This window comes from Hydra vulgaris, chromosome 08, assembly GCF_038396675.1.
Source record: "Hydra vulgaris chromosome 08, alternate assembly HydraT2T_AEP".
NCBI classification, from domain to species: Eukaryota; Metazoa; Cnidaria; class Hydrozoa; order Anthoathecata; family Hydridae; genus Hydra; species Hydra vulgaris.
Window position 1 is genome coordinate 34581424 of NC_088927.1, and position 144179 is coordinate 34725602.

A 144179-nucleotide genomic window follows, 5' to 3' on the forward strand; every position below is an offset into this window, starting at 1 on the left:
GACTTTTGATTTCTCCAAATAGGCACTTTTTCGTTGCTGTTGTTAAATCCAGTCAAATCTAATGGGACTAGACAAGTAATAAATAGCGATTCTTTACGCTTTAAACCACTGTTCATGTCAGGTTCTGATAAAACTTGTTTATAAATGCTTTGGCCAGTAGCACCATCAAAACTAGCCTTACACGTGAGTGTCATTATTTTTATATTTCACAGGTTCCTGAACTGCACAGATTCCTTGCAAAGTATGAACCATTAAATCTTTTAAAGGAACTGAAGCTGAATAGTCCTCCACTATTTTATTTGCAGGATAACATTTCAATTTTGCATCTCTGACATCATTGTAAGCGGGGTAGATGTTATATTCTTTCTCCAAGGCTCTGCTTCTAATCAATTGATAGGAAGCTTTTGTCAGACTGGCATCAATTATTAAAGCCAGTGCTTCATCTGCTGAATATTTAGTTGCTTTATCTGTATTAGAAATATTTAAAACGTTCTTGGCAGCAATAAAAATAGATTGTACACACCGTTTTTTAGTTTTATTAGAACTATTATCAAATGTAATTAGTTTTCAACCACGTTATCAACCACGCCTAGTGGCAGTTCATTGACTTTTTTTTTGACGATTAAATATTCATTAGGCCAATTCACAAACTTCTTTTCAAAATTTTTGACAGCATAGTTTGCAGATTTCCACTTTTTTTTATACAAGTAAACAAATCGTTGAATAGAATGTCTAAAATCAACGTCTTTAAATTCTGCAAATTTTGGCTGAATAAACTTCAATATATCTTCAGTAATATTTTGTTTTGAAATACTAAGATTGTTTTTTTGGAAAAAATTATGAATGTCTAAGTTTAATAAAACTATATTTAAATAATAATCATAACAAATATTTTGTATTTAAAAGTTTAGTATTATAATATATATGCCGTGTGGACTACTAATTCTTATTAGTAATTAAGTTACTACAAGTGTTAGTATCTATATTAAAAGTAATTAAATTACTAACAACTACCGAAAATATGTTGTTGCTATGCTATGCAAAGTAAGGTATTCATAGCAACCAACAAATTAATCTTATAAGAATTGTGAATCTTATTTTAATACATACCCCCAATATTGTGTACTTAGCGCAAATAAAATACTGTTACAACAACGTTAACGTAAAAATGAGTTGTTGCTATGTAAAATTTAGTACCATAACAGCCAAATTAAAACATATATAAAATCTGAACGGGATTTAAGGGGACGAACAATCAATTAAAACTCGATTGAAGCATCATATAGCTCAAATAAATATAAGACAGCACATGGCAAATTGTGGTAATTATTAGTTATAGTGCGGCAAAAATAAATTTCTTAAAGATTTTTTTTTTTAATCTGTAATTTTTTAAAGTATAACTGAGATAACATGCTATGACAAATTTATTTCACACATTGATTTTTCTAATCTCTAAATACTCTTGAATAACATGTACTAATTTTTTATTTAAAAACCTAGATGTAATTGAAATATAACACAACGTTGATGTCACCGTAAATTACTTATTTATAATTATTTTCTTTTTTCCGATATTCAAATACTTAGAGTCCTGGTAACTAGAGGATTTAATATAAATAAGTTATGAATAAATTTATCCTAATATATATAGGTACTAAAATTAAATAAGTTTTCAAGATTAGACAACTAACATTTTTCCAATTTTGTCCACCTACTGGCTTACTGTGCCATGGCCATATGAGGTTGTAAAAATGTCATAACCCTAATGTTCATACTTATGTCATATAAGGGTGTTTTCCTGAAAAAAATTGCGCTGTTTAGAGCCAGGGAACTGAAAATACCGGAAAAAGTAGGCAACATTGTCCAATTTAGAAAGGGAATCGGTTTTTCAAAGTATAAATTCTAATATCTTAAACTAGGTAGAGGCAAGGTTCTAAAATTTTATTGAAAAGTTTTCTTTAGAAAATATGCCAAATTTAAATTTACAGCCTCCCTCGTTTTGAGGGTTGCAAACTTTATATAGTTATGAATTTTGAATGATGATGCTTCGATGAAATTTTAATTATATATACAAGCTTCAGTCCTATTGAAGAAAGAAAATCAATCCCCCTCACATTTAGTCAGGTGATACTTACTTTGTAAGGGCATTTTGTTCCCAGGCTTTAACCTGCACAATTTTTGGCAAAATATCCTTTTAATGACATATTAATTTAATTATATATTTCGTCGTTAATAGTATTTACAATAACAATGTTAATGAATAAAAAACAATATATGACAGGAGCAAAAAGAAGACTATAGTTGCCTTATCACTAAGCCCCGTAATAAATATACCGTAAATTACAATGCTAATAAAAACCGTAAAAGTTACATATGCTATAAATTATTTTTTTTTATTAACGCTTAAGTTTACTTTACTTACTAAAAAGACCAACAATAAAGAAGAAAAAACAAACAAACAAACAAAATAAACAAACAAACAAAAAAAAAAGACAAAAAAAAAATAAAATAAACAGAAACAAGACTAGAGACAAGATTATTTATCATATTTATGTATTAGAATAGACAATCTTAGTAATAAACAATTATTAATACTAAATCATTAATAATAGTACTCTCATTTTAAACGCTTCAGAAGAAATTTAGTTCATTGTCGTTTAGTAAAAGATTTTGCTTAAGTTTAGTTTTAAATTGATTAAGCGAAGAAAGTGGTTTAAGATCATTATTTAAAAGTGTATTCCAGAGTTTAGGTCCTCGGTTTGTGATTGAGTATTTAGTGGCAGAATAGTAGGTTTTGGATTGAGTATAGTTATTATTTGAAAATCTTGTGCTGTATATGTGATTTATTTTTGTAAATAAAGAGTTGAATAAATATGGTGCCATTTTTTTATCAAGTTTAAACATAAATATAAAAACATGATAGAGATTTAAATTATAAACATTTAGAATATTAAGTTTACTAAAAAGTATTTTTGAATGAAAGAAGCCATTAGGATTATTACAAATGAAAAGATTTTCATTTGTAATAATCCTAATGGCGTGTTTTTGTTTAGCTTTGTAACATTGGTGCTGCACCAAGCAATGTTAGCATAGTTTAGGTAACAGTGTATAAATGAAAAGTATATGTATTTAAGACAAAATTGGTTTAAGACCTGTTTAGCTTTATACAGTATACCAATATTTTTAGAAACCTTATTCTCAACAACACTTATATGTTCTCTCCATGTAACATTTTCATCGAGTATTACGCCCAAAAACTTTGACGATATTTCCCTTTTTATTATATTTTTATCAATAAAAAGATTTGGAAGTTTAAGTGGAATATTTTCTTTTTTATGAACACGATGGAATAATGTGTATTTAGTTTTAGTAATGTTTAAAGATAATTTATTGGCTTTAAACCATTGGGTTAGGTTATCAAGTTCTTTGTTAACTGTTAAAAATAAAATATTAATGTCTTCATGAGAATAAAACAAATTCGTATCATCGGCGAATAAAGTTGTGTTTAAAATATTAGAAAATTTATATAAGTCATTGACATAAATTAGAAACAAAAGGGGCCCTAGAACTGATCCCTGGAGAACACCGCATGTAATAATCATATTATCCGTTTTACCACCATCGTAAGAAATATATTGCTTCCTTTTAGACAAGTAACTTTTAAACCAAGCCAAGTTAGAATTTTTGATGCCATAGAACTCGAGTTTGGACAAAAGAATTAAATGATCGACAGTATCAAAGGCTTTACTTAGATCTATGAAAACACCTAAAGTATATTTTTTTTCATTGAAACCTTTAAATATATCGTGGACAAGATGTAAGATTGCGTGATCAGTTGAATGACCAGATTTAAAACCAAATTGTTTATTGTACAAAATATTATTAAAATATTATTGTACTAAATATTATTTATATGCATGAGCACACAAAAGTTTGGAGTTTAGAACTTACCTGAAACTTTTTTGGAGGACTTTATTTTACTAGGATCGAAGAATATGAAAGATATCTTTATAAAACGCAAGAGTACACAGAATTCTTGCGTTGGAGGGGAAGGGGGGGTTGGTGCGGCGCGGAGCCCCCTGCGTTAGCCGCAGCAGGGGGTGCGCCAGTCCTGCGCCTAGACTGGGGGGGTCGGGTGATCCTCTCTTAGGGGAGAAGAAAACTGAAGAATTTTTTTTATTCCCTGTTTTTAATGGGTTGAGTGATTTATAAAAGGTAGTTCGTTAAAAGTGTTTATATAGGAAAATTTTTAAGAATTTTAATTATTTGATCCTCTAAAAGAAGAAGAGTAAACTAATGGAAAGTTATTTGGCTCATGACCAGAATATAAGGGTTCGATTCCTTTCTCTTTATTTTAAAATTAAAGCAGTTTCTTTTGATTATAGAGAAATAAAAGTATGAGAATCGTTTATACATGTTAGTGGAAGCAGATAAATGAGTAAAATAGGGTAATTCCTGTTTTGTATCAGGTTAAAAAATTTAATACTTTTTTATCCTAAGACGCATAGCTTAAGCCATGTTTTTACTGAAACAAAGAAAAATTAACAGCAGTAAAGAAATTTATACAATTAAAGTAATTTAGATATAAAGTAATCGTAAATTTTGTCTAATTAAGTGCCAGCAGACGCGGTGATACTTAAAAAATAAACTTTTATAAAAAAATAGGTTAAATGTGTATAGAATAAAAATTGTAAAATTAAGATTATTGATTTGGTAAAATATACAATAATTAAAAATTTCGAAAATTTTATAAAAAAACTAGAAACTTGAATAAATGGTAATTAAACAGGATTAGATACCCTGGTAATCTTTTTGTTAATAATTATTCTGAACAGTATACCTAAAGAGGTGAAAATCAAATATTTTGGTTGTTTATTTTTCTAATTAGAGGAGTATGTAATTTAATTCGATAATCCGCGAAGTACCTTACCTTTTTTTGAAAATACAAGTGTTGCATGGTTGTCTTCAGCTTTAACTTATAGTTAAAGCATAATTCTTTAAGGAATAAAGTCAAATATTATGGCCTTTATAAAAAGGGATATTATGCACTACAATAAATATTATAATATAAATTTATATTTGGATAATCAATGTAATGTGATTTTAAAGAGAATTTAATAGTAATTAAAAATATAAGGTTTTAATGAATAAGTGCAAATATTAATACAAATAGCCCGTCGCCTTGATCATAAAAGATAGAGTAAGTCGTAACATAGTGGGGGAAAGGGAACTTTTCCCTATGATTTATAATCCAATCATGAATGAATTTTTTTTTTTTTTTTCTATTTTAATAATTTTAGGGTGTTTAATGTGTATTATTTCTTTAAATCCTATTCATTCTGTTTTTTGATTAGTAGCTGTATTTTTTTTTTTCTTTTGCTTTATTAATTAATTTAGACTTAGAATTTCTATCATTATTATTAATAATAATATATGTAGGAGCTATAGTGATTTTGTTTTTTTTTGTAATAATGATGTTAGATGTTATTCAAATAAAAAAAAGTTCTAATATTAATAATATAATTCCTATAATTTTAATTGTTTTAACTTCATTAGTGATAAAAGTTATTAACAAAAATGTATTTTTAGCTTATTATTTAAATGATAATTTTTTAAATTTTAATCTAATAAATTATCATAATTTTCAAATTTAGTTCTGTTTTTTTACTCTAAATATTATATAAATTTTATGTTAATAAGCATTATTCTGTCAATAGGGATGATAGGAGTAATTGTTTTAACGATTACTCATAATTTTAATTTAAAGAAGCAAAAAATATTTATACAACATTTAAGAAACAATTCATGAAATTAAATTTATTTATTTATTTACTTATTAGTTTTTTATTTAGTTCTGTTATTTTGTTTTTTTCAATTTTTCTTTCTTTTAAATCGCCAGATAAAGAGAAAGTTTCTATTTATGAATGTGGATTTAATCCTTTTCATTCAACTGGTCAACCATTTTCTATAAGATTTTTTTTAATTGCTATTTTGTTTTTAGTATTCGACTTAGAAATAATTTATTTATTTCCATGATCTGTAAATTCAAATTTAATAGATTATTATTCACAGTTTGTTATTTATTTATTTATAGTTATATTAGTCATAGGATTAATTTACGAGTGGTTAAGGGGGGATTAGAATGAGAATAATGCTATTTGATTTCAATTTATTAGTGATAATTATGTTTTGTATTAGTATTATTGGAATAATTATTAATAGAAGCAATATAATATTGATTCTAGTTATATTATCTAGAAATAGATAATAATTTTATTATTATCTATTTCAATAAATTTTATATTAAGTTCATTAACTAATTTTTCTTTAGAAGGACAAATAATAGCAATATACATAATAACTATTGCTGCTATTGAGCCAGCTATTGGATTATCAATAATAGTAGCTTTTTATAAAATAAAAGGATCTATTTCTTTAAAGTTATTAAATTTATTAAAAGGATAATGAAAGACATATATTTAATTATATTAGAAATTATAAAGTTTTTGATAATTATTGTTCTAGTTTTAATTTCTGTAGCCTATTTGACCTTAGCAGAAAGAAAAATTCTAGGTTATAGTCAGAATAGAAAAGGTCCTAATGTGGTAGGAATATATGGGTTATTACAACCCTTAGCTGATGGTGTAAAATTATTTTCAAAGGAATTAATTATTCCTAATCATGTTAATATATTTCTTTATTTATTTTCTCCTATTTTAGCTTTAACTTTATCTTTGCTTATTTGAGTAACAATTCCATTGGGGGTAGATAATTTAATCTTTGATTTTAATTTGGGGGTGATGTTTATTTTTTCTATTTCTTCAATAAACATATATTCTATACTTTTATCTGGATGATCAAGTAATTCTAAATACGCCTTTTTAGGTTCATTAAGGGCTGCTGCTCAAATGATAAGTTATGAAGTATGTATTAGCTTAGTTGTCTTCTCTTGTATTCTATGTGCTGGAACTTTAAATATCTATTCTTTAATAAACTCACAAAGTCAAAGTATTTCTTATATTTTCCCTTTATGACCTATAGCTATAATGTTTTTTATATGTTCATTAGCAGAAACTAACAGAGCACCTTTTGATTTAACTGAGGGTGAATCAGAATTAGTTTCTGGTTATAATGTAGAATATTCTTCAATGTCTTTTGCTTTGTTCTTTTTGGCAGAATACTCTCATATAATATTTACCAGTGCTTTTTTTTTAATCTTATTTTTAGGAAATTGAAATAATTATTTCTTTATTAATAATTTTATTTTCTTCTTAAAGATGACTGTATTTGTTTTTTTATTTATTTGAGTTAGAACTTCTTTTCCTAGATTAAGATATGATCAATTAATGGGTTTATTATGAAAATCTTATCTACCCTTAAGTCTATCATTTATTATTATTACTAATTCTTTATTATGGGCTTTTTGAGGTTTATCTAATAAATGATTTAACTTTTCTTTTATTAATTCTATTTTTAAGCATAATAAATATCTTGTTAGTTCAAAGAAATAATAAAAATATTTTTAATATTTCTTTGTTTTGATCTTTAATATTATTATTTTATTTTGTATTATTTTTTACTTTGAATCATAAAGTTTTAAATTTTCAATTTTAATTTCAATTGATTACTAATTAATTCGATATTTATTAATTGAAATAATTTTATTCTTTCTATTGATGGTTTATCTATATTTTTTATAGGCTTAAGTATTTTATTAATTCCTATATGTATATTAATAAGCTTAAAATCTATAAAATATTTTAAAAAAGAATTTAATATATTGCTATTTATATCAGTTATTTTATTAATTACAGTATTTTCTATTTTAGATATTTTATGGTTCTATATTTTATTTGAAAGTATATTAATACCTGTATTTATCATGATTGGTATATGAGGTTATAGGGAAGAAAAAATTAAAGCTGCTTTTTATTTCATTTTTTTATACCTTGATAGGATCATTACTAATGCTAATAAGCATATTTAAAATATACTCACTAACTGGGACTACTAATTATGAAAATTTATTAATCATAAAAATTCCATACAATATTCAATTTTGATTATTTATAGGGTTTTGTGTAGGTTTGGCTATAAAAATACCAATGGTACCATTTCATATTTTACTTCCTCAAGCTCATGTAGAAGCACCAATAGCAGATAATAGGAGCAATAACTATGTTATTGACTGATAGGAATTTTAATACTACTTTTTTTGATCCGGCTGGAGGAGGAGATCCCGTTTTATATCAGCATTTGTTTTGATTTTTTGGTCATCCAGAAGTATATATTTTAATAATTCCAGGATTTGGAATTATTTCACAAATTTTCGGATATTTAGGTATGATATATGCTCAATTAGCAATATCCTTTTTAGGTTTTATTGTTTAAGCTCATCATATGTTTACTGTAGGTATGGATGTTGATACTAGAGCTTATTTTACAGCAGCTACTATGATTATTGCTGTTCCTACAGGAATTAAAATTTTTAGTTGACTAGCAACAATGTATGGAGGAAAAATTAACTTATCTACACCTAAGTTATGAGCTACCGGCTTTATATTTTTATTTACCTTAGGTGGTTTAACCGGCGTGATTTTAGCTAATGGATCACTGGACATTTTATTACATGATACATATTATGTAGTAGCTCATTTCCATTATGTTTTATCATTAGGTGCAGTATTTGCTATGTTTGGGGGATTTTACTTTTGATTTGGAAAAATCTCTGGATTTGCTATTAATGAAACTTTTGGTAAAATTCATTTTTGAATTACTTTTATAGGAGTAAATTTAACCTTCTTTCCACAACATTTCTTAGGATTAGCAGGAATGCCTAGAAGATATGCAGACTTTCCAGATAGTCTACATACTTGAAATACCATTAGTTCTTTAGGTTCGATTATTTCTATTATAGGAGTGGTTTGATTTATTTATGTAATTTTTGATGCTCTTTATTCAGAAGAAAAATTTATTTCTTGAAATAATTTAGACATTGAAAAAACTAATACTTTAGAATGATCACTAAATTGTCCTCCTTGCCACCATACTTTTAACGAACTACCTTTTATAAATCACTCAACCCATTAAAAACAGGGAATAAAAAAAATTCTTTGGTTTTCTTCTCCCCTAAAAGAGGATCACCCGACCCCCCCAGTCTAGGCGCAGCACTGGCGCACCCCCTGCTGCGGCTAACCCAGGGGGCCCCGCGCCGCACCACCCCCCCCCCCCCCCCGCAAATTTTATTATTAAAGAATAATAATTGAACTATAATAATATGCAAAAGTAGTTGCTAATATATTCGATTATTTTTAGAAAATTCACCAAATGTTTCCTCATAATTATGTATAAGTCATTTAAAACACGTTATTTAAAAGAATGATCAGTTTGGACTTTGGATATTAAAATACATTTATTTTTTCAATTGCATTTTTAAGTACCTACTTAACTTTATTAAGTTCCGTTGTAAGTTTTGTAAAGTTAACATTTTATTGTAAACTAATTTTCTATGAAGTTATCAGTTATATACCGGAGATAAAATAAAAGACTGATAATGCTATTACAAACAATGATGTTTGTAAAAGCATTATCAGTCTTTTATTTTGTGACTGCTATATTTAAAAGGACTAAGTAATAGAAATACTAGGTATACATCTCACATGATCAGTATGTCACGTGACCAGTATGTGCACTTTATTTATTAGTAACTAAAATATTAAAATTTAATAATTGAAAACTTGAGTTTTGGTCAAAATTTTAAATTTCTAGAATTCCAACAAATAGACCACTATGCGATTTAGGGATAAAGTAAAAATGTTAACTTTGTCACTGCTACTATTAGTTCCTAATGCATCATGACTAAAAAAAAAATCAAATAGTGATTATTTAAGACTAGTTGTTTTACTTTTTGATTGTTTAACCAGAAAAAGAACATTGCAGTTGTCCTGTTCGTGCTAGCAGGTTGTGTACTGGCTCACTTTTACTTTTGTGATTTTTAAAACACTTTTATGATAAAATATTATAACGACAATAAAATACTAAAACTACAAAAAAAATTGGCATATCAGCAGATCCAGATCCAAAATATTTTATTAAAAAGATGTATGATCATTTGTAAAAACACTTAAAAAAAAAAGGCTGCAAACTTTTTTTTGACCGGCATATACATTAAAACTCACAAAGTTCTTTGTGAGTTTTTAATGTATATGTCGGTCAACATATACATTAAAAACTCACAAAGAACTACATTTGCTTTATTAGATTATATTTACTTTAATACCCCATTATTTGATCCAAACATAATTTACATAGATAACACAAAAAATTGAAAACATAGACTTCTATATCAATAAAATCACAGATAATTCAAATTTTAATGATACTTTAAGAAAAAATAACATTTTTATAAATCATATCAAAAGTTGCACAATCATCCCAAAAAATATTGAAGATAATAATGTAAAAAGCACTTATGGTGGTTTAAAATGTATAGCATTTGTATAACATCTTATTCAACAACAATGTATAACATCTCATTCATTAGAGAGATCATTTTGGTAAAAGTATTGTAAATATTTGCTTGAGTAATAAAAATATTAATAAAGATGCAAAATTTGTGCTATGTGCAGTGCATTCACTTAGTCGGAGTTGAAGTAGTTTCTTTTATGCTAGATGTATATCGATGTTATATCAAAGCAGTTTCTTTAATACCTGATATATATTGATGTATACCTGATGAATACCTGATGTTATTAACTATTTTAATATTGCGCAACAACTATAAAAGCAAAAATCAAGTTTTCTGCTGCAGATGATTAAAGTTTATGACATAAGTTTATATGACCCAAGAGCCATATCTCATGAATTTAAATTTTAAATATATATCACAACAGCTTTTTTAATGATTTTCTTGCACCTATGGATAATTGCATTTGCTCTAATGGATAATTGCTCTGATGGATAATTGCTCTGATGGATAATTGCATTTGCTCTGAACTTTTGACAAAATAGATTTGAAATCTGTGAAAAAACAAACAAACAAAAAAACAGCAAGAGCAGATGAAATTAATGAAAACGTAATTACAGATTATTTTGATATATTAAAACATGTTCTTTTTAAAGTTTTCAAAGCTTCTATTAATTAAGGAATATTTCCAGAGCAATTAAAAATTGCTAAAGTTACTCCTATTTTTAAAGAAGGTGACCAATCAGAAGGTGACAAATCAGAAGGTGACCAATCAGAAGGTGACAGATCAATTATTACCAAACATTGCCCATCTTTGCTCTTTCGATATTTTCAAAAATTTTAGAAACAATAATGTGTAATAGAATATACAAACATCTCAACACAAATAATTTTCTATCGACAAATAAATTTCCACAGCAATTTCTCAACGCAAATAAATTTCTACAACAAAAAATTTGGTCTAAAAAAAAATAACTTAACAGAGCGTGCAATAATCCAGTTTGCGTATGAAATCTTGAAACCTTTTGAAAAATCGCTGTATGTGTTATGCATTTTCATTGACCTATCAAAAGCTTTCGACAACAGTAGATCATCACATTTTACTTCAAAAACTTAAATATTATTGAGTTAAAGGTTTAAAATGTTTTAGAAGCTATTTAACAAAAAGAAAACAATTTGTAATTAGTAACGACGGTTATCAAAACAATTGTCTTGAAATCGTCTGCGGTGTTCCTCTGGGTTCAATCCTCAGACCCCTACTTTTCTTTATATATATAAATGATCTGAATAAAGCTTCTGACTTATTAAGCATCATGTGCGAAGATGATACCAACTTATTTCTCTCCAGCAATAATGTGTATGAATTCTTTACTACTTCGAATGAAGAATTAAAACATATATCTAACTGGTTTAAATGTAATAAGTTAACTTTAATTATTATTAAAACCAAATTTTATTTCATTCGTATCCAAAATGCAATTTTTACCAACAAACTTGCCACAAGTTTGTATTGACAAAATTAAAATAAAATGTGATTCCGTTACAAAATTCCTCGCGGTTTATCTTAATAAAAACATATCCAGGAATCAACACATTGATTATGTAACTACTAAATTTTCAAAAAAACATTGTGATTCTATATAAAGCTCAAAAGTACCTTAATAAAAATTTTTTAAACAAATTTTATCATTCTTTTATCAACAGTTACATAAATTATGCTAAAACTGCTTGAGGGAGTACGGTAAAAAGTTACATCTTCTTTATCGTCGTCAGAAACCTGCGATCCGCATAATTTACTATACTGATCGTTTTACGCATACAAAATCTTTATTTATTGAAATAAGATTATTAAATTTATTTAAACTTAATGTAATTAAAGTTTTATGTTTTGCTATTTATGGAAAAATAATCCTGTTATTAATAATACTTTTAAACTAAAACCTACAAACAAATACGGTATGAGAGACATGAATTTTTTAAATGAGCCGTTTTGTCACAAAATTTAATCAGTTTTGCATTGCTTATCGTGAACCCCACTAATGTGTGTGTGTACATGTATATATGTGCATGTGTGTATGCAGGCCTCAACCAAAGAAATTGAGCACGAAAGCAGAGAAAAGCTATCCTAAAACGAACACGGCGAGTCATGCGAGCTGGTCTTCTAAACTGCTTCTTACAAGAAGTTTAGGTTTTTGCACAAGCTATCTGTTTATTCCTCTAAAAAATTGCTTATTAAATACGAAATTTGGTTTTTTACTTGTTACAGCATATGTTTGTAACATTAATATTAAAAGAATATATACATTACATCATTTATTGCGCCGTGAAAAATTTATTTAGATGAACGTTACCTGGGTTTTCACACTAGCTATCCATTTATTTATTAGCAACTTTTATTTATTTGATAAAAAATTTAACAAAGAGCTATAAAATTTTGTATTTATTATATATTTTCGTATTTAATAAGCAATTTTATAGCATTTGTTAAATTTTTTATCAAATAAATAAAAGTTGCTAATAAATGTTTTATATTTTCTTATTGTAATAGAATACAGGCATTTTAAGAATTATTACAACAATTAAAAATTCCAGAATAAAAGTGAATAGTTATTAAAATAATGTATAAAATATATAATTCATTACATAAAATAAAAATTATTATGCAATAATTTAAAGTGGAATAATTTTATGTTTTATCAGTTAAATAATCTTAAATTTTATCAATATAATTTAGAGTGTATCAGTTTCATATTTATCAGTTAGTCCAATCTAATCAAAAACATTTGTGCATTTCAATTTGCGCTCTTTTTAATTTTATTTTTTATTTGCAACAAAAATGCCTTTTAAAAAGCATTGCAAATTATTATGCAATAATTCATATTTTTTATAAAAATGGCTTTTTTATTTTTCATTTTAGTAACAATTATATTTATACTATTGAGAGAAAAAATTATATTTTTGCGAGAGCCGTAATTTGCTCTCGTAAACCATTTTAGGGGAGTGTGAGCTGAGGCCTTGTGCTCAACGTGCGATCGTTATCGCAGCATTTTTAATTATTTAAAATTAGTTTTAGAAGATTTCGAAAAAAAACCAGTTTGCAAACGAGATGCCAAGCATTTATTCAAAAAATTAATTTAATTAGAATTTGTGATAAGTTCTAGAGCGTTTCCTATAAAGCAGCGCAAAATTGCAAACTTAGTTCCATTATTCGATTGTTTAACAACACAGCTAAAAAAAATAAATGAATTTTGCGAAAATATTGGAAAATGATTTATATTTCTAACCAATTCGACAAGAAAAAATTCTGAAATCGATAAAGAAAATCTTTAAGCAATAATAGCCCATTAGAATGAGGACAAAAAACTAATTAGTAAGAACCACCAATTTAAAGATTATTTATCGCTTTCTACTGCCACAAAAAAAATGTTCTGAAATATTACAAATAGTATACGAAAAAATTTTATCTTCCCAAACTCAACTACTAATTTAAAAATGTTTGTTACTTTACCCATAACCAGTTGCGAGCCAGAAAGAAATTTTTCTAATTATCTATAATAAAAATAAGCATATAACGACAATGCTCGAAAATCGGTTAAATGCTCTCTCTATATTGTCAATAGAAAATGACATCACACAGTCATTAGATTATGATGAAATAATAAAAGAGTATGCCTCGACAAAGTGTTGAAAGAAGTATATTCTGTCGAACAGGAGAGCAAATTAATCTCCTAATATATTATATTACATATATACGTATTTTTTAATTTTATATTTTTAGATACATACATAGATTTACATTTAATATTCTTATTTTGTGTTTATGTACATTTTCAGTTAAAATAAATATTCGAGTTCACAGCAATTTTTTATTTAAAGTACCTATATTTAAGTAACAGCTATTTTTGCATTTTATTTTTTTATGGGGACCAAAACTTTTTTAGTCTCAGGCTCTGAAAAAGCTAGATCCACAATTAACCACCTGCTTTGCAACTGTGCTTTGCAAAAGAGATAAAAGGCTTGAAGTCATACAGACATCTTTTTTACAAATTTTAAGTAAACAAAAATAGTTCAAATGGTATGATATATGGTGAGATATCTTATATAATATATTTGATAATTACATTTAATGTAATTTGATATATATTAAATTACAGTTAAATATGTGAAAGGGAGAGGGAAATATTCGGAGAAATATAGAGATTATGTTTTTTTTTTAATTCAAGTGTCAATAAGACCATCACTTTAATTTTAGCTACAAACTTACAAGAAACTTATTTCTGAAATTAAACATCAGAAGTTATCCTTAAACTCATTAGACCTTTGTTTTGTTGTGTTCTGTTTCTGAGTATATGGTGTGTTTCAAACCTCTCTTTTCTATGAAATAAAAACTGTTTTCTTTATAAAGTCAACAATTTTTATTTCACAAAAGCTCCCTATATTAATTTTATTCACTATATTTTATTACTTCACTTTTTCAACTATAAACACTACATTAAGCTGCCAGGTATATTTGGGTTAAGGAAATTTCAATTCTAGTCAAAATATACTTATATAATATTCACTTGTGAGTGTCGACTGGATTGAAAAAAAAAGTAATTGCATTTTATTTCAAAATTTTAAAAATAAACCTTTCATGCCAGCATCAGAAAAAGAAAACGAAAAGAAAAGACAAAAAGTAAATAAACATAACGGTTACGCTTCTCAAACATTTTTTATTGAAGAAAAAAGGCTCTTTATTAACAGAAATCAGTCTTTATAAATGCTATATAGCTATATAATTAGTTATATAATAATAACAAGATAATCGGCCATTTGTGTGCAAATAAACATATCTACTCAATACTTCATTTTTTTCCTAAAATCATGTGTAAATGCTCAACTTTTCTCACATTAAAATATATGCTGGTAGAACTGAGGTCGGACAATAATTTGTTAAGTTGGTATGATTGCATGTTAAAGTTATTTTGGGTATCTTTAGACTGTTTGAGTTATGCATCAGAGGATTAGCATTTCGGAAATCAGACCATAAAATTGGATCATCTCATAATATAATTTTCCCAGCTTTTTAGAATTATTAACTGAAAACAACCCATTTCTAGCTAAGCATAGAAACACTGACGTAGACCAAGGTAAAAGTAGCACTTCCTATCTATCATGTAACATTTGCGAAGAGTTCATCCAACTACTTGGTGGTTCAGTTAAAATCATATATATATTGATTTAATATTTTTATTTGAAATCCTGTGAAATTGCTTTAAAAAGAGTACTTGATAATTTTAAAATAACATTTTTTGTAATACCAAATACTAATCAATTATTGTTGGTTCAAGCACAAACGTCTCGCACTTAGATCAGCACATTTTTTTTATTCGGTATGTATTGCCTGATAGACAACGTGCGCAATATTTTTATAATTCCAATGAGAAGTCACGTAGTAGCTGGTATGACCTTTAGGTTGTATCAGGTTTTGAAAATGATCAGGCAAACGTCAATGTGACGAATTGACGTCTATTGAGGCGTCAGACTTCACCGAGGAAAATAAATGAAAGTTAATCTTAATTTCATTAAGGATCAATCTTTTGCTGAGCTTGAAAGGCAAAAAAAAGCTTTGGCTCAACTTTGTTCTTGTTTTGGATTCCTCGTCCATCTTCCAGATATGGGTTCTGCAGCAAACACACAGCACGGCAAAGAACTTTTATAAATATACCCAAACTGTTTGTTTGACTAAAGAAACTTGAATTCACATTCTCTTATGTCGATGTTGTTCTCAGGATGTTTCTCTCTGCTGCTGTTACAAATTGTACCGGAGAAAGATCCTTTTTTAACTATAAAAAAAGGGTGAAGAATTGCTGCAGGCCTAATAGTGAAGAGAAGCGCATGTCAGCTCCAGCCGTTCTTCAAATTGAAAATGTTTATCTAAAAGAAATCAATGAGGAAGGTGGGATTGATCATTTTGCTCATTTAAAAAGCCGCCGCAAGATATCAAAATTATTTATCTACTTGATAATGTAACAATTTAATCTAGATAAAAACTAAATGTGAAATATGTATTCAATTACATATATACTATAACAGTATAACACCAAAGTTTGTTTTTGTAAAAAAACCAATCCTCTAGCGATAACTGAAGGTACACTTTTTTCAAAAGTTTAATGCAACTTATACACTCTATTACAATTTGAAACTAAAAAAAAAGTTTAGATAAATATTTTAATTAACAACTTAGTTTGGTTTGTGCAATGCACAAAGTGCATTTGGCGCAATTTTTTTTTTAATTATGTATTTATTTTTTTAGCGACACGAATTCACAAACAATTAGATATAAATTCTTTCTTGTAGAAAAAAGTTGTGAAACTAAACTATATTTCTTTAAAACTAATAAACCGGGGAAGAATTCTAAAAAGTTCTGGTGGAAATAAGATAAAACTAAAAGATTAATGATATAGCAACGAATTTATTTCAAAAAGTAACTTTTTTTTCAGCTTAAGTGTAGATCACAAAAAAATATGCAGGTTGTTGTAAATGTTATTTGTTATATCTTGTTTTGAGTAGGTAAAGGAAATAAAAACTAATTAAGATAAGCATAAAAATTTTATAAAACTCAATTTTGAAATAGCTTTAATATCATTTAAAAGTTAGTCATCGTGAAGATCTTTTGTAAAAAAAAATTTTTTTTTTTTTGCAGATGCAGGCACCCTAAACACCTTAGCAGAAAAGGGTGTATAGGGTGTTTGGGACTTAAGACTTAACTTAAAATTAAATAAAAGTTACAACAAAAGTTTAATACAATCTTTGTTTCAAGTTTTTTAATACATCTCGAACTCCTTCTTAGAGAGCTAATAATTGGATCTGAACTGTGACTTCATTAGTGACTTTTCTTGAATATTTTCTCGTATAGTGTTCTCTATAATATACGTTAAGAATAACTTACGTTAAGAATAACGTCTTTACTTCAATATTCCTGAACTTCCTAAGAAAGAACACCTACTGGTACTTGTGTATCTCTTGCAACTTGAGAGCTATGAATTAGAATTTTATGTACAATTTGAGGTATTAAGGCTGGGTACAGAGATACCTAGAGCTCTGCTGTTTCGTTGGTATATTTTTCAAGTTCATCAGCGTTAATGTTTACACGATAAAAAATAAAGAATTACGTAAGTAAATTTCATGAGATTTTTATCTAAGCCAAGAATTTCAGCAAACACCTTATAGTTTTGGAATACTTTTCGTGCCGTGTTTCTATCATTTGTTGTACCTGAGCCGCTGCTTTTTTATACATCTACAATTAAATCTAAGTGATCTTTCATCTTTGTTTGAACAATAATCTTTTTTTTATAACAATTTCTTTAGCATCCTCTCCCCTAACTTTCTACTTTCCTAATTCAACTCTGTAATTTATATGAAGCACCTTATCCATGCATGTAATGTGCTCAATCCAAGCTCAATGGAAACTGTATTAGAGAGTTTTGAAAAAGCAACATTTAGATTTTTGAAAAAGCAACATTTAGTCCACAAATACTACATACTTGAAAAAAATTACTTAAAGACGAAACTATAGTAGCCACTTTTCCATCATTCACTATGCATTCTAACTTATTTTTGATAATAAAGGAATTAAAGATCGTTGGTTTCAAATTACTGTTATTGAAGGAAACTGATACTTATCTCGTCTTCTGTTCTTTGTTTGTATAATGATTGGCCGGTTGAAACATCAATTCCTACTTTGTGTATAAAGACAAAAATGGATTTCTCAGGAGCCTTTATAAATTCAATGAGTATTTTTGGTAATTAGCTTTACTAAGTCAGCAGTCCAAAACCAAAGCTATTGCTTCCTCTCCAGTATACATTGTTGTTGAATTAACTGCACCATCTTTCTCTTATTTTAATATTTATTAATAAATAAGATAATGTAAAAATGACTATAGTATAGATGATAATGGTGGTCTTCCGAAGACAACTAATCTAAATTAAAATATCAGATGATTGTATTTAGTATAAACACTTGCTAAAACACAATTAAATATTAAAAAACATCATGAGTCCATTACTTTCATTTTTCTAAAATTTTATACCTAAATTGTAAGAAGAAGTAGGAAAAGCAAAGCCCAAGTTTTGGCTCTTGTCTAGTTTATCTGTTGTGTAGTTTAGTTGTGTAGTTTATCTGTTTCAAAATATGCATTGCTTGTTTTTAGTTCTTTTTCTAACCAGAGAGTGTAAAGCAACTGAAATCTATCTTTGCGTCCATTTACTTTATTCCATTTTTTGTTAAATTGTTTAGAAAATAAATTCTATGTCAGAGATCTTATAAAAAAAAAAATTATATCGGCCAACCAATTTGGCCAAGGCCAAGGCCAAGTACAAACAACTCTGTGAAAAATCAATGATAAAAACAAAATTTTTCTGTGTAAACAGGTAAATCTCGATTTATCGGAAATGAGCTTTTAATTTATTTCTCACCAAAGTATAAAACTTTTATCAACATCAACAATCCAATTGAAATTATTATAAAACAGCTGTTAGATGTTGTTTTAGATCGCAAGCCACGCTAGAATTAAATAGTTTTATTCGTGTTTTGTAAAAAATATTAGTTCGGATTTATGGACCAAAATTTTTTATAGAAAATACTTATATTGTAACATAAACCCACCTCCTTTTTGTTAGATCTGGACTAAATTTTCCATCCCACCCCCTTACTCCTTTCATTCCCCCTCCACCCACTCCCTTGTATTAAGGACTCGAGAGTATAAGCTAATGACAAACTTATAAATCTAATCTTAAAGTAATTGAGTTCCAAACTGCTTGGAAGAAAAAAAAAATGCAGAATTATATAAATTAACAATGCAGATAAACCTCATTTTTTTACATTTTTGAATTTTCTTTTAAAACAGGTATTCTTCTTGAAAAACTAAAAACTGCATGAATCACTCCAATTTTGATAATATTTGATGCGACTTATAACATACACTAAGAGCCAATACACTAACTTTAAAATGGCTTGTTCATGAATCTGTCAATCAGATAGGAGAATTCATTGAGATGTAAAATACTTTCAACATCATAGATCATAATACATTGAGATGTAAAATACTTTCAACATCATAGATCATAATTCATTGAGATGTAAAATACTTTTAACATCATAGATCATAATTCATTGAGATGTAAAATACTTTCAACATCATAGATCATAATTCATTGAGATGTAAAATACTTTTAACATCATAGATCATAATTCATTGAGATGTAAAATACTTTCAACATCATAGATCATAATTCATTGAGATGTAAAATACTTTCAACATCATAGATCATAATTCATTGAGATGTAAAATACTTTTAACATCATAGATCATAATTCATTGAGATGTAAAATACTTTTAACATCATAGATCATAATTCATTGAGATGTAAAATACTTTCAACATCATAGATCATAATTCATTGAGATGTAAAATACTTTCAACATCATAGATCATAATTCATTGAGATGTAAAATACTTTCAACATCATAGATCATAATTCATTGAGATGTAAAATACTTTCAACATCATAGATCATAATTCATTGAGATGTAAAATACTTTCAACATCATAGATCATAATTCATTGAGATGTAAAATACTTTCAACATCATAGATCATAATTCATTGAGATGTAAAATACTTTTAATACATAGTTAAAATAAATTTGAATACTATGAAGTAAATAAACTACTTTGGTTCAAATGTTACCTGACTTATAAAAAGCCGTTCATATACTACGAATAAAACAAACACACCCGTACACTTTAACTAGTAGGGTTTTGCATGGCTGTATCTTAATGCACTTGCTGTTCTTAGTGTACATGAATTTACAAGAAAACATTAAATTTTATTATGTTTGCAAATGACTTAAACCTTTTTTATTCTCTAAGACTACTTGAATAATTTTTAAAATAAAAAAAATTGCTAACTAACAATTATGTAAACATTGTTTAAAAGTTATATAGAGCAGTTTAAAAATGAATCAAGCAGGTATTATTACCTGGCTATTTTGTTCTTATTATATATCAGCAAATGTTAAGATTGTAGCGTATAATTTTTTGTTAAACTAAGTTTGGAGTTTTATTTTTTATTTAATAAATTTATATTATATATAAGCTCAGTGTAAATGGAGCTTGGTGAGAAAGCAGATTGATGTCTTCTTCTTACTTCTGTCTATGATTTTATATACTTTTACATTGTAAATAATACTGAACGGTAAAATTAACAAAAAAATATTTTTTTTTTGACAACATAATTACCTGGCAACACTATAACATTCTATCTCCATTTGTTGATTTGTGTTTTATTCCTCCGCGCACGTACGCACTATTTATTACAAAATTAATTACAAACCCCTCCTTCCCCAACGCATAAGTATTTCAAACATTAAAAACAAAAGAAAAAAACAAAATAAATTAATTTAATATATCTCTGTTACATAGCATAATGATTTTTTATTAAAGTAATAATTATTTTCACAACTATTTTTTCACAATTTGATACTTTTTTTAGTTTCTAAAAACACAAATTTGATACGTTTTTTAGTTTCTAAAAACACAAACCGCCATAAATTTTACTATTTACAAAAAATAACAAAAAAATAATATAAATTTGGAAATAAATACAACAAAATTGCGATATTTTATTGCTAATACCCACTGGGAAAGAGACATAAAAAAGACGTCTTTTGAACGTTTAAAAGACGTCTTTTTTAGACGTCTGTTTTTTGTTTTTTTGTTTTAAAAAAAAAAACAGTGTTATTATTTTATTTAAATATATTTATAAGTAATGTATTTTTTAAACATATAATATTGATTTTAATATTTCAAGTTATGACGTATATTTCTAAATGTTTCAGAGTTATTTCATACTTTACTTCAAGTTAGTGGTGTATTTTTTAAGGACTTTAAAGACTTTTATATATATATATATATATATATATATATATATATATATATATATATATATATATATATATATATATATATATTTATATACATATACACACACACACACACACACACACACACACACACACACACACACACACACACACACACACACACACACACAAAAATACTAAGATATTTGAAGCAAACCCGCGTCGACTAACTTTTGAATCTTGTACCGCATGTCAGAATTTGCAGAATTTAGTAATCTAAAAAAATAGATTTAATAGTAATATCAAAAAATATGAATGAATTAAACAAAAAAATTACTAAATATGTAAAAAAAAATTGTTTCTAACGATTTAAATAAAATTATAATAAAAATTAACGATGAAATATTTAAGGGTCGTCCATAAAGTACGTACGCTTTTTTTTGTCCACCAACACCCCCCCCCCCCCGCATTTTGCAATACGCTTTTTTGAGTACCACCTCCCTAAAGTACTTATGCTTTTAATCTATTTATCTAACATTTTATGATATTTTTTAATTTAGTGTCTCCTTTCTTTTACAATTAACCCACTGCCCTTCCATCTCATATACGTCATTTGCAGACCCCTTCTTCCCCACCGAACGTACGTACTTTATGGACGATCCCTTATATAAAACTAATAAATGTATGCAAGCTGAAATCAGGAAGAATATTGCAAAGCTATTTCCTTTTTTTTTTGATTCAAAATTTATTTTCATTTTTACTAATACTTATGAGTGTTTTTGGCAACTTAATATGATTTGTATTGTCAAAAATAAAGAGCCTAGAAAGCTAAGAAGCATAAAAACCATGTTTTTCAAGTTCTTAACTTCTTAAGCCTTCCCTCATAGTTATGCAGTTCGTCCATTCGCCTCACTCCTATTTTGTTAGCCGAGACGTTAAACCAATATACGGCCACTATAGAGTTTCCCTGTCAAGGCGTCAGAGATCCAATGAAAAACTGCCACAGAATCTGTGAATAATTGCAGCCTGTTGAGCTTCTATGACATTGCCGTAGTAATACCGCGCAAAACGGCTACCAATTCTGCCATATTTATGTGAACTGCAGATCGTTCCTTGCGCAACTATGTTGCGCCTTCAACGGTGACTTCACCGATTTGGACAAAAGTTCCTAATGCCGAGGAACTAGCGTCAACCAACACTCTTTCTTCGCTGCCTTACACTTCCCAATCTCCATAAGCAAGTCTTTTTTTTCTTTTACCTTTTCTAGTTCCTCCTCCGACACATGTCGTACTCCCTCATCTCGAATTTCATCGTTCCATCCACTTGTCAGAGAAACTGTCTTCCGCTTAATAAGACTGCAAGCGACATGCAACCAACCGCACACTGGCAAATGGTTTACAAATTGTCCACTAGCCTATCCCATTTTGACCCTCATGAACAAATTTTAATGCGCGGAGTGTCTTAAAAAATTTCCAAGATATTGTTTTCTTAATGAAACTTTATTATTTTTTATTTTAGATGACTACTTATACTTGCGCCACTCCTTTAAAGTTTAACATTTTTACATTTTTTGAGATTTTAAGGGCATTTTCAAACAACCGGCGCGAATAGAAATTTACAAATCACTTACTATATAATAATATCATTACAAATAATGGAAGGAATTTTATCTATACTGATTGTGCGCATTTTATTACTATTATTTTTGTTAACTGGTGATATTTTCAAAACGAACAAATTCGTTATGAAATTAAAAAAACGTGATCTTTAAACACAATAGGGTTAAGGCCCAATACACAGCAATTAGAAATTTGTTAGATGCTTTTGATCTTATTTAGTTCACCCATTTCAAGCCCTGGCTATTTAAAAGGGGTTTGTACAAGATTAGCTATGTTTCCTGGCCGACCATAATCTTGTTAACCTCCTGCCTTCATGTGGGAGAGTTTCAAATAGCCGTAGCCGTAAATAAAACTATTAAGCCATAGAATAAACTATTTATATCATAAAACCATAAAAAGTAAAAAATTTTAAGGTAAGATAAAACTACTTCACTTAAAAATACCTTTTAGCAAAAACAAAATGTATAAGTTTCTAATTTTAAAATTATTTATATTCAGAATTTTCAGAAGTGCAGAGATTATTGTGAACTTGCTGAAAAAAATCAGACCAATTGGTGAAAATTAACAAATATGGAGCTGATTCACACGCCTTGATTTTCATGAAATTCAAATTGCGTTTTTCTAAAGTTTTTTTAAAGTTTTTATTCTAAGTAATAAACTACTCAAAAAGAACAAAATGGCTGACTACATTTCTCTCTGAAGGGAAACGCAGCTCTGCAATTTTTAGAGTAAAACTTAATTTCATAAGTTTTAATGTTTTAGTCTTATTATTTAAGAATAATTTATGTCATAAAGTAACGAATTGTTTAATAACAATAGTTTGAAAAATGGTTTAAAATCAGATGTAAAATACAAAGAAAATAACTCTAAACCAATTTTTTTTTTCAATAACAGACTTTTCTTAAAACCAGTAGAAATATAATAAAAATGAAATCAATAGCACATTGATTTTATCTAATCAAAATTAAATGTAATAAGTTTTTTGCAGTGTCATTTTAAACCTTGTTTTATCTACATTGCATTATTTTTAGTTGACACTTTTAAGATCAACAAGACTATTGGCAGATGTATAATGAGCCTGCTGCAGAGGTGAAATTCAAATCATGGTAAAACCATAGAGTTGTTTGGTGCGGGCATTAGCATCATTTGACCGAGATCACAATATAAAAATGGCAAAAAGTTCTGTATTCAAAAACAAAAGGAAGTCAGAAAAGATGTAAAAATGGATAAAATCAAAATTGAAATCTTTCTGAAAGCGGTTTTTGTTTAAAAAGACTAGCCACTAGGTCTTGAGTTGTATATTTCACCAGACTTATTATGGTTAATTTTTGATATTCTAGGTCATAGTTTGAAAAAATGCCTACGGATGATACTCCTTCAGACTCTTTGGATAAAATTGCATCCAAATTAGTTGCTAACAACTCATCAGAACTCACAGCAAAATCGTAAATCTACTGACCATATTTATGAAATTTATTTCTCAAAACAAGAAATATATTTCTTGCTTTTAAAAATGAATTGTAGGGTAGGATATTTATTTCCTCAAACAAGAAACGTATTTCTTGTTTAAAAAAAAATATTTAGTAATAAAAAGTTCAATTTTGCTATGCTTACAGTAAAACTTATTCAAGATAATGTAGAGCGTGTGATGAGCTTGGAGAAGCTTCAGAAGCTACTTCAAATAAAGAGTTCTTGTAAAGAACCATCAAAAAAAGAAGAGTGGATTCAAGGAGCTAGCTACGGTGACTGCTTTCTTGCTTTCTCATTATTGAATGATTCTAACAATTTCAATTTTGATACAATACCTAACTGCAAACTCTGAACCTTAAAAGTACATTTAAACATTTTTTTACATATATTTTTGAGATATTTGTCTAAAGCTGAAAATTTATATATATATAAATATTTATTGTACATTTGCAGCGTTTAAACGCTGAATTCTGAAGCAAATTTGCTTCAGAAACAAGAGATCTGCGGTAGTGACGGATCTAGCATTGATGTTTGAGATAGCTAAGAGTCATGGCGCAAACTCCAAACTTTTGTACGTTTATACTTATGTCAAATAATGATGCTTTTTAAAAAGTTGCAATGATTGGAGGCTGGGAATAAAAAAGGCCTAAAATTTTATCCTCACTGCCCTAAACGTGAGAGCAACAAGTTGATGAAATAACTTTTTTGCTACTCATAACTAAATTTATAGTCATCGATAAACTTTAAGTACGTTTTATAATCTCCAAGCGTTCAAAAATTATGAATATATAAAATTTGTAACCCCCTCAAATTGAGGGGGGTTTAAACTTTTTATGGTCATAATTTATAAACGCAGAGAGATAATACTATGAAACTTGAAATTTATCGATGAATATAGACTTAGTTAAGAATAGCAAAAAAATTATTTTACCAACCTATTGTTCTCACGTTTGGGGCAGGGATATGAAATTTTAGGGCTTTTTTGTTTCCAGCCTCCAATCATTGCAATATTTTGCAAAGCATCATTATTTGACGAAAGTATAAGCATACAAACGTTTGCAGTTTGCACCATGTCTGTTAGTTATCTCAAACACCAAAAAATGCTAGATCCTTAACTGATCTATGGTTCGATGCCTACTCTAGGATTTTTTTAGGCATGAAGCAAGTGTAAACTTCCAAGTTAAATGCTCTTCTGCCGAGCTCTGTGATGCGTCCATTAGGTCTTCTTAGAGCACCTAAAATAACCACAGAAAAAAAATGTATATATATTTTTGAATCACATTGATACGTTTTGATCTAGTTTAGTTTACAACAAAATATCGAAAATCCTTTACCCAACCTTTTAGGGAAACCATTTTGGATTTGGATTTGTTTGATCCAAGACTCCAGTAATTAAAAAAAAAACATCATTTGATAACATAATGAGGTAAAAATTATAAAGTTTGTTGCATGATAAGAAAAAAACCTAAAGATCAACAAAAAATCACTTTACAATAGCCATAGTGTTGATTTATCTATTGTAATCAGTGAAAGATAGGTACAAAATATTTTTTAAATTTATAAGCAAAGTGCTTGTTTTGGTCCAGGAACACATTAAAAAAAATTGTTGAACAAGTTAACTGGATTTGACATCAGAATCTATTCGAGCCAATGCTTGGAAATTGCTCATAAAAAGCGGCTTTGAACAATACTTCTATCAAGAAAAAATAAAAAAAATTTTCATGTAAATATGACCTCTACGCCACTCATTAGCCACTCCGCATAAAAATTGGTTGTCGAAAAAAAATTATGGGATTGGCTATTGTCCACAAATGGAAAATACCGTCCTCCTTGATAGTTTACGCGGAATTTTGCCCATTTGATTTCCTCTTATACACATCGATTTTCCTCCCACTCTCTTCATTGTCAATCCGAGCACTCGCGTTCCGTAAACATCAACTTTTTCCCCATCTTTACTTTATAAACCATACTTCAAAAAATGCTTCCTGACATAATCGATACTCACTATATTCTCATTAACAAAAATGTCGTCGACGTATGTTAAAGTCCCCTTCCTCACCCTTTCATCTTGATCAACAATGGCGATCACCATGGACTTCATAATCATTAGTGCCACGTTTAGTCCAAATCCAAGTCGGGTCAGACAGTACCGTTGGCTCTGGAAAATCACTGTTTGATAGGGCCAAAATGTCTCATCCACTTTCAGCTGAAGATACGCTTTGCTCAGTTCGATAATTGCAGGTTTGTCACCCATTTTTCTCAACTGTCTCAATTTTTTCGCACAGACGTCTGAATTTCTTGTGAATGCTTCGATGAATTTGTTGGCATCTCTCCTGTCTAACACCGGCCAAACTTTGCTTTTACCCCATTAACTTCAAAGGAAACCTTTGCCGATCCAACACATTTTTGAATTTTATCTCCAAATGTTGTCACTTCCAAATTTCCTTACTGTACAAGTTGGTTATCAGCAATTAGTCTTCAAAATATGATTGTTGTTAAACATCCAGTATCCACAATAGCTTTTATGGCTCTTCCATTAACTTTTATTTGAATAACGATAAGTGCGCTTACTCCATAGTTTCTAAAGAGCGAGTTAGCGCACAACGCTCGCTCTCCTGATCGATTCCCTGCTATTTGTTGCAGTTTACTGCCACATGCCCTTGTTCATTACATTTGAGACATCGCATAGTCTTCTTTGGTGCTGCACAATTCCTTGCAATGTATTTTGACCCCTAACAGTTGTAATACACCACGGATATGAGCAATCTTGTTTTCGGAGCGCCTTTCGTTCTCCATCGTTTAGTCTTCGCTTTATGAATAACTCGTACGCTGCATAAGGGTCTATAGAGAAAGCCTATAACATTACAGCTTCAATTTTCTCTGCATCTTTTTTCTCCTTTTCTGTTAAACTGTCATAAACTGCATAGGCAGCGCTCCGCAGCAGTACAGGATAAAGCATTGTCAACTCGATGTCTTGTGTATTATTATCTCATTTTTTAAACACATCCGAGAATTTCAAAGATGATTCTATTAAGTACTCGGTTAGCTTGTTGATTCTTCACGAAATAAAATTACAACAATGTGGAAATTATGACAAAGATTAACAAAAAAAAAAAAAAAAAAATACTCTTTTACAAATATATATAAATGAACTTTAATATAACAAACTCCAATGTAAAAAGCTCCAGAAAGAAATATATACAAAATCCAACGTGATAATCTCAAAAAACACGTATATAAACTCTAATAAACTCTTGAATAACAACCAGCATTCTTATCTTTTTCCTTCTGTCTTCACAGAAGGAAAAAGATGAGAATCCTTTTGTTCGTGTTTATACACCGGACGTTTTTCTTCCGTTCGCCCGCATTTATACACCGGATGTTTCTTCTTATTGAATGTTTTTTCGTTCTCCACAACGGACTATTGCATACGTTCGTGTCGGCTGGTGGATTTACCGAATGTTTTGGAACATTCGACAACGCGGTTACATAAAGTTAAATGAGAAAGAGCAAGCAAAATATATGCGCCAAATTAACAAAAAATAAACTATTTTTGTTTGAATGTATTTTACTTGAAAAAAATTGCATCGCTAGACCAACCGCATTCTGCAATAGCAACAGCATTGAATATGTTGTTCAGCCAAACTAATTTTTTTCATGTTAGTATTTTGCTTACACGTGTTGGTGTACGAGTGAAAAAATATTGCACCAAAAGTAATCATATACCACTGTTTACAATATCAAACTGAAACAGTGTAACTTTTAAGATTAAATGTAGTATCTGTTCTATTTTTGGCTTCTAACTGCATTTTTGCTGGCGTGGAGGTTCTAGCTTCGAGTTAATGGAGGTTTTTATTGTCTCCATCTATGTTTGAAAATCTCAAATGGATCCGACTATAACGGGCGTTAAACGATATTAAACCCTCTATTATTGTATTTAATAAGGATTTTAATGGAGGATTGCAACAGAATGAATTATTTACCGTATTTTGAGCGAAAATTTGATAATTTATGTAATAACAACAATAACTTTTATTTCTAAGAGTAGTGTAAACTAGTTGTTTTGGATTTTTCAACGCTTTTAAACCAAGGAGGAGGAATCTCATTACCTTAAACTTTCTCGCTAATGAATCTGAAATAAGTTCTAAATTTTGATTGGATCAATCCCCCGACAAATTCTGGATCCGTCACTACTATATAAAGAAGCTTGAAAGTAGATATTATTAAAATTAAGTGAAATGAGTCTGAAAAATAAATAATAAAAATAAAAATAGAAAATAAATAAAAATCATTAAAAAAAATAAATAATAAAAATCATTTAAAAAAAAAAAAATTATACTTTTGAGCTTTAACTGGATTCGATTTAAGATGAAAAAATAATTGTTGAATTTCTTTGCATTGCAATACTGAAACCATTTCAGGATTTGATAGTATTTTATTTACTTCTTCATCATCAAATCTTTGGTGGATTGATTCCTCAATAACAATCTATAAATTTGAGGTTTATTATCACATGTTAACAAAGGTAAACTAGGCAGTAAATTCATGTAATATTTAGTTGTATTTTTTCACACATAAAAGTTAGCAGGTTAACAAAGAAGTTAAAATTAAGCTTAATAAAGCACCTTATTTTTATTTTCAATTTTTTTTTGTCTGTCTTCTTTTTTTGCTAAATTGATAAAATGATTACTCATAAGAATAGAAAACTCTCGAATAAATTGGAGTACTTCAGCATCATTTTTGTAAATGGCCATTAAATCATTGGGATTCTTTTGAAATTGAGAGATGATCTGACCAAACCTGGGATCAAAAAACTGTTTGGAAAGAGTTGGATGAGCAGAAATTTTTTCAAGTAAATCATCGGTAATCCAATCTATTAAATAAAATGATAAATAAAAAGTTATTTCAATTTTTGATTAAGTTTTGAGTTTTGAAAAAAGTTGCGTAACTTTTGACAAATATTACAAAGCAACCTTTTTCGTGTTTTTTTATATAAGCTCCGTGTACTCAGAAATAAAATTTTTAATAATGCTTTCAAAAAAGTTTTGGTTTCAAAAAATTTTTTTATGGCTATTTATTCATGGATAAACATAAATGTTTTCTAAATATATTTATTTTGGAAATATATTAAATATATTTCTAAAGTAGATTTGAATTAAATTTGTTCGTTCGTGAAGATATGTCTACGTTGTTCTTGATGATAATCAAAAACCAAATAATTTTGAAGTGAAACATTTTTAAAGATTTTTCAAACTGGAAAGTCATTCTGCCGAAAAAATGAACTGGAGAGTCATTCTGCAGAAAAATGAACTGGAGATTCATTCTGCAGAAAAAATGAACTAGAGAGTCATTCTGCAAAAAATGAACTGGAGAGTTATTCTACAGAAAAAAACGAAGGATCAAATGTTAAAAGTGATAAAAGAAATTATCATATAGAAAAATGTTATGGTCAGGGTTATAATGGAGCTTCTGTAATGAGTGGAGCAAATAATGCTCCATGCTTTAAGACAAAGTTGAAAAAAATTCAACCTAATGCAAAATACGTGTTTTATTATGTTTTGGATACAATTAACGTCCACATTACTCAACGAGTTAAAGGAATAAGAAACTTTTTTAATTTTCTGTAACCAGAAAGTATTATTGAGTTATCTGAAAAAGATTTCGGAAAAGTGTAAAAATCTTTCAAAAAAATATATTCTAAAGTTGTTTCTGACCAATTCCCAAATCAGTAAATCATTCAAGTAATTTCTTTGGTAAAAAATGATTATATTAGACAACTTTCTGATTTAAATCAAAATAGATGTTCAGAAAGTTATTTTAGAAGTATAGGGGAGACCGGGGCTAGTTGGCCGCAGGAGTAAATTGACGAACTGCGTTTATCTTACCCCGTGGTGGGGTAAGTTGGCACAATTTTTTTTTTTTGAGGGTCCGGAAAGGCCCCAAGAATTTTTTTTTGTAAATGAATGAAAATTTTATAAGTTACCCAAATTCATACTCTTTAAGACTACACTTTAATATTTTCAAAAAAATGTACTGTTAGAGCTACAGAGCTCATAGAGTAAAAACCGAGCCAACTAGCCCCGGTCTCCCCTATTGTTGTGTAAATGTTGTTTTTTACGCTATCAGTAACAGTTGATGTGTCGAAAGATCATTTAGCAAATTATAATAAAAGATTTTAAAAGGAATTCTATCGGGAAAACTAGATAACACGATCTTGCATTATTATCAATTGACCATAGAGCTGCAAAGCTGCAAATTGGACACAGAGGCGATTCTACAAATAAAATGAGAAGGAGGGAGGGGGGAGAGAGGGTGAATCCTTAAAAAGTACCACTGGTTCCTGAAAAAAAAAACGGTTAAAAAACTAAAATTTACCCGACTGAATTGTCTCAAATACCCGACTTGCCGACTAAGTTCATAAAAAAACCGACTATAACTTAAAAATCACCTTCTTTGGGGAAGGAGAGGAGAGTGAACCACCCCTCCCCCCACACACACTACTCTAAAATCGCCTCTGTATGGACATTAAAGAACTTATTCATAGTTTTTTAATACAAAAACAAACAAAAAAAACTAAAACTTTTGTTATACAATCATGTGAGGAAACTCAAACATGCAAGATAACTCAATCATGTAAGATAACTCAATCATGTAAGATAACTCAATCATGTAAGATAACTCAATCATGTAAGATAACTCAATCATGTGAGAAAACTCAATCATGTGAGAAAACTCAAACATGTAAGATAACTCAATCATGTGAGAAAACTCAAACATGTAAGATAACTCAAAAGTTGAAAGAAAATAAAATCTTTTGCATTTGATTTTATAAGTATTTCAGTTTTAAATTTTTTTTTATCTGGAGTTACGAAAATCTGCTATGGAGGCCCCTCTGAGATGGTTGCCTACAGGGCCAAAACTTCTAGCTACGTCACCACTGGTTGTTATCAAACTTCTCCTTAGTAAACTTATGTTTGAATGAAAATTCCAAAGAAGCCTGATCAACACATTTCTATAAAAAAGTCTTAAAAAATCCGAATCTGAGTACAATTAAAAACCAGATCTAGTTTTTTTTCTTCTGTATTTTGTTCTCTTCCTTAACATGCATGAACAATTGATTCCGAATTTCTTTTTATTTGCATTTTCCTCAACATCCTCATTTTGGGGAGGGCGAAATTTTACATGGTCATAACTTCTGAGCTTTAAAAAATCAAATAAAACTTAAAACTTGTTAATAAATTTAAATTTAGTATAATATGTAAAAAAAAAAATTTTATGATCTTATGGCCCTCACATTCAAAGTAGAGCAAATAACCTTTTGGTTTACTTTTGTTCCCAGGCTCCAATCACACAAACACTAAAATTTTTGCATTTGATGCAAGGATAAACATACTTAAGTTTGGATTTTGAACAAAGCCTGAAAGTGTTATATCTGAAACATCAAAAAATTATGCCTATCATCAATGAAACAATACTCGTTGAAATGAAAATTATTGTAAACAGAGTTTAAAAATTATTTTAAAAATTGGGTTCATAAACTTTACTACTAATATATGGACAAGCATTTTAAATGAAGTTTTCATGAGTATGAAAAATCACTGTTTAGAGCAACTTTATTTCCCGAAAAACACACAGGAGCAAATATCATTGAACTGAATATACGAAAGTATATCCTGCAATCAAAGATATAAAATGCAACAATTATCTTGCAAATAAAGATACCTTATACGAAAGTATATCCTGTAATTAAAGATGTCCTATACGACAGTATATTCTGCAATAAGGATACCCTATACGACAGTATATTCTGCAATTAAAGATAACCTACACAACAGTATATCATGTAGTTAAAGATATCGTATACGGCAGTATAGCCTTTTTTATACGCATTGTAATTTATGGTAAGTGATTGTATTTTTGAACAACAAATGGCAAAGGGTATTATATCAGAGTATCGTGTAAAACTATTTTAACCATTCTACCCAACGTACCTAGATATAAACTTGTTCAAAGAAGAACTTATATCGCAACAAATAGTTGGCCAATCACTGACTTTGATTTCAAATGGTGGAAGATTAAATTTAAGCAACTTAACCAGGCGCGTAGCTACCCTATAGCAAGAGAAGGCACAGCCTAAGGGCCCTTCGAAAAAGGGGCCCAAACGTCGACATTACTCAAAATTCATAAATCGAAATTGAGATGTTGAAATTTGCAATAGAGCTGGCAAGTTTTTTTTTTAATTTGAATTTTTGTTATTTAAGTAACGTTTGTAATATTTTGCGCTAAAATATTTATAAACTATTGTAGTTCAATGAGAATCTTTAAAGAGTATAGATTTGTGTTTAATTAAGTCATTGTATTATTTCATTTTACTGATGAGGTTCTGCGTATACTTAGTGAATTAAATATTCCAATTGAAAAGTGCTATGTCAAGGTTATGATGGTGCCAGTGTTATGAGTGGAATTTACAATGGACTACAGTCTAAAATTAAACAAATGCAACCAAAATGCTGAATATGTCACTGTAACAGTCACAACTTAAATTTAGTTGTTAATGATAGCGTATCTGGCTGCCATGATGTAAGGTCATTTTATACCACACTTCAAAATATATATTCTTTCTTTGGAAACAGTATCAATCGGTGGGATCTGCTGTCACAGTTTTCTGGGGAATCGGAAAAAACTTTAAAAAAACTTACCCCTACGCGTTGGTCAGGGAGAATACAATCTATAGCAGCTATTAAAGTTCGTTTCGTTGAAATTCTAAAAGCAGTTACAAAAATAATACTGCAATCAAATAAGGTGGATGAAAGGAATGAAGCAGCCAATATTAAAAAACAAATCGAAAATTTTGAGTTTGTATTTATTACTGTATTTTTATTCAAAATCATGACTGAAATCAATTATGTATCTAAAATTTTACAAAAAAAAGATGTGGATTTAAGTACGACAGTTTCTGCATTAGAAAATTTAAATATTAAACTAAAAATATTTCGAGACTCGTATGAAGAATTTAAAATGGAAGCTAAAGAATTGCCAAACTTGTGGAAAGTTGATCCGGGTTTTACGTGTAAAGGACGAAGATTTGTTAAACGTCATTTTGATGAATTATCATCAGATTATCGTTTTAGTAATAGTGAAGAAACATTTAAGGTAAATGTTTTATATTATACACTTGACAAAATAATTGTCCTCGTCGATAAACGTTTCACCGGAATGAGAACTATCAACCATTATTTTGCATTTCTTGAACCTAAGAATATATTAACGATGTCGCAACAAAATATGGTAAAAACTTGTGATACACTTTGCAGCAAATATCCAGAAGTATTTACATCCAACCTAGCTAATCAATTTGTCCAACTTACCACATTATTAAAATTAGATTTAAACCACAATGACAACTAAACAGCTAGCTGAAATAATGACAACTAAATATAGTGTATTGAAAAGTGATTTTTCCGAAATTTACATGACAGTTCTTTTATTTTTCACATTACCCGTAACGGTTGCAAGTGTGGAGAGAAGTTTTAATAAATTAAAAATAATTAAAGATTACAAAAGAAATGCAACCACTCAAAGCAGACCCCATCATCTTGCATTACTAGCCATAAAGCATAAAACAGCATCAACAATGGATGTTAAAGAAGTTGTGAATATCTTTGCAAAGGCAAAAGCTAGAAAAAAAAGTTTTTTAATACTATGTACTTTGTAAGTGTTTTTCATACTGTGTTCTTTTCTGTAATAATAATAAACTACTGAACTTATAATATATTTACTGAATTTACTTTTTTTATAAAATAAATCTACCATAAGGGGCCCCTCAGGAGATCTTGCCTATGAGCCCGAAACTTTTAGCTACGCTACTGAACTTAACAAACAAAATTGAGTTTTACTGTAAAGAGGATCTTTTGAAAATGAATATTCTATGGAATGGTGACAATCACACAAGATCCAATTTCCACTTTCATCAGAGCCAGAAATGAAGTATCAAAGCTGCTCACCCACTTCAGTGGAGAGAGAAAGTCGAAAAACACTTCAAAAAGAAATCGTTTAACAACAGTTCCTGTAGAAATGTTGATGTTTATTAAAAATGAGAATTGTTAGTTTGATTAATTTTACTTGTAGTGTATTGTATTTTTGCACGAGTAAAAAAAAAGACTCTTATTTTCTTTAAGTACCTTTTGATCTTTTTTTGGTATCGGTAATATGGTAATATTAATATTTTTTATATTGATAAATAATATTAACAAATTTTTGCAACGCCATCTTAAGCAAAAACATTTTTATACAAAATTAAAGATTGCCGCATTTATGCAACATAATTTTGATATAGATTAAGTGGAATCATGGACGTATGTCTTAATCCGCCACTGTGTGCTAAATTGACCACCAGGTTCTAAGTTGTCTCACTCTGATTTTTTTTTACTCCATTAGAAGATACCCAGCCGGCATCTCTACGTTGTTTCAACGTTGAAATTTGGTTGAAGCGTTGTTTCAACGTTGTTCAACTATGTCTCAACGTCAAAACAACGTCACGATTTAAACGTTGTTTATTTAACGTTGTTTCAACGTTAAATCAATGTTGACAAAAAAACTTGATTATAAAAAATCCGTTGAATTGGCGCTTAAAGTAAAAATAGTTAAAGCGAAAAAGTAATTAAAGCAATATTTTAGTATAATGTGCAACACAGAGTTTATGTGTGAAATTTTGAATTTTAATTTTCAAAAACGTTTTATTTAGTATTCAAATTTCTACTTTTTCTTACGGCAAAAGAAATTAATGGCTTATTAACTGGCGAAAATGCCACTCTAATGTTCTAGCTCTGGCAGAATCATCTTCTTGTAGTGAAGAAGAGAAAGTCAAAAAAAATAATGACAATTCAAAATTTACACAAAGTATCAGTTAAAGTAAAAGAAGACAAAAAATCGGAAAGCGATTATGAAAGTGAAGAATTTCTTTATGATTATTTGTCTCAAAGTGACAATGTCACAGTGTTTTTCTCAGAAGAAATTGAAATAAACGATGTTTCTTTTAATCATAAACTGGCGAAATGGCTGTAGAGCACTGCTGTTCACATAAATAAGTAATCGAGCTGTTAGCTATAGTGATAGCAGAAGCTTTATGCTATCTGCAGAAACAGCTTTTTGTATACCAGTCTCAAGACCAAAATAACAGTATTGACCACCACACTTGCTTTCGACAGCAACTGATTTTGGAGCCTGAAGCAAAGTTCTTTTATCTTTCAGTGAGGATAAGAAAAAAAGAAACAAAGTACCAAAATTAGATAACGATAAGTTCCCGATGGCTGAAGGAAGTATGTTATTAATTACACAGGTCAACAAAAAAAAATTTTTTTTCTGGTGCCGAGCAAACAATTTGTTTTTTGTATAGCATTTCTCATTTTGATTTCAAATATGTAACTCTTTTTTTACCATCAGGTCAAGTTGTAAAGATATTTAGGTTTAAATCTTAAGTATTTAGGGTTAAGTCCCTAATATTGTCGAAAAAAAAGTTATTCAAAAGTATGTCAACCTGGGTCTCAAAAGAAGCGTATTTTCATAGAGATTTTAGAAAACATAAATATTTTTCCTTAAAATTTATTAACAAAAAAATTATGTGAAAAAATGCTAAAAACTCTTAAAAAAAAGTCAACAGAATGTTATTCACCAAAAATACACAAAATACTTATTTTTATTACAAATGAATAACATTTTTAAAATCTCTATGAAAATACGCTTCTTTTGAGACCCAGGTTGACATACTTTTGAATAACTTTTTTTTCGACAATATTAGGGACTTTACCCTAAATACTTAAGATTTGAACCTAAATATCTTTACAACTTGACCTGATGGTAAAAAAAGAGTTGCATATTTGAAATCAAAATGAGAAATGCTATACAAAAAACAAATTGTTTGCTCGGCACCAGAAAAAAAAAAATTTTTTGTTGACCTGTGTTATTTTTTAGTGAATTTTTGTTTAGTTTTATTAGGTTTGTAAAAATATTCAACAAAAGTTGTTTTGTGAAACTATTTTGAATTATAAAGTTTCAAAAGAGAGTGTTATATTTTCTTACTGATATAAGAAATACCAAAACACAGTGACAAAGCCTGATTATAATAGTGAATTTATAAGCCAAATAAATTTTATTTTGTCAGTAGCTAAATTTGTTGAAGTTGACAAGATGACGAAAAAAACACAATCATCAGGAGTGAGTTTTAATAAGTATTTTATTAAATAGTTATATCATTTAGTTTCAGAACTTTTTTTAATTTTATGTCTACAGCTTTATGTCAAAACTTATAAAAACTTATAAGTGTATATATTAAAACAATGGCTTCTTATTTGGTAGTATAATTTCAATGGTTTAAGGGCAATTAATGTTTAATGTCTAGAGTTTCATTTTCATTAATATGATTATAATACATTATGAGCGAGGTTAGTCAATTTTTACAACCAGATGCTATTCCTGGTGTTAACTTGTTATTCAGATCAGGACTGATTATTTTTTCTTGTTATACTAACAGAAGTTTACCAGACTATATGGTGTTATGAAAGGTATACCTTTATAAGATATATAAAACTTTTGTATTTTTATTTACAGCTTCTTCTATTGAATACGATGAAGCGACTGAAACTTTAATTGATGGCATTTTGTCTGACTTCAAATTGACTCAATCCTACGTTTTTTCATAACTGAAATTTTTTTTTGGTTATGTTGAATTAACACTGAAAACAAAATATTATTAGACAACAAGAAAATATTTCTTTATTGAAATATATGTAAATATTTATTAAGTAAAATAAGAAAATGATGTTTTAAGTAAAATAAGAAAAGCTTAACTGATATAATATTTTTATTTTTAAGAAAAACAAAAATACTAATGATGTGGTATTAATATTAGTATTTATTAGATGAAAATGTGTGAAAAATAGGTTGCAAGTTATTATTTGGTCTTTAAAATTGTTTGAATGATAATTTATTATTTATTGAGATGTTTTCTTTTTCAATTTTTGTTGCTTTTATATTATCAATCAAACTAAGTTATTGTTGTGTGATATTTTATAATAAGGGTCATTCCACGCCAAGTGGTCCAGAGCTCCCAGCACTACCATCTCCGATTTTAATAAAATTTTGACAGTGTGTTGTTAAACATGTTTCATGAACATTGCCAAAATTTCAGATCAAAATAATTATTATTTCGGTTTTTGAGGTACTTTTTGTGAAGCTTACCCAAACTTCAATATCTGTCAGTAGCTAAAATTCGTATATTTGGGTTCCTATATTTTTGCAATGAAAGGGTAATATATCTTAAAAACATGGTTTCTTAGTAAACCGAAGGTGCAGATCACAAATAATTTATTACAAGTTTCATATTATGCCTACATTTTAGTCTATGGTTCGCCAAATATCGTCACAAACGCAAAACTATAAATATTTTTTATTTATTTGTAGAGTCATCTCTAAAACTAAAAGTTTTTGAATATTGCTATTTTGTCTAAAGGTTCTACATACTATCATAATGATATGGATTAAAAATTTGCTATTTTAATTTGCTGTCTTGGAGAGATCTTTCTTATGAATGAAAAAAACTTGGTCAATATACAAATTTTTTGAATTTTACAATTTCGTCCTAAACATAAAGATTTATCATACTGCATCAAAATCAAAGCTTATTGTGCCAAAAATCAAAATATTTTAATGTTCAAAAAATATTTTTTAACATTTGCTTGAGTTATTTCTAGGGATTTTCGGGTCTGGGTACCCGGACACGCCGAGTCTGTCTAAAACTCGGCGAGTCTCGTGATTTGAATGCCTGGACTTGTTTCGGACGCATCAGGGTGTTTTTTGAATCCCTGACCTCTCTAGTCATCTGTATGTGATGCATAATAGCATGCTTAGATAATGCTGTAGTTATATTATTGCTAGGGCAACCCACGGTAAAAAAAGTTCATAAAATTAACGGTTGGATCAAAACTGTCAATTACAAAATAGTTGGGTAAATCTAATCAAGACAGAGGCAAAATATAAATTATAATATTTTCTAATGTATTTTAAAACAATTTTGTATCATTTAAGAAACTCTTCAAGGTATTGGAAGTGTGCACTTTAAGAAAATATTAATATGGAACATGATTTGACAATACGCTAAAGCCTATTAAATTAAATGTTGAAGCTTTTAGTAGAAACGCTGCTAATCTTGCAACAGCCCGATTAGCAATTGATTTTATGTTAAGAAAACTAAAAGAATCTAATGGTACTTTAAGTAGAGAGCTATTAATGACAATAAAAACTATAATATATAGCCATTAAATTCAAGAATTAGAAGAACTATTTTAATCTCTTGAAAATGGTACTACGCCAAGGAAAAGAAAAAAACTTACAACAGATTTATTGAAGAGATTATCTTATTATCTATAAAATACGGCGGATAAATGCATGTTATTGGCAATTTAAAATACTAGAGAAGTTGAGGCAACTGACTATGGGCACCAACCAAAAAGGGGCTCTTGTTTTTTTGTTATATATGTATTTTTTTAAAATTTATTACGAAATTTCAGGCGACGATTATTCATATGCCTAAGAGCACCATCAATCCAACACGTCAGAAATGCGGTCCTGGTTATAGATGCAAAATCTAGTTAAACAATACAGCCTTTACAACACATTTTCTGCAACAAAAAACTAAAAACTAATATTTTTATGTTAATATATTGTTTCTTATCTACAAAAAAAAAAAAAAAATTGTGATAGAAAAAACTCAGTTGTTCGAAACTATAATCAACTTGATTCCAAATTACATATTTAAAATAGCTTCAAATTTGGAATTAATGTCTGAAACAACAATTGACGGTAAATTGTAATATCGACCTGTTGCAGAACTGATTGGATTTGGAATGACTGCAATAACATGCTGCTCAGGAGCCCAACAATTGTCCTTGGTGCTAGGCCAATAAAATGACTGAGCCATACCATGAGGATGCGTAAAATCAATGAAAACATCTTCCTGTTCTTCTGAAATTTCACAAACATGTTTAATCCACCAATGTGCATCGTAAATACATGCAACAAAATTTCCAGGACTAAGATCAGACAGTGAAACTAATATGGTTGAGTTGTTGTTGTAACTCTCATTAACGTTTGCAATAAAAGATGTATTGTCATTTGAAATACGACTGACACAAACCAGATTTTCATTTACAGGAACAAATTTGTGATTATCGCGAGCACCTGCAACTGTGTTTCCAGTACTAAATCGTTTCTCTTGATTGTCTTTAATATTGTCTACTTCATCACTATCAACATAAATAAATGAAATACCCATGATACTTTCCTTGCAAAAATCATATTAATTTAAAGGCGTTAAAATTTGATTATCAATTGGCCGTTGAAGACTGGCACGTGCTGCTAAACGCTTCACAGTTCCTCCAATTCCATCACAGGGAGATTTTCCATGACTAGTTGCAAAGAAATTCCATTCCGCTCTAATACCATAGTCAGCGTAATGGTGACATGAACTCATAAAATTTTTGAAGTTTTTGTACTGTGCAGCTAAACCGTCACTGAAATAATGAATAAGCTCAGAAGATAAAAATGTTTTAAGTTCAGTTAATAATTTACTAAGAAATACATGAACAGAAATAGTATCGTGATGCATGCAATTACTGATAACACAATAACATTTATTTTTAAGCATGTCATTAAATTAGTAGTAAACAACAAAAGGATGCAAAGTTGTTTGGCTGTTTTCCCAGTAAAACCCTTGAACAGCATCTTGCACAACAAATGAATAGTTTTCAGAAAAATCCATCAAAATGATCAACTCATTTGATTTCAGTTCATTTTTCAATAATCGCAAATAGTTGTTTTTGGCAATAAAATGATGCTTAGATAAAATAGATACTTTTGAAATTAAATCATCTATGAAGTCGTCTACTGGTAATTGCAAAGATTCTAAAGTTTCACGATCTACTTTTATCCATTGCTTGAATGTTATAGTTTCATCAGATTCAAAGTCTTAAAATTGCTCTTCAAGATAAGTCTTTAACATTTCATTCCCTGGACATTTATCGCAAGGATGAAGCATACATTCTTTAGATTCAATATCACAAACTATTTTTTCAATTAGATATTTTATAGTCTACCGTGACTAGGTTACTTGCAAGCATTAATTTTATATTCTGGTGAATAGTACATACACAAATACGAGTGTACCTGAAGACTAACAGTTATACACCATTTTGGACATAACTCGCAGAATTTAGAACATCCGACTTCAGCTCCATTTTCTTTTTTATACTCCAAAAAAAGTTCCTTTAAATTAATTAACAGTAATTTTTTTTGCATATGCACTTTTTTTGCACCAATGCGTACAGATACAAATCCTTTTTCCCTGGACATGTTCTGCTAAAAGCTTCGTGTTCATAAAATTTCAAAATTTTTTCTTTAACATGTTCTGGCAATTTCTTTGCTGCATTTCTTTCTGGAAGTGCTAAGATTCCACTATTTGCTTTTAACTTTTTTGCTGTTTTAGCCATTCTGTCTGATACTTTAAACTCAATACATATTTTTATTCTTGACCAACTGTTTGGTATAAGAGTTAAAACTTGAACTTTTTCACGGGGATTACTGATTGTAGATTTTATCTTTCAATTCTAATATCAAATCTGACCAGTCAATGCAATTCTCACACTCTACACTTGCACTGCTTAGTGGTAGGACACTATTATCTGGTGATAAACCACTAACAACAGCTATTTTTCTGCAACTGTTATTTGCACTTTCGAAATTTTGCTTTTTACATAACTAGCATGATCTCTCTTACTAACACTATTCTTAAAGGTGAAATTCTAAGCTCAGAAAGGCTAGTATTAATAGTGCCAGTTGAACAAAATATATCATCTATGTCATTAATATTGTCAATTTTTTCACATGAAGAGCTTGTGGTTGAATTAACTTTGCGGCAATTTGGACACAATTTTTGACCTGGACAAATAATTTTATTTGTTAAATTTGAAAGACAGTCTGCAGTCTCTTGGTCAATACATTTCAAGCCTTTAACTGAGCAGCGATTGGCCATACCAAAAGGGTTTAAACAATGGCGCTGTAAATGCGTCTATTTAACCAACAGCAGTGATTTGTGGTGGAAATAAATTAAAGTAATATTTTTAATTAAATTATAAGTTCGCCTCACAATCAAACTCTGTTCCTCGTTCGAAAGTTCTGAGCAAAAGTCAATAAAACCCTTTTTTCGAAAATAAGTACTTAAATGACATAAACTTCTATCAAATTTTCCAATACAACAAGTAGTTAAGTTTTGTTCAACAGACATGTTAGGATAAATTTAAAATAACTCTTATTATAACATCTATTCTAATTTTCGTCTTCGAATATTAGATGTTTGTTAATTAAATCTTTGAAATTAATTTAGAGAGATTTGTCCGTAGAATAAAAATATACTTACTTACTAAAATTTCCTCTACATGGCAATAGTTAATATACGGACCTTAATTTCGTTTTTAAAATATCAAAGACTTTGTAGACCTAACTTAGCTTATAAAAACTAGATTTTTTTCTTTTATAAGAAAGATCTCTCCAAGACAGTTTTTATTGTTTCTAAAATTTCGAAATAAGGTTTTTCCAATAATACAATTAAAAAAACAAAAAAAATTTGCCCACATCAAGTTTTAGGGGTTCAAACACACGTTATTTTAGGGTTTTTTACTTTTTTCGCCTTATTGCTTTCAGAATAACTCAGCAGAGAAATTTTTATAATAACAAATTTTTAATCCATATCATTATGATAGTATGTAGAACCTTTAGACAAAATAGCAATATTCAAAAACCTTTAGTTTTAGAGATATGACTCTACAAATAAATAAAAAATATTTATAGTGTTGCGTTTGTGACGATATTTGGCGAACCATAGACTAAAATGTAGGCATAATATGAAACTTGTAATAAATTATTTGTGATTTGCACCTTCGGTTTACTAAGAAACCATGTTTTTAAGATATATTACCCTTTCATTGCAAAAATATAGGACCCCAAATATACGAATTTTAGCTACTGACTGAAGTTGCAGTTTGGGTAAACCTTACAAAAAGTACCACAAAATCCGAAATAAACATTTTGATTTGAAAATTTGGTAATTTTCATCAAACATGTTTAACAACATACTGACAAAATTTTATCAAAATCTGAGATGGTAGTGCGGGGATTATTTCGGAAATTGGACCTTTTAGCGTGGAATGACCCATAAACTTTATATTATATTTTGTATTAATAATGAATATTATCTATTTTTGTTCAATATTCCGTATTACTCTTATGTAGTTAATTATGTTTTAGCAACCTGGGATTCTTTCATTATTTTCCTTTGATGCTTGAGTTATTTAACTATAATATATTCAGAACTTTGCAGATTAATAGAATAATAAATATATTAATAAAAATGAATTTAAAATATAATAAATTTATAAAATAAAGAAAATCTTATCTTTGCTAATAATGTTTACTAATATTATTGTTTAGCAAGTGTCATGGTTATAAATTGTCAAGATTTAGCTAGTTTAACTAGGCCTGTTAGTACACTTATATTATGGTTTTTTCCTTTTTTTATTAGTTCATATAATATTTTCAAAATCAAATATGTGGAAAGGAGCTGTTTGGAATGAAGAATTACAAGGAGAAGAAGGTGTAATTCCATCTAATTGGATTTGTAATAAAACTGTTTATTGGCCACCAGGTACCAAAGCAATGACTGCACTAAAATGCTGAGAAGAATTGGCTTAAGTTTCCACAAATTAAAACTAAATTCTCTTCAGGTATTACATCTATATATTACAATTATTATTTTTTAAATAATTTTGTTAGGAAGAGTTATTTTGTTGATATAAAATATATAACTATTCATATAACTATTTCATATAACTATTTATATAAGTATTTCAATTCCACAGAAAGCAAACAGGATTGGGAAAAATTTGAGTTTACAACTACAAAAGAAAAATGTTATAATGAGAATGTCTATTTACGAAAAAGAAAACATAAACAAAGAGAATTTCCCAAGTAGGTATTAGTTTTATGTGCTTGGATTTTATAAATTCCAATTTTTATACCTAAAAATAAAAATGTATTTGTAATTTATACCATAAATTAGTAATTATATTTTACAGGTTCAGTTATCAAAGATTTAAATGAAGTATCAATGCACCTGACCTCCAGTTTTTTATTGATCAAATTAATAGGTAAATATATATATATATATATATATATATATATATAATATATATATATATATATATATATATATATATATATATATATATATATATATATATATATATATATATATATATATATATATATATATATATATATATATATATATATATATATATACAGTGCCGGTTATATATATATAAACAACTTTAAATTGTATTCTACAAAATAGAGTGCTCAATGTTCTTAAATAAACAGAGCAATTATGTATTAGTAAAAAATCACTTAACAAAATTTTTTTTTCATTTTAAACTGTGTTTCATCCATAAAGACTCATCATTTCTGATGAGTCTTTATTGATGAAACTCAAAAATTAAAATTAAAAAAAAATTTTGTTAAGTGATTTTGTACTAATATATATATATATATATATATATATATATATATATATATATATATATATATATATATATATATATATATATATATATATATATATATATATATATATATATATATATATATATATATATATATATATATATATAGAAATATGTAGAAATCTCGCCCAGGGCGCTGGTAGTGCTAAAACCGGCACTGTATATATATTATATATACAGTGCCGGTTTTAGCACTACCAGCGCCCTGGGCGAGATTTCTACGGCGCCCCTAACTCAATTTAACCCCATTCAAAAAAAAGGCAAAGGGTAAAATAACCAATTAGTTTCGCCCCTTTATATTCGGCGCCCTGGGCCATCGCCCAACCAGGCCCTACCCTAACGCCGCCACTGTGTATATATATATATTTTTTCTCCTGAAAGTGCAAGGAATTATTAAAAATTGCTTTAGCAAATGCGTGCTATTTAACATGAAAAATGACATTATTGACCTCTGTCATAAGCCCCATCAAGACAATGACATTAATCTTCTCTAAAATCCTATTTTTCTTATGAAAATTTTATGTGGCCACCCCGATAATTACTTTTCAATGTTTTTAAGGCCGTCTCGAACAGGGGGTGTAGGGGTGTCCCACCACCCCCAAAGCTGTCATATAAGCATTTAAGTTGACACATTTAGCAAGTATTAAACTATAGTGGGCTAATTGCAAATATTGAGGACCTTTTTTTTGTGTGTACACCCCCCTACACCCCCTGTGTTTGGGACGGCCTTGCTGTTAGATGATTATTTATAAATTTTTCAAATATTTAATTTAAATGAAACAACCTTTTTTCAAAATAAATTAATAGTCAAAATATTAAATTTTTCCAACATTGAAAAGTAATTATCGGGGTGGCCACATAAAATTCTCATTAAAAAAATAGGATTTTAGAGGAGATTTTGCACCTAATATAGAAGATTTTTTTTTCTGTGTCCTAGTTGGCAAAAAATACATACAATACCCCCTCCCCATGAGAGACCACCTCGGGACGGCCCTGTCTAACGGTTAAATTACCTTTTAAAAATTCAGAGTTTTTTCGAAAATTTTTTATGGTTTCCACGGATATGAAGGGCAAAGGTGGAAAAATATACTTAGTAACACTAATTTATATGGCTTTGTAAATGGAATAACTTTATAAGTTGTAACACCTTACCATTCATTATATTTTTTTCAAGTTTGCCTTTTTTGATTTTTTTAAATATATTTTTTTTATTTACAGCTTCTTCTATTGTATTCAATGGAGCAAAAGAAACCTCGGTTAATGGAATATTGTTTGACTTTCTAAAATACGCTCCATTTCAAAAAGGTGATGGAAAAGAGAAGAAATTTGTGTAGATTTATTCAATTATATGTCGATTATATTCAATTATTTGTAGATCTTATTCAATTATATGTAAATATATGTAATATTTAAATATATTTTTCAATAAAAGAACTTTTATCTCTTGCTTTAATAATACTATTTTAACTAAACTAAACTGCAAAAGTTCTAAATAGTCTAAGTATAGACTATGAGTAGATTTAATATCCATAATATACCTTGATAATGTAATAGAGATGTACAACAACACTATTGGACATGCATAGTACGTTTTGATGGTGATCTCAGTTTTCATCAACGGTTTCTGTGATTACAAAACGTTTTTTAACAGCCGGTTTAACGTTGATAAATCAACTTTTGGTATTAAGTTGCTTCAAGCCGGAGTATATAGTTTATATGAAAACAGGAGTTAACTCAAAAATAAAAATTTAAAGTTAACTAGTAGCGATCTTATTTGAAAAATAAGTTGAAGTAGCAACATAAATAAACCGCTTTAAAGATGTCATTTTTCGTAGAATTTCGTAGAAAAAAGGAAACGCGTCATTAAAAATAACAAAAGTAAAACAATCGAGTGGTTTATTTACTTTTTCTGCATTAAGTTACAGTTTTCAAACTAAAAAGATGAATGTTTTTTTTTTCTACATTAAAAACAAAACTATCTATATATATTTTTTTGCTTGCTGTCTATCTAAAGCCATGTAAGTTGGTTTAAAACCATGTTTTTTGATGTTTTATTTACAGTTACAGTTAGTTTTATTTTACAAGTTCATCTAATTATATGATTTTTATGTAAGACTACCCATTTTTATGTAAAATTCATTTTTACATGACCCAAACATGTCTGAAAAATTGTGAAAATAAATTACGTTTCATTATATATGAAAATAAATTACGTTTTATTATATATTATGATTATATTTTATTATATATACGCAGGTAAATGTTTTTTTTTTTTTTTTTTTTTTTTTTTTTTTTTTTTTTTTTTTTGCCATATAAATTTATTAAAGTCGTAAAGCATAATATAAATACAAATAGCAGGGGCAAGAAGAAGACATAATTGGTCTTATCACCAAGCCCCTTAGTCTATACCGTAAATATAAGACAACAAAAATTTAAAAACGTAACACTATATAATATAAAACATTTTTATAAAGACTTAATAGAATAAAAATCATCGGTCCTAAAGTCCTACTTTCATATCAACTCTTGTTTCAAATCAACTCTTGTTTCAAATCAACGTTTCATATCAACTCTTGTTTCAAATTCATTAATTACAACACATTCTAGTTTATGTTTCACAATAAATTATATGTAAAAAATAAATAAATTAAGATAGAATCGAGAAGACATGCAACTTTCAAATTTTGCACATTACAGTTTTATGGTCTAATAAAGGTACTACCGCTTGAAGCAATTGATTTTTTTTTAAAAGTTGTAAATTGTTTACTCGTTTTACTTGAATCATCAATGAATATAGAAGTTTCATTTGGTATTAATTATTTTTTGGAAAGTGGGTGAAAGAGAGTCCAGTTAGTTTTGTCAATATTTACTGAAAGTTTATTTACTTTGAGCTACTGAAAGTTTATTTACTTTGAAGTTCTATGTTCATAATTTCAAATAATAAAGTAATGTTGTTATGCGATAAAAATTAATTTGTGTCGTCGTAGGGTAAAGTAGGGTAGAGCGGGGATAGTTGAGCACAGGGGCAAGTTGGGGACAAGTTGGGCAACTAAAATATCTCAAAAATTACTCATCACATGGCAAAACATCTAATGGATTAAAGATAGGTATTTAGAATGGTAATAATATAAGCATCAAATGGGTTGTTGGACGGTTCAGTAACATGCACGGACACTTTTTCGATTTTGGACCAAAAAAAAAAATTTTTTTTTTGCTATTTTTCTCTTAGATGCTTAAAAAAGTATTTATCTGGAATCACTTAAGTGTTTATATTTTACCCATTTATTTGGCTATTGATTATACTTATCCTTTTTTCCCCAAGTCTTATAGTTCTTTTTATAACCTAACTGATGTGTCGCCTTGTCTAGTATGTGTCGCCTTGTCTAGTATGTCTAGTATGATGTGTCGCCTTGTCTTGTATAATATGTCTAGTATAGTGTTGAGCAGATTTGACAACGATTAATAAAACGGCTCTTTCAGACACGAAGATAAAATTTCGTTTGGTAAACATTTTAAGGTTCATTCACACATTTAAATTAATCATTATAAAATACTCATAACAATTATAAGGTAATATCTTAAACCCTTTTTTTTTATAAATATATTATTATGGTTTAAAATTATTTGATTTTTTAATATTTTAAAAATATTTTTACTTCAATATTACGTGGTCAATAAAATATTTAAATTGAAAAGTTCTTGAATAAATTTTTTAAATTAATCTTGTTTACTATGTTTCTATGTTTACTATATTATGATTTAAAAAACATATAACCAATTTAAAGTATATATAATCAAAACATATACAAAATATGATATTTCATTTATATTTTGATTATTTATACTATATATAAATAATTTATATATATTATTTAATATTACTATATTTAAATAGAAAACTTTAAATATTGGTATATAACAATTAGAGTGTGTGTATACACACATACTAACACACGCACACATATATGTATATATATATATATATATACATATACATATATATACATATATGTATATATATATATACATACATATACATACATATATATATATATATATATATATATATATATATATATATATATATATATATATATATATATATATATATATATATATATATATATATATATATATATATATATATATATATATATATATATATATATATATATATATATATATATATATATATATATATATAGGATGCGTAATTATAAAAGTAAAAATTCAAATGGTGCTTTCACAAGCCAGCAGCTCAGTGATGCAACAAGTTCTATTTTGGAGAGGAAAAAAAGTGTTCTGCAGCTGCTAAAGAACTCGACATCAAGACAATGACATTAACAAGATACATTTTAAAACTTAACTCTAGTAGTTACCCATCTATGGGTTATTCCAAACCTAGATTAATTTTTTCCCAAGAGCAAGAAAGCGCCTTAAAAAATTATTTATTGCAAATGGCATCTATATTTTACAGCTATACTCCTAAAGACGTTCATTCTCTTGCCTATGAGTGTGATCTTCAATTCAAAATCAAAATACCAGATTCTTTGACGGTAAATAAGATGGCTGGTAAAGAGTGGATGACTAGTTTTAAAAAAGAAATCCTCAATTATCTATAAGGAAACCTGAAGCAACTAGCCTTGGTGGGGCAACATAATTTAACGCTGCAAATATAAAAGTGTTTTTTGATAAGTTAGGTGAAGTTATGGTAAAGTTGGGATAAGTTATATATACAAATTCAGTGCTTCACAAATATGGAATGTTGACGAAACTGGTGTATCTACAGTTGTAAAAACTAGTAAAATTGCGGCTATAAAGGGCTAGAGAAATGCTGGTGCTGTGACATTTGGGGAAAGAAGCACTAATGTCACAACGGTAACAGCTGTATCTGCCTTTGGAAATACAGTGCCTCCAATGTTTGTGTTTCCTCGCAAAAATTACAAAGATTATTTTGTTAATAATGATCCACTGGATACAAAGATTATTTTGTTAATAATAGTCCAATGGTCCACCAAAAATTGTATCTGATTCATTGCCATTAGCTATAACGTGTACTAACATTACAAAGGGTTTTCAAAAAACTGGTGTATACCCGTACAATGCAAACATTTTTGCTGATTATTTTTTACTACCATTTGTTACAGACCGTATAGAACCAGCAAATCTTGTATCTGAACTATCACACGGAACTCATTCTGAAGTACATTTAACATCATCTTCAGGTTAATCTGTCAAAAATAGTATTAATAAAGAGACAACGTTACTTATTCCTGAAACTAAAGCATTTTCTCATGAAACTGTGCGACCTTACCCAAAAGCAGTACTAGAAAAGATACATTTGACGAGACAAAGAAAAAGGAAAGCTGCTATTCTAACAGATACTCCAGAAAGAATTATATTAAAACAGCAGCAAACTAAGAAACTTAAAAAAGTTGAAAAACAAAAAAAATTATCTACCTGTCAATTTCTTTCAAATAATAATAAAGAGCATGGTAATAAAGAGACTCAGTTACATCGTATATTTAAAAAGTTAAAGAAACAAACAAAAAAACTGAGAAGAAAGAATTTTAAAGAAACCAAAAGAAGGTCTGCCTGTCAATCTTTTGTAGATCTTGGTAATAAGGAGACTCTGCTGCTTAGTATATTAAAAAAAGTTAAAATACAATCATACAAAAAAACTAAGATGACAAAAAATTAAAGAAAAGTGCGGAACACGATTATGCTTGTCTTGTATGTTGGGAAACTTATTCTGAAAGTCTACCAGAAGAAAATTGGATCCAGTGTCAAGGTTGCAATCAATGGTCTCATCAAAAATGTGATTCACATTCTGGTCAAAACAATATTTTTATTAACTGCAAAATTAAAATTGAAGACTAACATTAAGTTATTATTTTATCATAATATTAACAAGTTTTGTTCAAAAATTTGTTTACAAAGTTGTGTTTAGTTTTAAGATTAAAAAGTTTTGTTTTGTTTTTATTTTAGTCTCAAAATTATTAGTTTTTATATTCATATCTTAAATAATTTGTTAAAATTGAAAGTATATATTTAATTTATAAGGAAGTTTTGGTTTTATAGTTAATAGAGTTAATAGTTGCCACAGAAATACATTTATTTTTTTGATTGCTCAACTTACCCCACACAATTGCTCAACTTACCCCGCTGGGGTATGTTGAGCAGCCTAATAAACTATAGACTCTATTTTCTAAAACAAATCGAAAAAAGTTTTTTTGTCTCAACCATTTTTAGCAGATCAAATTATCTTTCTAATAGTGAAAAAATTATATTAATTATATTAATCCGACCATTCAAGAGATCTGTTAGATTTAGTAAAAATTGCCGAACTAGTTCCACCCTACCCCATTTTAACCATAATTAAGTTCTTTAAATATTAGTGTCTATTATAGTCTATTATAAATTATTTTCAGGTACAACTCCAACCCAAATATGAATCCAAATTTTTGTGTAATATTATGTAACGATTCTTAGAACTGGCACCAATCAGACCTATATCTTTAAAAATATTAGTATTGTTAATTGTTTTTGCTTGTTTTTAGTAGGATATGATAAATAATTATTTTTGTTTGTTTTTAGTAGAATATGATAAATAATTATTTTTAGTAGGACATGATAAATAATTATTTTGAGAAATAATTAAATAAGGCATTTATCTCCGGGATTTAATGTGTAAAGAAAAAAGATTTGATAGATCAAACAACATATATAACTTTCATAAAAATTATCTAACATCTGCATAATATACGAAATGTTTATGAAAATAAACTTGTATATAAATATATCACGGGTCTTCCATAAAGTACGTACGAAGGTATAGGGAATTAGGGTGGGGGGATAGGTTATCAAAAAATGATGTTATATATATATATATATATATATATATATATATATATATATATATATATATATATATATATATATATATATATATATATCTGTTAAAGTAATAATTGAAAGCTAATTAAAATAAAACATTAAGTACTTAGTTAAACTTAAATTAAAATTTTGTTTAACAAATATTTAAGTGGTATCTTCTTAAGGAGTGAAAAAAAATTCATAAAACCTGGCGGTCAATTTAGCACATAGTGACTGATGCGCGTTCTAATTTTTAGCGTCTTTTTTTTAAATAAGTTTACAAAATAAACGGACATTTATCCGACATTTTTGCTTTGCTAAGTTCATTTAGTAAGCATTTTATTATTTACTGAAAGAATTTTTTTAAAACACTAACATTTTAAAAATATAAATGCATTTTATGTTATTAAGAATATCTCATTTGTTTAAAAGTTTTTTAATTGATATGTAAGCTTTGTTTAATCAAGGAGGTATAATAGGCTGGAGAGGGAACGAAGCCGAAAATCGTTTAAAATCGTAGTACTTTTATACGTTCTAATCGTAGTACTTTTAATCGTTTTAATCGTAGTACTTTTATACAATCCAAATGGATTACTCTCTTAAAAGTTGACTGGATAAGTTTTTAACAACTGTTCCAACTATCAAGTAGTAATCACAACAAAAATCATGATTTACATAAAGTAATCGTTTATTGAGTACCTCAATACTAGGTATAAATATCAAAGTTTTAGACGATCTCTACTACTTGGTTGAACCTTATCTTTTGCTTCCCCCTTTGTTACGTTCTTAAAGAATGTTTTTTCGGCAAGGAACTTATTATATCTCTCCAGGATTTTATTTTCTGTTCTAGCATTTTTGCTGGATTTAAAAACAAACTGCTATATTCTAAATATAGAGATAAAAAATACCTTTTTGTAAATCCGGCAAAAATACTACCAATTCTCATCTAGACATTAATTAATTCAATTCTAATCTAGAAATTTATTATTAGTCATTCAAAAAGCACAAAATAAAAAAATAACAATAAACTAACTCTAAATATTTTTTACGAATATTTTAAATCTCCACTTTTTGTTTGCATCACTTCAACTGCTTATGACGTTATGAAACATTATCATTAGATAACTTTTGTTAAAAGTGGAATCGGATTGGTTAACTTTAAATTATGATAATTATGCGGTGTTTATGTTACTACTAAGACAGTTCTTTAAGAAATGATGTATTTTAACTTCGTTCTCCCTCCAGTCTAATATACCTCCTTGGTTTAATCAAAACTTAAGTACAAAAAATCTTTGACGTCAAAAATAACGTTTTTGTAAAAATACAATGTGATAAAAATACAATATGTGATAAAAATACAACATGTGATAATAAAATATTGTAAAGTAAAAAGAGTTTTCAACTCGTTGTAGGTTATAACATAGAGATTGTTTGCTACTCCTAACAATTATATTTGCAATTGCTACGCCCAAAAACTTTACTAATCAAAAAGATATTACTAATCTCCTAAAGATTTAAATTAGAAGATATTTCTCATTTTTGACGGAAATCAAAACTGTTTTTGTCTCATAACTTTGTTTTTATATTTAGGTAAGTTAATTTTTTTTTGCAAACAGAGTTCTAGATTAATTATATAGTATTAAAACTTTTGTTGTACATGTGTTATTTAAGTATAAATTAACTCATGTAAAACTTATAACAAAAATAATTCAAATTGAATATATAGAATATTTTTTTAAAAATTAGCAAAATGTATAAAATACTTTACTTTACATAATAATTTTTTTTTTAAATTGAATATTTGAATGTATTTTGTCAAAGTGAGTTTGATATGATTTTTTTGGTGGACCAAGAAAATCATATCAAACTCACTTTGACAAAATACATACGCCCGTTTAACAAAAAGCGATTCAAATATCCAATTTAAAAATAAAATTATTATGTAAAGTAAAGTATTTTATACATTTTGCTAATTTTTAAAAAAATATTCTATATATTCAATTTGAATTATTTTTGTTATAAGTTATACATGAATTAATTAATACTTAAATAGATGATGTTAGCATTACAATTTTTCAAGCGTAAAACACGTAATAGCACAAAATCAAACTTGGTGGAAGTCCTAACCTACATGTGGCTCTGTAAATTGGAAGTCCTATTCCTCTTGTGCAGGGAATAATACAAAGAATGAAAAGCTGAACAAAAATTATCAATTCTCAAGCAATTTTCATTGAGGAGTAGAAAAAATCTGACCCATTGCAGGTCAAATTTTGCCCACTTCTTGATGAGAACTGCTTGAGAATACAAAAGGAGACTCAATGCCTAAAAGATGTCTTGAAGTCATTAAGGCAAAAGGAAGACTATTAACTACCCACACACAAACAGATTATTCAAGATTTTTTTTTTCTGAGTAATAATTATCCAAGTGATTTTTCACTTTTAACTGTAAAATTTTAAGTGGAAAAAGTTCATATGTATAATCATAGAAGTGATCATAATGTATAAAAGTTAATTATCCTAAATAACCTTTAATATGTATAAAAGCTAATTATCCTAGATAACCTTTAATGTCCATTTATGAAAAATCTTTAATGCACATTTATGAAAAAACCTGGAAAAACTAGACTCAATTGCAATTTTTTTAAAATATAAACATAGACATAGCCAAGTTTGAAGGTGATCTTTCTCAAGCATAAAAAAAAAACTGCCGCGATCCCTGTTAACCTATATTTGAGTTCACTTTGTCACAGATTCCCAGAAGTTAAAGTGAGACCGGCAACTAGATTTTACAAAATTAAAGGTCAAGCAAAGCTTTTCTCCTTAAATTATAGGCATTTTCCTCTAAAGTTTTTCTCCTTAAACTATATGCATTTTAATCTAAAGTTTCATTTACCTAGTTTACCCACTATTAGCATCCCATGCTTATGTAAAGTGGTCTTACAAAAGATTTTAGAAAGAAAACAATAAAACAAACAAATAAAAAACACCGTAAAAGAACTTTCATATGAAATTCGAAATTCTTAAATAAAGTTGAAATAAACATTATATATATTCTCTATATTACAAAAGCAAACAAAAGAAGTAAAATCTAATTTAAAAGTTGATAAATATGTATAAATAATATAAATTTTTTTTTGATAAATATGAATAGGATCTGCTGAAAAAGAATATGCAGGGGCAGATTTTTTATTAAATTAAGTAATTGCAGTAACTAGTTCTAAACTTCAAACTTTTCTAAATTCATCCATGTTTTGGTAAAAAATGTGCTGATTAGAGCTTGGTAACAAAATTACCCTAATGTGCCTAAAATTGCGGGAAAAAGAAAGAGAAATGGGCAGGAATTTAAATTTATTATTTGCTAAATTAGAACTAAATTTTTCAAATAAATTCAAAACTTCATTAAAAAAACATTCCAAGTTTAAAATTTATAACCAAATTATTTTTACAACTTTAAACGAGTACACATTTTACATATAATTTCTAGGCATATAATTGATGAGATTTTAAATCCTAAAAAAAATTTACACCTAGCCTAAGATGTAAGGAATTATGTTTTAAAAAGCAATTTTTCCCACAATTAGGAAGGTGATGTCTACTTTGGGCATATTTGTTACCAGGCTCTAATCCATGTAATTTTTGCCTAAAATACAAAAGTTTAGAGTTTAGAATATGTACCTGCATATTCATATAATACATACCTGCAAGCTACTTAACTCAAATACCAAAAAATCCTGGATGCCTCTGAGTATATGTACTATACATAAAAGTATATATAATATTTATATATTTATTAAATATATAGGGAAGAGCGAGGCATATCGGGGCAGTGGGGCATAACGGGACAGTTATGACTAAAGCCTTATATCTAAAAATTATTTTTCCAAAAACTTTTTTTGATAAAACATCTTAAACTATTGTGCTTCATTTTCGTAAAAAAAAAAAAATAATTTTAAAAGTACCAAAATGCATTTGTACGAAAAACAAAATTTGCGTACTTTCTTAAGCGATACTACGACAAAAAATTTATATTGAAATATTGCTAATTTGCTTTATTCGTAAAAGGTTTATATTTTTCAGACAGTATTTTTTACTTTTTGAATAGTTTTAATTTCAGTAAAATGACTTTTATGGAGCATATCGGGACAATCGAAATATCGGGACAACAATTGATTATATTACTACCATTTTGTTTACAGTTAGGTGATTTTATTTTAATCTAAAATACTATTTTCATTATTTAGAAAAGCAATAATAGTAATAAATTCAAAGAAATTGTTGTTTTATTAACTTCAATTATTAATAGTGTTTAATGTAAACAACGATGGTAAGAAATTATATAAGAAAGATTAAAGATTCAAAATGGTATAAAATGCAGTTTTAGCTGTGAACAAAAAGGAATAAAAACTTAGAATTCGAAAAGCTGCTGATTCATATTACATATTTAAATTTGCTCTACATTGGCATATTGCTAATAAGCCAGCTCATCAAAAATGTTACCAAATAGTTTAAGGGTATTTTTTTGTGTGATTTATGTGACCATAATACTTTTTGTTTAATTTTAAATTTAGTTGCAGTTACCAGTATAATAATATATACTAGTTTTGCCCTACTTATATTTTAGAACAATTTCTTAAATTTGTTAGTTTAAGAGTATTTTATAATAAAACACAAAAAGTTTTTTTTATTTTAGTTGTTACCGTAAGATTGGGTGGCTTTGGCCCTACGGGATGACTTTAGCCAAAGCAAAATTTTTGTTTAAAAATGGTTTAAAATCGATACCTCAAGGTATGCCGGTTAATGCTTAGTAGCAAATTGTGGGAAATTTATTATTTATTTAGTCTAACTTAGTTTACTTAACTCGAGACTTTGTGATATTATTGTAAGTTGCACTTTAGAAGAAGCACCTAAAATCCGAATTTTTTTAGGTGTGTAAACTTTTACATCGATAGCAGTATCTGGAGAAGGTTTTTTATTGGAATATACACTGAATTAATTTTAAACCATTAGTGTTTGATTCTATCTTGTTTTGAAAGCTTAACAGTTTATTACTTTTTTGCAATTGAGATTAAAAAAAAATAGGTTGTCTTTGGCCCACTACATAGGGTGACATTGGCCCGGGCTAAAGTCACCCCATGTATTAGAGTAAACCTTTTTTAGTGATAATTTATAGATATTATGGTAGTTACTATGTTGGAATGAAAAATTTTGAAGTAGCAATGCAATAGAAAATCATTATAACAGTTTGTATTAGTAAATAGCGAAATTTGTTTAGTTCTTAGTTTAAATATGCCACAAAATTACAAGCCAAATCGTGGAAAAAGAAAATATGTTACTTATTCTTTAGAACAGTTAGACAATGCATTAAAAGATTTAAAGAATGGTTTAATTACTCAACGACAAGCAGCTTTGAAATACGATATACCAAGATCAACATTAAAAAATAAAATAAAACAGACATATCCTAAAAAGTATGGTGGTCAGCAAATATTTACATCAGAAGAAGAAGACATGTTTAAGGCATATGCAATAAAATCATCTGAGTTTGGTTATCCTGTTGATAAATATGATTTAAGATGCATAGTAAAACGGTATTTAGAGAAAAAAGGCGTCGTTATACCTCAGTTCAAAAATAATTTTCCAGGTGGCGATTGGATTCGATCTTTTTTAAAAAGAAATCCAGAACTCACAGTAAGATTTGCAAGCAACATAAAGGGAAAGAGAGCAGAAATAGGAACGATAGGATTGATAACTACTTTATAAATCTATCAAATGAAATAAGTAATATATCACCTGATAATATATGGAATTATGATGAAACCAATCTCAGTGATGATCCAGGTAAAAAAAAAAAAAAAATTAACAAAGCGTGGATGTAAGTATCCTGAACGCATAATTAATTCTACAAAGACCTTGTTCTCTGTAATGTTTTGTGGCAATGGTGAATTGCTACCACCTTATGTTGTTTACAAAGCTGAGTCGTTATGGAATACATGGATGGAACATGGGCCACCAAAAGCACGTTATAACAGATCAAAAAGTGGTTGGTTTGACTCAACATGTTTTAAGGACTGGTTTTTCTCTTTACTTCTTCCAAGACTTAAGAAGGCTCAAGGAAGAAGTGTCATTATAGGTGATAACATATTTTCACATTTGAGCATTGCAGTACTGGATGCATGTCAAAGCAATAACATAGGATTTATGGCACTACCAGCAAACTCTACACATCTCACGCAGCCATTAGATGTTGCCTACTTTAGACCTTTGAAGATTAACTGACGCAAAATATTATGTGAATGGAAGGAGAAAGAAAAAGGAAGGAGAGTTGCTTCTCTTCCTAAATATGAATTTCCTAGACTTTTAGACCGTTTAATTACCAACTTAAATGAACATGGGACTGATAACCTTAGAGCTGGTTTTCGCAAAACTAGAATTTTTCCATTAGACAAGTCTCAAGTGCTTTCATGACTACCATGTTGTAATGTAGGTTTAGACTCAACTACTGATTTAGTAAGCCAATCATTTTTAGATCATTTATGTAAGTCACTGGATGATCCCTCAGATGGTTCTAAAAAACCAAAGCGACGTAAAGTATGTGCTGTCCCAGGTAAAAGTTTATGTTCAACAGATATATCATCTTGTGTTATAAATGAAAATAATAGATTAAATTCAAATAATGTAGATACACCTATTAGTATTATAAATACAATTGAGACCAACAACATTGACTTTGCTGGCCCAAGTACAAATACTGGAACTACTGAGACTTCTAATCTAATTTTTGCGGATGTAAGTTTAGTCGTAGAAAGTCATACAGAATCTTTAGATCATTCAGCATTAGGCAAAAAGAACTTTCAAAATATTGATAAAACAAAAAATGTTTGTAAAAAGGAGAAATTGTTAAATCTTGTAGAGAATTGTTATGTAATTGTTAAATGCAATGGAGAGTTAAATCCTGGACAGGTTTGTTTATTTATTTTGAATTATTTATATTTAGCTAATCAATTAGTAAACTTTATAACTAATTATTTTAATAACTAATATTATTTAATGTAATAACTATTGAATAATTTTAAAGTAACTTTCGAAGTTTTTTTTTTCTGCAGTTGAAAAAATTAAGAAAAAATGGAGCAGAAATTACTATTATGAAAAAAAATGGACTTAACTGGAAATGGTCACTACCAGCAGTGCAACTTTTTTTTTCCCCAGTCTGAAATAGTCGATTTTATTGAGGAACCAAAGAAAAATTCAAAAAGAGGAATTTATTCAGTTCCAGAACTTTTGCACTAAATTTTTAAAAACATTTATTTAGTCATTTTTGTTTACTTTATACCTAAACTGTTTTGTTTACTTGGTACCTATACTTGTTTAGTTTGTACCTATATTTTATTTACTGTATACAAGAACTTTGTTACTAAATCTTTTTTTGTCACTTTATTTTTGTAAATTTATTTTCTTTGCCTAAATATTGTTGTTTTTATTGTTGTTTTGCTTCCTTTAGTCCCTTTTTACAGGGTTGGGCCTTCCAACCCTGTCGCCCTGTGTGTAAGTCACCCTTACACACAGGGCGACTTGGGCCCACCATTTAAACCACCCAAAAGATACTTCAGGTAAATAATTTTCAAATGGGAGACAATAGTTCTAACTATCTATTCTATGTACTTCTAATAGTACTTAGTGTTTGAGGAAATAACTTTTGTGGCTTTCATGCAATAGACATTAAGGTGCAAAATGGGCCAAAGCCACCCAAAATTACGGTATTTCTTTTTTGTGATGTATGGGTGTATGGGCGTGTAATTTGTATAGGTGTGTTACTTTTTTGAGATTTTTGAGATATCACTTTTAAAGATTTATAATTAACGAATAACTGCTGCTTTTTAAATGTCTCGATTTGTCCCACCCACTTGCAAAATGTAGAAATTTTTAGTTTTCGATACCTTGGTTGTCATAACTTATTTTAGAACTTTTTTTTTTTGTTTTTTTGTTTTCTTGTATAAATGAATTTTAGGAATCTTATAAAAAACAGCATAGGCATTGGAACATTGGGTGCAGGATGGATATCTTGTGCCCCCCCCCCCCCCCTCTCCAAAATGTCACTATTCGCGATTCAAAACAGCGATAGCTTTATGCACTCCGAAGAAAAAAAACTTTTGCATTCAAAAGTTTTTTTTTTTGAAAGAGTTTTTGCATTTGATAAGAAAGTATTTTAGCTTATCGATATTTGTATTTAAGTTCCTGATGTTGATGTGTATTAATGTGAACTTTCCTATGTTAGTTAGGAGTTCAGCTTTAAAAGTTTTAATAACAAAATATGTAGAGTCAAATACTTTTCTGTTGTAAAAGAAAATATCGCCCTCATATAAATCAGTCGCAAAAAAAATATTTTCAGTTTTGAAAACGTCAAAACGCAACTTTTGAAAGTCTATTGTTTTAAAGTCATTATCCACGACAAAAAAGAGAACTAAATTAGGAATTTTTCAAAAGAGTTCGATTAGTAAAAAAATCTCATTGTACAGAGTACAGACTCCATGAAAATGAAATAAAATTTAAAAAAGCAAAACTTGTTTTAATGTTTGATCTTGCGTAGTGATGAATTTGCTTCAGAATTACACAGGAAGGCCATCGAGAAAGCTACCACACTGAATCTCGAGCTGCCTAAGGCACAGCGTAGTTCCACAGTTAATGCTCCTGCTCGTTTCTTGCATGGAGCAAACAACAAGGTTGACATTACAGCACTCATGGAGGAGTTTGTGGCTAAAACCCGTGAACGTTCATCCGTATTTGGGTATTTTTTACAGTAACTGTAATTATTTTTGGTAGATTTTGTTTTGTACCAAATATTTAAATATAATGATTTAAAAAGAATTGCAAATCTGCATTTAGCAGGGTTAATTATGCCTAAAAAAATTTTAGTGAGATAACGCCCCCCAAACACCCCATTCAGGGGGGGATACCTCTTCCCAAACCCGACCCATATCTTCCCCCCCCCCCCCGTCTTTAAACACTTCCAGCGCCTATGAAAAACAGTGTTAACAATGATTAATTTATCCGCGACTAGCATTTATTTCTTAAGTGTCCCTATATGCCCCGCTCTACCTAACTATACATAAAAGTTATTTTTTTTAATTTATACTTAAAGACACAGAAAAAATAGACAAATTTAAAAAAATATTTAAATTTTTCATTTTTACTTTCTTTACAGGAAAATAATGAAAGCCTCATATCGCTAACATTTTTTTTTCCACAAGGATTTGCAATAGAAAATTACTGCGTAAAGAAACAAAAAATAAAACCGTGCAGTCTTTTACGAATGAAAATTATAATTGGACCTTTTAAAATAGATATATTTTTTTACGAAACTTTTTACCAAAAAATGACATGCAACCTTTTAGAAAAATTATATACTTTGCATATTAACTTATATACTTTAATTTTACCACTTTTTACCTATATATTTTTTATAGCACTCTGTCATGTCTTTTCATTTTACTCTGTCGTGTCTTTTTGTTTTATTCTGTCGTGTCTTTTTATTTTATTCTGTCGTGTCTTTTATTTTATTGTAGTGTATTTTTATTTTATTCTGTCGTGTCTTTTTATTTTATTATGTCGTGTCTTTTTATTTTATTCTGTCGTGTCTTTTTATTTTATTTTGTCGCGTCTTTTTATTTTACTATTTAGTATTCTTTTATAACGTCTAATAAAAGACTTGATGTAAAAAAAGAAAGTTTCCCGTTAACAATTAGAAAAAAAAAGAAAAAAAAAGATGACTAAATAAAAATACACCATGCCATATATAATAACTTGTAACCATACAAACCATAATTACCATAATTTGGCACCATACAAAAAATAATAAACTATCAAATATATATATGTAATAATAAATATATAATTGACAATGTTGCAAAACTAAAAAAAGGAATGAATTTCATTACGTGCATTTAAAAAGTCATGAATGTATTAAAAAATAGTGTAGCAACTATGAATTACAAAAAGAAAAGCGCCAAATTAACGATACAATGACAAAACCAATTCATTTGAAACGCAGATTGAGTCATGCATTTTTTAGCATTTGTAAGTCACTTTTATTCATTTAACACATAAGTCATTCAAAAGATCAAGAATTGAATTGAAATTGGAAAAAAAAAACTGAATGTCAAATGATTTTTCTGCATGCATTTTGACGTAGAGTGAAGAAATTTTTTCTTTCTGGTATTTTACTAAGAACTCTATATTTTAATTCAGAATATTTTTAACTTCACGGAACGTTTTTCCATAAATCGAGGTAAACTTGAATTTTTTTTTAAAATAAGTGTTTAAACTTGTTGTAGATCGTATTTATTATTTGATTGTTCTGTTACCCACCGTGAACGTGGTTAACAGAATCTCTGATAATTACCAATCAAATAAGTTAATTTTATTACCTTAATAATGATTCCAAAAATTCTCTAATATATAAAACGATTTTTACAAATCATAAAAAATAGTTGATAATATATGTTATATAATTTTAAAAGTTATATAAGATGTATAAGTTATTTAGAAACGAATCTCGGACCGGATGGAAGCGGTCCGAGTCCGAGAAAACCTAACCCTCAACCTTCCATTTGAAATTTCAGAACAGTTTTAAAGAAATTTTAAAGATATTTTGTTGAAATGTTAAAACTTTTGATACTTGCATATTTTAGAAAGATAGGTAGTAGATTATGTTCCTGCTCTTAACGGACATTTTAGAGACTTCTTTAGAAAATCATGAATATTTTAAATAACAATACATTTAATTCCGGTGTTATTCATAACTTATATCACGCTAATAAATTTTTGTTTTATTTCCAACATTCTTTTTTAATGGTTTTATTAATTTTTCGACACCATACATTATTCAATTATAAAAATAAACTTTACATCTGTTTTAAAAATATACTCAATACAGTAATAAATAAATTTTTAGTCAGAGTGCAGAATAAATGTTCCCGTGTGCAGAATAAACGCACCCTTTATACTTTGAGTACAGAATTAACGTTCCCGCCGGTTTATTAGGCACTAAAAATCCTAAGCATTTTTTCCAAGTTACTAGGATTTTCGTAACTTATATCACGCGTTACTAATATTACTAGGACCACATTTTCCCAAGTTACTAGGACCACATTACAAATTATTTTGCTAAAATTAAAGTTCTTTTACTAAGATTCAGTATATAAATGAAATTTAAGTCTTGCGGTAAAAAAAGTTGGGGGCGTTTTTTTAGCACCTCAGAATTTAAGTTTTTTTACAGTTTCTTTTTGGATAAACAGTTTAATTTAACTAAGCTTCGTTTAGTAGTAGAAAAAAGTACGAGTTCGAGAAAAAGATAGCAAAAATCTCTGGAAAAACCAAGTACATTTTTGATTGGTCGATAAAAATGCACATATTTTATTTTATGACCAACACAAAAACAAAAAAAGTTCAATGAATTTAGACTATTCAAAAACAACCAGATATTTTTTCAACGATAAAATAGAAAAAAAGAGAATTCAAGTAATAAAAATAATAAATATTTTTTAATGTAAAAAAACATAAATAGTAATAATAACAAAAAAAACAACATAAAAAATTTTATAGTATTATTATTGCTTTTACTATTAACTTTTTTTTCTTGGGGAAAAAAGTTCCGTGGATTCTAGCGGATTCTCGGTGCATTTTTAAAACTTTTAGTTTATGAGCCTTTGCAGAAACTCCATTAGAGTTTCTGCGGAGGCTCTTTGAAAATTATTTGTTTAACAAAAATAATATAAAGAAGAACCATTTAAAAATTTTTACATTCTTTTTTTGGAACATCACTTTTAATTTGCGAAAGTTTTTTATTTTATCAGATAATCAAGTATACGTTTCAAAAATATGCTAATTGTATTGACTATTCTTATCCAATTGGCTGCAGCAAAGATTGTTCCTGGTAAGTATTATACATTTTGTTCGGGTTTTCTATAGTGAAAAATTTCAAACATATAACGTAAAGCAATAAGTTACTTTTTATTTCCTAATTGCACTGTCAGAGCCAGTGAATAGTTTTTTTTTAAAATCATTTTAAAATCAAAAGGGTATACTCTATGGTATAATACTATATGGTATTTACTCTTAAAAATATATTCATTAATAATAACCAGAGGCGATTTTACGGGTGTGTGTGTGTTCCACCCCCACCCACCCCCCAAAGTAACTGATTTTCAAGTTATAGTCGGGATTTTTACAAATTTAATCGGGTATTTTACACAATTCAGTCGGATAAATATTAATTTTAGGGACCTTTTTTTTGAGCTAGTCGGTACTTTTCAAAAACTCATCTCCCCCCCCCCTCATTTTATTTGTAAGATCACCTCTGATAATAATTAAAACTTTTACTACATAAAGTAAATACAATTCTTAAAGTGTATTTGTTGTTCTTAAAATATAGAGTTAAATAGTGTAACTGAAATATATAGGAGAAGTAACATAAATATTTCTTAAATCTTAAAATTATTTTTTTGATATTTTCATAAAATACCTTTACCATTACAGTATTTTATATTTTTTTTTTAAATTTTATACTATTTGTTTTTAAACCACCCAATCTTTCTTTCTTTTTCACAATATTTTTAGGTTTTTATTTTCAAACTGTAGGCGTTTTTCAACTTTTTTTTCAAAACTCTTTCTTTATTGCAGGCAATGGCACGTTTATGTTTAATGGCATTTTCCCAGAGATAACAGAAGAAGAATCTAATACACAGTCAGGATTAATGATGATAGAAGCAATGAAGTACGCAATAAAAACGGTGAGAACTTATATATATATATATATATATATATATATATATATATATATATATATATATATATATATATATATATATATATATATATATATACATATACATATACATATACATATACATATATATATATATATATATATATATATATATATATATATATACATATATATATATATGTATATATATATATTATATATATATATATGTATATACATATATATATGTATATACATATATATGTATGTATGTATGTATGTATATATATATATATATATATATATATATATAAAATATATAATGTATAAAATGTATAAAAAATATATATGTATGTATGTATATAATGTATAAAATGTATAAAAAATATATATGTATGTATGTATGTATGTATGTATGTATGTATGTATGTATGTATGTATGTATGTATGTATGTATGTATGTATGTATGTATGTATGTATGTATGTATGTATGTATATATATATATATATATATATATATATATATATATATATATATAAAATATATAACAACTATGAAAAAGCAATTTCTATCTTAAATTTAGATTAACGAAGATCCCAGCCTTCTCCACGGCTACAAGTTAGACATCAAAAACATATATACCGTGAATCAAATAAATGACGTGCGACAAAAAATCTTAACAACCTTTAAAGAAAGGGTACCATTTCTAATTGGTCCGTATTCTTCTGAAACATCTTACATTGGAAGCATTTTAACCGGTACGTTCAGTCAAATAACAATCAGCTACGGCGCAACATACAGCGATTTTGACACTAATGATCATAACCATGAATATATGCTAAGAACAGTTCCTTCAGATAAATTCCGCATTCAGGTAAGCAATTGACTTTTTTTTGCAGTATTAGAAAAATTTTTACCTTATATAATTACTTCCAAAAGATATATTTAAAATACATCTTTAAATCTTTGGAGATAAATTCATTTTTAGTACAAACTGAATATATAGTGTTAAACCGGATGAATACAGTATTTTTTCCGAAAAAATACTGTATTCAACCGCAAACTGCAAACATTTCTATTTTAACACTAGTGTTAAATGAGGATGTGTTACAAAAAATTACCAAAATGAGAGGGCTGTAAACTTTACGTGGTCATTACATACGAACGCCAAAAGATTTTTTCATGAAATTTTAATACTGTCAATAAATTTGTATCTTATTTTAAATTTTCAAACAAATTATGTTTAAAATGTTATAACCACATTGACTGTCATTATAACTTTATAATGACAGTATAACATCACAGTAAAATTTTCCATAAACTTTTATATGATTGATTTTGTCCTTTAATGTAATTTGTGTTAAAAGAATAAAAGAATTTCATTTTTATCATTCCTATATATAATATATACATTATGAGATACAACATATGATCATTCGAAGATATAGAATACGATGATACAGTGAGAACATTGAGAAACAATATTCTAAATATTTTGTAAACAAGCGAAATTATTTTAGTATTTTTAGTAACATGCCCCAAAATATAAATAAATGTTATGAATGAAAGCTAAGATTTTAGGCACTGAATAGTTTAGAAAAAGTTTTAAAATGTTTTGTAAGATATTTAATTTAAAAATAACGTTTATTACTATTTTTGTTTGTAACTTAAAAGTTTATTGCTGGTAACTTCTTGTTTTAAAGTCAATAATTTTTTCTCCTAAAATAGATAGATTTAGGGAAGACTGGCATACCAGACATTATCTAAAACAATATTTATTCTTCACCTTATCCAATGAATTGTAAAATCTCCTAGTTACATTACACTAACAGATTTGCAATAAAGCAAGAAGATTGAAACCAATATAGTCATTAAATAATTTATTTAGATTTATTTGACATATTGGTTATTTAGATTTATTTGAGATAAAAATTGGTTGATTAAAACCAAGCTGTTAATAGTAACAAGATTAACCAGATGGATAGTTACAATTATTAAAGTAACTGATTTATAAATCTCACTACTTTATAGATTTCTTTTAGTATTATAACTACTTGGTCATGGTAATGGAATCACTAATAGCAAATACGGTTATTTATACTGTGGCTAAGCTACAAACAAAAATAACCTACTTGCTATAGACGATTTTATTAAGTTCGTATCATACATTGTTAATATTGGAAATAAGCTACAGTAGCATACACTATTATTGCAAGTAAGCTACAGTAGCTTACAATTAGTGGCGATTCTACAGGTAAGTGTGTGTGTGTGTCATACCCCTAAGAGTACATATTATTGCAAGTAAGCTACAGTAGCTTACAATATTATTGCAGGTAATCTACAGTAGCTGAAAATACAACCACAAGTAATCTACAGTAGCTTACAATATTATTGCAAGTAATCTACAGTAGCTTACAATATTATTGCAAGTAAGCTACAGTAGCTTCCTATATTAATACATAGGCTATCTAGAATAACAATACATACATATATGCAAAAATATAAACATACATTACGACTCATTAATCACTAACAACATCTTAGTGAATTTAGTAACCGGTTTCATAAAAATCATAAAAAAATAGTATTATGAGCCATTCAGTAAAATTTATCAACATGCCTTTTTTTTAGGTTATTGATTTTGCTTATTAATCTATTTTTATCTCATTAAATTGCATTTTGCTGAGTAATCCGGCAACTGTGTAACATTTTAAAGACAAACTTTATAAAAAATTTACTTTTAAACAAAAATGAATTTTTTTTTACTGCTATTATCACAAATGACTAAAGCTGTTTTATTCTATTTGACCTCCATCAGCTCCATAGACCTGTTGAAGTCGACCTAAGAATGACCAACAAGCATTGATGATATCAATATCTGGAATACTCTTCCAAGCTCTCGAGATTACTGTAGAGCCTTAGTACTGTTATGGTGCTTCTTACATGCTTCCTTCTCAACAGTCGTCCACATAAAATAGTCCAAAGGGTTCAAGTTTGGATTTGAAGGGGGCCACTTGTAATAGAGAGGTGCTATTGAGATTTTAAATTAAAGATTAAAGATATAAGCAGGTGCATCATCTTGCTAAATTACATAATTACCATTTGGATATGTCTTCTTTATCCAGGAAACAACTTTTATCTGTAAAAGTCTCAAATATTATTCAATTTGGTCAATTCGACGTTTCGAAACAAACACTGGAGGGCATCTCTTTCCATAATTTCCAATAGCACCCAGGATCATCACAGAAGCTGGGTGTTTTGTTTTAAAGGCATACTTGATATCGTCTAGAACATCTTCAACTTTATTAGTGCTCACATACAAGGTATCTGAGCACTGATAAAGTTGTTTGCCAATTAACTGTTCGCCTATTACTTTGTCAACTGTGAATAATTTTTTATCAGAAAAAAAGAGGATGAATCTTCATGTGATATTTGCCAATTTAAAAGCTTTTGGCATTGTTCTTTTCTGAGTTCTTTTTGATTTTTGGTTATCAAGTGTTTTTTCACCACAGCCCTCTTTAGGTCAACTCATTCTTGACTTAACCATAGCCCTCACTTCAGGTATTTTATTACCTTTTGAATTGTAAAATTTGACAGCTTCGACTTCTTGGCCCGGGTGTGGATAGATCAAGTTGATTCTCGTAAGACTTTTTCTTTGACATACTGATAAATTTTTTTTGTTCTTTCTGTTTGAACCAGAGTGTTAAATTGTCTTTCAACATCTCCGGGTTCATTAAATAGTTTTTTTACATAAAAATAGCAGTTTTTGAGCACTTCAGTGCTGATATTATCTCAAAAGTAGTCCTGACTGAAGCATAGCCAATATTATCTTTTTGCTTCCTGTGACTCTATTTTTATTGAATCTTAAAATGTTTTTGCGTCATTTGTTTATATATGTATCAAGGGCTCAAAAGAAAAAAAACAAGCAGTGCCACACATATCTAAAAGTAGTTGTTGGGGCTTTAAAAAGTAGCATTATTCAGTTGCTGGGTCACCCAATACAGTCAGTGACATTATTAGGGTTAAAGTTTATTAGAATTAAATAAAAATAAAAAAATTGTATTATGAGCCTAAATATATCTTCTTTTCAATTATTTTTGAAACTATTGCTCATTGTCAAGAATTTATAATAAAAAATATCAAATTAAATTTAGGTAGCATTGGATCTCGTTAAGAATCTTAAATGGAATTACTTAGCAGTGATCAGTTCTTATAGTTATGACGGAGAAAGCGATGCAAGACATTTTATTGCAAAGTTACCTACAATTGGTGTTTGTCTAGCTGAAAAAGTAAATAAATCTTTTCCTAATTGTTTAGAATATTTTTTTTTTTGGTCTTATAAATTGTTAATATATCAATATTATTCTATTATGTGTATATACACTATTATTCTACTATATATATATATATATATATATATATATATATATATATATATATATATATATATATATATATATATATATATATATATATATATATATATATTTATATATATTTTTCTATTTTCCATTAAAAAATTTTCAGATTGATTTACCAAATAATCCATCACTAAAACAATATGAAAAAACAATTGATGCATTAATAACAGACAAAGAAAAGCGATTAAAAGGAGTTATTTTGTTTACAAACAAGAAAGACACACAAGAATTATTTTCAATAATAAAAAAACAACTTATGTATAAAAGGTTTGTGTTTATTTGCATTTATGGTTGCACAAACTATGCTGAAATTATCGAAGGAGCAGAAGATATTTTAAATGGTACATTAAGCATTGATATTGCATACAAAGAAATGCCAGGATTTGAAGCATATTTTACTAATCTTGAAATTACAGAAAATTCTGATTCATATTTTAAGAAAGCTTGGCAAAGTGTATTCAACTGCTCCTTATCTGGAGATGATTCAAAGAGAAAAAAATGCACAGGTAAATAATTTCTCATTTCAATAACTTTACTCTAATAATTTTTTTACTAATTCAACTTCACCACTTTACTAACCAGACTACTTTTTTTTGTTTACTTCTCCAATATACTAAAACTTTTTAACATTACTACTGATCCAATATCCTCAAACATGATAATCACTTTATCACCAGACTACTTTTTTTCTTTACTTTTCTTTAAACTTTTTAACATTACTACTGATCCAGATTTTGTGAGAGTTTTTCTTCTCATAACATCATTGTTATTGCTAAAATTATTGTAATAAATTGTTTGCTGCTAATGTTATTGTTTTCTACTGCTGTTTATCATACTGAATGGTATAGCTTGTTTTTTTCTACTATCCATAATATTGAATGGCTTGGCTAATGAATTTGATTACATTAAATCTCAAAATATTGGATTTTACAATCTTTCAGTATTAACTTACCAACTTAAAAATAAAATTTATTCAATTGAAATATTGAAAGAAAAAAAAAAAACATTTTTAAATTTTGACCATTTGATTGAAAAATTCTTGATTTAAATATTTTCTCAGAAATTTTTCTAATTCACCTTTATACAATTAAAAAAATACTGAAAAATGACTTTACATAGTTTGAAATTCATGTAAGGCTTTTCTTCATTTTACCAGAGATGTAGATTTCGAGAATTAAGTCTTAGTCTCCAGTCTCATATTTAACTGTCTATGTTTTAGTCTTGAAGCTTGAAGTCTTGATCACGAAAACCTGGAGTATTGGTCTTGGTCTAGGACCTATACTGTCTTGTACTTTCTTGATCTGTACAAAAAATATCAACACAATGAATGGCTCGGTAATTTTTATTAAATGTGTTTTATAAGTTATAAAGTCAAAGTGATACATAGTTGTCTGTTTTACTTCTTGCATAAAGCACTTAAACAAAATATGTAACCTTTACTTAACTTTTTTTTTTTGTAACTATAGTACAAAATTTCTTATTTCACAATGTGATGGTGATGCATCATTTCTTAATGGTACATTTTGTTTTTAACAATACAAGAAACCTGTTAGTTTTTTGTTATTACTAAAGTTACCTATTGTAGACTGCAACAGTGTACTGCACAATTCGCGATAACATAAATTTATAATACATAATTATGTTATCGCGATGTGTAATGTGTGATATGTGTAATTATGTTTTATTATAGAGTAATGTGCATAAATGGTAAAATGGTACATCAGCTAAAGGCAGTATACATACATATTTGACCATGAGTCCCATTGTGTTGAACTTCTAAGAACCTAAGTCTTGATTTTGGTCTTGTGAAAATCTTTGAAGTCTTGATCTCAGTTCTGGGATTGACTTTTTGATGTCTTGGCTTTGATATTAGTTTTGAAGTCTTAAGTCTTAGGGTGGAATGCAAGAAGCGAACTTGAGTCAAGTTCAACTTGAACTTTACATTGTAACCAATAGCGACAGAGTATGGGTTTTCCCCTCAAAAAATACTCTGCCGCTATTGGTTACAAAGTAAAGTTCAAGTCAAACTTGACTTGAACTTAAGCCCAAATGTTTAAGCCCAAATGTCTTGATCTTAGTTTTGATCTTGACCTTCACTGTCTAGGCTACATCTCTGAATTTTACTATTAGGAATTTGTATACATAGAATGTTTATTTAATAAATAAAATTTATTGTCTGCAATCACTTTATGTTCCAATTCTATATCCATTCATATTTTAAATCCAAATTGTATATTTATATTATATCCAATAACTATCCATGCCTATAATCCATTCATTAATAGATTAGTGCTCATAGTTTATTGTCATTTAAAATTTACAACTGGCTTTTTTATTGCTCGATGGAAAACCTCACATATCTAAATCTTAAAAACTTCATTTCTAAATGGGCACCTATTATCCATCCCATAGGCACCTATTCATGATATTTTAATATTTTTGATAACATATTAAAATGTTTTATTTTCATTTTTAGGCAAAGAAAAATTTACACGTGGTGTAGGATACTATCCTAACACTCCTGTTCAAACAGTTATGGATGCAGTGTATGCTGTTGCTGATGCAATACATGTATACCTAAGCTATGTGTGTCAAGATACTATGATTTGGATGCAAGGTAAAGATAGTTGTGTACTTGATACCGAAGACCGTAAGATGTATTCTAGTCATGTTTATCAAATGCTTGTAAGAATGTCATATACAGATGGCACACTTGAAGATTTTAAAGTACCTTACAACCGAATTGCTGAAACTGTTAAGTATGATATTCATCAACTAATATTCAACAATGGAAGCTCCAAAAATATAATGAGAGCAAGTTGGTCTCTTAACAGACCTGAATTGCATTTATTTCCAGATGAAGTACTTTCAGGCAGTAAACCAGAATTTGACTTAAAATACAATAATGAAACAGATTTAGCACCAATCATAACTTGTAGCAATGAGTGTCCTCTTGGACACATTAAGATAAATGATTTAAACTTGGAAAAAGAAAAGTGTTGTTGGAGTTGTAAAAGATGCCCTTGGAACAGCATATCTGTTAACAATACATGTGTAAAATGTAAATATACTGAAAACGTTGATTTTGAAAAAAATTTGTGTAAAACACTTCCAGAAATTCATCTTTATATTGGAGGACAAAACTTACTACTCATACTACTACTGTTCTCTATTATTGGTATTTGTTTGCTTCTATTTTTCACAACATTGTTTATTTACCACATCCGTAGTAAAATAATGAAGCGATGCGGAAAAGACTTATTCTTTCTAATCTTATTGGGAATAGGGATGTTATTTTTAAGTCCCATTCCATTTATGGTATATCCATCAATGTTAGTATGCATTTTTAGAGGTGCTCTTCCTGGAATGGCTTTTCTTATTTGCTATGCACCTCTATTTCTTCGAATAAGTCGGATTTATAGAATATTTATTTATGCAAAACAATCTGTGTACAGTCCTGTACTCATCAGTGTGCAATCACATGTGATTGCAGTTTTAGCAATAATATGTGTACAAATGATAGTAGCTGGTATTTGGTTCACAGAAAAAACACCAATGGCTTCATTTATTTTAACAGAAAAGGGTGATTACATTTCATTTCAGTGCTCTGGTAATGAAAGTCCAGTATCTATGTTCATCAATTTAACGTTAAGCTTTATTTTTATGGTATCATGCACGATACTTGCCTTCAAAACACGCCATTTTCCAAAAAATTATAATGAAGCCAAATTTATTGGGGTCACACTATACATTACATGCGTACTCTGGGCAGTGTTCTTACCCACTTATTATTTGACAACAGGTAAAGGTATTTTTTTGCGAGAATATCTTCTCAGCACATTGTGTATTACTATTGGATTTGTTAATTTATTCGGTTTGTTTGGTCAAAAAGTGCGACTTTTAATGTTCCCAAGGAATCAAGATCAAGATGCTAACAACCCAAAAACATGGTCAATTAGTCATTCAAACGAATCACAACTGCTAGAATCAAAAACAGGAAACGCTAAACTATAAAAACTAATCTTTGTGTTTTTAATATAAATCTATAAAAAAAATGTAATTATCTATTATCATTATTATATAGTTAATAGGTTTAGAGTAAATGTAGTATAGTATGGATTTAGTAAACCTTTTTAAAATAATAAACTTTCACCATTTTTAATACAAGTATTGTATACTAGTAATTTAATTAATGATAAAAATGTAATGGATGTCTGATGTACAAATAGTTTAAATGTAATTTTGCATATTGGTAATATTTAATTAAAAAAACCAAGTTATGCAGTTTCTGACAGTTTTTTTTTTTTTCTTTCAAGTATTTCCATGTAAGTAATAATGTACCATATACCAGTTGAATGCTTTACTTAACTCTACTTAATGAACTCTACTGAATGAACTCTACTGAATGAACTCTATTGCTACTGATTGCTTTTTATAACTCTAGAACAGTAATGAAGGGTGTTTAAAAAAGTAATAAAGAGTGTTTAGAAAAACAATGGAGTAAGTAAAAAATTTAGTGAGATTTAAATTCTCTTTATAAAATGAAAAAACTCCTGTTAAAACTTTTATTTTCAACCCAAAAACATTTATACGTAGTATGTTACTTTGAAATATTTTTTATTCTATAATGAAAAAAGATTATTATATTTATATGAAAATTAATGAAAAAAATTATTGTAATAAAAAAATTATTGTAATGAAACAAATTAACGAAATTAGAGAGTAGTTTTAATTCTTTAAATTTGTTGGTAAAACACGTTATGTTCTTTTATTGAAAAAAAAACAACAGCACAGAATTATTAAAAATTTGTTCCAGTAAAATTTTTTAGAAAAATATTAAAGAGGTTTTTTTTTTTTTTTTATAAATTATTTTTTTTTTTTTATTAAAAAAAAATTTATGCTCTAATAAAAAAAATTTAATTTTTCATTATAGAATATTAATTTTTCTTTTATTTCTTTTATTTCCTGAGTTTCAAAAGATTTAATATTTTCCGTGTTTTTTGGCTTCAGTATGTTCTTTGGGTTCAGCATGATTCTACAAAAACTTGAATTGTTGCATAAAAGTTAAAAATTTATTTTAATTTTCATGTAACAACTCAAATATTAATTCAAAAACATTTATAATTTAGTTTTTGAGTTTACGCCCAGGTTTCATATGTGTATAAATTGAGTAGCAATATTTTAAGATAAACAACAGTGTTTTAAAAGAAATTAATGTTATTTAAAAAAAAATTACCTGTAGAGTTTTTCTGTTTAAACATTGCACTTTGCACTTCTTTTATAATATTTTTATCTTCGACATTTTCTTTTTTAACTTCAATAACTTTTTTCATTGATTTATCTTCTTTTAAAAGAAAACCTTTCTTGAAACCACAGTATGATGTTTTTTCATTTTTAACATCTTCACTTTTGAAAGTCTAAATTTTAATTTTATTAGTCAACTTTAAAAGAAATTTTAATTTTATGAGTTAAATTAAAAAGAAAGACTTGAAAACAAAAATTGACAACCATCAAAAACTGCATTTATCAAACGAATCATGCAGGTAACAACTGCATTATTTAATTTGGAATCACTAAATAAATTGGCAATTAAGCATGTAAGAGGGAAAAAACTAGATAAATGAATGTAACCATTGACCATTTAAGTGCTACCACTGCGAAAGTATGTATCAAAAGAACTTAGTTAACTTAATTTACTAAACAACTGATTCATACAAAACTTTGGCAGGTAAAACAAGAAATAATGGCTTATTTGAGTAAAAAAAAAATCAAATATACACCAGCGAGAAAAAGATTCAACTTTGGCTGTTAAAACAGATCTAATCATGTTTACAATGTGATTTTATGGCTCATATGGCTATTATTGACATTTCGCTAGTTTGAGGGTTGGAGGCAGATCAGAGGCCCTTCCAAAATTTGATTTTGCTAAAAAGCTCCCAAATTTCCTTGGCCCCCTAATTTGGGTGTGTGGCATAGTCTAGCCACGACTTTACCTACAACAATAATTCTTCTGTTAGAGTTTCTATTTGAAATTAAACAGACATGAAAAATTATTTACTAGCATAAAAAAGAACCTATAGTTTGTTGATTTTATAACAATCTATGTTGACCACTAATAAATTCTAGTAAATTCTGGAAAAACAACTTAACTGAAATCTTGAAATACTAATTTGTATATGGGTATGGGATAAATTGTTAGATGAAAAACACAAATAAAATAATCGTACTAAAAATAATACTTTTAAATATCAAACTTTTAAATTATTCTAACTTTATTAAGTTTTGAAGTTAAAAGATTTGAAAAAAAGTCAAACTTTAAAACTTGACAGTTCACACTTATATGTTCAACAAAATATATACAGTATTTGATTGGTAATATAAAAATTTGAAATGTGAAAAATTTGAAAACTTTGATAATTATGAAAATAAATTCAACAGCATTAAAAAAGAAATAATACTTGAATACCTTAATGATAAGATATACTTGCTCTCAAAATTTTTCAATTTAGAATCGAAATCATGACAATAAATTCTATACAACCAATATTTTGGTTAATAGTATTTATGGATGTGAAAATAAAAAAGTATGAAAACCATTCACAAAATGTGACTTTAGCAAAACTTTTTTGTAACTATTTAGATCCAAAATTATGTAAATAAATTTTGCAAAAACTTCTTAAAGAAAAATATCTTTTATTAAGAATACTTATAACATTGAATTGATAACAAGCAACTCAATACTACCAGTTAAAACTTATTAAAGTTATATTACAAAGTCAACTAAAACTTTTATTTCTTAAGCATAATTTAAAAAATAATAACTAACTTAAAACCACATTCAAACTTAAAAAACTATTTAAACATAATAATAAATTCAGATTTTGTACGCTGTACAATGGATTGACACTAAATAAGTTGAGCTGGCTGAGTTTACATTTAGTAAAACATTATTAGTTAATTTTATATCTTTCAATATGTTAAAATTCAAAATACTTTTTCAAATAATTCGTCAGTTTAAAACCAACTTTAAACATTTCTATTGTAAACACTACCTTTTTGGGAGTTGGAGCTTGAAGTAAAGTATTTATTTTCTTTGTTCTTGAATCATTTTCATTATCAGATGCTTCAAGATATTCATTGGTTTTATAAGAATTTTTTAAGTTTAAAGGACTGAACTTGGTTATAATATCAGACAAATCTTCTAAAGGTGGAACATCATCTTCTATGGAGAGTATAATAATTAAAGCATATTATATATAAAGGTAGCATACACACTAAAGCATTTAAAATTTTATGGAACAAATATATTTAAAAAAATCACCTTTAACTTCTGCCATTTTACTTTCAACCACAATATCTGCAACCTGTTTACACACTTTGCACCTTAATATATGTATTTATGCTATGCATCCATGCTAAAGCAAATACAAATATTAATCATTATCCCACAAGTTAAATAAGAAACTTTAGCAAAAATTATTATTGTTATTTTTATTATTTTGAAGTTTTTTATGATTAGTTTTCTTTTTTAATTTTCAAAGTTGCAAAACTTTTTGTAGCAAAAGTTATAAATAAAGTCTTAGAAAGAAAAATTAAATATTATTTATTCTATTTTATTAATAATTTTTACCCAATTGAATGATATAGTAAAACAATTACAAAACAGGAAATCAATGTGCAAGGGTTTAAATGTTATTATCTTCAAAGAATTATACTCTTTATTTTCAAGTATTTTATTAAAAATTATTAACTTATCGTTAAAGACTGGGAAGTTCCTTCTAAATGGAAAAAATCAACAACCATTCCAATTCCAAAATTAATTTCGCCACAAGATTCAAGACCAATTAATATGCTTCCTACTTATGAAAAAATATTAGAAATTGCTGTTCACAAGCAGTTGTCAAGTTATTTTGAAAATAACTTTTTTTTTTTAAATCAATTTGATTTCAGAAAAAATAGATCATCTGAATCAGTTATTCAACTACTGCTTTCTAAATGGATAACATCTTTGACAATAAATTTGTTATAACAGTAATGCTCAACCTTTAAAAGGACATTTGAAACAACTAATAGAAAAATTCTTATAGAAAAATTACAAGGTTACAAATTTAAAGGTACAGTTCTAAATTGGATTGCAGACTATCTTTCAATAAGAACTCAAGTGGTCAAAATAAAAGGTGAAGACCTTGGAGAACTGGTTTGTGATATGGGGGTTCCACAGCGTAGTGTACTTGGACCTTTTGTATTTACTATTTACATGAACAATATTGCATCAAAAATTTAGTCTTCTTTTGTAAATTTGTTTGCTTATGATATATTGGTTTGTATTGCGGGTACAAACTTTGAAGAAACTGTTTTTTAATTAAATCAAAATTTTAAAATTTTTTCGTAAATGGTTAAGAAATAACAAACTTAAATTAAATACTCTTAAGTCCATGGCCATGCTTATTGTAAATTCAAAAAAAAAAGGAAAGATAGTTTAATAAATCATAACTATAACATGAAAATGATATTGGATGACGTAGTCATTGAGTGTGGTGATTGCGTGAAATATTCAGGGATTATTATTGATTACCAACTTAATTTTACTGAACAGATCAAACATATCTCAAATAAAATTGCAAAGAAAACTGGATATCTTGGTATAATAAGCAAATATTTAATTCTATGGACCAAAAAGATAATCTTTCAAACTATGATTGTTCCCCACTATGAATACTGTGCTTCTATTTTTCTTGATATAAACAACAGTAACTAAAATACCTTAGAAAAACTAAAAAACAAAGCAATGAGAATTATATTAGCATGTGAATGATCAACTCACAAAACAGAAATGTTAAAATTGCTTTGTTGGATCAGTGTAAAAAAAAAAAAATTATTTTTAAATCATTATGTTTCATTCACAATGCTACATCAACTAAAAATGATATTTTTTAACCGTTCTATTTAAAAAATTACATCAACATAACACTTGAGAAGCTATTTATTTTCATAAAAGTAGCCAATATTATAGAGCAGGGCTGAAGTCATTGTTCGTGTGTGGTTTGAAACTATACCATGGAATAGCTCATAGATTTGTTCAACTATACTCCGAAATATTTAAAAAAAAAAACTACTCTAAACATCAAGAAATAAAAATTTTATCAAATAGTGAACATTTATTTTGTAAAAGTTGCTAAACTAGCATTAAGTTGCTAAATAAAAAATAACAATTCAGGTTTTAGCAGTTAAGACGATATAGTTGTTATTTTTTTGAGTACGGTTGGTCCAGTTATTTTAGTAGGGTTGCGATGGGAACACATGGTAAAATATGAAGTTTTTAAAAAAATATGAGATTTTACGCATTTTTATAATGCGTACAAACTTTTTTTTTTTTTTAACTTCGCTGATTAAACAATATTACAACTTTTCATATAAAATAAATAACATCGTAAACATAAAAAAAAAAAACCTTGATGAAAAACGTTTTTAATTTTTTTTTATTTATAATAAATAATATACACATACACATATACACATGCACACACATCAGCGGCGGAACTTCAAAATTTGGGCCCCCCCGCAAAAGAATGTTTTTTTTAAAAAAAATAAAGCTTCACATATTAAATAGATATTTATTTCATATATCATATTTAAAACAAAAAATTAAATTAAAAAAAAGATAAAGATAACTTTAAAACGAAACTAAAATTTAACCGAACTTCAATAGTGAAAACTTTCCTCCTTGATTTCATATTGGCAAAATCGGTAATGATGTTTTTCATTTCCATTTTTCCAGCCGCTTTTGCCTCAATAGAAACTATTGCAAGGTCGCATAAACGTTCTTTACCAATGGTATTTCGTAAATAATTTTTTATTATTTTAAGTTTCGAAAAAGAACGTTCAGCTGATGCAACAGTAACAGGTAATGTAAGAAACAATAACAATGCTGTTATCACTTGTGGAACGCTTGCAGCTATAGTTGACAATTTTACTATTAAAAGGTCAGCCAATTCACGTATAGATGATATTTTTGATATTTCATCGTGTAGCATTGACTTTACCATAACCATTTGCAGCGGAAATTCAGTTGTTATATCTTCACTATATTTTCTCTGAATGGCTTCTGCACAGCTTATGATCTCACGTTCTTTCATTATCAATAATTTATTTGGATGGATGCAGGAAAATAATTGTACCACTTCTTGCATTCCTTTAAATCTATTGTCGAGTTGGTTGATAACGACGTCCAAAATTTTTAAAAAAATATTGATGCGAAAAATTTCCTCACTACTATCAAAACGGTGATCTGTAGATAATTCGTCAAAATGCCTTTTCACAATTTTTCTTCTTTTTTGAAAAAATATTGCAGGAATCTGCCACGTAGTCGCTATTTCTACCGCTTCAAGTTTTGCTGAATCAAACATCTTTCTATATTGTTTTAAATTTTTGCTGCCATTTTCTAGAGAACCTGAAGCTGTCGTAAGATCTAAATTTTTAGTTTGCAGCAATTTTGATGGTATATGTACCTCATTAAGGATTTTAGACAAAAGCACGCATAAAAAAATAAATTCAAAACTGCTCATATTTTTTTGTATTCGTACTGCTTCTTCGCGTTCTTCACGTTTTGTACTTGTTATTGATATCTCGGAAAGAGCTTTCATTACATCAAGAAAGCGAATTTTAACGGCGAAAAGAGAAGTATATCGTCCTGCCCATCGCGTTGGATTTAACCTTTTTAATGTTATTTGTGATTCTCCTGTATATTTGGATAGTAGATCCCACCTGTTTATGCTATTTCCGAAAAATGAATACACATCTTCTAGCATTACAAAAAATGAAGCAACTTCAACACAACATTTAAACGCATCGTTAATAACAAGATTTAAATTATGAGCTGCACAATGCATATACATAGCATTGGGTTGATTTTTCTTAAAAAGGGCCTGAACCCCATTGTATATCCCACTCATAACGTTCGCACCATCATAACCTTGACCCCTGCAGTTACTTAATTTTATATGATGTTTTTCTAACAGATTTAAAATTTCTTCATGTAGTCCAGCAGCAGTGTGGTTATATATTTCCGTGAATCCCAAGAAAACTTCTTTAATTTCAATTGATGTAGCTTCATCTTTTTCATTTTTAATAATTTTTACGTATCTAAATACTTGACTGAGCTGATCTCTTTTAGTAATATCTTGTGTTGTATCCATTATAATTGAATAAAAAGGTGAACTATTAATATCAGCAGTAAGAGTGGCTTTTAAATGCGTTGCAAGGCAATGTATGACTTCATTTTGAATTTGATGGCTTAAATATTTTATAGATCCATTTGGCATACTCAAAACTTGCTTCATAACATTATCATATTTAGCTAAAAGTTGAACTTGGGTTAAAAAATTACCATTATATTCATTGTCAAATGATTCACGATGACCACAAAAAGCCAAAGAATTTTTACAAAGTGCTAATGTTATATTTACTATCCGCTCTAAGACTTGCACCCAAAAATTTGATTGGTATCGTATTTGTTCTTCTATATTTTTATCAATTGTTTCATTATGTCGCCATTTTTCATAAATGCAACAAGCAAATATATGTTGTTGACTATTTTCGTGAACTTTAATTTTTTTAGAAAGACCACGCCAATCTCTGACACCATGTTCACGCCAGTTATCCTTTGCTTTTCGTTCTTCTGAGAAAAGCCAACAAGGCTCGCAATAAACGGCATCAAGTTTTGGAGAATAGCAAAGCCACATTCTTTCTATAGATCCATATTTTGTGGTAGTTTTAAAATATTCCTTGGAAAACCTACGGTTTTCTTGCAAGGGGTCGCGTATAAAAGGACCTTTTGGCCGACACGATTCCGATAATACAATTATTTTCTTAATATCTTTTGTTAGTATTTAACCATGAAAATTTGCAATGTCAGTAGAAAATAATTCACTTGATTTTTCTAAATTAATTTGTTCAATGGCGTCATTCGTATCAGAATTTGAATCTTCCTTGTCTTCATTTCGGTGGTTTCTCGGAGACCTATTCACATCTTCTTCGTTCACATTTTTATTACCAGTAGCAATGTTTTCTTCGATATCATTATGTTCTAATGACTGATTTATACATACCACTTCTGCAGAGTTTTGACTTTCCACTTCCGTTTCCGCTCGCTTTTCGATTGGTTTCAAAAACGTTGTTAGCTTCGGCAATTTAGCTAAAGTAGCTTTTGTTTCTTTTAACTTTCTTCTTTTTGCTGCACCGCTTGTACTACTTAATTTCTTTTCCATTATTATGAGTCAAAATCTAAATTATTACAAATTTATAAATTCAGTATCTGTTGTAAAACTTTTAATTATTACAAATTTATTAATTACCTTTTATTAAATATATCAGTGAAGTAATAAACTCTCGTGCAACAATACTTTATTATTCGTAACACGATTAAATAAATTGGAGATAGTAATTCAGATAAAATAAGAAATGAAAAGTTAACTTAATACAACGGAAGATTTAATATAAAATTGAAAATGAGAACATACATTTAAAAGTTAATTTGTATATGCAACAAGGATTATAGAATCATTATCCTTGATATGCAACGACATAACAAATAATATTGTTTATATTTTAAAAATATTGAATATGCAACTAAGAACATATAAATTGAAGAACTTCTTACAGTTTAAAAAAAATTTATACGCAACAAATTATTACTTTTACCGAATTCAGTCTAATTGTCTAATTCATACACAAACACAACATAACGGTATAGAAATTAACTATACAATAACATCTGGCAGTTCGCAGCTGATAATCGTACTTTATTTCTCAATTACGTATGCAATTTTAAAAAGGTTACAACTTTTCCCCTATAGCTCCCAACTGGCCCCCTATAGCTGGTAGGCCCCCCCCCCCCGCAACGCAGGGTCCTGCGTCCAGTAGTTCCGCCACTGACACACATATATATACTGTTATAATCAGTCAGGGACTCAAAGAAGGTAAGGATGACTGGTTTATCATCACAACCTTTTTATAGAGCCACTATAGTCACTCATTAAAAAAAAATAAAAGAAAAAAACTTTAATTTTTTAAAGTAAAATAAAAATTCAATAAAGCAAAGCTTTTTTTTTTTTTAGTGTAAAAAATTGAAAACAAAAAAAAATATTAAAACACATAAGTAAAAATAATAATAATGATGAGAAAAAAAATTTAAATAAATCTGAAAACAAATACTGTAAACTATAATATATATGTCAGGAATTAAGGAGTTGCATTTTAGTTTGTCGTTTAAACGATGATTTAATTGTGATTCAATTTTCCCTAGGCGATGGTCGTACCTGGTATATGAACGCAGATTATATTTTTCAGAAAATGATATCAAGAAATTATCTGAAAAAACGCTTGGTAGAAGATTGTTTTTATACTTATACATAAAAATTAATATCTGTAATGTGTTAAGTTTCTCAATATTATGAACTATCATGCTTTTCATCACTGGATCGGGTTTACTAACCTATTTAAATAATCAATTTCTTTGCATGCATGGTTTGGCAGACTTTGCAATTTTAGCAATTTGGTTTTATGGGTGCTGGCTCATACAATATTTGCGTACAAAAGCTGACTATGTACAAGACTAAAGTAAAGCATATTACGTGATTTACTATCTAGAAAAGGTCTTGACTTATACAAAGCACCTATTACAAAGGACACCTTTGTTTCAAGAAGACCAATATGGTTTTTCCATGACAAACTTTCATCAAAAACTACTCCCAAAAATTGTATGTATTTTTCACGTTTTATTTTATTTTCATTAATTCTTTTTTTTTTATGAAAAAGAGTAAAGCTAGTTTTTTCACAATTTAGGGAAAATTTATTTGCTATGAAACAGAGGTTGAAATTTTTGAGTTCAATATTCATAGTTTCAAACAAAGTCTTTGCATCAGGATGATTAAAAAATAAATTTGTATCGTCAGCATACATAATTGTAGATATTTTTTGGGAAGCTTTATGCATATCGTTAATATATATTAAAAACAATAATGAATCTAGGGTTGAACCCTGAGGAACTCCAAACGTAATATCAAGGGCTCCTGACTTTTCTAGTAACTCAAATTGCTTTCTGTTAGACAAGTAGCTTTGAATCCACTTAAATGTTGAGCCTATTATGCCGTAATATTTTAGCTTGGAAAGTAAAATACTGTGATCAACTGTATCAAAGGCCTTGGAAAGATCAATAAAAACTCCTAATACCAGTTCATCACTATCAAACGACTTATATATTTTGTCAGCAAGTTTAATAATAGCATGTTCAGTAGAGCAACTGCTTTGAAATCCAAACTGATTTTTGTATAATAAATTGTTTAATGTAAAATACTTATTAACTCTATTATAAATTACTCTCTCATTAACTTTTGAAAAATCTGGGAGTAGAGAAGTAGAGAAATAGGTCGGTAGTTGTTTTTATTATTGCAATCACCTTTTTTGAGAATGGGATTAATTTTGGCTAATTTAAGTTTGTCTGGGAATATACTATTTTCAAATGAAGATGATAATAAATAAAATAATGGTTTACTGATGCTGTCCATAACATAAATAGCTACATTACTGGAAATACCATCATATCCACATGACTTGTTGCGTTTAAGTTCAATAATAGCTTTATTAAATTCAAGTTTAGTTATCTTTTCATTATTTATACTAGTGTTGGGTTTTTCTCCCAAAAAATTATTAAATGTTTTACTTGGTTGCGCAATGTTAGAAGCAAGAGAGGGGCCTACATTAACAAAATATTTGTTAAATTCTTGACATATATCTGTTTCACTTGTTATAATTTTTTTATCGGAAATTAATTTTTGTGGTAAGCAAGAATGCTTCTTTTTTTCTCTTCCTGTAAGTTGGTTTATAACAGCCCAAGTCTTTTTTATGTCGAACTTATGCTTATCAAGTTGATTAGAAAAATATCTTATTTTTGCTTCTTTTATATTATGTTGAAAAATTTTTTATAATTCTTGTAGATTTTTTCAACATCTTTATTTTTTGATTTTAAAAATTTTACGTAAAGTTTTTGTTTTCTTTATGATGCTTTAATTAAAGTTATTGTCATCCATGGATTTTTATACCCTTTGTTTTTTATTTCTGTAGTTATTTTTGGGCATATATTATCAAAGATATTTTCAAATGTGCTTGAGAAATTATCTAACGCAATATTAGGATCTGTTGATGAATAAACGTTATCCCATCGTTCTATTTGCAGTTTGTTTTTGAAATTATTCAGGTTTTTTATAGAAAGATTTCTGTAAGTCACAAAGCATTTTTTATTGTCAATACTAGATAGTACTTCGCGTGCTATATGGAAAACCGGAAAATGATCAGAAAAGTCTGCAATAAAATGGCCTGATTCAAATTTAGTATTTAGGGAACTGTTTGTTAAAATTTTGTCAATCACAGAAAATGATTGGTTAGTAATGCGTGTGGGGTTAAATATGGTGGGTATTATATTAAATTCAAATAGTAAGTTGAAACAGTTATTTATGTTTGCAAACTTTTCATAACATAATGCGTCCATATTTGTATTTCCCGCAAAGAAAATATGTTTGTTTTGTTTACTCATTTGAGATATAAAATTTCTTAAGATATTAAGGAAGTTAACTTGTTTACCACATGGCGGTCGATACAATTAGGAGATTAAAAACGATTTACCAGAAGCATTTAACACTTCAACAGTTTCTATACGTGTATTTGTTTTTGAAAATCTGTTGTTTTTTTTTTATTCAAATTTATCAAGAATATATCCTCGGCTTACTATCAAAACCTCCTAAGTCCGATTTTATCGGTTTTGAGGTTTTGACTTATATTGGTTAGTTTTCTTAATGCGCAGCTCAATGCAAAACCACATAAATCTAATTGCCTCGGAAAATTTCCGAGGCAATTAGATTTATGTGGTTTTGCATAGAGCTGCGCATTAAACAAACTAACCAATTTAAGTCAAAACCTCAAAAATGAAAAATTGCGCCACCTCCCTTACTGATTACACGTGGTTTACTTATCATTTTAAATGAATCTAAATTGTATAGGAAATTTTCGGACATGTGCGAATTTGCATCTTCCCAAGTTTCTGATATACATATTACATCAAAAAGATAGTTTAAAGAATAATAAAAATGTTTAAATGATTCCAAATTTTTGTTCATTGACCGTATATTTATACTTAAAATGTTTAAATCATTGTTAAGTTTTTTTCTCTTAAATTCTTCTGGTTTATATTATTCATTCTTTAAGCAGTTAATATCTATTTCAGTCAAAAAATTAAAATCATTTTTTTTATATTTCAAAATTTCAAAAATAGGTGATATTAATTTTGTTAAATTAGCTTCATTGTGATGCGCGGTTTTAGATATATTCATTGTTAATATAATCCTCAATAAAAACCTTAATAATAGTAATATAATAATAACCTTTAGTACTTAATAAAACAATTAAAACGTAAATAAATTACTTGCTTTCAACACCCTCGCTCTCATTTCTGCGTTTAAAGTTCTAAATTAGAGTGAAAGTTAGTTTTCTTTATTTTCCGAATTCAATAATTAGTTTTACAAAAAACTTTATGAAACAAAAAATGATCTACATAAAATTCTAAACAACTCTTATCTTATTCATATTTTCACAAAAACGCGTTTTTAACCTTCAAAATTCGAGACAAAAAATCGGCATTTTGTCTACCATAATGTCACGCTGAAAAAATATCTTTTACAACCATCGTGTCACACTGAAAAACGATTTTTTGACGATCTCATCTAGTCGCACGGAAAAACAACGCTTTGTTTTGGGAAATGGCACTTGAAAAGCTTGACTAAGCTTTAACTTTTGACTCATTACGACCAAAATGCCTAATGCATCAAAAACAAGCGATGAATGCAGAAAATCTGTATGTGTTGTGTGCATGAAAAAAAGTGATAGAGAACTGACAGTTGCAGAAAAGGAAAAGATTCTTCAATTCATTGAAGCTGATTTAGACTTCAATGATGACAGGGTTCCATTAGGAATTTGTGTCAACTGCAGATTTCAACTTGGAAAATTGGATGGCTCCATGAAAAAAGTTCCAACACTTTTCAACTTTCAGAACATCTCAAAAAAGCCTTCAACTCGCTCATCACTTATTTGTGATTGTTTAATCTGCCAAATAGGTAAACTTAGAGGAAAGAAGCAACATCCTCTGAAAAAATTTGAGGACTCCTCTGAAAAACCAGAGTCCTCTGAAAAACCAAGTCTGAAAACCAGAGCGTTGAAAAGAGATGCACCAAATGTCTTTCATTAATTGGTCGTGGACTCCCTCACAACTGCACACCGGGGACTCGCCATAAAAATTTGAAAAAAATTGCTGAAGCTGATAAAAAGGGCGCAGAGCTAGTAGCTTCAGCAGTTATTGCTTCAAAAGATTCATCTCCTAATGGAACAATTCGTCTAACTCAACAAGCTGGAGGCAAAGCCATTCCACTGCGAAGAGGGGCATCAGTAGCACAACAGCTTTTCAAAACCCCGCTTTCTACTCAGGATATGGTTCACATTCAGCAAAACAATGGACTCTCCAATAATGGTATGCGAAAGCTTGGCTCCACTTTGAATCAAATCAGTCCCTTACGGTTGGTAGAACCCAACTTTCAACTGAAATTTGCTCAGGCAGGACAAAAAGTAGCAGACCACTTTACAATTAGCAGCATGAACCTGTCAGAAGACAACCAGACCAGAGAGGTTGTGCACTGCCATAGTCTCATTGACCTCAGTGTCAACGTACAAGTTTCAAGAAACTTGGGAGATTCAGTCATCTTGAAGCTGGGAATAGATGGAGGTGGATCATTTTTGAAGGTCAGTTTCACTCACATTGAACTGGAAAAGAATGAGTTGGAGCCACAAAGTCCTGTTCAAAAAAACATGAAACTAACTTCTCCACTTTCAGCCAAAGCAACAAGTGTCAAGCAGCAAATGCTTGTTGCTCTCTCTCAAGACACACCTGAAACTTACCAGAATGTCAAGCAGATTTTTGGTCTCATTAAAATCCATGAGAAGTCTTTGCTAGACTCTTTGGTTATTTCCTGTGATTTGAAGCTTGCTAACATTCTCTGTGGAATTCAATCACATAGTAGCAAACACCCTTGCTGCTGGTGTGAGGCAGAGAACACAAACCTCATCAGATGTGGCCATCCAAGAACCTTCGGTCAAATTCGGAAGCAATTCGCAGAGTTCATGAAATCAGGCGGTGACATTCGCAAGTCGAGAGATTTCAAAAATGTTGTTCATCTGCCCTTGCTTGATTTTCAGGATGACATGCTTGTACAGGAAGCCATCCCACCTATGGAGCTTCATCTACTTCTTGGTGTGGTCAACCATCTGGGGAAAACCCAGATCAAAAATGATTTCAAAGAATAATCCAAAGCTTTTTTTTCAGTTTCCTCTAGAACTAAAGGAAAGGTAAAAAGAAAGAACAAAAATGTCAAAGAATCAAGTGAGAACGAGCCAAACCCAATGAAGTTGAAGAAGAATATTCGAACTTATAGAAAAATGTTTTTTCAAGTAAAACTAATCAAATTTTGGAAAATATGAATAAGATAAGAGTTGTTTAGAATTTTATGTAGAACATTTTTTGGTTTTATAAAGTTTTTTGTAAAACTAATTATTGAATTCGGAAAATAAAGAAAACTAACTTTCACTCTAATTTAGAACTTTAAACGCAAAAAAGTCCCACGGACGGTAATCCCTGATTTTAAGATTTATTGCTATGAACTCCTATTAGTATGTACTATCATCCCTCAAAAGGATTTTTCCGGGTGTTATTTTTCGTTGGGGTTAGGTCAAAAATCTACAAACTGTGGTTTATATGTTTTTTAGATATACAACATAAATATGTTAAATTCATATATATATAAATATTTTAAGACGAATATTTTTTTATTTTAGGTGCCCAAAGAAGTCCTAACGGTCTTGTCACTGAGCACCGCGGAAGTGCATTTAACCAGGAAGTTCACGCCTCCTTCCTTAACATGACGCGAAAATATGCCCAAAGCTCGTTTCGAACCTGGATCTCCTGCATTCAAAGCAAACGTTCTAACCACTGCGCCACGGCCGCACAATATATATAAAATATATTTAATTTATTTTTTCACTTTTTTTATTACTTTAACATAAGTAATACTAACTAAAAACAAAGTTTGAAATAGCTTTAAAAACCTAAAACTAAAACAAACGATAACAGTATAGAGTTACGAATGGGAAAATTTCAGGAAAGCGGAATGGTATCAAAAATTAACTGCTCGAAAAAATGATTAGGCTCGAAAAAAAACTGACGGAAACTCATTTTAATGATTAAGATTGAAATTATATATTTTCGATTAATGTCGAAAAGTATTTATTCACAAATGTAGATCACTTTCGAAAACAGGGAAAGCGGAATTGTGTCGAAAATTAACTGCTCGAAAAATTAATAACGTATTTTAATTTTAATTAACATTTTAATTATAGTGTTGCTATATTGACTGACAAAAAGGTTGAACACTCAGAGAGTGCTGCTACATTGACTGAGGGCTTGGTTTGGACAGTCTACCAATTAAAAAAAATTGAATCATAATCATTTTCTTAGTTTTCGACATTAATCAATATTTAATTATTTCGGTATTAGTCATTTTCTGCTGATTTCTTATTTTCCGTTTGAGATTTTCAATACTATTCTTTTTTTCACAACTTTCGAAAAGTCTCTTTACGAATTAATTCAGTTTGGTTGTTTTCGATGCAACTACTACTCAAAATCTCATTATCTCTTATAAACGTCTTATAAAGTAATCTCATTATCTCTCATAAACATCTCCAATAGTAATCTCTACTGATGATAAATCAAATATTACAGATTGTAATTATTACAAATGCAATAAAACAATTATTACAAATTAATTATTATAAACAATTAACAAAATTATTTTAAACGAGTTTAATGTTTTTCATGTTTAAAATAGCAATAAAACACAATAATTGGAATAATAGGTGGAAAAGCTGGTGTTGTATTTTTTTGAAACTATAAGATTTAAAATAGAATAGTGATATGATGGCAGTGATAATAAAGAAGAGTTTTTTGAAAAGACCTTTAGTATTATTGTAGTGACGTTTTCTTTCTAAACACTTTTAATTATACTAATTAATTTAGTTTTTTCAGAATGTTGTAAAAATTAAAATACTCCTAATTTCATGATTAAAAATGAGTAGCTAAGAAACACTGGTTAGAACGCTAACTTTGAAAGGTTCGATACTTGTTCTGACGTAATTGCGATATCGGTAAGTAAGGAGCTTAAGACATGAAACTCTTAGATCTGAGTTTAGCAAATGAACACCTTGATGAGTTTATTTCTTATTACGCAAAGACCAGGTGGTTCCTTACGTATTTAAATGAAATCTCTTTGAAACAAATAAAAAGATATACTTGGATTTGATTTTCTCTAAAAATTTAAGTTGTAATGCATTTTGAAAACAACTTTAAATAGTCGTAAATTGGAATGGCGGTTTCAAGTTTTGAATAACAAAGTATAAATTTTCAATACAATCTTGATTAAAACTAAAAATATAAACAATCTAAAAAATTTCTCAAAATTTTTTTCTGTTTATACAGAATTTAAGACTTTTATTAACTTCTCTTTTTGAACTTCTTTTGGATTTTGCTCAGTCGGTTTGCTTCAATTTGTTTTAAATAAAATTAAAAAACTTACTTAATTTGGGCATTATAGATCAAAAGAGCTAGAACTTTTACAAAATGTTTCATAAATCCTAAACAACATGTTTTTTTAATTTAAAGTTATAATGTTCTCGACTTAATCAGTAAATTTTCTTTGTGTAAACAAAAAAAAATTATATACTAGTAGTTGTAGCTCTTTTTCTCCTATTCCCTTGAGAAATAATCTATTGTCTAAATGTAATAGTTAAAATAACTTTGCACTAGTTAAAATAACTCTAGCACCGAGCAAAGTCCTTAACTAAAATTAGTATTTAAGAACCTAAGTCTTCACAGGTCTGGAAATTAAAGCTTAAGTTAGGGTTCCATAATATACCGCAATTATATTATATTAAACTATATGGGGGTTAGTTAAGCATAAGCATAACTTGGGAAATTGAAATATCTTAAAAACTACGCATCACATGACAAAATATCTAATGGATGAAATCTAATGGGAATTAGAATGTTAACACAATACGCAACAAAAGATTGCTGGAAAGCAGCTGAGTAAGATACATGGGCACTTTTTTGATTTTGGACCAAAAAAGTACAAAAAAAAATCTTTTTCTCTTGAATGCTTATAAATTTTTTTATTTTTCCATCACTCAAGAGTTGATATTTTTCCAATTGATTGGACTTTCGATTAAAATTAGCCGTTTTTTCCGAAGTCTTATTGTTCTCTTTAAAACCTAACTAATGTCTAGTTGGAGTAAGTTAAGCAGCATTGAAAAAAATAAATAAAACTGAACTATTGAACATTAAAAAACAACTTGGATAAGAAACAATTCAGTGGTATTTTATCTATATATATATTTTTAAAATAAGTAATTTTTAAATCGGGCTTCAAAGTTCAAGATTGAAGTATAAACTAATATTTATATTTTTTATGACGCTTTCTTAATATTTAATCTTTTCTCCTCTTTTACTTACGTCAAGTGTACAAAAGTTTCAAGTGTACAAAATAAAAAAGTGTACAAAATTCAAGTGTACAAAATAAAAAGTTTTTTAGTTATATACACGCTTATTGTTAGTGAAAGTTTTATTGACGATTCACCCAAGTTTCGTACCATGCGTATTTTTTTATTTGTTGATTGCTCAACTTACCACACACTGTTGCTCAAGTTACCCCGCTGGGGCAGGTTGAGCAGCTCCGAAAACTTTAAAAAAATATCTTTTCAAAAAAGCAAAAACTATACTTCATGAGATCTGTTAGATTTAGTAAAAATTTCTCAACTAGCCCCGGTCTACCCTGATATAAAATCTTAAGGGGGATATTACATTTAAATAAATTTTAAAAGATTGCTTGTAGTTCACAGTAAGAGTTTCGGTGTTTTCCTTTTAAACAATTTAATAGTTTATTTTTAAGACCAGATATATTACGGAAATAACTTGGTTGATGAAACTAATAACCAACTGACAGAAATTTCTAGGAAACCACCTTAACTACAACATGGAAGTATGGTTATAACCGACAATAAAAAAAAAACGAGTTTCACTGGACAAAAAACAACAAAAATTCACTGAAATCCTGAAAATCACTGAAATTAAAAAAAATAATATTTAAAAAAATTATTCTAAGGATACACTACATAATTTTAACCATTGGAAATTGTAATTATTTAACAAAAGGTTTATTAAAACTCGGAAACTAAATAGAAGTTTATTTTAAAAGCAATAAGTTAGTTTAGCTTCTTTTCTTGCTTCGAATCATAAAACGACAATTTTTATAAAATCAAAAAAAAATTTTTCTTAATTACTTAAATTACTTGAGGTTTCGTTAGCTTCATAATTACATTCATGCTTCTAATACTTCATTGCATTTCATAATTACATTCATTCTTGTAATACTTCATTCATTTAATCAAAGAGATATAATAGCTATGATATTAGATATTATATCTCTTTGATTTAATATGAAGTTTAAGAAATAGGTGTTATTTGCCGTTTCGTTGTCGCCATTTTTAATGTTTATATTTTAATATCATTGGCGAACCGTAAAATACCTTATTTTTAAATTGGGAGAGTTGCCTTAATCGGAATACTTTAGGAGTAAATATTTATTACCCAAAGATGGCTTAAAACTATGAAAACATTCATGATTTGATTAATACAAACAGACAACCCTACTATACTTTTAACCATAATTTGACTTAATTGATTGCACTGTTATTGGAAATAAATTTGTTTTTGCAATGATACTATTTTGTTCCAAGCAGGGCAACCGGTTCCCTATATTAAAACACTTTAATTCACACAAAATTAGATAGCCAAAAAAGAAAAAAAAAGACGCAAAAAAACTTTAAATCAATGTTGCACATGCATTTTTGAGGAATAACTTTCAAAATGTGTCAAAACGTAGAAAATAAGGCGTTTTACTAAAAAAATGCAAAATATAGCCATAATTCATTTTTTTTCAAAAATAAATGCAAGTGTTCCAATTAAGGCGCTGTTCCAGTTATGGCAACTCTCCCCTTTACAAAATTTATATATGTATGTATGTATGTATGTATGTATGTATGTATGTATGTATGTATGTATGTATGTATGTATGTATGTATGTATGTATGTATGTATGTATGTATGTATGTATGTATGTATGTATGTATGTATGTATGTATGTATGTATGTATGTATGTATGTATGTATGTATGTATGTATGTATATGTATATGTATATGTATATATATATGTATATATATATATATATATATATGTGTGTGTGTGTGTGTGTGTGTGTGTGTGTGTGTGTGTGTGTGTGTGTGTGTGTGTGTGTGTGTGTGTGTGTGTGTGTATTCATGTGTGCATGTGTATACACATAAATAAAAATAAATAAAAAAAGTTATCAGACCAGAACACATTAATCAAGGCAGCTTTTTTTCAGTATCTGCGTCTTTATTGCTTATCAAGAATTTGAAACGATTTAAAAGAGGAAGAAAAGTTTAATTTATTAAAACTGAAGAACGAACTTTGAGATGATTTCAAAGAAAAAAATATATATTAATTTTTAAAACTGAAGATTTGTATGTTTAACATCTGAAAATAACTGAGAATTTGAACAAATTTATAACCGGATATCCAAAAAGAAACTCAGTTGATAGACGATAAGGACTACGGTTTAACAAATATTTTTTAAGTATTAAATTACACGCAATACTCAAAAAAAGCAATAGAAGTTAATTAACATACAATATTCGAAACGCGAGAAGTTATTAACACACAATACTCGAAACATACAAAAACTCGAAATACAATTAAACACAATGCTCAAAAAAAGCAGTAGAAAGTTGATTAAATGGATCGTCTTACCGAAATACTTACCGATTAAACAATTGTTTGAAGCCATGGATAGTTGTGTAGCTATGGATAGTTGTGAAGCCATGAATAGGACCAAATACGGTAACTAATATATCAAGTACAAATAACTGCAGTTTAAAAAATGAGAAAGACGTAGCATTGAAAAAAAAGTATAACCTTACAAGTTTGTCATCATACAAAAAGAAAACCGTAAATAATGGCAGCATTCAATAAGAAATAATTAATAAATTATCACGCGATGATAATGAACTAGTTATCAAAGACGTCGAATCAAGCAACAACTACAGTAATACTCAACATGAAACGCAGTGTAAATGTTTCGAATGAAAGAATAGCAATATGTGCAACTTTTGATGACAGAAAATCAATTGCAGAAAAATTTGGAATTGTTAGGACACACAATGTCGCCGTAGGCAACACCAACCTAACTTTTTGTCCCAGAGTAATCTATTAAAGGGGATGAAAACTTTTCCAGAATTAAAGGAGATGGAAACTTTTTTAGAGCAGGTTTTTTTATCATAACTGGTAGTGATGATGAACATATACCGATTGGAAACAAAGTTGTTAACCATATGTGTAACAAAATACAGGATGAAATAACTGGATATTTGAATATATTAATTTAAACGCATATTTGTAAAACTAAAATGCTTGAAGATGCGACAGGGACAAATTATGCGGAAATAATTGGATGTGCTTCACTTATTGAGGTAGATATCCAAGTATATAGCAAATACGGAGCAAAAAAAAAAAAGGATGACTTACCCATGCAGTTTACGACTTAATAAGTAAAGTGATTATTCTATATTTCTAGATAATTCAACTGGAATCCACTGTGATTAATAGTTGAAAACCTAGTGCATTTACTTATGTATTTTTTTTTTAACAAATTTTAAATACTGTTGTTTAATTTCAATTATTGCATTTTTTCGCTCCATGTTTACTGTATAATAGGACATCTACCCCCTATTAATGAAACGTATCCTAATATCTCCTCGTCAGTTCACCGTGTCGTATCATCAAGCATCTTAATAAATAAATCTTTTAACCTAATAATTTCCTCGTGTATCTCGTTGTGCATACGGTTAAAAATTTTTAGCAAACTGACTTGTGTTCATCTTCATTGCCAGTTTGATAAAATAGACTGCTCCGAAGAAACGGTTTATATAGTTTTTTTATATATGTTTATATATATATTTGTTCTATAGGTTTTTAAACAAAGAGTTAGCTTAAAGCGTCAGCGATATTTTGTTTATTAAGAATACCTAACATTTTTTCTATTGATTTAATCGCTACAAAAATTTTAAATAATGTTCATATTAAATAGAATCGCTTTTTTACTGCTTTTCAAAAAGCCACAATCTTTAAAATGTTAAAAAAAAAATCCTCAAAATACAACAAAGTTGTAAAATCCATTTTAATGCAAAATATTTTATGTGAGTAAAAATCTCATAATGGAAGTAAAAATTTAATATGAGATTTTTACTGGGGAGTAAAAATCTCATACTACACCGGTGCAATCGATATACAGGGTGACCAGAAAAAACGAAGACAAACATTTTTAATCATTTTTTATTAAACCAACAAAAATTAAGTAAAATAACAATGGATAACAACAACATGGACCTTCTGCAATAGTATACTCAGCCGGTTTCGAAGTGGCCTCCTCCCGCGGCGATACATGAGCCCAAACGCGTCTTGAAATTTTCAGCGATGGGCCGCAGGTCTTCTAGCGACAATCAATCTCATTCCCGGTGCAGCAATTGCTTCAGCGACTCCAAACGTGTAGCACAGGCCCTGGCCTCCAAAATTGACCACACGCTGTAATTCATTGGGTTGAGATCCGGCGAGTAGGGCGGCCATTCCGAAGACGCAATGAAGTCCGGAAAATTAGTCCGACACCATTATTGAGTCGTTTTCGCCTTGTGAGCAGGGGCAAAGTCCTGTTGGAACGTCCAGTTCACATCGCCGAAGTGCTGTTGGGCCCACGCAGTCTTGAGAATGTCGTGTCGGTAAACAGGATGAACTGTCGATCCAAAATGACATTGTTGTTCTTGATAACACCATTAAGACAATAATTCTCTCCGTTCATTTTACTCACAGTTATTTGAAAATGAAGATGAGGAAAAAATACAGAAATTTATAAAATCTGGTTGTGGATGTAATCAAGGAGTAAAAAATAAAAACTGTATGGCGCGCTTCTCACATTCAGAAATACGCGAATACAGACTACAATGTTTTGAGATTGATGGGATGTTTAAGCATGAAAACAAACGGAATGACAATATTGTTGCCCAGTTAAGTGCTCTACTTCACACGAGTGAAAGGCTTATGTGTCGTAATCGTTATGAAGATCAAAATGAACTTCGATTAAAAACACTGATGGATTAACGGTTTCACGGAAACATGATATGTTTGAAAACATTCCTGTTTTTGCATGGGATTGGTCGTAAACGTCTCTGTCTACTACGCAGGCGAGTCATTAAGTTTGGAATTGCTCCTCGTAGTCATGGAAATACTGGAAGACAACCCAAAAATACTTGTACAAAATTAGATGCCACAGCAGTTGTTCAATTTATAATGAATTATGCTGAAAACAATGCACTAGTTCTATCTGAAAAAACTCGAGGAATAAGAGATCATCGGATGATGCTTCTTCCATCATGGGAGACAAAGAAAAGCATGCATGAATAAGTCCGCGCTCGGATTTATGCAGTGTGTGTCAGAATAAACAAAAATAAAAATGTCTGAAATGATTAATCTAGAAGTAGAAGTCAAACGAGAGCGTATAACTGAGATGTTAAAGCATCTAAAGTTAGTTGAGAAAGAGCGTTCCGTTTATCATGATTGTATCAAACTGGGGGAAAAAAATGAAATTTCACACATTTCTTTTGACTATGCACAGCAAATCTTTCTACCAAACTTACCAGATCAACCTGGACCTATCTATTAACTCCGTTTAAAGTTGGGATTTTAGGTATTGCAAATGAATCGGCCTGTGTTCAGCACAATTATGTGATACCTGAAAACATGTTAACCGGAAAGGGTGCAAACTGTATTTCAGTATGATTTATCACTATGATTATCCTGTATTGCCATGCTGACAACTGCGTAGGGCAAAATAAAAACAACATTGTAATGCAGTGTTTCTCTTGGAGAATAGCTGTTGGGTTAAACCAAAGAATAACTATTATGTTTTTGCCTGTCGGTCACACAAAATTCTCTCCTTATGCAGGATTTGGGATTCTGAAATCCAAGTTTCGGCGAAGTGAAGTAGCTTCGGTCAAAGAGTTTGCTGCATTCATAGAAGCTAATACTCTAATTTCAAAATTGAATAAATCAGTCATCTTCGGTGACGAGAATGGTTCAATTTTTGTTCCAACAAATGATTGGCAAGAACAGCTTTCACCTAATTTTAAAACGATTCCTAATATCAAGCAATGGCACTCTTTCACATTTAAATTTGATGAACCTGGAGTGGTTACCAACTCATCTCAAAAACTACCACGCCACAAATATTACAACCTAAACTTCTCTCACCAGAAAGACAATAATATCTCTACGATAGCATCCGAATTTTTGTCCCAGAACGCGGAAAGATTTAATTAGTCCAAAGCCACAAGTTGACAGCATAACTTTTTCCCAGGTTTTTTATTTTTTAACCTACCATCATTACGAGAATTAAAATACGGATATATTTGACTTAATATTTAGGCTTTGAACAATGAAAACACCACTAATTATTTTAAATTATTTTTTATTTCTAGGTCAGAGCAGCAAATGTTCGCAAAACAGTTCAAGAAACGGTTGGCAATCTAGATTTTTTGATGGGTTTGCCTCCGATTAAAAGAAAGCCGTCCACATGTTCTTACTGCAAACAAGTTGGAGATAAATAAAATGCTAAAAACAGTTCCAGTTTGCCCCAAACGAAAAGCAGATACAACATTTTGTATTTAATTAAGAGTTGGTACCTTTTTGATTTTTCAGTTAAGTTTCTATTTTTTTATTTTTAAAGAGTTACTGAAATTTATTTAATGTGAAAATTTGCACCCGTAATCTAAACTGCATTATGCATTTAAAAACAGAAAATAACCACTAACTTCTTCATCAAACTGAATTTATAATATTTTTAAATTATGCGAACTTTCAACTTTAATTTTCTCAAAAATGTTATTCCGGTCGATGTCCTGCACAAACACAAACTTGGTCAAAAATAAAGATATTAGGTTAAACTTTTTTTCTTTTTGATCATTTTTCTTTCTATTATACAGTAGTGCTAATAACTCCATTTCTAAGACTTGGTCCCTTATCCTGTGAGGTGTCTCATCAGAGCTGGGCATTGAACCACGAACCTCTCGATTCGTAAGTAAGCGCTGCGGCTGCAATAATAGTTTATTTTTTGAAGTTTTTTCTTTTTAACAAAATTACTTGCCAAAACTCTTTCTTATTTCATAAAAATTTGTAGCAATAGAAAAAAGAAATAAAAACTTAAAAATATAATACTAAAATAAATATATTGCAATACTGTATTAACGTTATGTTCATCACTAATAACCTATTTGCGTAATAAGTAACATTATAGTTCATTCGTGTGACGTTACATAAGTGTTGCTTTTCACATTTATATTATATTACATTATGATCTCGAACACATGGTAAAAATAATGTTTAAAAAGTAAAGAGGAAATATGTCGCAGCTATAAATGTAAAAAAATATCCATCGATTTATTCGATAAAAAATACCCATCGTTTTATTCGATAAAAAATACAGAATTAAAATCTTTAGATTAATGTAAACTTCAAATCAGTTTTTTGATAATACGCATGATGGCTTCAAATGTAGGAGAGTTTTTTGAATTCATGAAATTTTCTCCCTTTTCCATGGCTGCACTAAGTGATGGGTCAATAGGAATATTACCTAAAGTATAAAAAATAATTGTTTGGTTAATAATTAGCACTTTAAGTTAAGAAAAAATTTAAAAAACACCTAATTATAAAAAAACACCTAATTATAAAAAAAACACCTAATTATAAAAAAACACCCAATTATAAAAAAACACCTAATTATAAAAAAAATCACTATCCACGATTAAAAAAAAAACTGGTTGAAATTTAGGATAATTGTTAATAAAGATTGAAATAATAGATTTGTCTGTCAGATGGATCGTTTTTCCTAAATTTGTCGGTCAGATTTCCTAAATTTCACAAATTTTTTGATAGTTACTTACAGATAGTTAATGTTGATTTTAAATCATATTAATATAATCTTTTAACTAGGATATTAAAATCTGGGCCGTTCACAACTTTCAGGGATGAAACAATGACTTTTAATGACTGATAATCATCGTCTGTCTCCCATTCTGACACTTTCTTGATCAAGAAACTGCATGAAATTCCGGTGATATCAAAGAACCTTTTTGTCTTACTTGTTGCAAAGTGTTTTGCTTCTTTGAAGTGTCGCCTTGTTCAAAGCAATACACTTGGCTGTATGCTTAACTTAGACAATCTTCATAGATTGGACCATTTTGATCTTTGTTTTATTGGAGACTTCCACATCAAATAGAGTTCAAGAAACGAGCTCCTCGAAAAGATACCACAAATAAAATACTCAATGGATTTCTTAAAAGCAACTGCAGAAATAGCGAGATTTTAGCTTTTATAACAACCAGTCTTTCAACAACTTCAAATCATTAGGCGGAGAGCAGATTAACGAAAGAAATCTGAACCAAGCTTTGACATTTAGTTTTATGTCACGTGCTTAGTACACAGGAGGAGATGTTTACTAGTTTTTGGAAAATTTTCCCACCCATCCCAAGCTTATTAAGAAAAATTAAGTTTATTAATTTTTACTTGTTATCAACAAAAAAACACAATTTCTCAAAACAAAAACAAAAATTAGTGTAAAAAGCTTAGAAAATATATAATTTTTTTATCTTTTATCAATTCACCTCCCAAAGACCGAGACGGCCAGAACAGATGAGGAGGCTACTTAGTTGTGGTTATAAGAATAAAAACTTTCAGTGTAATCAGGCTTTAAAAATCGTCCTATATTTGTCTTATATTAGCTTTTGGGTTATTCCTCACCGTAATATAAAACTTATATAAATATATTACATCCTATACGAATTGATAAAACAGCCGTTAATAATTTGACCGCAAGCTACACTATTATTAAATTGTTTTATGCGTGTTCTGATAAATATCTCACCTTTTTATTTAGACCTTCTGGTTTATTAGATCTGGACTAAAATTCTCTATCCCTCTTGTATTAGGCATACAAAAGTACAATGAACAAAGAAATGTTAAAAACACCACTCATATACATCAACCCTTCACTTCTTATTTGTTGATCAATTTAAATTGTTCTCTATACAACCACATTTTAATTAAATATGGTCTTAGCTATCCATCAAACCCTGAGCATGTCAGCTGGGGCCTTGAACGAAATCCTCTTTGGCAGAATTTAATTGGTAATTCTTTATAATCATTACGAGTTTGAAAATCATATATAAATAATAATGACATATAAATAATAGCTGATTCTCATAAAACCTATCAATGACATGTTGACAATGACACCTTTCATGTTGACAAGATTATGGAAAAGCTGCTAATCTGTAACTAACTTTTGTCATGTCCATACTCAAATCCATTTTTTATTTAATATAAATTTTCTACCTCATTTTAGATTCTTGATAGTCGATGACTCGAAGATCATCCAAGATGCGGATCACCAAAATCATTATAGTTGTCACCTTACCTTTCAAAGAAGACAAAAATAAAAATCCAAGCACAGCCTTATTCTGTTTTTGCTTCTTTTTCTAATTTCTTTATATTCTCCAAATGTTCTAACTCTTTGAAAGTATAATCTTCTTTTTTGTTAATTGTTTTCTACATAAAATATTTTTCTACATAACCTATTTTTCCACGAAAACCCTTTTCACATTGAATTGATAAAAATTTTCAGTCTTTTTCAATTGTAATTAATTCCATAACAATGCAATATCAATGAGAGCTTCTAAAGATCCAACTTTGTTCTTTTAGCTTCACATCATATCACCCTTTCTTTCAGTTTTTCCTAATCTCAAACAACTCCTTCTAATTTATTGATAATATGTTTGTTCAACCTGATTAGCATACGAGTTATTGCCAAGATTTCCATAGCATTTTGCTTTCATTCTGTTTGTAATGGTTTCATTTCATTCTGTTTGTAATGTTTGTAATAACAAAATATTATTGAGGAAAGTTTTATTTGGCTAAAAGACAATAACATTTTTTCTCTACCTTGTTTATCCTAGTTGTAACTAGGATATGTTAAACATATCCTCTGACAATTCTTGAATTGTCAGAGGATATGTTTAACATAATTTAAAAATAAATACTCACTAAAATATAAATATTAAGTAACAGTTAATTACTTGCAATAACATTATTAGCAATAATATTACAACTTGAACCTGAAACAAAATTATTTAAAATTAAACTTAGACAACCGGTTTTGTAATGACAAACTAGAAAAGTCCAATCAGATTTCAACTTGTCTAACACATAACCACATTATTTTTTTTATTTTTCAAATAAATTTTATAAACCACATACCAATGAATGAATTATAACCAAGAGCATTTTAATCTTTTTAAGTAATGGTAAGAGTATACAAAACTGAGTTTGACCAGTTTGAATTGGTGGTACAAAAATTTAAAAATCAAGTAGCAAACTTTAAATATCCAGTTTTGTTGATATAAAATGTCCAAAAGTTCGGCACATTCTTGGTTACTATCACCATTTAGTTGACACACACCCTGCACCATTATCAAAAGTTGTTATACAAATAATAGTGAAGGATTTGGAGCAGCTCTGGAATATGAAATTTAGCTTACCGTCAGTAACCAGAAGTGGCATCACAAAAAAACTAACTTTTTTATATTCAACTTGTGGTTGAATATAAAAAATGTTTTTTAGAAAAAATCAACTATGGATTTTCTTATGCCGTTTAATATTCTAGACAAAAAAAAGAAAAATAAAGAGGAAAGAATAAATATTTTATAATCATCAAATGGCTGATAGAAAGAGCTGCATATCCACCAGTCAAAAAATTGACTGGTGAGCATCCTGCTAATAGGCAATTGATAATAAAAAACCTGGATCTTAATTATCTTATCTAGAGAATTATTTTGATTCTGTATATAATTATATACAGAATCAAGCTCTCAAAATGATGATTACTCTGATGGTTTTGAGCCTTCGCTTGAACCACCCGAAAGATAACTTAAATCAAAAGTAAGCAATAATACTTCTCAAAACAAAAATTATTACTTTTTTTATAAATATATTTACTTTGTTTTTAATTAAAAGCAATGTCAGTTGCTGTGATGTGCGCAGAATCTGGAATCTCTAACCACAAAGGAGCTAGAGTAACTCGCTTATTAAGTTATTTCTATGATGATATATATGACACTCCTCATCAATCTGCTATTTTTAGAGCTGGTAAAAGGTTGCAAGTCATAACTCTTCTTAAACTTAAGACAGCTTTGTCAATTGAGACATCCTTTATTTGACATTTTGATGGAAAAACTGTGGCACCATATGATTATGGCATTAAGAAAGTAGAATGTATGGTCATTGCCTTTCAGTCAGAGGCACCAAATTTTTGGTACCATGGCCTTAAAATACTACATACTAGTGGAACTTCTAGAAATCTAGCAGTTATGATAAAGGAAATGTTATTAGAGTATAATGTTGTCGATAAAATATTCCTTATCATATGCGACACCTGCTCTGTCAATTTTCGTAAAGTTTCGTAAAGTTAATATTATTATTTATTTATAAATATGTATGATGCAATAAATAATTAAATTTTGTTTTAAGTAGAGCATATGATGGTTCAGGTGGAATAATAGGCATTTTACAAACTGAGCTATTTAACAGACATGTTCCGTATTATGGGTGTAATGCTCACATTTTAGACCTTGTTTAAAAAACAAATTGTAATTTTCCTTTTACCAACACCATCAAAATCACCTGTTCTAACTGATTTTAAGTTTATAAAGAAACTAAAACATTAGTACCTACAATTAAAAGAATCATATAATGTCCTGCATAAAACGCCTTGTCCTCCTTTTACTGTTAAAACTTTGAGAGATGATTATAGGCTATTAGCTAGGTTTGTTTCATTAAATTTTTCTTTTTCAACATCAATGATATGTATGCATTATATATCCATATTATGTATGTATTTTTATCTTCAGCTTATGCATTGCCTTCATGCATTTTTTGGATAAAAATATTTTACCCAAACTGGAGTTACCAACAAAACTACCATGTCTCACACTGCAAGATGGAAGAGTGAAGCAATTTATATCTTACTGGGCTAATCCCAGAAGAAAGGCAATTGAAAGAAATAGCTAAGTTTATTAGCTGTTCTTTGTCACATGCATGGTTTAAAATGAGAGAGAAACCCAATTGGGTGAACCTTAAAGTGGCTACATCAGCCTACATTACAGCTCAAGAAGCTCTGACCAGACATATCTTGGTATTGAAGTCAGAATAAAAAATGTGCATAGAACGAATGAGAGAGGACTTTGAGCTATATCCGAGCTTACCGGGCTAAGTCGGATGATGCTCTTGAGAAACTTTTCTTAACTGAAATATTTATTAAAATGTCTAATCAACAATAATCCAACTTTTTAAACTTTGTTTTATTATATTTATAGTTAGTACGGTAAAAAGCTGAAAAAATAAAAATAGGATGTTTTTCTTATTTCTATAAAGTAACTTTTTTTTTTTGACAAAATAAAATTTTTAAAAATTCAACTACTTTTTTTTAAACTGTGTTTTGGACACAATTCATGTTTTAGAAAAGCTTTCACATAGTATTTTAAATACATATATGTATATGTATATGTATATACATATATATATATATATATATATATATATATATATATATATATATATATATCTGTGTGTGTATATATATGTGTGTGTGTGTGTGTGTGTGTGTGTGTGTGTGTGTGTAAAAAACTGTGTGTACATACATACACACAGTTTTTTAGCATAAAAAAATAAATTAAATAAATAAACCAAGAAAAGGAACATCAGCATATTCAGCCAGTGCTATTCCACCGCCACTTGAAAAGATATTAGAGCATTCCTTAAACAAAAATTAATGTTAATAATATCTCTCTTTATATATATACATACATGAAATTAAAATTCAATTAATACGGCTGCGTATAAACTTTTTTGATATATATATATATATATATATATATATATATATATATATATATATATATATATATATATATATATATATCAAAAAACTTGTATAAAAAAAAAAAAAAAACTGTGTATAAATTTTTTTGATGTATATAACAGGTGGCCCAAGATAAATGGCATAGGTAGTATTTTTGTTATAACTTTGTTATTTTTTTAGCTAAAACAGTAATTTTTTTTTTAAAAGATTTATTATTAAATTCTTTATATATCTGTCTTGATGGCTTTGTTATATGGTTTTTAATTTTATTTGTAGATAATGAAATCTAAAGATTCGCAAAAGCTTGTACTTTCTAAATATCAAAATGGTGATGGTCTATCAAAAATATTTGCTGATATTAAGGGTGTCATTGGGTTTCGTACAATAAATCGGTGGTGTCAAATGATAAGAGAGAAAGGCTCTATTGAGTTGAAATGTCCATCAGGTGGTCCAAGATCAGTTCGAACAAATGCAAACATTCAAAAAATCAGAAATTGTCTGAAACGTAAAAAAAGGATTTCATCTCAAAAATTAGCTAATGAACTTAATATCTCCAGAACCAGTGTTCAAAGAATACTTCAAAAGGATCTCAATTTGTGGGCATACAAACACAGAGTTGAACCACTGCATACAAATGGTCAAAAAGTCGAGAGAATTGAATTTGCAAATTGGATAAGAAACCATTTTCGAAAAGAACAAACACTGAAAATTCTGCTTTCAGATAAAAATTTTTTTTATTTAAATGGTATGTACAATGCCCAAAATGATCGCATATGGTCCACTAATCGTAATGAAGCTGATAAAGATGGTGGTATTAAACAGAAACAAAAATTCCCTCAAAAGGTAATGGTTTGGTTGGGAGCTTGTTTAAAAGTTGTTACACCACTGGTTATTTTGGACAAAGATACAGTAAATCATGACTGGTATATAAAAAAAGTGGTGCCAGTGGCCTTAAAATATGGAAACAAGATGTTTGGTGATGATTGGACATTTCAACAAGATGGAGCAACCTTACATACGCATCATTTAACTCAACAATGGTGTCCTGATAATTTTCCTGCTTTTATTGACAAAAACCACTCACCTCCAAATTTCCCCGATCTCAATCCTTTAGATTACTCAATATGGGATGAACTCGTTCACCAAATGAAATGGAATAAAATTAAATCAAATATAACATTAATTCAAGAACTTAAACGAGCTGTAAAAAACATTAGAGTAAATGTAGCTTTAGAAAGTTGTATTAGTTGGACCAATCGCTTATATCGTGTGTCAAAAAATAACGGAGACTATTTACATTAAATAAATCATGTCATTTTGTAGAGAATTAAATAAATCTTTTTAAAAAAAATTCACTGTTCTAGCTAAAAAAATAACAAAGTTATAATAAAAATACTACCTATGCCATTTATCTTGGGCCACCCATTATATATATACAATTAAAATTTAATTAATACCGCTGCGTATAAACTTTTTCGAAAAAAATTTATATTTATTTTTATTTTAATATTTTTATTCGATATTTCACTGATCTATTGTGATCAGCGTCATCAGGTATAATAAAAAAAAAACGTTACAAAGAAAATCATTATAATAAAAACAGATCATTAAAAACATAACATTGAAAAGAGCACAAGGAAATACAAAATATGATTAAATGTTGACGCCAGATAGTCTAATAAAAAATGGCCCCCAAGCTTTTGTTGTGACCTTATCACCATCATTCCTATTAAGAACATTTTTGACATTTCCCAACTCTTGTCGAACTTTGGCTTTGTTTATTTCGGGGGATTCTCGAATTTTCTGAATATGATTTTCTGGAGCAACTGATATGGCTTTCAGGTTTAACCAGTCAGACGTACTTTGGCATGATTTGGAATGCTCAGTAGCACCAGAACTGGCCCATTTTACTTTTTTACTTTTTTTCTGGTGCTCAATACATCCTGATATAATTTTCTTTTTGGTTTCACCAATGTTGCATGAACATTTGTTTGATAGACGCCTGGGTTTGTATTTAGAGGAAGTTTTGTTTTTTAAATTCTTTTCTAAGTTTGGGACCAACAATTAGTATCCATGGTAGCTTTATGAATGATTGGTTGTCAGTTGGTTGATAATTGGTATTTTTTTCATCTATTTTTATATAGTCTCTGGCAATATTAGTTGAACTGTTCTTGTCATGCCCGTTTTCAACAAATATTTTTATTAAAAAATCAATTTCTTGGAGTTATTTTTGAGAACATATTCATCAGGTATAATAAAAATCGTTACAAAGAAAATTGTTATAATAAATTTTTATTATACCTGATCACAATAGATCAGCAAAATATCGAATAATATATTAAAATAAATTCAAAAAATCAAAAAAGTTTATACACAGCCGTATTTATTGAATTTTAATAATATTAAAAATAGCAGAATTATTGATCATGACCCAACTCTCACACTTACTACCAAATTTCAAAAATTGTGTAAATTAATGAAAGAGTGTAAGTCAGACACAACTACGTATTTTAAAATGTATCCATCAGATTTTGGAAAATAGATCCCAATGAAGTTCAAGTTTCTTTTGATATAGCTAATTTATATTGGTCCATACCCATTAACAAAGCTATTCCAGTTATTATTGATATATTAAAGAATGACATCGACGACTTAAAGACTCGAACAAAACTTTCTCTTGTAGACATACACTAATTAATAGAACTTTCATTGATTATTTGCTATTTTTATATGAAAAAAAAATCTGAATAATACCTTATTCAGGTCCTATAGGTTTGCCCTTAATGGTTGTTATTGCGGAAGCATTTCTACAAAATATAGAAAGAAAAGCACTTAGTATAGCTACTATTCAAACATGTGAACCAAAAACTTTCATGAGATATGTAGAGGATTGTCAAGCTCGCTTTAACACAATAAAACAACAACAAATGTTTCTAAATATCTTAAATGAATGAAATCCTGCCAAAAAATTCACTGTTGAACTCGAAAACCAACAAAAACAACCTAATTTTCTAGATATTAATATTTCAAACACAATGCATGGAGCTTATGAATTTCAAGTACATTGAAGCAATAACTAATATTCAACTTAAACCAAATTCAAATATCAATCCTAATATGATCACTGGCATATTCAAAGGGTTTTTATGCCGCACAAAAAAAATATGTTCTCAAAAATGCCTCCAATAAGAAATTGATTTTTTAATAAAAATATTTGTTGAAAACGGGCATGACAAGAACAGTTCAACTAATATTGCCAGAGACTATATAAAAATAGATGGAAAAAATACCAATTATCAACCAACTGACAACCAATCATTCATAAAGCTACCATGGATACTAATTGTTGGTCCCAAACTTAGAAAAGAATTTAAAAAACAAAACATAAAAGTTATATTTAAATTAACTCCAAATTTAAACAATATATTCTGTAACAATAAAACAAAACTTCCTCTAAATACAAACCCAGGCGTCTATCAAACAAATGTTCATGCAACATTGGTGAAACCAAAAAGAAAATTATATCAGGATGTATTGAGCACCAGAAAAAAAGTAAAAAAGTAAAATGGGCCAGTTCTGGTGCTACTGAGCATTCCAAATCATGCCAAAGTACGTTTGGTTAAACCCGAAAGCCATATCAATTGCTCCAGAAAATCATATTTAGAAAATTCGAGAATCCCCCGAAATAAACAAAGCCAAAGTTCGACAAGAGTTAAGAAATGTCAAAAATGTTCTTAATAGGGATGATGGTGATAAGGTCACAACAAAAGCTTGGGGGCCATTTTTTATTAGACTATCTGGCGTCAACATTTAATCGTATTTTGTATTTTCTCGTGCTCCTTTTAATGTTATGTTTTTAATGGTCTGTTTTTATTATAATGATTTTCTTTGTAACGTTTTTTTTTATTAATAATTGATGACGCTGATCACAATAGATCAGTGAAATTTCGAATAAAAATATAAAAATAAAAACAAATATAAATTTTTTCGAAAAAGTTTATACGCAGCTGTATTAATTGAATTTTAGACTAAGCTACCTTTATTTTAAGCTAAGACTAAGCTTCATTTGGAAAATAGGAAATGAATTTATGTTTCACCAATAGAGGAAATATCTACCTTTAGAAGGAATATTATAGAATAAATATAAGAAATATTATAGATATTATATATATAAGAAATATTATAGAATAATACTACAGATATTAAATATAATATAATATCTATATATATAATATATAATAATATATATATATATATATATATAATATAATATATATAATAATATATAATATCATAATAATATAATATCTATATATATAATATATATTAATATTTATATATTTAATATAATAAATATAATAATATATAATATTATAATAATATAATATATTATAATAATATAATAACATAATATATATAACAATATAATATATATTATAATAATATAATATATACAATAATAAATATAATATAATATTAAATAATATAATATATATATATATAATAATATAATATAACATATATAATAATATAATATATATTATAATAATATAATATATATAATAGTATATTTAATACAATATTATATATAATATAATATAGATATTATATATAATATAAATATTATAGATATTATATATATATAAGAAATATTATAGAATAAATAGAATAAATATCTACCTTTACAGGAAATATCTATCTTTAGAGAAAAATAGATGATTGATTTAAATGGTGAAAGTACAAATATAAAATATGCAACAGAAGGAAACATTCTTCTTGTTTATGTATACACTAAACTAATTACCTGTAAAAAAGATCAAATGTGAAACCATCTTGAACATAAAGAAAAATTATAATCTTCCGTTATTATGCAATGTTAGAAATGATGATAGGGTTAGGGAGATAAGAAAAAATGTTGAAAGATCAGGAATACAAGAAAACATCAATGCTGGTGTTACAAACAGGTCACAGTACTCAGATTGATTTAACACTATACAAAAAATTTAATAATATGTGATAAAACTTTTTTTAAATGTTTATTTTAATGACCTATCTTTCCCAGTAAATGAACTTTTTTCATTCAGGAAATTGGAAATTTTAATTGTTGTATTTTGTTGGTATTAACAGAGGACAGCAGTCTCTAAAGTTTGTCATGAGTGTGTTTGATCTATAATAATAATATTATGAAGTAAGAAATCAAAAGTGTGTTTGACCACGTTTTTAAGCATAAGATTTTGAACCAAGGTATCAAAAGTAAATTGGGGTCAATAAGGTAATCATACTATTATGAGTGTTAAATAAAAAATTAGTTTGGAATGAAAAAGAAAAAATGAAATGAATATAATTTTTACAATCTGAAAGCAAAGAACTTTTGAATCACTAGCTGTTGAATTAGGAAAGTACCTTACTAAGAAAAGTATCAAACCACCACCAGAATACTAAAGAATCTTAATGAATACCACTTAAGTGAAATAACTGATTTCTGCTTCACATATATAAATCTAAAAATTTTCATTAAAAAAACTTTTATGCTGTTGTGTTGTAATTAGAAATGTGACGCGTTTTTTTGGTTCTTGTTTTTTGGTTTTTTTGATCGTTTTTTTGGAAAAAAACGCAGGGGTCCGTTTTTTTGGTTTTTTTGGGAAATATTTAAAAATTCATCATTTAAGCTACTAAATTTAACTTTAATGGCAATATTATTAAACACATTTTAATTTCAGATTTATGTAGGAAAACAAAGGTTGAATTTGACTAAAATTCTTTTTTTTTTGGTATGTTTAATGGTTTTATTGTTAATGTTTAGGTTTACACGGTTATAGCAGTCCTGTATAAAAAATTATTAGTTAACTTTATCTTCCTCTATTTAATTTTTATTGACTTTATTGTTATATATTGACACAATAAACACTTTTTATCTCAATTTATTATACTTAAATACATTTACTTAATTTTATTTAATATTTGATATATATATATATATATATATTATTATTATTATTATTATTAATTTACTGTACTTATAAGGTTTTGAGTTGCAAATAAAAAGTTATAAGCAGTTTTAAAAGCTCTTTTTAATAATCAATTATGTTCTTTATTTAATTATATTTAAATTTTAGATATTTTGCATAACATAGTAAATTTTAGTTTTAAAAATGAGTAAAGCAGGCCATACAAGAGGGAGAAATAAAACCATAGTTGCCAATTTATTTATATCCATGAAACAAAAATGGAAAGAGTTAAATGTTCCTTTTGCTTTGACATCATGTCTAAAAACAGAACTCAAATGACTAAGCATATTGAAAAATGTTGAAAATGTCCTAAAGAAATAAAAAGTCTATATGCAAAAAAATTAGTTCATAGTCAAAAACAGCAAGACTCTTCTGGAGATGCTGAACCAAAAGCAAAAAATCTACGATCTGATTCTTTTGGAACATCCTCTTCTGAATCAATTTGTAGAAGTAAAACACCAAGTTCTGTGTTTGACAGCATGACAAAAACTGAAAAGGTGTGTTTTATATTTTTAAATTTTAAGATTTAATTGAAGAATTAACTGATATGGCAACTAGCTTATTAAAAGTTCATGATGCATAGATTTAAGATTTGTTTCATGATTGGCTGATGTACCAATATGACATTATCTTTTGCAGGAACTGATTGATACACACCTAGCCAGAGCAATATATGCTAGTGGATCGTCACTCCACATAAAATAGAAAATGATTTACTTAACAGACTGGTAGACTTTTAAAATATGCATATTATTTTATAATTAACTTTGATATTAAATTTATAACAAACAACACTGAAAACCATTTCAGTAAGCAGAAATAATATATCAGTAAATAGGTTTATAATACTTATATAGTACAGTATATAATATATCCTAAACTGTATTGTTGGAATATTAAGCCATTCTGATGAATATATGGCAAATGAAATAAAGGAAGTTTTAGAAGAAATTAATCCTAATAAAGTTTTGGGCATTGTGACTGACAATGCTGCAAATATGAAAAATGCATGGACTTGTCTAAAAGATTGTTATCCCCATCTTCATTGCTATGGATGCATTTCACATGGTTTAAATTTACTGTTCACAGATTTTTTTAAATTGACAACTTTAAGTGTTTTGATGTCACAAGTAACTGATATTGTTAAAGAGATAAAAAATTCTCATTTATCTGTTGCAGCATTTAGAGATATACAAAAAAAATCAGCAGGTAATACAACTAAAAGTATAAATATAATGTATATTACAAAAAAAATTGAACTATGTAACTAACTTTATTATACAATCATAAAAATAGATTTAATAAATTACTTTACTCTAAAAACTTAACAGTTAGCCCATTCTCAAAAAAGGAAGAAGCCAAAAAAATCTTCAAGAAAAGAAAAGATTTTTGTTTAACAGAAATTCACTTGGCTGCCAATATACTAGATCCCAAATTTCAAGGCAGAGTCTTGACTGGAGAACAAAAGGTATTTACATAATTCATATATGATTCTTAAAACCAAGTTTTACTTTTAATGCCCAAGGCTAAAATAGCTTGGGCATTAAAAGTAAAATTTTGGAAAAATTTTGAATAATATTAAATACTATTTTCAAATTCGAAAATACTATTTAAATTAATAAAGTAATTGTAAAATTATTGAAAGAAAAATCTTTTTATAGATTGATGCATGTGAGGCAATACACAACATTGCTGCAAGTATGCCTGAAGTAAACAAAGAAATTATGATGTTTGACTTGGCTAATTACCAATCAAATGGAGGTATTTTTTCAAAACCTTTTATTTGGACTGCAGGTAGAATAACTCAACCCATAAATTGGTGGAAAGGGTTGTGTTCCTTTACTGAACTATTAAAAGTTTGTCTAGAATTCTTCATCTACCAGCTTCAAGTGCAGTATGTGAGAGAAGTTTTAGCACTTATTCTAACATTCATAGTGCAAAAAGAAATCACTTAACAACTGAAAGGGCTGGAAAACTAGTTTTCATTTCACAAAATTTAAAACTTGAAAATGTTGAAAACACCAGTTATGAAAATGATACAAGCATAACTACTCCTCAAATTATTAATGCAAGTGTGAATAAAGTTCCTAGCACTTCAATGCCTTGGACAGAGTCTGAAGCAGTTAATATAGAAAGTGACAGTGACTTTGTTTATGAATCATTAGATGAAGGTAGTCTAGGGCAGGAAGACTCGAATTCAGAAAGCACACCTAATTAGAATACCTTATAGTTTAAATACATGTTAAAATTACTAAATTATTGAATTTTTTTGCTTAAATATTTATCCTTTTTTTTAATTGAGTATATACTACACTACACAGTGCTACACTACTTAGCACTAAATTAATAACGAATTAAAACTAATAAAACATTATTATTCAAAAATATTAGAATATGTAAATAAAGTTAAGGTTTTTTTTATAAGGGGTTAATGGCAATATAATTTAAAATATGTAACAAACAATGTAAAACTAAATTATTACATAATAAATATTAGGGTTGTCTATTTCTTTAAAGATTCGAAGTCTGATATAAAATAAGCATCATATTGTATATTAGTATATTTAAATTATGAAAAATGGTTATTTTGTCATGGACAAGTATAGTTTCTATATATATATTGAGTGTAATATTTAGGATGTACAGCAATATTTAAGAAGTAAAACATGACAAATAAACATTCTCATACAATACACCTAGATTTATAACTAACTTAATACTAAACCGCCTAATAAATACACTTAATAAATAGCTCTTTAAATTTTTTATTAAAACATTAACTTTAAATTGGTGTTTATACATTATATTTGTGATTATAATGATCATATACTATAAATAGACAGAATGAAACAAAAACTCTTCCAAATTATTTACCAAGAAAAATAAAAAACTTGTTTAAAAAGTCAAAAAAACCAAAAAAACATCAAAAAAACCAAAAAAACACCCAAAAAAACCCAAAAAAACACGTTTTTTTGACCCAAAAAAACGCAAGAGGAAAAAAACGCGTTTTTTTGCAACTCTAGTTGTAATATAGTCCAGTCAATTTAGCAAAAATAACCCTATAACCCCGAAAAAATTATAAGCTGAAATTTGGCACATACTCTCGTAATATCATAGTAACACCAAAAAAAAAACCATCAAACAAAATGTTGTTCTTTATACTGTTCACAGTTGGACTTAATGCCTTCATGCTCCATCCTTTATGCAGGTGATGTTTGTAGGAAATAATATCACCCATTTTGCCAATGGTGAACAAGTATAAAAAAAATATGTCTCATTAGCAACCACAATAATTTATTTTTCAGAGTTTAATAAAGCAAATTCTAATACTGTTGAACAAATGGTTGTATCAGCATTGCCTGGCAATTGTTAACAGTGTGATAACAGGATAATGCATGTTCAGCATTTATAGTTGATTGAATTTCATATACATCAAACACTGTATGTACCGATCGGAGTTGTTTGCGAATGTACGTATGCACTTTCTTTTGGCTAACTTTGATTGTATTTGTTAAAGAATTCAATGGTTCAATTTGATATTTTCTTGATTTTAACTGCAGTGAACTTAAGGTTATTTATTATTTCCTGTGCTTTCGACCCAACTACATCTGCTTACTCAAAATTTATCGTATCTTTACTTTTGTTTTTTGTTATTAAAACAATCTTCAAGCCACGCAAAGCACAACATAAGTAAAAGTAACTTTACTCAATAATCATTTTACATTTACATTGTTAAAAGTTTAGTTACGTCAGTTGTGTTTTTAAATTCAATTTGAAACCACATTAAAAATCTTTGTAAGTTTTTATCTTTATAAAACATTGTTAAATTAAACAATATTGTTATAAAAAAAATTATAAATAAAATTTAAATGTTGTTTGAAAAAAAAAAAAATCTCCTTATTTAAAAAAAGTTATACTTATTCAAATTTATTTATTTTTTCTTTATTTAAAACATTTGTTCTATGTTTACTTTTTTAAATGTGAGGGTAATTATTTATGGTTGAATTTCCTAATGGTCAAGAAAGAAATAAAAACTATCGAAACTTTTTTTAACATTTTGGCTTTAAAAAATCTTTGTATACTACTCATAAACTTGTTTTACTTGGCAGTAAAAAAAAAATTGTAAAACAGAACGTTTTAAAATTTTTAAAGAAGTTAAAATTAAATTTAATATTTATTAATATTTAAATAAATATTCATTAATATTTAATAATAAATTTAATTTAAATATAATAAAATAAATTAAATTTTTTTTTTCAAAAAACGTAAAATAGAAAAAAATTTATTTATCTGCTTTTAATCTAAAAAAAAAATATTTCAAAAATGTTTTTTACAACAGTTACTGCTTAATATTTTCTGCATAAACTATTTTAAAAGACTGTTTAAATAATAATCTAATTGAAAAAAGCTTTGGCATAATGTAAATGGCTTAATGCGTAGGTGAAATCGCGATTTCTTTTTTTACATTTTGTACGCAAAATTCAAATGGTGTCGCACTTCTTAACAAGGTCTGCCAAGGGTGCAAACTACCTAGAAATATTATCTGTTGAGCATACAATCTTGCTGACTTTGCATAGTTTATATGACCACAAGCAGCAAAAAAATTTGGCATTTGTAGCATCATTTGTATATATAGATTCCAGTTTGATGTTCTTTCTGCAACAATGTAGAGTTTTATCAAATTTATTTAATATTGTTAAAGAAGCCAAAGCTTTGATGTTCTAGATTTTTGTTCAGTGTTATTAATTTTATCTGCTAGTTTCTGCTCAATTTTAATCATTGTTTCAGATTCGCAAAAATTGTTGATTTGCTCCATTGGAGAATAGCCTTTTCATCTCTATATTTTAATAATTCTTTGATTAGTGATCAATTTGTACCTTGATCTCGTATATATGTCAAGCATGAATCTGTTAATAGGTGAGCTCGCAAAACTCTTGACAAAAAGCTTTTCCAGATATTATATAGTCTACACTGCTTTCTGCGTATACTTGAGCAAAAAGTTCTTCTAAACCAGCTCTTTTCATAAGTTTCCCAACAGCATCCAGAAAGCTCATTATTGTGTGAAAACCTCCAAGTGTGGCTACAACTGGCAACTTTGATTCCTCTATGACTCCTACTGCTTTTAGCCACAAAGGTTGGTCAAATGTGACACAGGGCACTTAATTATTCATGGTTTTGGCTTGTTTGATGATAAAATGTAGAGAAGATGTAATGTTCACCATTCGGATTCAAATCAATTATTGGAAGGAATGATATTGTTGACTTTGGAAAAGCTGCATTTTGTTGGGTTAAATCTTGTATAAATCCAGAAAAGTTTGGTGTTGGTTTGGAATCTTGAAAAATCTTTAAAAAATACCACAAAAGGTTGTATGACAGTTCTGTAGAAAAAACCAGAAAATTTTCAATTCCAAACTGACTTCAAAGTAATTTGTGCAAGATCTTTTATAAATGTACTGTTGGATTGGAATGTTGTGGTCATTTGTGAAATAGGTATTTTGCAGGTTAGCCTTTTTTTGATAAAGGTGCTGAGAGTTGTTTTGAAATTAAGCTTGAGATATTCTCAACAAAAAAGCTGAAAAGTTTGCAAAGTGCATGCTTTATGTAAAACCATGTTAATGACGTATTTGCAAAAAAGATTTTCCTTTAATGAAAATTTTACATATTCAAATTCCACCTCAAGGGAGAATCTTGATAAGCAAAAAACCCTGCTCATTGTTATATCAGAACAAACACTCAAAGCAGCACATAAAAACAAAACACTGAAAAGGTTTGTGTAAAGGTTTTTTTTAAGGTTGATAACCTTTATTTAAAGGCAATTAAAGGCTTTATTCACAGACTCCAATAGCCACAGGGTTGCCCTAAGTATATAACTACTTATCAAATCATTTTTCACAAAAATAGGTTTAAATCATCTGAATATTATTCACTTTTCTTTTTGTTCTTTATCTCCTTCTTCCCAAGCTTTCTTTTCGATGTTGTTTCTGATAAATTGACCTCTTTCTCCTTACTGAATCCTCTATTTTATGTCTTCTCGAATTATCCTTTACATTTCATGGAAACCATATGGATTATTTCATACGAAATCACCTAGTTTTTCAAAAGTGCCCGAAAGTACTTCCTCAGATTTGCTTCAAATTTTGACCACCTACAAATTTTATGAAAAAAATTATAAGTTAAATTGATCAATCCTTTCAAAAATTCAATTAATCAATCCTTTCAAAAAATTTTAATAAATAAAAAAATTTAAAAAAATTGGAAAAATTTAAATATCTGGTGCTTACAGCAGATTTTATTTTATTTTGATGTACCATAACTATGTAAGTAAAAATTTTATTTTGATGTAAGTAAAAAAAGACCTGAAACTTTGTTTAGTAATAGTTCATTTTAATTTTTTAATATTTTAATTTTTTTATTTTAATTTTTGAATATTTTTTAGTTATTAGTATTTTAATAATCCATTTTTGCAGGTGTTTTTGACTGATTTAAAATCTTTTTTTAAGTTATTTGTACCTCACTGTTGCTAAATAATGCAACATAAGAAAATTTTTTAAAAACTTTAATGCGCTACAGCTCCATACCTACAGACAAGCAATGCCTTTTTATGTGATTTTTTTGTATGCAGGGTAAACACTTGTGAAAAAAAATTATGCAGCACAAACTTAACATTGCAGCAGCCTGTAAAAATAACATTTTTTAAAAAAATATAAAATTAGCTGTCCATTAGCTGTCAGCTTATTTTCAGGTAGCCTTTAGATGGTTTTTTCTGACAGAAAAACATTTTTTGATCTTTTTTGAGACATAACTATATATATTTTTCCTTTATGCTGACATTTAAATATATACAGCTAACGCAATGCTAAAAAAAAGTTTCTTTTATGTTTACAATGTATCCAAAAATTTAATTTAAAATCATGTGTGAACAGAACCTTGCATTAGATATATGGTAAAACCTGTAATAAACCTGTTTTATTACAAAATTTTGGTCATCATCATCACCCTGCTACTGGTAACATGTAATCTAGTGCAACCTGGTCCATGTCCTACTGCTTTGTAGGATTTACTTTCTAAGTAAAGGCTAGAATTTTTTTATTCAAAAATTTTTTAAATTTAGTATTAATTTAATATATAGAACACCACTAGGGGGTAACATCAGACATTTTCAAAAAATGTTGTTTTATGAACCACCCTACTACATACATACATACATACATACATACATACATACATACATACATACATATATATATATATATATATAACATTTAAACTAAATCACAAAATATGTTTCAAAATATAAGATGCTTTAACTGTAGGGGATTCATTATTGAAATAAAAAATTAAATAATGATTTATGGTTTATGCCAACTTGAAGGGTACTAAACTGTCACCTATGAGCTGGAACTATGAATAATGATTTCACATATAAATAGAAATAATAATTTATATAATTCCAACAACTTCAATTTAATAAATTTATACCGAACATGTTGGGCATACAAAGCCACTCATATTTTCAACAATGCCAATAATTTTTATTCCAGTTTTTCGACAAAATGTAATCTCTCTACGAACATCAGCAGTTGCCACATTCTATTATTAAACAAAAAACATATTTAGTTTAATATTATTAATTTGATTTTAAATTATACTTTGTTTTAAGTATTAGCAAAAATATTCATAATAATGTCTTTTTTTTTTATAAACGAGAACCAAAAAAAAAAAGTCTGTTTATTTTTGTTGGAAAAAGATCAATTAAAAAACAAACAAATAAAAAAAACATTTTAGACTCTCACAATAATAGAAATTCGGCATTAATTGAAAAGATCAAAAATCCAAAAAATCCTTTTTTTGGATTTTAATTTAATTGGTTATAAGTGTTGTTGTTGTTGCTGAACATCAAGACTAAATATGTTTAAAAACATTAATATTTTCAAATTTTTAACAGAAGGAATTTTAATAATTTTATTTCCCCACTTTTACTGCATGGGAGAGGACTTAGGACATGGGAGAGGACTTAGTAAAGGGAAAATCAGTTTGTCATGTCTCAAAATTATTATACTTATATATACTTTTTCGACCTAAATAACGTAGGACTAAAAATTTGACATTTCTATTTAAATTTTAAAAGCCTTTTTGAATACATTTTTTTTTTGATATGTATAAAAATATTTGCAATAGCTCAAATAGCTTAAAAAAAAAATTTACCTAAATAAATGTTAAACATCTTAAATAAAAATTAACCTAAATAAATGTTAGATACCCTAAATAAAAATTTAATAAATATTTTAAACTTTTTTGTTTCATTTGCTTTTAATTTTTTTTAGCTTTTATATTTTCATATAATAATATTCAATACTTTTATTCATTAAAAAAAATCTTTTCAAATTTATTTCTTCTATGCTATATTTTCTTTTTAATAAATTCTACTTTTTAAATAATATTTGTAATGAAACAAGTTGCAAAATATTTTCTTAATATAGATAAGAAAATTTCATAACTTGTTTCAGAAGATAATGGATTCAATAAAACATATATATTTGGTGTCAACTTAAAAGCGATTAGTTGGTAAAATGTACTAAAACATATATATTTAATGTCAACTTAAAAGCGATTAGTTGGTAAAACTAAAAACAATTGCAAAATAGTCTACATAAAAATACTAAAAGTCAAAAAAAAAATCAAACATTTTTTATTTTTAATTGATATAGTAACAGCAATGTTATAAATTATAAATATTTTAGTTATAAAAATTGATATTTATATCAGCTATAAATATTCTAGTTATAAAAAGGTTTAATCTTGACTGTGAAAATCGACTGTGGAAAAACAACTACATTGAACACAAATTTTAATTGAACAAAGCACAAAAAAAGAGAAAAAATTCATATTTTTATTTATACACACAAAAACAGTAAAAAATCAAAAAACTTCAGAAACAAGTAGATTTTATAGATTTGTGAGTGTACTGTGAATCACTTTCACAAAGTAGCACCCAAATTAATTCCCCATTACGCTTTCATTATACTGTTCTTGATAACAATGTCAAAAGTCCCATTTATGATGATAAAAGTGGTCCTCTGAGTAAGTCTTGATTTTATAGAGATGAGCTTGAAGGATATGAACTTTGAAATGACATTTTAAATCTCATTTTCTAATAGTTTGTCATGAGAATCTGAACCACCTCCGCATAGTTTTCGGCCTTGTGATTACCATGGGAACCAACAATACTTGGGTCAGAGCAGTGTTTCAATCCACTGTCTGAGCTTAGTGTTTCCATAGTGTTTCAATCCACTGTTTGAGCTTAGATATCAAAAGCTCAGCATTTGATTTAATAGAACCTATATCTCTAATTAGATTGTTGATGTCTTTATGGTTAAAAAACTATGGCTTTCTAGTTAAAACATTTTCCTCAACCACACATAAAAACTAGAACTTTTATCTCTGATGCTTTCTCCTAAAGATGACTGAACCCTCTTAGGGAAGTGGGAACAGGCAGCTAAGACTGGGTAGTATTAGGCCAATTAATGAAGGAATGCCTGGATAAACAATTTAAGGCACTTTCATGATTGAGAGAAATTTGGTGGGATAAACAATGCATGTTGCATTAAGTGGTTCATTGATTGTTGTCGAATTCATGGAATAGCAAACTCCATGGCTCTCTTTTCTCCCTTGTAATAACCTGTAACATAGCACATATAACTATTTATATAAATTTAAAGGCAGGAATTTCACCTAACACCTAATACTACTACTACTAATAATTATTGGTATTAATTAATAGGGTATTAATAATAACACAACCCTTAGAATAACGAAAAATAAGGTTAGCATAAAACTAAAACTGAACAATTGGATTAAGGTGGGCAAAAAATTGTGAAACCAGGTTTGACAAAAGTGTGAACATTTTGCATAAAATTGACAGAAAAGCTAATACTGAGTTCGCCAGCTTTTTTTTCAAATTTCAATGTTTAAAAATTTAAAAAATAAATGAAAGTTTTGCTTATCTTCTTTTAAATATTTTCTTTAGCAAATTTTCATTTTGCCATTTTTATTTCAATTAATTTATTAGGAATATGAATAATGCGTTTTTTTTTGTAATATTTTATTTAAAAATTAACTAAAATGTTTGTTTTTTTTGTAGCGCAACTGTAGTGTTTTTTATAATAATTTGTATAATTTAAAAAAAAAATTTTGCTGTTTTTATTTTAATTACTTTATTTAGAATTTAAATAAGTTTTGCCATTTTTTAATTTACTTGATATAAATCTTGATAAAAATGAAATTAATTTAGAAAAATTCTGAAAGAATTTCTATTTGCTTTTGACAAAATGGGTTACAAATGGAATAGGAAACTTTCAACCCAAAGACAAAACAAAAACAAAACTTTTTTATATAGTGTTATCTGCTTTTGTCAAATTTTTTTTTTGGCAAATTCAGGCAAAGCCTGACATAAAAAGTATAAGTATATATATTTAGTTTCCTCATACATGAATCTTACAATATCTGAAAAAAATCCATGTGCTTAAGCAGTAAAAAGCCTACGGAAGTCCTATAAGTTTATTTTGCCACATTTTAAACTTACAAAATACCCTAGCAACGGTATAGTTATGCTTAGGAACAGCTACTTTAAATCATGATTAATTAGACAAGATTAACTAATTAAAAAGACAAGATAAAAAACAATTTTTATAACAGAACTCTGCAAGAGTGCTTGATAAAAATTATTTTCTAAGCTTTTTCAATGAGAGAAAAAACATCAAACACTTTGAAGTGTTTATATTGTTGTTAAAACAATGATATAAATTTCAGATGAATGTTTTTTCCAAATAAAAACAAATTAAAATAACACACTTTTAAGGGCCATATACAAAATAAATTTCCATGTTGTCAATGTCGTCTTTTAAGAGAGAACAGTCCCCTCAATACATTTAAATAATGTGATTAATAAATAAATAATTATAGATTTCAAAATAAAATATTATAGTGTTACATCATACTAGATTTGAATTATTGCAGGATATCATTGCATATTATGTTCAATAACAACCCAACCATCAATTTGAATACCATCAGCTAACTCCTTTGTTATTAGCTGAACATCATTGTTTAAATCACCATCATTATTTTGAGTTGCATATTTTGCATCATCAGCTGCACCAATCCTGTTATCAGTTAGATTAAACTCACAAAAATGGTTACCAGCTTTTCTTCTCTTTTTTGTTTATCTTTCTAAAATAACTTTTGTTTATCTATTCAAAAAAATATACTCGAAACATGAAGGAAATTGCAAAATATTTGTTTTAAGTCCCGAGAAAATAATAAAGCCCTATTTTATATATTTTATATGCAAACTTTGGTTATTAGGAAATATACAAGTTAATTTACTTGCCTAGAGAATAATGATCAAACTTGTTGAGTTGTCACATACTCTCTTGGCTTTAACTTTGTCCTGAGCTGCTAGTGAACCTGCTCCGGATTCATTTTCTTCCCACGTTCTTCTCCAGTCATAAACACCTGCATTAACAATGTTTTTTGCTTTGAAAAATATCTGAACACTTTTTTCTTTGTAATGCCCAATCCGGTGATGTTTGTGAAGTTTTCAATCCCTACTTTAATGACAGAATGGGATAATAGAGGATAATCAGAAGAATTTGAGATTTTCATTTTGTTGCTATTCTTGCTCTGACTACCATAAATTTCTTCACAGAAAACTTTTCTGATAGAAATTTATTTTCTGATTACATATGTTCTTCTAATGACTCATTATCGAAAAAAAAATTTTCAGCACAACCAAATTGTGTACAATAACACTCACAGACTTTATATTTCTTAGATAATGGCTCTCAATTTCTTAGGCTCTTAAGAATAAAAAAAATTTTTCTTTAAATATTTTTGATAATAGTTTTTTTTAGAGGTTGTTATAAAAAAAAGTGTCTTCTCAACAATTTTTATTAATAAAAAATATTTGTTTCATTTTTTGAAATTTTACTTTTCTGAAAACTTTTTAATAAGAAATTTTTATTTACTGTTTTCAAAGAAAATAACTTTTAGTTTATTTTCTCTGAAAAAGAGTCTTTTTATGTCAATGCACGGAGACAAGTAATTACATAAATTTACTATATTTAGGAAATTACATAAAACTCACAAAAGAATTTTTGAATATAAAAGTATGATTACATGACTTAGGCATTGAGAAAATGCGAGAAATCGAGTGCTTAATAATATGGTGCTTAAAATCAAGTTCTTAATAATATGGTGCTAATGCAGCATGTTTAACTTGAAAATGCTTGAAATATAAAAAATATATATACTTGTGGTGTGGTAACAAGAATAGCACCATCTGGATGCAGTGACTGCAGACATTCAACAGTAGTGATATGCTCATCTGAAGTACCTGTGCAAAAGATATACTTTTGACACATACATAAATAATTCCATATCATAATTTTAAAAACATATTTTAAATTATTGTCAGATAATAAAAGATTTTAATTTTATATTACCAGGTGGTGTGTCTATTATTAGATACTCAACATCTTTCCAATAAACATCAGACACAAACTGTTTGATCATTGCTAGTAAAATTATTATATAAATAATTGAATTCAATAAAAATATAATGTAAAAAACTAATAATATTCATCACAAGCAAATAAATAAATAAATAAATAAATATATATATATATATATATATATATATATATATATATATATATATATACATATATATATATATATATATATAGTGTGGCCATGAAAAAAATATATGATGAATAACTTTAATGTCATCAAAGAAGACACTCCACTATATTTTTAATATATATTTTTTTTGTCGTTGTTTTTTTTTTGAGATTTGAAACATCTGATGATCGCTATTTGCGTGGAACTTGGAGTAATGTTTTAATTAAATCGAGTGTTATAATTAATTAGTTTTTTTACTATATATATATATATATATATATATATATATATATATATATATATATATATATCTCTATATATATATATATATATATATATATATATATATATATATATATATAGTGGGGAGTTTGATCCCCACCACGTCCCTGGTAGTACCGCGCTCAACTTGTTTCTCCGCACAGCGGCCTTGTTTGTCAAGGTTCGTGTTTCGGAGTTTTAGAGTTGAGAGAGGGTTATAACCACTATTAAGTAGCCTCCTCATCTGTAGTGGCCTTCTCGGCCTTGGGGAGGTGAATAACAAAAAAAAAAATATATATATATATATATATATATATATAAAACTGCGTTTGAGGTTGGCAATTTTTTGCCGACCTCTTTTCTATGTTTTATGGTAACCTCTTTATGTCAATTTTTTTTGCCAACCTTTAATAGTTTGAGGTCGGCAATTTATTGCCAAGGGCTGAGATGGTTAAACAATCAAGATAGTTGATTATTCAACCACCTTGATTGTAATTAAAAAATACAAAGAAAAATTGTTGAAGTCAAAGGCGTCAACCGAAAACCTGGAAGCAAAAATAAATTTGTTAGAAATAGCAGTTATCAATTATTTCTAGCTAAAGTGTAGCGTTTTGAAAATTGTTGTTTATTTTCAAACTGTAGCGATATTATTACGCAAAAAAAAATAAAATGATCAAAATATATATATTTAATTTATTCAGGTAGCCTAAAATATGGTAAAAATATTTTTGTCATAAACGTTTTTAAAAAAAATCATAATGGTATGCATATTGCTTTAAGTCCCAGCTTTTAATTGCTAAAACAAAGAAAAATGAAAAATCACGCACAGAAATGGAAATCCCCATACTATATACATTTTTAGAAAACAAAAATATCTTATGTAAAAATTAACAAAAAAATATTGTGAAAAAATGCTCAAGACTCTTAAAAGACTTTCAAGAAAATGATTTTTAGCAATAATATAAAAAGTACTAACTTTTATCATAAACAAATATTATTTCTAAAATCTCTATGAAAATATGCTTTTTTTTTGAGATATAAGTTAACATACTTTAAAAAAATTTTTGTAATCAAAATGAGAAATGCTCTACAAAAAATGTATTATTTGCTCTAAACAGAAAAAAAAACTTTTTTTTGATGACCTGTGTAATATAATAAAGTTTAATTACAATATTCTATATTATATTATTGAAAAAAATATATATATATATATATATTATTGAAAATGATCTGAACAGTAAATCATAAGAACTTTCATAAAAATATAAGATAAAAAATCATCAATTGGTAACTATACAACTTATAATTAAAAACTGTTAAATGTAAAATGAACATAAACTTTAAATAAGGTAAAATTAAATTTCATAAAATATTTAAACCTAAAACATAACTGTGTGTGTATATAATTGTATTAAGTTAAGAACCTTTTAGTATCCACAACCCCCTCTACCCCCTGTTTCCATTAGGAAAATACGATGAACTTAGGCTTAAAGTACCTAAAAAGTTATTGGCTTGATTTACCTTTCAAAATATGGATTAAATTTGCATAAACTGTTCAAAGTAAATATTTCAAATGCATCACTATCTATTATATGCTGAGTTATTATTATTATTGTGTATATATTGTGTATATAGTATTACTTATTACTATTAGTGAAACCTTTTGAAAAGTATACCAAACAAAGTCATGAAAGAACCAAAATTTAGCAGAGATTTTAAAAATGGTTTTAAATAAAAATCAAATACCAAATAAACAACATTGAATTAACATTGAATTAAAATTGATTTTTTATGAAACTAGCAATAACAATTTTTGTTTTTTATAAAAACAATTTGTTGATTGTTGAAATAATATTCTAGTTCTTTTAAGATTGAAATGTTCAATTTTTGAAAAACTTTATATTATTTGACTCAGTGTGTAAACCGTGACTTTTCAAAAGGTAAATGAAACCAATGATTTTTAGGTGTTTTTAAATCAAAGTTCATTTATTTTTTCACACAGGAAACAAGAGATACCAAAAAGTTATAAGGCTAAAACAAACACATAAAAGTTAAATACATACATATATGTTTAAATACAGCTCACCATTTTTTTTAGGACCTCTCCAGACAACTGCGTCATTTTCATTCTTCAACAGAAATGCAATAGACATAACAGCTAATTGTTGTAATTCATCAGTGTAAACAGGAACCCATCTTCAAAAAAAACTTTGAACAATAATAAAACAAAAATATAACTAAAAAACATATATCAAAAAATAAAAAAATAAAGAAAATTAATTTTATACCCTTCAGAACATTGATGAACATCTTTTCCTTTTAAGTTTAACATATGAGGAACACTAGGTCCACATAAATCAACATCAAGAATGCCTACCTAAAGTATTCATAATATAGACCTATCTAAAGTATTCATTATACAGACCTATCTAAAGTGTTCATGATACAGAAAAAATCATTGCAAGACTGCATACCTAAAATGATTTATTTCTGATCCATTTTTTAAACTTCACATAGTTGTACTCATTTAAAACATTTGTTAAAAATAACATATATCTTTTATATTTATCTATATCTATAGATAAATATGAAAATAAAACAATATATAAATATACAGAAAAATGATATTTATCTATCAAGTCTATATTTAGTTTATGTTTCTTTGATAACTTACTTTCTTTCCCTCGTTTACAAGTCCAAGTGCAATTTGTGTTGCTACAGTACTTTTACCAACTCCTCCTTTACCAGATAACACCAAATATATATGTTTAATGGAATCCATTTTCCTCTGAAAAAAATTCTAAAATATTGCTTAATATAGTTACTAAAAAAAATGAAAGATGAAAAATAATTATAAAAGAAACACCAAAGAAATAAACTTTAAAATTTGAAAAACTTTTACATAATAAATTAAAGTATTAGGATATATATATATATATATATATGTATATATATATATATATATATATATATATATATATATATATATATATATATATATATAAACCATCTTCTCGTATAAACTAAGACATTAGGTAGATCTATAAACTACTTTATAGTTTTATAAACACAATATATTATAATAAACACAGATATTTTCAGATCAGGATCATAATCACTTTGTCATTGCAAACAAGCAACCCAGTACAACCTTCAACTGCCTTGTATGACTTGCTTTTCTAGACAAAGGCTAAATAAGTAAATTCTGATATAAACTACCCCATGCCTTAAGATTTATATTACTCATCAATGCTCATTTTGGCAGGTATTAACTGCATCAGAGTACTGCATTGTAAAAGACCTTTAAAGTAATCTTTTTAGGGGTAAGCAGAAAATTATTGTTGATAAGCCTTTCACTCCTTCTTTATCTAGTAGACTTGCATATGATGTGCACCCGTGTTACATTGTTACTAGCATAAGATGAATACTGGATGTTCTTGACTCTATGAATGAGATTTTGCTTAGTAATGGCTTGTGTAACTTCTTCTATTATCTCCTAATAAGATTACAGCTCTAAAACTCAAATTTGTCTTTTTTTGTAATTTTTACTGTTGGAAAGTTTCTAAAAATCTGTGGTAGCTCTCAGAGAGGCTATTCTTACACAATCTAGGTGAAAAAATAAGTAAATTGATACATTTTCCTTTCTTTTTATCTTTCGAATCTAATGATATGATATGATATGATATGATATGATATATATATATATATATATATATATATATAATCAAATATAAGCAGTGACATAAATCGTATAAACAGTCAAACAAAAATAACTACATATAATCACATATAAACAGTCATGTACTGAAATAACTGAGGCAAAAAGTGACAAACCAAATTGTCTATTTACATAATATATTTTTATTGTCTATTTACGCCAGTAGCTCCTGTTATTTTTTTTTTAGGTGCCCCAAGAAGTCCTAACAGTCTTGGCACAGAGCACCGCAGAGGTGCATTTAACCAGGAAGTTCACACCTCCTTCCTTACCATGATACAAAAATATGTCCAGAGCTCATTTCGAACCTGGATTTCCTGCTTATAAAGCAAGCGCACTAACCACTGCGCGACGGCCGCACGTAGTAGGCTTATGTTCCAAATTTATTTATTTTATTTACAAAGAAAAGAGCTCCTTTTCCAAGTTCTTGTTTATTACTTTTTTTATTTACAAAGAAAAGACTTATAATTGCATGGTGATGTACGAAATTATAAAGTTTTTATGAAAAATTATTTTTAAAAAAAATAACTTTTTTTTAAATTAGTCTGTTGCACTTAACTAAATGTGTTCTATATAATACAAAAACACTAGGTTTAAAATTTTTTTGAATAAAAAATATTTTTAGGGGTGCCTCAAGACCATTAAAAATTTGACAGGTTCCTAATATTTTGAAAAAAAAGTTTTTCTAAAGTATATCAACCTGCCAAAATCCAAAACTTCAAAAATAATAATCAATTTACATAAAAATATTTTTTTCAGATGTAATTGCCTAAAAACTATTGTTTTTAAGATAAAAATAAAGTCAATATTTTTAAGTTTTTTTAAAATAATTTTTTTAAACATGTTTTTTATGTAACTTGATTATTATTTTTAAAGTTTTTATATAATTTCGCTTCTTTTGAGTACCAGGTTGACATACTTTAGAAAAATCTTTTTTTTCAAAATATTAGGGACCTGTCAAGTTTTTAATGGTCTTGAGGCACCCCTAAAAAAATTTTTTATTCAAAAAAATTTTAAACCTAATGTTTTTCTATTATATAGAACACATTTAGTTAAGTGCAGCAGATTATTTTAAAAAAAGTTGTTTTTTGAACCACCCTAATGTACATTAACTTGAGCTTGCATATTTTTAAATAGATTTCTATAAATTTGGGTTAACAATTATAGCTATTAAAAATTTAAAAGGTAAGACAACAATGTACTGAAATAACCAGGCCTTTTGGTAATGAAATAACCAGCTTTTTTAGCATTATAATATACACATTTTTTTCAGCATGATAAAATACACATTTTGTATAAGTGTTAATTCTGTTACAAATGTGTCATTTCAAAATTATATTTTCTATTGTTTTGTAATTTAATAATGGATGGATTATAATTAAATAAATAATTGTTGTACAATTAAAAGACTGATATACAATTGCTGTAGATCACGCTTTGTATTAAAGGTTTGAAATTGTAAAAAAAATTGTAAAACTTAAGATTCACAGACACTTAATAAAAAAGGTAAATAAGTTATTTAAATAATGTTACAGGAAAGAAAAATATACATTTTATATTAAATTATCAAATCTTATAATCTTATAAATACTATATAATATGTTATATATATAACAAATATAATATGTTATAAAAGAATGTTATTATAATAACAATATTATTAAAAATAATCTTATGTTATGTTTATACTATGAAACCGTAAATTATTGCAGAATCAAAGGTGAAATACTGAAAATCCTCTGCAAAAAATGGTGGATAGTTACCAGAATTAATGGTCAGTGCAGTTGAGGACTTTCAAAATAAAATTTTTAGTGAACAGAAAGCTGTCAAAATATATGAAGTCAACAGGTTAACACTGCACAAAAACATAGTGAAAGCCAGAACATCTGTTGAAGGAAAATTTGAAAGCAATTCGTACTCTTCAAGTTTAATGAGAATTTTTTTGCAGAGAAACAACTTTTGAATGATTATTGCATAAAAGCTCCTAAAATTGAATACGGTTTAATTCCAGATAAACTTCAGAGTCTTGCATATAAATTTGCCTTAAAATGGGAAAGACAGCAACATTATTCAAGAAAGATAAAATCTGTGGTTAAAAAATATTTTTATTGCAAAAATTCCAGTTTTTGCTTCACCGGATCTGGAATGTTGGCAAAACAAGGATTACGACAGCTCAATTACCTGAACATGTAGTTGCTAAAAAAAGGTGAATGACAAATATCTGTTATCAGTGCTGAACATGGAACAATGTTGAGAATTATGTGCAATGTAGTAAATGCTTACGGTACTTCAGTACCTCCATCCTATATATTTCCATAGGTACATTTCAAGGACACTTTTCAAAAAATAGACTTTTATGTTGTGCTGGCATAGCCCAGTGAACTAGATGGATGGATTAAACATTTAAGGAGTGGTTCACCAACTTTTTGCCTTTTTGACATTCATCAAAAGAGAATTCAATTTTTTGAGTTGTAGACAATTAGTTTTTTCACATTTTTTGATGCAAACTTTTGATGCAACTTAAGAAAATGATTTTATTTAAAGAAAAATATTTTATTTACTAATTTTACTGCTACATATATCACACAAACTTCAACTTCTACCTTCAACAATGTTGGTGTTTATGGACCTTTCAATAGCTTGTATAATAGTGAAGTATATTCTTAGCTTTTGAATAATCCAAGAAAACGGTTTTCTGTTTCAGGAAAAGTTTGGTTAAAAGCATCAATGCCATTTTGTAAGTTTGCTACAACTGGCTCTCGTCCATTCTATCTTGAAAAATGGTAAGATTTAGACTTTTACCTCAATCAGGTAAAAGTTTGAAAGTAATCAAATGATCTGATTAAACTTTTTCCAGAAATAATGTGATATTGCTAATAATAAAAAAAAAACATCTTAAGTTGAATGTACTTCTTTCTTGTTTTAAATAGTTTAGAGTTGATTCAGCCAATATTGAAATAACATAATAAATATGGTTATTTCATGTATAACTGCTAGTTATTTTAGTTCAACTGCTGGTTATATCAGTACAACTGCTGTTTAATTCAGTACAACTACTGGTTATTTCAGTACAACATAAAGTACAACTGCAGATTATCTCAGTACAACTGTTAGTTATCTCAGTACAACTGCTGATTATCTCAGTACAACTGCTGGTTATCTCAGTACAGCATGAAGGACCATAAAAATAACTAGAGATAAATTGAAAAATGTTTTAAAAATAGTTTCTTGACTAAAGTTTCCAATGTTATCTTTTTATGTTGTGTTATTATGTGTATTTTACAGTTAGATAAACATTACATCAGAATATATTTCCAATTTTAGATTTATTATGATGCTTTTAAAGTATCTGCAGGATTTCCAGAAAATCCAAAAAAAGATTTTTTTGATATGGATTTCCCCTTTCTTGGTATTTTTTAAAAATAAATTAAGGTAAAATAGAAACTGGAAACTGTTTACTTAGGGCATTGCATCAACAAGTTTTTAAACAAATGTTTTTAAAAAATATCATAATAATAAATACATATTCTGGTCTTGACATAATGTATTATGCAAAAACAGAATAATGTCATAACAGTTATGTCATTATTTGAAGAGAATTCCATAAACTATGTAGCCTAAAATAAGTTGCCAAACTGTTGGAAACCTGCTAAACATCCCAATATCATCCAACTGAGGAGTTTAAGAGTATTCTAAAAGTAATGGTCTATGCAAAAAACTTGCATCAAAAAAGTTCACAAGAATCTCATAAAATTTTTTAATATGAAGAAGTAGACTAGTGAACTTTCAGAAATCAAGAGGTTTGAGGTTCAAATCTACCCTACAACTCTGAAATTACCAAAAATAACTGTCCATCACCTTACTTAACAATATTCATGTTTCGGAGTTTAGGGCTGAGAAAGTGTTTTAAATTAAAATGGAAAAGAAAGAAAAAGAAGTAGCCTCCTCATCTGTAGTAACCCCTCTTAATCAAAACTTTCAATTGAAAAATCTGAACTAAAAAACTGAAAAAATTTCATATTAAAACTAATAAAATCAATACTTAAATACATTTCTGTTTGTAGCTTTAAAACTTAGGGAGTGACAATTTTCACAAATTTTTATTGGAAATTTATAATAATAAAAATTTAAAAAAGATTTCATATAAACAGTCACAAATTTACACATAAACAAATGTCCAACAAATCTAAAAAATATTTTAAATATTACCAGATTACATGTGAACCTGTTGGAACAGAAACCATGTATTGTAGGAAATACAAAGACTTTGGTTATATACCATGTATGTAACCAAAGTCATTGTATTTCCATCAGATGACAAGAAAAATTTGTACAACAACTCTGATATACCCTTAACAATTTTTTTCAAATTTTTTTCAAATTTTTACAAATGTGGTGTATAAATAAAAAATGAAACAAAACTAAAAAGAAAGTAAATGTATTTCATTACATTTGTTGCTTTGCAACACAAATACCATTTTTTTTAAAGATGCAGTTTAAAACTATTGCAATTTTTAAAATCACATATTTGCGTCACAAAGGACAGTTTAAGTCATTCAATCTAGTCAATCATAGTCACATGGAGCAAAACTAATTCTTGATATGCGACATTTAATTATTTGGTTTCTGATCGTTTAAAACATTCAGAAGCTAAATTATGAACTTTGAATAAAACAACAACATAAATTAGCATAATTAGCTTCCTAAAATTATGAACTTTGAATATTGCTTCCTAAAAAATGAGAAAAAGAATGCTCTTCTCGAATTTCTGATTCATCAATATTTTCTTCATCACTCTCTTCAACAGTACTTGTTGCATAATTAATTGGAATATTTGGAGGCACAGGTTTTGTAAAGAACCCACTTTCTAATGAGCTTTTGCTTTTTAAACTTTTTTGATCATCCTCATTTTTGGTTTTCAAAACTTTCTTTTTCTCCAGTTCTAAAAAAAAATAATACATACAAAGTTTGATTACTTATTTTTACATAAACTGCAAAATATAAATATCAGGAAGAGTAATCAAGGAATTACATAATACCACTAGTCTGCAAAAAATAAACATATTAAAGGAAAGTATACAAGTATAAAATAATATATTATATATTAAACTATATATTACAGAATAAATTACAACCTTAATATATTTATACTGTCATATATACTTTGCAAACTTCTTGCAAACTAAGTTTTATAATGCCAACTTTAAACCAAACAAGTTTTTCCAGAAAAAATATTAAAAGTTTTTTTTTTGCTTTAATCAGAGTCCTTCATTTTGAAATGATATTTTCATTGCAACCCCAAACCCTCTATCAGTGAAAGTTCTAAAGCCCCCACAGATAGCTATTTCAGTATAACATCATCAGTGAAATTTATCAATTTAAAATATTTTTTTAAATATTTCGTAACAATTATTGATGTATATATATTCTATAACAGTCATTAATATTAAAATTTTGTCAAAATCTCTTTTAACACAATTTAAAGACCTGGAGTAAACAATGTTAAATTTTTAACAAAAAAGTTATTTCTTGATAAAAACTTAAACTTTTCTGTATTCTCATGAATTTCTGATGAATGTTTATTAATGAAAGAACAAAAGTGAGCAATTTTTTTAGTAATTAACAGTATCTACATTCAGTTGATTTTTTATAGTGGTATAAACTAAACTTAATGAAAACAATATTTCTGTCATATATGTAGTTCTTATATTGCAGATTAAAATCAACACAAAAAACATAGCGGGCAATGCAAAATAGCTTTAGGTTTCAGCCCATAAATTGAAAAGAAAAAGAGAAAAAGTGTTGTTTTTTTTTTGTCTTTTTTTAATTTTTATTATTGCATGAAAAGATGTCTGTATTCATGTCAATATTTCAAAAACTAAAGTAAAATTGGACTGAACTTAACCTGGGATAAGTTTAATTATAAGGGATAAGTATACTTAAGTATACACAACTTTTAATAGCTAAAAGCTTCTTCTGAATGTGCTTAACCTAAAATTATGAAGCTCTATGAAATAGCCATAAAATCATATAGTCTTTTATAGAATCCAGATAATTGAGAAAAGAAAAAAAAATTAATAAAAAACTATTTCTTCAAAGGTACCAGGTTTATAATCGGTGTTGTATTCAATGATGGCTGTGCTTATTGCTGACATAAAATTATCCATTCCCAAGCCTGTTACTGAAGAAACTCCTGTGAAAAATAAAAATCGTAAGTAATAGTTATGTCAAAAAATAGTAAGGCATAAACTTATAAAAGTAGTAAGGCATAAACTTATAAAAAATAGTAATAGTCATAATAACAATATTGACAGATATTATTATTAATAATAATTAGTAATCAAGTTAAAATATTAGTAATAAAAGTTATTAATTAGTAAATAAGAGTAATAATTATAGTAAATAAGAGTAATAATTATAATAAATAAACTATAACAAATAAAAACAATAATATGAAAATAATATGATAAATAAAAACAATAGTATGAAAATAATTATAATAAATAAAAACAATAGCATAGAATAGTTATAATAAATAAAAATACCTATTACAAATAAAAACAATAGTATGAAATAATTATGATAAGTAAAAACATTTGTATAGAATATATACATAAAAATAAATAAAAACCAACAGTATACAATAGGTTTAATTTAAAAAAAAGCATGTTACCAACACATTTCAAGTGTTCATAAAACTCATCAAGAACTAAACTCATGGAGCGTGTTAAATTAGAGATGTATGAAGTCTCCATACTCAGAGCATCTTGAAATGAGTCAAAATTGGTCATCCAGTCTGTTATAAACGAATGATCCACAATATCAATCTAGAACAATTGCTTTGTTTTTGTAAAAAAAATAAATGCTTTTAAAAATAAAATTAGAAAAAATGATTACAAACACAACAACTTGAGCTTGATAAACTATGAACTTTGAATAACTTTTGAAATTGTAAAAAAAACTTACTTTATTTAGAAGCACAATAAATGGTAGTTTAGTTTTATACATGATGCTGCAAGCATATAACATGTTAGACATAAATGTTACAGGATTCGTGCTACGTGCCGTATCCATGACATAAACAATAATTGTTGGCAGAGCTGATGCAAGTGACTCTGTAATAATTGCGCCTGAGGCTGACCAAGTAAACACTTCTATTTGTCCAGGGGTGTCAATTATAATGGAACTAAAATTAATTATTACAATTGTGTTAATTTTTCTTTGATCTTTCAAATTTTTTTTTTTTTAACTTGAAAGTAATGAAACAATAGAAATGGAAAGGGAAAGTCGTAATGTTGGGGTAAAGGATCTTGTAAATAGTATTAAAGTAGGGGAAAGCAGTAATAGTGTGATCTGGAAAAGTGCAGAGCAGTAGAGAGGTGGTGGACAAGGTAAACAACCTGCTTTAAACAAAGTAAAAATTTATGAAAGAAAGTTACAATTAAAAAGAGCTGGTAGAAGAAAAGATTCAAAAAACAATGGCAATGATTGGCTTAAAATTAAATGTGTTGATGAATAAGAAGGTTTTTGAGTTGCAGCTGGAAATATGGCAAACAGAAATTTTAACTGGTATTTAAGCCATGAATAGAAGAGACCTGGATTTGACCAAAAAAAATTTTGTTTACTTAATAGAAAAAGAAGAACTATTGTTATATAAAAAAATAATTCAATTAGAAAAGAAACATGATTTAATCTTTGGTCAAGTTTATAAAAACAAAAATACTTGCTGAATATTTATTGACTACATTGCTCTGAGTTTAGCAAGAGATCCCATGGATCACGTTTAGTCATTGTGTAGCACATCGTCTTGAGTTATCATTAAAAGAAAAGTTAGGAAAAACTGCATCATTTAATGACATTGATTGTATTATTTAAAGAATGCATTATACTTACAAAAAAAAATCTATTTTAGAAGATGATGAATATAATAATGGTTAATGACCTAAAAAAGCCACCGGTATTATTTGTAATATTTATTACCATAATAGTTTTATGCAAGATGCATTTATCGTTAAGATGTATTTTTAGTCAAATATAAAGTAATTTGTATACTTCATTTCTAGGTACACAATGGATTGTACGATAGATTACACATAAGGTTCAGGCTTTAGGAATGATATTCTACAAGTACAGTGTTAATTTAACCCATCTTGAAAGTATGATAAAAGTTCACTCTTTTACTAATGTTGAACAAGCTAAGTTTAAAGGCTACTATAAAAAATAGATTCATGCTAAAATGCCTCTTAATGTTGTTTTGTTTATAGAAATTCTAGCACCGCAGAGATGTTGTCAAAATCTTTTCAAAGTAATGAGTAGACGTATTTTGTATCATCAGGGTTTATTCAACAAACTAAAAACTGATTAAATCATCTTTTTTTTATTTTTTTATTTTAGGTACCCCAAGAAGTCCTTAGGGTTTTATCATAGAAAACCGGGGAAGAGCATTGGAAAGGAAGTTCACACCTTCTTTATTGATGTTATACAAACCGTTAGAGGTGGCATTGAACCATGGATTTTTAGCTTCTGAGGCAAGCGTGCTAACCACTGCTATGGCTGCTCTTAAATTAAAAATTTATTGATTTACCAACAATAAAACGTTATCTTGCTAAAATGACTAAAAAATAGGGATGTACCGGAATTCCATTGCGGCCGGAATTCAAACCAGAATTTGTGACTTTTAGGTCATTCTGGTTCCAGCCGGAAATACAAAGTTCAGAACGGAATGCCAAAATTTATCTTTTACCTTTTTTTAAGACATGCGACAGACTGTAAAAAAAATACAATGTAATTTTATTTGCAGTAATCAATTATGTAAGGATTTCTAGAAGTTTAGGAAAATTGTGGTGCAAAAAGAGTTGCTATCCAGTTGTGAGCAATAAACTAGCTCTTTTTTCATCAAAAATTTTGAGAATGGTCTCATTGTAAATGTTATTTAAATTTTAAATAATTAAAAAGTATAGGATGCCTAATACAGTAAATATTTTAATGTTAACCTAAATGGAAAAAGAGAAAACACAGAAATAATTTTAAATATAAATATTATACAGGTTAACACTTTCAATAAATAAAATTATAAGAAACAATCAAAATCAACATATTACATATGAAATAGGTTATGTATATATATATTACAGGTTATAAATATATATTATGTAGCCACGATGCTCAGGTGCAGGCTTTCTCTTTCAATCTTAAAGTAAAAAATTACATAAATATAATTCTCGTTCCGGCCAAAATTTTATTAATAATTCCAGCAAACCCGGTTCCAGCCAGAATTCCAAATTTCCAATCCGGTAAAAAGGATGGAAAGTTTTATTTCAAGGGTGTTAAAAATTTTTAATATGAAATAAATAATGAATAGTGCAAAATATTTATCTGTTTTTTTTTTTGTTTACTAAATTTGGATAAAATAAACTTGGATAAAACTAAATACAATAAAAATAAATAAATTTGGATAAAACTTTTTTAACACAATTTTCAATGAAATGTTTTGTTAAAAATACATAATACTTATTTGTATCATTCTTGTTAAAAAACATCATTTGTTTTGGATGATTCAAAATAATATAAATATATACGAAAAGTGAAATGGTTTATTAAAAGTTAAAAACAAAACATAGAAATTATTATTGTATTTTAATCAAAGATTATTCTCAAAATATTGCTTTTTAATCAGCATTTTTTAGTTTGAACCTAACTATTCTTAATAATTAAATGATGAGAAAAAGCATACAAAATCAGAAAATCTATTTAAAAATTTAATTTTAAAATAATGTAACAACTCACTTAAGTTTTTAATTGTTTAGGCTTCTGGGTATCATGGTCAACCAGTTTCTCCATGCAGCAGCATATATTTAACAAGATTCATGTTTCAGAAGTTGAGAGTTAAAATTTTTTATTTCATACAATGTTTAATAGCTGAAAGATTCTCTATTTAAGAGTTTAATAGCTGAAAGATTCTCTATTTAAGAATTTACAAATACAAATTTTTTTAAAGTTACTTTAATTGACACAATGTAAGTAGAAGAAAAGATATTTTATATAATTATCTATGAAATTTTATTGTAAATATAAGTAAAATATATATATTTTTTTATTTTTGCAAAATAGTCAAAATAATAATTAATAATTAAATAAATAATATACAAATAATTGAAGTTTTGATTATTATTTGTTTTCTAGAAGGAAAAAAAAGAAGAAAGATTTACTAGAAGCTAAGGAAAAAAGGTAATAAAAAAAAAGTCTAAATCTTTCTTTTCTAACTTCATTTTAACTTTTTTTAAGATGAAAGATTTACTCAGTTTGCAGGTAAACTGAAAAACATTGGTATTAATGTTATTCCTGAAGAAAAGATATGCAAGATTAAATTGATCTCATTTAAATATGAAGGACCAGGAGATATATCTTTGCAGCTAATTACTATATTTTGAAAATAAATCTTAATTCTTAATTGATCTTTATAAAGATGCGGTAGTAGTGTAGTTGTAAAGCGCTCGCTTCATAAGCGAGAGGTTCCGAGTTCGATCCCCACCACGTCCCTGGTAGTACCGCGCTCAACTTGTTTTCGCCGCGCAGCGGCCTTATTCGTCAAGGTTCTTGTTTCGGATCTATAGAGTTGAGAGAGGGTTATAACCACTAATAAGTACCCTCCTCATCTGTAGTGGCCTTCTCGGCCTTGAGGAGGTGAATAACAAAACAAAAAAAAACAAAAAAAAAAAATAAGTTCTCTTAAAATACATGCTGTGACTTGCTACTCAAGAGTTGCTTTTTGTAAATAGAAAATATTTGAAGAATAAGAAACAGTAAAATTTTTAAACAAAAGGACTTGCAAGGACTTTAAGCAAAAGGACTTGCAAGGAATTTAAACAAAAGGACTTGCAAGGACTTTAAACAAAAGGACTTGCAAGGACTTTAATCATCCTGTTTAGTTAAGCCAAGAAGATAAATTATTCAAAGAAGAGTGAAGTGTTATTTATATATGACAGAGATATTTTGCAATGTGCTGTAGATATTATGCAATGTGCTGCAGATATTATGCAATGTGCTGCAGAAAAATGGGATTTTATCTTTTCCTAGTAATAGTAATATATTTAAGCTGTAACTGTTAATTTGGTGAGAGTACAAAGTACAATTAGATAGCAATATCATTATTCAACATTGTTACATTATATAAAGGATATTTAAAAAAAAATGCTTAATATAATATTTATCTGTATATAATCAAATAATCTTACCAAATCAAAAAATAATATTAAAAAAATTTGAATAGTATAATGTTTCAATGTATAATTAACTATGTTTTTTTTTTATCGCAGCTTTTGTTGCCACACTAAAAAATGCTATCTAAAAACCATAAACTTTTTATTACAAGTTTAATGACTTTAATTTCAAAAAAATTTCAAAATTTAATTTAATCGTCAAATCTGTGTTAGCTAGCAATACAGCACTGATTCAGTTAAGAATTCATTATTTCAATTGAAAAACCAACTGTGTCCTTTCAGTTTCTTCTTTTTTTACTTTCAATGATTCAGCATTCTTTCAGTTTGTTTTAATTCCTTTCACAGATTTAGTGTCACTGGTTCTGTGTTCTTAATTATACATGAAATAATTATTATCTATTTTTACAATAAACTATTGTTTTGTTATCTGTATATAGAACAATAATTATCATTTTGTATCATATCATACTGAAATTCAGAGAGGATACAAACAGATGCTTATAGCTGATGTTAATTTTCATTTGCTATGAATATTATACTAAATACAAGATATTAAAGTATTATGAAATATTTTGTTAAAACAATAATAATAAATCATACCTGTATTCATTGTTTTTATTTTCTACAAAATTAAGTACTTGATCGAACTTTGTTACAAACAAATTTAATGAAGTCATAATTGCACCATTAGGTCCAAGATTATACTGTTTCATGACCTCCTTATAATCAACAGTATCGCGAATATCAATATTTGCAGGGTATGGTATTTCATGCACTGCAGGATCCAAATTAATTACATAAGGAGGAGTTTTTTTTGAGTATAAGTATGATGTCAATCGCTAAATATAAATATACATATATATACATATATAATATATATATATATATATATATATATATATATATATATATATATATATATATATATATATATATATATATATATATATACACACATATATATGTATATATTTGTATATGTTTTTATTTACATCAGCCATAACCACATATATACATTAGGGTGCCCCAAAAAACAACATTTTTGAAAAATATATGCAGAGACCCCCTTAATGTGTCCTATATAATTAAAAAAACTGGATTTAAACATTTTTTGAATAAAAAATATTTTTAGTAGTCCCCCAAGACCCTTGAACATTAAACTGGTCCTAATAATTATCAAAAAAATAATTCTTCAAATGTATATCATGTCCATGTTGGTTCTAAAAAGAAACGGAATTTTTTACAAATTAAAATCAAAAAATTGTGATAAATTCTATATTTTTCATTTTTAGTTAAAAAACGTCATCTTCTGTTCACTAAAATGTTAAACAATGATTTTTTTATGAAATGATGATTACTTTTGAAGTTTTTATACAATTTCGCTTCTTTTGAGACCCAACAAGACATACTTTTGAAAAATTTTTTTCTTATTAATATTTGGGGACCTGTTAAATGTTCGAGGGTCTTGGGGGATCCCTAAAAATATTTTTTATTCAAAAAACTTTTAAAATTAGTGTTTTTTTATTATATAGAACACATTAAGGGGGTCTCTGCATATATTTTTCAAAAATGTTGCTTTTTGGTCAACAAAAAATTGCCAACCTGGTTTCTATGTTTTATGGTAAAACTATTTTATCAAATTATTTTGCTGACCTGATGCCGTGTGTGCGTGTGTGTGTGTGTGGGTGTGTATATCAGGCCTTGTTTTAAATAAAAAAATGATAAAGCATTAGCCTAATGTGAATTTAACGCCACATCAGGCTAATGCTTAAAGCATTTTTTTTTTGACACATTTTTTAACTATTGCCATATTATTAATCACTGCAAAACAAGTTAAATAAATAGTAAATAAATGTAGAAATAATATTATCAAATGTTTATTTTCTTTCAATTTTTTTAAATACTAAAAAATCAAATTTAATATTACATTTTTAAAAACTTTTTTTAACTTTTACAAATTTTTATAAATAATATTACATTTTTTTAATTTTAAAATAAATTTTTATAAAGTTTGATATAAATAAATTTTTTCTTTCTTGAATTTGTATAAATGAATGAAAACATGTTAAATTTTTTTAAATTTCTAATTGCAGCTTAGCAACGATTATTTATTATAAAAAAATCATTTTTATTTTAATAAAATTAGTAAGTAATAAAATTACTAAATTAATTTAGTAAATTAGTAACGAAAAAATTACTTTAATTTATTTACTTTATTTAAAGTTTATTATTTTATCAGCAATACACCTCTTGCTTATGAAGCGAGCTTCATAAACAAGAGGTTCCGAGTTCAATCCCCACCACGCCCCTGGTAGTACCGCGCTCAACTTGTTTCTCCGCGCAGCGGCCTTGTTCGTCAAGGTTTGTGTTTCGGAGTTATAGAGCTGAGAGAGGGTTATACCACTATTAAGTAACCTCCTCATCTGTAGTGGCTTTATCGGCCTTGAGGAGGTGAATAACAAAAAAAAAAAAAAAAAAAAAAAAAACCTTATTTTAAGGCAAAAATCAGTTATATTTTGTCATAAAGGTTGCAAATACAGATATTGTTTACATTTTTACATGAGTTATATGCATTGTTTGTTTATTTGAAAAATTTCGGGAATATTTTTACATGAGTTATATGTTTGTTTTTTTTTATTTGAAAAATTTTGGGAAAGGGCTGAATGCTAATGCATTTGTCTAGAAAATTTTGGGAAGTGCAAAAGTGCAATCAACATTTCTAAAATGCCTAATCAAGCAAAATGTCATGATGAAAACAGGAAAGCTGTATGTTTTCTTTGTTTAAATAAATCCTCTAGACAACTCACTGCTGCTATGATTGAAAGCTCCCCTAAAGTCTTTGGCCGACCAATCAACTTTGAAGACCAAAGAGTTCCAGTTGGAGTTTGTGGAAAATGTCGCACTATTCTGAGAAGAAAAGAGGCATGTCAAGATGTCCATCTTACCTCTTTGCCTGATTATCAAACAATTAAAGTTCGACCAACAACAAGAGAACCAGTTTGTGATTGCTTGATTTGTTGTGTTGGGAAAGCAAGTTTCAAAAGCCCAGAACCAGTCAAGCCAATTAACCCAACCATTCCACTAAAAGGACTACCAGCTGTTGAAAAACGCTGTTCTGCATGCTTTTCACTGATTGGAAGAGGTATTATTCGTGTCTGCACCAAAGGAATACTTAGACAAAACTTACTTGAAGCTGCAATTAAAGATGAAAAAGCTGCTCAGAGGGTGACTGCTAAAGTGATTGCCAACAAGACACCATCTCCTCATGGCACAGTTTGCCTTAGCCAAGGATTGGGAAGAAATCTTCCAGTGACTCCAGGTATAAATACTCTGACTAAAAATCAATCTTTTAGCATATTTTAAATGAATTTTAGCATATTTTAAATGAATTTTAGCATATTTTAAATGAATATTGATGAAAGAAATAATTTTAATTTTAGGATCTTCAAGGCAAAGAGAACTTTTTCCACCAACAACCACTTTGACTGCTCAACAGCTCTTACAAGTTCAAAATCAGACTGGCTTATCTAACAGAGGAATGAACAAGCTTATTTCCACTCTCAACCAAGTTACTCCACATTGCCTAGTTGAGAAAAACTTTAGGGAAAAGTTTGAATCACTTGGAAAGCATCTTTCTGATTTGTTTGTCACCTGCAACATTATGGACACAACCAAAACTGACAGCCAGGAGTCCAAGAGACTAGTTGCGTACTGCCAACATCATATTGCTCTGAGAAACACTGTCATCCAAATTTGAGGTACACAGTCAAATGAACTTATAAAGATAGGAATAGATGGAGGAGATTTCATGAAAGTTTCTCTAGGAATAATTGCCTTAGAAGCACAGAATGTCTCCCCACCATTCAAAAAGCCTCTTTTCAAAGATTCAGGTATGAAACGTCAATTGTTGGTAGCTGTTTCAGAAAATCTACCTAAAAAGTATGGTAATGTGAAACAAATTTTTGACAAATTGTGCCTTGAAAGGATGTCTTTGGTGTTGCCATGTGACATGAAACTTGCTAACATCATCTGTGGTTTACAATCTCACTCCAGTGCACATCCTTGTACTTGGTGTGACATTGAGTCTAAGAATCTTCATCAGAGTGGTGAGCTCCGAACTTTTGGATCTATTCAGAATGACTACACAGGCTTCCACGCTGCAGGTAGCCAAAAAAAAAGAGCACACAACTTTCTAAATTTTGTGCATCAGCCTGCTATCAGATTGCCAGATGATACACTCATCTTAGACTTCATTCCACCAATGTTTCCCAGTTTATTAATCGGCATAACTGCTTTTTGGGTTTGTATTCAGAACAAGCAACAGAGTAGCTGAATCACAACTTCAACAATCATTGGCAACGTTTCAAAAGGCCTAGCAACCACCCAGACTACCCAAAGAATTTTCTTAGCTGTTTGATCGATTACAACAGCAAACATTCATTTTGATGTCATCACAAAGAAAGAGAGAGAATTATATTTTTTTATATGTCCTATATGTCAGAATCTATATATAAATCTAGATTTTTGTTGAATTAAGATAGTAATTTAGGTCAATCAGAAAAAATATTGAAGTTTTTGAAGAAAGTCAGACTTTCATAGCTAAAAATCAATTTATTGCTTTATTTCCTAAAAAATTGTAATGTTTATGCTTTTGTTTGTCATTATTTGGTTGCAAATAGAGTGTTTTGATACACAGAATCAATAAATGTCAAATTTTTTTAATGGAGACTACTATGAAATTTAAAGTCATTATTTAGAGCAGTATTAATAGAAAACTTTGATTGGATTTTTCTTCCACGGACGATAACAAAAGATTTCAAAATTTCACTTCTAATACACTCCTAAATATCCCCACTATCATACCCCAAAAAGATTTTCTAGGGTCACGAGGTTCATATTAGAAGTCATTTTATGACACTGTGAAATGCTTAATAGTATTAAATTTTTAACAAACTTTTTGACAGTTTCCTCTTTTTAAATAGCTGAAACCACTTTTTAATTGAAGACTGCCTATAAAAACACTATAAATATTATACATACATACATACATACATACATACATACATACATACATACATACATACATACATACATACATACATACATACATACATACATACATACATATGTATATAAAATTTGAAACAAAAGTGTTGGCAATTTTTTGCTGACCTCAAATACTTTTAGGTCGGCAATTAATTTATATTTATATATTTATATTTCGTATATATTTTTCTTTTCATGTCTACGCATAAGTTTTTTATTTTAGACAACTTGGTCATGGCTGTTTGCAAATTTTATTATATTAAGCGTTTCAATCCATTGCCGAAAAAACTAATTTTCAAAAACAAAGAAAGCAAAACTACTTTAATAGGAAATTAAAATAAATTTAAATAGAAAAAATATAAAAAAATTTATAATTTAAATAACTTGAGTATTGTTTTTATTTTTGTTTCTTCAGGGTGGTTGTTATTTTCAGCAACAAAATTGGACAAGGCAAAGCAAATAAAAACAGTTCAAAGTCGACATTAAAAAGAATGATTTTCCTATATTTTATTTTGACTGGCAACTCAATAATTCGCCGAAATATTGAGTTGCCAGTCACTGATTTTTAAAAAAAAATTTTGCATTCATTATCGGGCTAAGTGTAGATTAGAAACAATTTGCGTAAATAAAAGTAATATTGTAAACTATTGATAACATTCACTTTTCTATTTTCAGATAAAGCACATGTCGATTTACACACCATTAGGTTTTTCTCTTGAATTAAGCTTTTTTTTTTTGTTAATTCAAGGCCCAGAAGGCCACTGCGGATGAAGAGGCTATTCATTTGTGGTATAACCCTCTCTCAACTCTATAACTCTGAAACAAAAACCTTGATGAACAAGGCCACTGCGTTGAGAAATAAGTTGAGCGCGGTACTACCAGGGACGTGGTAGCGATTGAACTTGGAACCTCTCGCTTATGAAGCAAGCGCTCTACTACTACACCACTGTTCTCCAAATTGACCACCAGGTTGAAACTCTCCCCACTCCCAATTTTTTTGCATTATATCAATCATATGCAATAGTAAACACAATTTATGTTGCCAAAAAAATCTGAACTAGGTGCTAAGTATGTAAATTTTAAAAATTAAAACATATCATTTTTTGCTTTTTTTTTACTATATTTTAAATATAGTCAGCCATTATGGCATTCAAAATATATTATTTACGACTTCTTTCCAGATATAATTATTATTTTCGAACATGACAACAGAATTTAAAATGTGTACTTGTGCAGTTTGCTTGACAAATAAAGGTATCAGATCAAAATGTCTAACGCTTATAACACCCTCAGTATGCAAAAATATTAAAGAATACATTTGGCCAAACTTTGATATTGATCTTGATGTTTGTCCTTCAGTAGTTTGTTCCAACTGCAGAAGAAATTTGTTTAGTCTAAACAAAGGAGAAACTGCATATCTTTCCAACTGGTTAGAGAGTATATCAAAGGTACTTTTGTATGAGTTAATTATAACTTATATATATGTATATGTATATATATATATATATATATATATATATATATATATATATATATATATATATATATATATATATATATATATATATATATATATATATATATATATAAATTAAATTAGTAAAAAACACTTATCTAACTTTTTCTTCTACTTGAAGTTTGAACATTGCTGGATCATCGGGAAAGTTCCTTCCTGATACTCTTCCTGTACTTTTCCTGATGATCCAGCAATGGTGAAACTTCAAGTAGAAGAAAAAGTTAGAAAAGTGTTTTTTACTAATTTATTATTGCTCTGTTCTTTAAGAACATTGAGCACTCTATTTGTAAAGTACACTAACACAATTTACATATATATATATATATATAATATATATATATATATATATATATATATATATATATATATATATAAATTATGTTAGTGTATTTTACAAATAGAGTGCTCAATGTTCTTAAAGAACAGAGCAATAATAAATTAGTCAAAAACAAAATATATATATATATATATATATATATATACATATATATATATATATATATATATATATATATATATATATATATATATATATATATATATATATATATATATATATATATATATATATATATATATATATATATATATAGGTTGATAGAAGCAGTATTAGACGAACCTCCTCACTGCTAGGTATCCAAAAAAATGTTGATACAGAGCCAAATACAACTGAGATACATGTTGATACAGAGCCAAATACAACTGAGAAAATCTGTAGTCTTTGCTATTTAAATCTTGGTATGAATTATAAATATTACGGTTTTATAATTTAAATAAATTTTATTGAAATGTATTTTTCCTTTATTTTTTATCAATCAAATCTGTTATATAAAAAAGTTTATAATGTAGAAATAATCCACAACTATTTAGATTCTTTTTACAAGTGCAAATATTTTGCACTTGTAGATATTGTTAACTTGTTTGTTCAAATAAATTTTTAAAAATTTATATTGTTTTTAATAACTTTAAAATTCTATATTGTTTGATAAATTTTAAAGTCATACTGTAAAGTTTGATTTAATAGTTTTATTGTTTTATTTCTTATTCAATTTTTAGTTATTTTAAAATACTTGTTAAATTATCACTGTTAATTTTAGGCAGAGGAGTTACTCATACTTGTTGCAAAAGTAACGCTGTAAGCAATATCATAGATATCAGTGAGTCGCTTGGAGAGAAAAATGCAGAACAAATAGTTTCTGGATTGTTAAAACGCAAAATGGAACCTGAAAACATTGTAAGCAGAGAGCAG

General features: G+C 27.9%; 6 protein-coding genes and 1 pseudogene across 7 annotated transcripts in view; 3 read left to right on the top strand and 4 right to left on the bottom strand.

Annotated features, from left to right (window-relative positions):
- The first annotated feature begins 6464 nt into the window (after nt 1-6464).
- LOC136084303 (NADH-ubiquinone oxidoreductase chain 1-like) lies at nt 6465-7445 on the top strand (annotated as a pseudogene).
- A 14022-nt stretch (nt 7446-21467) lies between these two features.
- On the bottom strand, nt 21468-75736 carry LOC105847469 (uncharacterized). The gene is made up of 6 exons (XM_065803517.1): nt 75506-75736; nt 75237-75406; nt 73421-73601; nt 29084-29331; nt 28798-28946; nt 21468-21645 (listed from the first exon to the last, which is right to left on the bottom strand). The coding sequence occupies exons 1-6, from the start codon at nt 75519-75521 to the stop codon at nt 21567-21569; spliced, it is 843 nt and encodes a 280-aa protein (XP_065659589.1). The 5' UTR covers nt 75522-75736; the 3' UTR covers nt 21468-21566.
- LOC101241819 (metabotropic glutamate receptor 3) lies at nt 46037-72468 on the top strand. 2 transcript variants are annotated; one of them, XM_065803516.1, is made up of 7 exons: nt 46037-46143; nt 62851-62930; nt 63677-63786; nt 64347-64637; nt 67918-68052; nt 68291-68690; nt 70661-72468. In XM_065803516.1, exons 2-7 carry the CDS (start codon nt 62876-62878, stop codon nt 72196-72198), a joined length of 2529 nt encoding a protein of 842 aa, XP_065659588.1. In that variant the 5' UTR covers nt 46037-46143; nt 62851-62875; the 3' UTR covers nt 72199-72468. The 2 variants fall into 2 exon arrangements, with proteins under 2 accessions (XP_065659588.1, XP_065659587.1); XM_065803515.1 differs by lacking the exon at nt 46037-46143 and adding an exon at nt 61066-61283.
- A 2098-nt stretch (nt 75737-77834) lies between the features above and the next one.
- LOC136083270 (zinc finger MYM-type protein 1-like) lies at nt 77835-79925 on the bottom strand. The gene has a single exon (XM_065802670.1). The coding sequence runs from the start codon at nt 79923-79925 to the stop codon at nt 77835-77837; it is 2091 nt and encodes a 696-aa protein (XP_065658742.1).
- A 17001-nt stretch (nt 79926-96926) lies between these two features.
- Nucleotides 96927-124262, bottom strand: LOC100213191 (cytosolic Fe-S cluster assembly factor NUBP2 homolog). Its single transcript, XM_065803518.1, has 8 exons — nt 124109-124262; nt 123723-123811; nt 123521-123630; nt 120996-121067; nt 120804-120886; nt 115972-116082; nt 102310-102379; nt 96927-97144 (listed from the first exon to the last, which is right to left on the bottom strand). Exons 1-8 carry the CDS (start codon nt 124214-124216, stop codon nt 97026-97028), a joined length of 762 nt encoding a protein of 253 aa, XP_065659590.1. The 5' UTR covers nt 124217-124262; the 3' UTR covers nt 96927-97025.
- Nucleotides 124263-129571: 5309 nt separating this feature from the next.
- The window catches only part of LOC100197776 (GPN-loop GTPase 1), a 24570-nt gene continuing 9962 nt past the window's right edge, over nt 129572-144179 (bottom strand). The window contains exons 2-6 of the mRNA XM_065803519.1: nt 136969-137207; nt 132116-132335; nt 131823-131976; nt 131253-131342; nt 129572-130091 (exon numbers count right to left, since the gene is read on the bottom strand). Of these exons, the coding sequence (XP_065659591.1) occupies nt 129859-130091; nt 131253-131342; nt 131823-131976; nt 132116-132335; nt 136969-137207 (936 nt within the window). The 3' untranslated portion in view covers nt 129572-129858. The remainder of the gene's footprint in view (nt 130092-131252; nt 131343-131822; nt 131977-132115; nt 132336-136968; nt 137208-144179) is intronic.
- LOC136084127 (uncharacterized) overlaps nt 142617-144179 on the top strand; it is a 2829-nt gene continuing 1266 nt past the window's right edge. The window contains exons 1-3 of the mRNA XM_065804275.1: nt 142617-142862; nt 143524-143668; nt 144028-144179. The exon at nt 144028-144179 is cut by the window's right edge and continues 1266 nt beyond it. Of these exons, the coding sequence (XP_065660347.1) occupies nt 142617-142862; nt 143524-143668; nt 144028-144179 (543 nt within the window). The remainder of the gene's footprint in view (nt 142863-143523; nt 143669-144027) is intronic.

Bases quoted from the DNA above. Each gene is read 5' to 3' on its own strand.
- LOC100213191 (XM_065803518.1), bottom strand. From the start codon at position 124,216: ATGGATTCCATTAAACATATATATTTGGTGTTATCTGGTAAAGGAGGA. The intron at 123,812-124,108 runs GTAAGTTATCAA...TGAATACTTTAG, and splicing joins TTGTAAACGAGGGAAAGAAA to GTAGGCATTCTTGATGTTGA. The intron at 102,380-115,971 runs GTATAAATTTAT...TTTTTGTTTAAG, and splicing joins TTGTATGCCCAACATGTTCG to GAATGCTCTAATATCTTTTC.
- LOC136083270 (XM_065802670.1), bottom strand. From the start codon at position 79,925: ATGTGGCTTTGCTATTCTCCAAAACTTGATGCCGTTTATTGCGAGCCT.
- LOC101241819 (XM_065803516.1), top strand. From the start codon at position 62,876: ATGCTAATTGTATTGACTATTCTTATCCAATTGGCTGCAGCAAAGATT. The intron at 62,931-63,676 runs GTAAGTATTATA...TCTTTATTGCAG, and splicing joins TGCAGCAAAGATTGTTCCTG to GCAATGGCACGTTTATGTTT. The intron at 64,638-67,917 runs GTAAGCAATTGA...AATTAAATTTAG, and splicing joins CAGATAAATTCCGCATTCAG to GTAGCATTGGATCTCGTTAA.
- LOC105847469 (XM_065803517.1), bottom strand. The intron at 73,602-75,236 runs GTAGTGTTTACA...ATTAAAATTTAG, and splicing joins AAGCTCCAACTCCCAAAAAG to ACTTTCAAAAGTGAAGATGT. The intron at 29,332-73,420 runs GTAATTTTTTTT...TTTATTTAATAG, and splicing joins TAAACAGAAAAACTCTACAG to ATTGGATTACCGATGATTTA.